The 144,179-nt window shown below is 42.8% G+C and overlaps 1 protein-coding gene across 1 annotated transcript; it reads right to left on the reverse strand.

The window, feature by feature from the left end:
* Window positions 1-49,948: 49,948 nt before the first annotated feature.
* On the reverse strand, window positions 49,949-116,463 carry ABCD1 (peroxisomal ABC transporter 1). Its single transcript, XM_086496678.1, has 26 exons — window positions 116,200-116,463; window positions 98,777-98,855; window positions 97,753-98,023; window positions 96,966-97,190; window positions 96,679-96,876; window positions 96,125-96,579; window positions 95,885-96,023; window positions 95,699-95,777; window positions 95,360-95,598; window positions 94,971-95,275; window positions 94,784-94,886; window positions 94,543-94,704; window positions 92,427-92,526; window positions 92,185-92,293; window positions 91,997-92,087; window positions 91,667-91,791; window positions 90,519-90,668; window positions 90,352-90,424; window positions 90,067-90,247; window positions 89,805-89,963; window positions 51,601-51,759; window positions 51,232-51,474; window positions 50,994-51,151; window positions 50,828-50,880; window positions 50,537-50,615; window positions 49,949-50,453 (listed from the first exon to the last, which is right to left on the reverse strand). The coding sequence occupies exons 2-26, from the start codon at window positions 98,824-98,826 to the stop codon at window positions 50,364-50,366; spliced, it is 3,996 nt and encodes a 1,331-aa protein (XP_086352804.1). The 5' UTR covers window positions 98,827-98,855; window positions 116,200-116,463; the 3' UTR covers window positions 49,949-50,363.
* Window positions 116,464-144,179: the final 27,716 nt, after the last annotated feature.

A 144,179-nucleotide genomic window follows, 5' to 3' on the forward strand; every position in this document is an offset into this window, starting at 1 on the left:
AAAAGGGGAAGGGCAGCCATTATATGAGGCCAGTGTATTGTGCAAGCCGAGTGAATTTGGTAGCGGAGAGAAAGTTATCGGAAGTAGAGCTAGTGATGGCCAGTGTAATATTTGCTTGTCAACGATTTCGTCATTACTTGCTACCACGGCCTTTTGTTTTCTTGACGAGTTATGCCTTTTTGCCACAGTTAATTAATGGTACTAACATGTCAAATGTGGTGAAGAAATGGGTAATTGAGCTGCAAGAGTTTGAGTTCTCTTTTCTAGTGGAAGATAGTACAAGGGCTACCCTAGCTGATTTGTTGACCTACAAGGAGAATCCCCTTATTGTTAAGGAAGAGGTGGTGAGAAAGGTAGTTGAAGAAGTGCCACAGATCAGCAATGCACATGTGTTGTTCTTTGATGGTTCATACAGAAAGAGCCACGATGCAGCTTCAGGGGGTATAGCACTTTATGATCCAGAGGGGAAGCTAGCATGCAAGAGAGGGTTCAAATTGGATGCGCATAGTAACAATGAGGCTGAATATGCTACATTGGAAGCCGGATTACACATTTGTTTGAAGCATGGGGTTCGAAGGTTGAGCATAAAAGGTGATGCCTTGTTAGTGGTGAAGCAAGTGCTGGGTGTGTGGAAGAGCAAGAACACCTCATTGAAGGAAATGTGCTTCAGAATTAAAGGCCTGTTAAAAAAGTTTGAAGCATGGAGCATCAAACACATTGAACGTGCTCTAAATGGAGAGGCACATGAAGCAGCTCAAGGCATGATTGGGGAGCTATTCGTATTGAGGACCAATTTACCTCTTTATCATGGCCGGGAAAGTTTGGCTCAAGAAGAGGAGTTTTTGCTAACAGGAATCATTCCAAAGGAGATTCAGAAGTCTAAGAAGTATGGCTTTGTGCGTAGAGCATACAGGTACAAATTGATTGGTGATATCTTATAGATGAAAGGGGCTGATCTCGTGTTGAGACGTGTACCTTGGCGGGAGGAGCTTTACAGAGTGTTGGAAGAGAATCATGAAGGCGCATGTGGTGGCCATTTTGCTCTAAAGATCACCTTGCATAAGATTTTGCAAGAGGGGTATGTATGGCCTAGTTTGCACAAGGATGTTCACCATTGGTGTAGGTCTTGCAATAGGTGTCAAGCATTTGGGAAGAGAGTGTTGAAGCCAGAGCTACGAAAAACCATTATGGCGTTTGATGTGTTTGAAAAGTGGGGGATTGATGCAATAGGCCCGTTACCTATCACAAGCAGGGGCAAAAGCTATATCTTGACGGCAGTGGACCATCTCTCTAGATGGGCAGAGGCTATAGCAGTAAAACAGATCACTGCAAAGGATGTGGCAAAATTTGTGTATGATGAAATATGTTGCAAGTTTGGGGTGCCATTAGAGCTACTTTCAGATAAGGGGCCAGGATTTAGAGCTAAACTGCTAGACTTCTTATGCACAAAGATGAAGATTAGGCACCAGCATACCACTCCTTATTACCTGCAGTGTAATGGCTTAAATGAAAGATTCAATGGTGAGTTGGTACAAATTCTTTCTAAAGTGACAGAGCACCAAGGAAAGAATTGGGATTTGGAATTGCCTAGTGCATTATGGGCTTACCGTACTTCGGTGAAGACAGGTACAGGGTTTACTCCATTTCATTTGGTGTATGGAAAGGAAGCACTATTGCCTGTGGAGGTAGAGTTGCATGCGGTCAAGATGTTAGAGAAGTTGCTTGGGTCGCCTAGTGATGCATTCAAAGAGAGGCTCTTGCAGTTACAAGAGGTCCAGTTGGATAGGATGAGCGCATTGGAGAATTATGGGCAGATGCAGGATAAGGCTTTGGCAAAGATAAATGAAAAGGTTAAAAGTAAGGGTATCAAGAAACATGACTTGGTTTTGCGCTACAATAGTAAGCTGGACAACACCTTCCAAAAGAAGTTTCAAATTAAGTGGGAAGGCCCTTTCAAGGTAGTGGAGTATTTTCCAAATGGCACATATCAGCTGGCTAACCTGGATGGTGTTCTACATAAGTCAAGGGTAAATGGATTGCATCTTAAATTGTATCATGCTAGATTGATGATGGTGGAGCAAGATGAGCTGTCTGTGGAGCAAGCAATGTTGGTGAAGGATGAGGAGACCTGTGATGCGGCGAGTCTCATATCTCTCTTTGCTGCTGCTGATCATGAATGATCTAGCAAGCTAGGGGATGGGCAAATTATGTCAGGAGTTTTTTTGAGCAAGGGATTGCGCATATGTACATATACATGCATGGTGCATCGAATAAAGGATTGCCCATTTTCCAGAGCCAGGTGGTTGCGTGGGGCCCACATGTGTACAGCTAGGACAGCATGTACATAGTGCATCGATTTTCACTATTACCAGTACCACTGTGTTTTTTCTACAATAAGGAGGAGTTGGTAGCACGTAAAACTTCTTGAGGAAGCTATCCGCGGGCCGACGACATGAGGTAAGCAGGTGCGTCAGATGGCATCTAGTGGCGTCAGGAGGGTGAACGAGGTCAATATTTGCACGCGGATGAGGACGGACACAACGTGGGTGTTTTCTTGTGAGAGTTATGCAGAAAGGTCATCATTAGGACCACTTTTTGGGGCCACTTCACGTGGTGGCGGGACGCATTATTGGAAAAAGCTGAGTGCCAGGTGTACGGATGATGCAAAAAAGGTGACAACTATGCACTGCGAGGTCAGTTTTTGGCATGTTCGGGGTCCGTTTGAGGTCATCTAAAAGGCCAAGGGTGCCCAACTAATAAATCTAAGTGTGGGAACTGAAAAAACAGAGAGAAGACCAGAAAAAACGTGGAGAAGAGAGGAGGAACAGCCGCAGCTGTGTTTTTGCTCATTTTGGAGCCTGTTTTGGCCGTAAACTGCTCATCCGAGGTCGGATTTGAGCACTTTGACATTGTAGACTGGGGTTTTGGGCCGTTCCAGACGCGATGCCGCTGTCCATTTTGCCAAATTCCTCACTCTTTTCCTGCTGTTTTTCTGTGTAAGTTTCTCCTATGAGCGAAGTTTCTGCTCTAGTTTGTGATTGTATCTGGCTTATTTTACCCATATTGTGTGAGCTATTTGCCCCATTGGTGTTGGCCCAAGCTCAATTGTATCTAAACATCAGAAATTCTCCTCTTTTGAGCTGAGTTTTTTGGGTGTGTGTGTGTGTGTGTGTGTGTGTGTGTGTGTCTGTGTGGAGTGGGCAAGTGGATAGTCTTTCTCCTCTCACTCCAGAGGTGTGTTCCCTGTCTCGGCCAGGTGTGTTGTCTAAGCCGAGTGGTGCCCCATAGTGTGTGTGTGTGTATCTTCCCAAGAGTGTGTGTCGGGTCGTTATAGAGGCGCTGTGTGTATTTTCATCCCGCTCACAACGCGTACAAAGGTTTGGAGAGTGGGTTTTAAGAAAAGTGGGAGCAACGGAGAAACCTCGAAGGAAAGGGCACTCATTTTCCGCTTCCCCTCCATGGAAGCGAAGAAAGACTTCTTGAAGAAGAGACCGACTCTAAAGAAGATTGGCATCTTTCTTGGAGATGACCTCACCCTCTCGCAAATTGCTCATATGCAAGAAGTAATGCCCAAAATTAGAGCAGCAAGGAAAAAGGGGAAGATTTATTTTTACAAGGATGGAAAGGTGGTGATATTAGAGCGACGCCCTGCATGACGGTGCAAGACCTATGGAACCACACTAAAGATGGCAACCTGGAATTGTAATGGGTAACTCCGTCTGGATGTAGGGGCTTTTGAGGATGACCTCACCCTCTCGCAAATTGCTCATATGCAACAAGTAATGCCCAAAATTAGAGCAGCAAGGAAAAAGGGGAAGATTTATTTTTACAAGGATGGAAAGGTGGTGATATTAGAGCGACGCCCTGCATGACGGTGCAAGACCTATGGAACCACACTAAAGATGGCAACCTGGAATTGTAATGGGTAACTCCGTCTGGATGTAGGGGCTTTTGAGGATAGATTCATGGGGAGAGACATCATTTTGTACTTTGAGACACATTAAGCACCTGGGCAATCCGTGCCACATGTGAGCGGATATAGATGGGAGACAGCCTGCAGATAGGAGACTAGATTGGAGCATCTAGGATGGGGCTCAGGGTGAGTGGCACTTCTATTCAAGGAGGAGCTACAGCCACTGGTAAATATAGCATGCAAGGATGAACAGGCTAGCTACATGTAGGTGAGACTCAGGGCAGAGGCAAGTAGATACCTTACATTGCTATTTGTTACTTTCCTCCTAGTACGTCAGTATATGCATCACCTAGAGGACAATCCCCCTTTGCTATTTTGGATAATGACAAATGGGAGTTTTCCAAGGATGGTGACATTATTGTACTAGGGGATTTCAATGCTAGGACTGACCACCACCAGACAATAGTTTATGATACTTTTGAGGAGATGCTTATGGAGCTAGACGTCACAGAGATGGGTCTATCTAGACTATCACAAGATGAGGAATGCACTAAATATGGCACATACTTGATAGATATGGGGACCACGCAAGATTGGCCATTGTGAATGGCCTAAAAATATTTTTGACATTTGTAGGTTCTACTCGCTTTCCACACCGACATGGTGCTAGCACAGTGGATTATGTTATGGTCCAGTCAGGTCTCATTCCATTCTTTTAGGATTTCATGGTGGGAACTAGGCTAATTGGATTAGCAATTGATCATGCTATCTTGTCTTTCACCTTGACCTTTCAGTTCAGCACAGCTCCATTAGGAGAGGTCCCCACAAAAACTCGGTATACCTTCATGAGGGAGATGGATTCTGTGTATATGGATGAGATATGCAGGTAGCTATGCACCCAAGATCCGGGATGGCCACTAGATGAACTCACTCAGATACTGACAGAGATGCTCCATGATGCAGCATGAGAGGCATACCCCCGCAGCCAGCCTACGATCTGGGAGCATGCCCCAGAAAAGTTGGTATGATGAGGATTGCAGAGAGACGAGGATCAACTTACAGAGGGAAGTGCTCATGGGTATTACCACACATAGACATTCACGGATTATCTTTTGCCACCTAGTGTGACAAAAGAAAAGGGCTTATCTATCTCAGCTAGAGTGGGATCTATATCAGCTATTTATAAGTCAGGACTCAGGCAAAGCATGGAGGCTATTCCACAAGCATTCACCACCACCAACCGTCACCTCCACTGAGACATGTGGGGAATACACCACATCTCTATACACAGCATCAGGGCAACCACCTCTGTTGGACCCACTAGAGACATTCTCGGAGACATGTTATTTCTTTACCGTCGAGACGGTAAGGAAAGCCATTGATAGGATGAAGACTGTAAGGTCCCTCCCTAAACCCTAGAGCCATTCAAAAAAATTTCGGCCTAAAAAATAATTTAGAAAAATTAAGACCGACAAAGAAGTTATACGGACAACGAGACTTTACTCCATAATGAAAAGACAAGAATATTTCAGATAAGAAATTACGTCATCCCTATATTTTTCCTTTAAGATTAAGATTATTTTTATACTTCTTCATCAAAAGCCGCATGGGAACTGATCTAGATCGAGAACTAGGTGAAAAAGGGACTAACTTAATTGAAAGATAAAGTTAAGGGATAAGAACTAAGAAGAAAATTGGGGTCCAATAGGAATTAAGAAGAGAATTGGGATCCAATAGCATTTGAGAAGAGAATTTGGGGTCCAATAGGAATTGAGAAGAGAAATTGGGGTCCAATAGGAATTGAGAAGAGAATTCCACCCACCATTTCCTATATAAACACCCTCTCTCCTTTGTAATTTTACACACACACATATATTGCTAAGCTACTTGCATACTTGCCATGCTCAAGACTATGCTTAATTAAATCAAAGTTTCCATTAAACTTTGCTCTTGCTCTCTCCCTCTCTTGAAGGCCAAACCCTTGAGGGTTTTTGTGAAGAAGCTCCTCTCTCCTTCCTCTTCACCATAAATCCCTTTCCTTCCTCCTTAAAGCCTCACATCTCTTCAAGAAGGACTTCAACCCCACTTCCCTCTTGCTTAGAGGAGGTAATCTTCATTTCTAGTAAGATTATTAATCCATGTGTTTTAATACTAGGAAGGTTTGTGTGCATCATTTTAGGTTTTAAGCTTTAATGGAGACCTTGCAATTAGGGTTAAGTGATAAGAGCATCTACGCATCATAAAATTAAGCTTCAAAGGTAGATTTGCACTCGTAAGCTAAGCTTTAAGGGTAACTTTACACTTAGATGTAAGCTTTAGTGATTACCTTGCATTTTTAGGTTTTAAGCTTTAATGGAAACCTTGCAATTAGGGTCAAGTGATAAGAGTATCTATGCATCATAAATTTAAGCTTCAAAGGTAGATTTACTCTCGTAAGCTAAGCTTTAACGATAACTTTGCACTTAGGTGTAAACTTTAGTAACTACCTTGTATTTTTAGGTTTTAAGCTTTAATGGAAACCTTGCAATTAGAGTCAAGTGATAAGAGTATCTATGCATCATAAAGTTAAGCTTCAAAAGTAGATTTACTCCCGTAACCTAAGCTTTAATGGTAACTTTGCACTTAGGTGTAAACTTTACTAACTACCTTGTATTTTTAGGTTTTAAGCTTTAATGGAAACCTTGCAATTAGGGTCAAGTGATAAGAGCATCTATGCATCATAAAGTTAGGCTTCAAAGGTAGACTTACTCTCATAAGCTAAGCTTTAATGGTAAGTTTGCACTTAGATGTAAGTTTTAGTGTCTACATTGCATTTTTAGGTTTAAGCTTTAATGGAAACCTTGCAATTAGGGTCAAGTGATAAGAGTATCTATGCATCATAAAGTTAAGCTTCAAAGGTAGATTTACTCTCATAAGCTAAACTTTAATGGTAACTTTGCACTTAGGTGTAAGCTTTAGTGACTACCTTGCATTTTTAGGTTTAAGCTTTAATGCAAAACCTCGCAATTAAGTTAAGTGCTAAGAGAATCTATACATCATTAAGTTAAGTTTCAAAGGTAGATTTACACTCTTAAGCTAAGCATTGATGGTAACTTTGCACTTAGGTGTAAGCTTTAGTGACTACCTTGTATTTTAGGTTTAAGCTTTAATGGTAAACTCGAAGACTCATAAATTATAGAATGACCTTCTAGCTTCCTAAAATGGAAAGCTAAGTACTATTAAAAAAAGAATAGTTGTCTAAACTCGATAGAAGTAGTTCAATTTTTGGTATTGAAGAGTATTTCTAAAGTTTCCAATTCAAGTTTGTTTGCAAATACAGAATGGGGGAGATAGAGGATAACTTCGCGGAATTGATCTCCGTGTTGTTTGAACCAAAAACTCTACAAGCTTCCATGGAGATGCCCCATGGATGGCAAAGGATTGCAAAAACGTGGGAATCGTAACATACAAAACGGGGATTGAACTTTAAAAAGTTGGCATTTCTGAAGAGACATTAACCATCAAATGCCTATGGCAAAAACTCGCTTGTATTTTCTAAATAAACTTGGCTGTAGATAATTAATGAAAATAGGAATTAAGGTTGATAAATGATTGAACCTGAAAATTACCAACTAAGAGTTTAAAAAAGGAATCTCGAGAGGTGATAGGGATAGCCCATTACAAAACATAGCTTTAACTAGGAGTTTTGAAGATTGTCTGGAAATGACCGGGAACCAAGACGGACCTTCTTCGGGTCAATTTGATTGAAAGGTCGGCCCATTGAGAGAATTCTCTTGGGGAACTTGTCGGAGATTGGCCCTTTTCGGATACGGCAACGTAACCGGCAAGTTGTTATACCTATGTCATTCATGCCCGAGGGATAAGGGATGAAAGGGTTTGTTTTATTTTTTTGCCCGGCCGGGTGAAGTACCCGCGGTATCTTATTGAAAATCGGCCATAATCCGGGTATGGCCTGATGCCAATAGTTCGATGAGAAGGTTATACTCAGGGAGGATGATGTGAATTTAATTAAGGAAATTTGTTTGACTTGGTTGCTTAAAAAGGAACTGGAAAGGCTAAGAATATAGGGGCTATCCTGTGCATCTGTCACCAGATGGTGCTATACCTCTCGAAATAAAATGCTTAGGAAGGAATAATTAAATTACTTGATGAGCCTTTCCCAAACACTTAATTCTGGGAAATATTATGAAGGTGCTGCCATTTTGATGGTTTGTAACCGATTATCTTGGCCTGAATGGGGAGACAAGATGAATTGGTTGAAACTAAATGTGTTGCATGATTAGTAATAAAACTAGTTACAAGCTAATTATAGCAGATAAAGGGAAAAAAATGAATTAAAAGTAACTAAATAAAGATCTGGTGGGAACAACCAGATGAATTTCCCTGAACGAGGGTATGCAACAGATTGCATGTTGCTTGTTGTTTGATGATGTCTGATAGACTGCTGTCTTCCTGATTTTGTAGTAGTTAAGTACTACCTCGGGAAGGGATTTTCATGAAATGGTTCGGTGGGTGGGCAGATCCAAAGGGTCAGATGGCCGGATGCTGATTTAAAATTTTTATGTTAAACGCTAGGACTACGTTGGATAAAAATGAGTAATCGGGGACGAGCGAGACCAAGTAGGATTACAAGATCCTTCTTCTTAGGGGAAAGTGATAATTATCGTGCTTGCTTGTCAGGAAAGAGGGGTTATCACCATGAACTAAGGGAGAACAAGAAAGCAAGAGCAGATCCTCAAGTTAAAGATCAAGAGAATCAAGACTAAGGACCACGATTTTGGGTGCGGAAAGCTGTCAAGGACAGATTGATTATGAGAAGCGGGTAGAATCATTGAATGAAGGGTTGTACCCCCTTGGGTTGGCACTCGAGATAGACCAGAGTCCCATCTGAGTGTCGGTCCCAAGTGGGAGGGATACCTGCAGATAGATCTACATCATTCCCTGGAACGGTCTAGAGGACTGAGGGAGGTGAATAGGGTCGAGTCTTGGGTATGGCCCTCACAAGTGGTATCAGAGCAGATTGTACCCCCTTGGGTTGGCATTCGAGATAGGCCGGAGTCCTGTCTGAATGTCGGTCCCAAGTGGGAGGGATACCTGTAGATAGATCTACGTCATTCCGTAGAACGGTCTAGAGGACTGAGGAAGGTGAGTAGGGTCGAGTTTGGGTATGGCCCTCACAAGTGGTATCAGAGCCGAATTCTGAATCTTGGACCTTGGAATTTAGAATTTTGGATTTAAGATTAATGCGTGAGAGAAAAACAACTCAATCTAGCACCCAAATTTCAATTATATTACAAAATGAAGTCTTGATGTTACGATAAATTATTCGAAAAATTTCAAGATGGTTGGGGATCTGTCAGAAGAAATTCAATGGATTATCTATGAGAGGATGGAAATTGCGATGCTAGAGCGAAGGCTCGCTATGCTCGAACATTTTAGGAAGCTCATAAATGAGAAATTTATGAAGGTTGAAATTTATCAGGATTGGAAGGTTACATGAAATGCCAAGGATGACATTTTTGTTTACATCATTACAATGAAAAATTGAGTACTTATCCATTGTATTGAAGAAGTCTTGTTGAGCACAAGAGTTGCGGATTTTGCAAGTTTTCTATTGTTAGGACTTCATGAGAATTCAAGATTACTGAAAATCGTACCAAGATAATCTTCAGACAAAAGGATTTTCTTGATCAAGTGAAGAATTGGATTGCCAAATTGCAAGTCATAAGAAAGAATCTTAAGAGTGCAAGTGATGACGAAGTGTTTTTTTTAAGTCCGACCAAAAGAAATCCCTTAAAGATGGGAAAGTGCAAGAGATAAGCTCACAAATTCTGCGGATCATTCAAAGACTTGAGAAGAATAAGAAAGCAAACTTATGAGTTAGCCAAGAACTTTAAAGTGAGAATCTTTACCCAAGACTATTGTAGACGAAAGACCATTTGCAAAAATTAAAAGTACACAGTAAAGACAAGTCATTAAAAAACACATTGGCAATTGAAGAAGAGAGACTAACATTTGAAGAAAAGGAAATACTGACAATACTCAATTTTTTCAAAAAATGGTTATTTCTTCAATTAAAGCCAAAAAGGATTACAAGGGAGGCAGGAAGTAATTACAAAGAGAGGCAAGAAAGTTTACAACTCATGAAGATCCTTTAATATATGGTCACATAACCAAGTATCACAAGTGCCGCACGTCTTAGGACGTTCACCCTCTAGAATGCTTCTACAAGAAACAGCTTGAACAATTTCTCGAGTATGAGGTGAGAAAAGAAAAGGACCTCTAAGAGGAAGACTCCAGATGGTATCGAGGCAAATCTTGGAGTGGGAGATAAACTGCACAAGCAAGAACAACCTTGTGGAGAACCCAGGATCTCGTGTCCTTTTGACGCAGTAGTATCGAGGGCCAAGTCCAAGAGCCTCTGTAACCATAGCAAGTCGGGTATTGTTGTGGAAATGGTCTCTACCCTAGAGAGTCACTCTTGTGAGATGTCGCCATGTCTTCCAGATCGTTTGGCCGACACAATAATTTGGCTAAGGGAAGAGGAGATCTTTGTATCGCTCTAAGAACTGTCTTTTAACTACCTCATCTGCACTCTGCAAGTGAGAGATGCATACAGAAAGAACCAAGTCTTCTTGCCAAAACGCCATTAGATAAGAAAATGATTAAGTTACAAGAGAGTGAAGATCACAAAAATAAGAGGATAACAAGTGCTGATAAAGAAGGGATTGCCAGTAGCTTATAAAGAAGAAGTAGCGTATTGAAGAAGCCACAAACGCAATGACTTATTCAAGAAAATAGCTTATTAAGAACGATTTTCCATGACTCCAATATTATATTAGCAGATTTTTGGGGGATGAAGAAGTGTAAGAGAGAAGTCAAGTTGAAAGCGTTAACAAGAAGTTAAGTCGCGAGACGTATCCAAGAAGCTTCATCAATTACGTATTTTATTTGAGTTGAGGAAAGCTCTTTCTTTTTTTGTTGGGAAGAGATGCTGCCTTCAATAGACTCAAAGATCTCTTGACCAGCAGTCCTGTCCTCATCAACCCTGACTAATTCAATCCTTAGCTCTTCTTTACCCGAGGAAGTTCAACAAGAAATTCAGGTAGACCCCTATTTTAGACCTCTTGTGCAAGAGATTCAAGCTCAGTACCCAAGGGAGCACTTAACTGACTGTACCTTAGCAGATGGTTTCTTTACTACCTGGAAAGCTTCAGCCCCTAGATATTCCTTAGATGAAGTGGGAATTGTCTGAGTATGGACTTTGTCACTCGTCTTCCAAAGACAATTGGAAACTATGATTCTATTTTTGTCGTAGTAGATAAGCTCACTAAGTTGGCTCATCTAATTCCACTCAAGCAGATAGCCACCGTCATCGACATAGCCCAATTATTGTCAAAGAGATAGTAAGATTACATGGAATCCCTGCAAGAATCATCAGTGATCGGGATGCCAACTTTACTTCTAAGTTTTGACAAGCCATGTTTCGATCTCTGAGTACCCCACTGAATCTCAGCTCAGCATATCATCCAGAGGCTGATGGTCAAATTGAGCGAGTGAATCAAGTCATTGAAGATATGCTTCGAGCGTATTGCAACCAGCAGCCCCAAAAATGGATCAATTTCCTTCCCCTAGTTGAGTTTGCTTATAACTCTTCTCACCATCGCAGCCTCGGAATGTCACCCTTTAAAGCCTTGTATGGTCAGGAATGTTTAGTCCCTCTTCGATTAGCCGACCTAGCTCTTCATGTTCCTACCACTAAGTCTACCGTAAAAGAGATGGATCATCAACTTCTAGTCATTAGAGACAACCTGAAGAGAGCTAGTGATAGGCAGAAGAGCTACACTGATCTTCACCGTTACGCTAGAAGCTTTAGCAAAGACGAACAAGTTTTCCTCAGAATCAAACCCAAACGCAACTCCTTATAGATAGGGAAATTTCATAAGTTTGCATTCAGATATTGTGGACCTTTTGTAATCAAATTAATGTCTCCCTTTTTTCCAAACCCTTGATCATCTTTTTGGTTGGTTGGAACAACTTATAATTATTCTTCAAGATATCGAGGACACTTTCGATGTAAATTTTATGCGGATGTAATCGATCATCATATTTATGGAATTCAAGCATCTCTAATCAGTCAATTCTTTTGAGATTCAAATCGTCTATGGTGTTTTACAAGTCTAGTTGTTATGATACGTGAAATATCCGATTACCAAGTGAAAGATGAGACAATAAGCTATAGACATAAGAGAAATAAGGATGGAGGAAATAAATTGGGCATACCAGGAGGGGAGATATTGCAAGATTAATTAAAAGATCAGTATGAAATCCTTTAACTGTCAAGAACATGGTAGTAGTTGGGTGATATCAATAGAGAAATGAGTCAACGCTCAAAATGGAAAATGGTTAAAGTTTGGGTAAGAATGGCAAGATTTTTTTCAAAGCATATTGAGGCTAGATAGAGAGTGAAGTGAAGAAATGATCTTTAGACCTAACAACAGAAACACAATCCGGTCACACCTAAGGAAAAATACCTAGTTGAGTAAGATCACACTCAGTAATTAAAGTAACCCCGCGTCATTAAGACTTATTTTATGATTAAGACTTTTTGAGTCAGCGCTAAAAAAATGGAAGAGAAATGTATTATTCAAGGTCCATACCAGCTTCACTATTTTTTAATCTAAATACCCTAAAGTTACTGACCATCTTCAATCATAAGTTGACCAAAAATTGAGTCTATCTACTCTCTAAAGCATGTACCGAGCTGAGGACAGCTCTTTCTTTTTGTTGGGGAGTTTGTAAGGTCCCTCCCTAAACCCTAGAGCCATTCAGAAATTTTTCGGCCTAGAAAATAATTTAGAAAAAGTAGCACTGACAAAGAACTTATACGGACAATGAGACTTTACTCTAGAATGAAAAGACAAGGATATTTCAGATAAGAAATTACGTCATCCCTATATTTTTCCTTTAAGATTAAGATTATTTTTATACTTCTTCATCAAAAGCCGCATGGGAACTGATCTAGATCGAGAACTAGGTGAAAAAGGGACTAACTTAATTGAAAGATAAAGTTAAGGGATAAGAACTAAGAAGAAAATTGGGGTCCAAAAGGAATTAAGAAGAGAATTGCGGTCCAATAGCATTTGAGAAGAGAATTTGGGATCCAATAGCATTTGAGAAGAGAATTGGGGTCCAATAGGAATTGAGAAGAGAATTCCACCCACCATTTCCTATATAAGCACCCCCTCTCCTTTGTAATTTTACACACACACATATATTGCTAAGCTACTTGCATACTTGCCATGCTCAAGACTATGCTTAAGTAAATCAAGGTTTCCATTAAACCTTGCTCTTGCTCTCTCCCTCTCTTGAAGGCCAAACCCTTGAGGGTTTTTGTGAAGAAGCTCCTCTCTCCTTCCTCTTCACCATAAATCCCTTTCCTTTCTCCTTGAAGCCTCACATCTCTTCAAGAAGGACTTCAACCCCACTTTCCTCTTGCTTAGAGGAGGTAATCTTCATTTCTAGTAAGATTATCAATCCATGTGTTTTAATACTAGGAAGGTTTATGTGCATCATTTTAGGTTTTAAGCTTTAATGGAGACCTTGCAATTAGGGTTAAGTGATAAGAGCATCTACGTATCATAAAGTTAAGCTTCAAAGGTAGATTTGCACTCCTAAGCTAAGCTTTAATGTTAACTTTGCACTTAGATGTAAGCTTTAGTGATTACCTTGCATATTTAGGTTTTAAGCTTTAATGAAAACCTTGCAATTAGGGTCAAGTGATAAGAGTATCTATGCATCATAAAGTTAAGCTTCAAAGGTAGATTTACTCTCGTAAGCTTAGCTTTAATAGTAACTGTGCACTTAGGTGTAAACTTTAGTGACTACCTTGTATTTTTAGGTTCTAAGCTTTAATGGAAACCTTGCAATTAGGATCAAGTGATAAGAGTATCTATGCATCATAAAGTTAAGCTTCAAAGGTAGATTTACTCTCGTAACCTTAGCTTTAATGGTAACTTTTCACTTAGGTGTAAACTTTACTAACTACCTTGTATTTTTAGGTTTTAAGCTTTAATGGAAACCTTGCAATTAGGGTCAAGTGATAAGAGTACCTATGCATCATAAAGTTAAGCTTCAAAGGTAGACTTACGCTCGTAAGCTAAGCTTTAATGGTAACTTTGCACTTAGATGTAAGCTTTAGTGTCTACCTTGCATTTTTAGGTTTAAGCTTTAATAGAAACCTTGCAATTAGGGTCAAGTGATAAGAGTATCTATGCATCATAAAGTTAAGCTTCAAAGGTAGATTTTCTCTCGTAAGCTAAGCTCTAATGGTATCTTTGCACTTAGGTGTAAGCTTTAGTGACTACCTTGCATTTTTAGGTTTAAGCTTTAATGGAAACCTCACAATTAGGTTAAGTGCTAAGAGTATCTATACATCATTAAGTTAAGTTTCAAAGGTAGATTTATACTCTTAAGCTAAGCATTGATGGTAACTTTGCACTTAGGTGTAAGCTTTAGTGACTACCTTGTATTTTAGGTTTAAGCTTTAATGGAAAGCTCGAAGACTCATAAATTATAGAATGACCTTCTAGCTTCCTAAAATGGAAAGCTAGGTACTCTAAAAAAAAGAATAGTTGTCTAAGCTCGATAGAAGTAGTTCAATTTTTGGTATTGAAGAGTATTTCTAAAGTTTTCAATTTCAAGTTTGTTTGCAAATACAGGATGGGGGAGATAGGGGATAACTTCGCGGAATTGATCTCCGTGTTGTTTGAACCGAAAACTCTACAAGCTTCCATGGAGATTCCCAGTGGATGGCAAAGGACTGCAAAAACGTGAGAATCATAACATACAAAACGGGGATTGAACTTAAAAAAGTTGGCATTTTTGAAGAGACATTAACCATCAAATGCCTATGGCAAAAACTCGCTTATATTTTCTAAATAAACTTGGTTGTAGATAATTAATGAAAATAGGAATTAAGGTTGATAAATGAATGAACCTGAAAATTACCAACTAGGATTTTAAAAAAGGAATCTCGAGAGGTGATAGGGATAGCCCATTGCAAAACATAGCTTTAACTAGGAGTTTTGAAGATTGTCTGAAAATGACCGGGAACCAAGATGGACCTTCTTCAGGTCAATTTGATTGAAAGGCTAGCCCATTGAGAGGATTCTCTTTCGGAGATTGGCCCTTTTCGGCTAGGGCAACGTAAGTGGCAAGTTGTTATACCTAGGTCATTCATGCCCGAGGGATAAGGGATGAAAGGGTTTGTTTTATTTTTTGACCCGGCCGGGTGAAGTACCCGTGGTATCTTATTGGAAATCGGCCATAATCCGGGTATGGCCTGATGCCAATAGTTGGATGAGAAGGTTATACTCAGGGAGGATGATGTGAATTTAATTAAGGAAATTTGTTCGACTTGGTTGCTTAAAAAGGAACTGGAAAGGCTAGGAATATAGGGGCTATCCTGTGCATCTGTCACCAGATGGTGCTATACCTCTCGAAATAAAATGCTTAAGAAGGAATGATTAAATTACTTGATGAGCCTTTCCCAAACACTTAATTCTGGGAAATATTGTGAAGGTGCTGCCATTTTGATGGCTTGTAACCGATTATCTTGGCCTGAATGGGGAGGCAAGATGAATTGGTTGAAACTAAATGTGTTGCATAATTAGTAATAAAACTAGTTACAAGCTAATTATAGCAGATAAATAAAAAAATAAATTAAAAGTTTCTAAATAAAGATCTGGTGGGAACAACCAGATGAATTTTCCTAAACGAGGGTATGCAAAAGATTGCATGCTGCTTGTTGTTTGATGATGTCTGATAGACTGCTGTCTTCCTGATTTTATAGTAGTTAAGTACTACCTCGGGAAGGGATTTTCATGAAATGGTTCGGTGGGTGGACGGATCCGGAGGGTCAGATGGCCGGATGTTGATTTAAAATTTTTATGTTAAACGCTAGGACTACGTGGGATAAAAATGGGTAATTGGGGACGAGCGAGACCAGGTAGGATTACAAGATCCCTCTTCTTAGGGTAAAGTGATAACTGCCGTGCCTGCTTGTCAGGAAAAAGGGGTTATCACCATGAACCAAGGGAGAACAAGAAAGCAAGAGCAGAACCTCAAGTTAAAGATCAAGAGAACCAAGACTAAGGACCACGATTTTGGGTACGGAAAGCTGTCACGGACAGATTGATTATGAGAAGCGGATAGAATCATTGAATGAAGGGTTGTACCCCCTTGGGTTGGCACTCGAGATAGACCAGAGTCCCATCTGAGTGTCGGTCCCAAGTGGGAGGGATACCTGCAGATAGATCTACATCATTCCCTGGAACGGTCTGGAGGACTGAGGGAGGTGAATAGGGTCGAGTCTGGGTATGGCCCTCACAAGTGGTATCAGAGCAGATTGTACCCCCTTGGGTTGGCTTTCGAGATAGGCCGGAGTCCTGTCTGAATGTCGGCCCCAAGTGGAAGGGTTACCTGTAGATAGATCTACATCATTCCCTGGAACGGTCTGGAGGACTGAGGGAGGTGAGTAGGGTCAAGTCTGGGTATGACCCTCACAAAGACAAGGAGAGCACATGATTATGATGGTCTGGTAGGAGAGCACTTCATCCATGCGAGAGATATGCTTGCAGAGCTCCTGGGTATGATGTTTAATTGAGCCATGTATGAAGGCTTACCAAAGACTTGGAGTATATCTACAATTGTGCCTATTTTCAAGTTAAGAGGTCCCATGATTCTCGAGAATTATTGCACCATCATGGTGGGTCACACATTAGCTAGGTTGTATGCATTCGTTCTTGAGCAGGAGTTGAGTAGATGGGCAGAGAAAGAGGCCATAAGAGCACCAAGGCAAGCATTTTTTAGTAGAGGTTTCTCCACTCTTGACCAGATTCTGACACTTAGAGCTATTATTGAGGAGGGTAGACACCATGGCAACAGGATTTATTGTAGCTTTGTGGATTTCCGCAAAGCTTTTGACACAGTTCCGAGAGCCAGACTTATACGCAGACTACAAGACATGGGTGTGCCTACAGAGCTAATATGGGGTATTCTAGCTCTATATAGTACAGTAATGGGGTGGGTACACACCACTGAGGGAATGTCTAACATGGTCCACTCCACGATTGGAGTAAAGCAAGAGTTCCCCCTATCCCCGTCTCTTTTTGAGATGTATGTGGATGAGTTTTTTTCGGACTATATAGAGCGTCAAGGAGACAGGGGTCTCAGCTAGCAGGGACATGGATTCCGCTGTTACTATATGCTGATGATATTGTGCTGATTTTTGACTCTCCAGAGGGGATGCAACGTCATTTGGATGCTCTGCATACATTTGCTCGTGATAGTGGATTGTTTGTCAATCTTGGGAAAACCAAGGTTATGATGTTCAACACTACACCACAGTGGGTCAAGAGGTCGGCACTCACATTTATGTATGGCCAAGAGACTGTGGAGTACACAAATGCATATACTTATCTTGGGGTAGTCTTCGGCGGACCGGTGTTTCCACTAAGAAGAGCATCAGAGACTAGACTGACAAGAGCATATGCGGCTTTGGGAGGACTGGAGAGGATGTGTTTGCAGGTTCAGTTTCAGGAACCACGAACAAAGCTTTGGCTTTTTGACACTCTAGTGACTCTAGCTATGCTCTATGGAGTTCAAGTATGGGGACCCTCGGTAGACCACCATGGGAAATCTGGCAACATTGATGGATGGAGATGTATGGAGAGGCCTCTGGTCTCTATGATTGCTCGGATGATTCGGGATAAGGTCTCAGTGCCACTTGAGATTATCCGAGCCAAGCTACCCCCCACCCCCCCATTGGTGGAGGCATTGACTAGATCAATATCCTTTATGCACGGTCTATGGGATCTCCCTAGGGACAGATACGCTCGGCTTGCCCTGGAGTCATCTTGACAACTAGCTCTACAAGGGGATACAACATGTTGGTATGGACAAATGATAGCATGGTTTCAGTCGCATGGTCTCAACATAGATAGATTACTTTTGTTTCAATACTCCTTGGATGCACCCTCCCTGTCTCTCACACGGACAAAGATCACCAGACTCACACGCCAGGACTTAATTCATTTATATACCAGGAGCACATGGATACAGTCAACACAGGAGTTGGGCATGAAGATGGCCTTCTACAGAGAGCATCTTCTCCAACTCACGGAGGATAGCTTTGTGACTAGGCCTGCATACATGGATACGCACTTATCTCATGGGATAAGATGCGCTTTTGGGCAGATACGCACATCCTCACATCAGCTCCAAATTGAGACTGGCCAATTTTGAGGGGTGCAAACAGGGGGCAAGATATGTCACCTATGTAACTTAGAGCTAGAGACAGAACTGCACTACACATGTCACTGCCCGGCATACTATGAGATACGCGGTCGCTTCCACTGCCCGGCATACTATGAGATTCACGGGCGCTTCCATTGGTTTCGAACCTTTTTCTAGAGTCATGAGATACAAGGATCAAAGATGTCTCGGATTGTTCTTGCTAGAGCTGCGCAGACTTAGGGAGAGCTTGCTGAGGACATCATGGATTTTTTCACAGATTTTTTTACACCAGCTAGAGGAGAGCCAACGGAGCAGTCATTACAGCAGATCTCAGAGCCTACGCATACTAGAGGTACCTTGCTTGACCAAGCCACTCAGCTTGGCAGATCCACACACCCATGACCTCGGGGGGTCTCCCACTACCAACGAAGGCTGCAACAGAAGAAATAGATCACTCGAGCTCGACATGCAAGATACCCAACCAGAATACTGATCATGGAGGAGGTCGATGAGAGCCGACAGCGACCGATGAGAGATTTCATCTAAACCCACCGCCCCCCCCCCCCCCCCCCTCTCCTATTTCCTTTCTCCTTAGTGTTTTAGTGTTAGTTCTTTGTAACTTTGTAATTTTCGCACTCATACACGGTATCAGATTCACCAGCTGTACCTTTTTGGTCTCATAGGTCATTTTGGCCTTTTGAAGATGTTAATATAACATTTCATTTCTCTCTCTCTCTCTCTCTCTCTCTCTCTCTCTCACACACACACACACACACTTTCAATTGGTGGGCGCTAGCGCTTGGCAAGAGAGAGAGAAGAGCGGCCGTGGAGGCAATCTTTTGAAGGTCCTCGATCGTTCAACCTTAATGAGCGCTAGCGCTCGTAATCCCCCCCAGCCCCCCCCACCCAAAACACACACACACACACACACACACACACACACGAATGACATTTGTGGGCGCTTGGGCATAAGAAACTAGAGAGATGAATTAGTGCAGTTCTTGTACCTGCTCGATCGCTGCCCTCAACCTGCGAACTGGAACGACTGCGAAAATAGTGGATATAGCAATAACACGGCACCGCTGCTGCTGATCGTTCTTCCTCCCCCCATAGCATTGTGCATTCCGCACTCTGGGGTCCACCTCAACTCACTAGTAGTGAGAAGTGGACTCTCCTCCTCATCTGCTCATCCTGCCATACCCTCTCCAAGGCCACATCACGCCACTCTCCAAGCTCCTATTCGTTACAGATTTGTTCAAATTTACACTCATAACTTAGAGGGTATGCACAACCAATTGGCACCCTCTGTCTGGAGTTTGAACTTCTCTCTCTCTCTCTCTCTCTCTCTCTCTCTCTCTCTCTCTCTCTCGTTCTGCCTCTCCACAGCTAAAGTAAGATTTCTTATTAGCCTTTCAGCTCACCCATTACTTCAAAATATTTTACTTGTTATCTCTTGCAGAGTATTTTGCAAGTGAAGTATGTATTCCTTGACTTGATCACAGGAAGAAGATGATATCGGTAATTCTAGCAAGCACGAGGAGGCGCAGGGTTTGCCAGTCTCCACAGCTAATGACCTCAAAATTGCCTAGCTACACGACTCATTAACGCTAGATAAGAATCTTGGCAACGATGATGTATTTTGGCCTCGTCTTTGAGAAGCGGTTCAAAATAAGTTAAGGCCTGAGGATGCAGCACAATTCTGCGACTCTTTTCGCCAAGTCCATGAATCTCTTGTCGATGCAGCTCTTAATTCCAAAACAATCCACAAGGCTTTGAATACTTGAGGGGAAAGGTGATTCCAGAGGTTACCTTTTGCAATCATCTGAGTCTAAACAAGAGAAACTTCTCCTCTCTGTCACAGATCCAAACACTTCGTGATTAGAAATAACTCCTATATTTTGTACAGATGCAACTCTCAATCGGTAACACTTCACAATAGGATTGGTTGTCATGTATATGCAAGCTTTAATGGAAAATTTGTTTGCCATATTCAAAAAATAAAAAGAGGATGGGAGAAAATGTAATATATAGAAAATATTTGAGAGAGAGAGAGAGAGAGAGAGAGTTATGGAGGGAGGATATGATGGATGGGGAGAGAGAGAGAGAGAGAGAGTTATGGATGGAGGATAGAATGGATGGAGAGAGGGGGAGAGAGTAAGAGATAGAGGGAGAAAGGGGGTTTTAGGTGAGAGAGTATGCCAATATAAGCGGATCTCAAGTTACCAAGACATGAACTTTTTTATAAACCATTATAAATGATCGCTTTTAATATTGTTTTGAACAACGAGATATGCTTATTCTCAAGTAGTCTGATCTTGTAAATAAGTGGTTTTTTTTCACCTCTAGCCCCATTGATGAACTATGAGGGAGATATGTGGACTTGTTTGATCTCGTGATTAAGTGGATTTTTTCTATTCCTTTAACTCTTTTCATGAACTTGCAATCACTATGGTTGTCCTTTCTTGGTAGTTGGGCTTATCACTCGTAAGTTTCTAACTCTCACATCGTGATTCGTGCACCACTCTATAGCGATGCATGTTGATGTAACTGCACAATTTTGGGTCACGTACTGCAGTATTTACCCAAATGCCATGAAAACAAGCGCATTGCTTGTCATTAACCTAAGCTCAACAACAGCAGCCTTGCTTTACATGCTACCCACCACTAGATCGTTGCTCTTTCATGCGTTTGACCTAGTATTGACTTGACTTGCTATCAACTTTAATAATGAAGGTAAAACATCACAAAATAGAAATCGATCGCTCTATCTGGATAGCAGTAAAGCAAGGTTACATGACATTGTCCTAAGTCATTGTGGACAATTGATATTAGAGGAATTACTAAAAGAAAAATTACAGGTGGATCATTACAATATTATTGGCACTCACACCTACTGCAATATGCCAATTGAGGTGTGTTTTTCTTGCTTGAATTGTTAATTACATCCCCCCCCCCCCCCCCCCCCTTCCACCGCGTGCATTGCATCCTTTAATACTTACAACATGCTCACATGCATTGTCTTTGGAAAACCTCTACAATGGTCCAAATGCTGCATCACAGAAGTTCTAACCATCATCATTTGCTTTGATGCTCGTATTTTAATTCTGTTGTATTCCAAGGTGAAGAATCTATTGCTTATTTTGTGGAATCAGGAGTCATATAATGCTCTTGCGTGTGAAACGTATACACTTGTCTTCATATGCACTATAGCTTGTGTGCAAGCACATTGTTGGAAGTGCACATAAGACCTCCAACCACCCAACCGCCACTCTATAGCGGTGTTTTTTGATGTGGTAGCTCAATTTTGGGTCAAAGGATGCAACATTAACCAGCATTTGGTGGAGAGAGCTTTTTGCATAAGATTAGGAAATCCATCACAAAATTCATAGAGAGAGATTTTTCAATAAATTTGTCAACTTGTCTATTTTTTATAAAAACCTCCCTCACAACGATCCCTCCAATCCCCTACTCTTAAAAGTTTCCTTGGTAGAAACTTTTCACTGCAGAAAGAGAAGATGCAAGATGTTCTTGTCAAAAGGAAGTAGTTGAAACATTATAGTAGCTCCCTACTATAATGTTTGATGAGGATTGGCTTCATTAATTACATCTATAGTTAACTGCATTATACAAATTATTCTACTTTTTAGTTAATTAATGAGAAGAACATGAAGTTACTTCAAGAAAGCTAAGAAATGCTTATGAGAAAGAAACTGCTTCTAACAAGATTTACATAATCGAGATGCTATTCAATTTGAGGATGAAAGAAGGTAGCACTATGCATCACATATGGACAAGTTTGACATTATTAATGGCCATTTGTAGGCTCAAAAGTCAAGCTTCAATTCATGTTGTTTTCTTGCTTTTCTCTCTATCATGTCATGGACACGCTTGTTACTACTATCACATGTCACACCTCTTGGTGCTACTATAAATTTTGATTTTGTAGCCAAGTTCGGCTGGTTTCCAAAGGAGAGTAGACTAAAGTTGGTTGAACAATGCAAGATATGAATCTCTCACTCTTGAGAGAGGTAGAAAGTAATTAAGAGGGATGTCCCCTAAAAGAAATAAGTTTTGTGAAAATTGCAGCAAGTCTCGTAAGAAGAAAGAGGACAAGTGTCATCATTGCAAATGTCACATCAAAAGAAAAATAGAAACAATGAAAGGAAAATCAAAAAAGAAGAAGGATGAGCATGAGGATCCATGAAAGAGGACAAAGGGAAAGCTAAGGTTGAAGAGTTTTATTTGATTACCAATAATGATGGCTTGCCTGATTGCTACCTGCATGTTTCTTGAAAAAATAAGATGCCTCATTAACCCAGGATTTGATCTTTGACTTTGCCGCATCATTTTATGTCACTCTTCATCAAAAGTGACTCTCTACATATGACACTAGTAGATTAGAATGCATTCCTTTGGGCAATGACTTGTTGTTATATAGTTGGCGTTTGCCAATGGTTCTCTATTTGTTCTTAGCTTGAAGGTGAGACATCTTAAATATCGCCAAGAATCTTAATAATCCTAGGAAATTTGGTGATTGTGGGTATCATGCATGCTTTTGTAACGGCACATGGAATCTCAAAATGCATTTGGGTCTTGGTTAGAGGAGAGAAATGTGGGATACTTTATTTATGACATTTTTTAGAAGTTCAAAACCTTTTCGTTAACATCTTTAAGCACTTGAATACCTCTTTGTGAAAAAGCCAATTCGGAGCCAAAGTAAAATGAAAGCTCTATCTCATATGGGTTATAAATTGTGTTCCCTTTTTTTTTTTAGTTTGAATTGCATTGTGTGTATGCTATAAGCATGATACATTAGGTCATGCAAGCTTTTTAGGTAAGAATAGCTTGAGATCACACAATGTGAATTTGGATGTGTGTGGGCATAGCTCGAGATCACACAATGTGAATTTATATGTGTGTGCGCATATGCTTACCAAGTTACTAGGTGGTGCGAAACACCTTATTACCTTCATAGATGATGCAACTCATAAGGTTTGGACGTTCCAATTAATAATATAAATTATATATTCCATATGATTCAAAAAGTAATCTTTTATCCTCAAAATCAATTAGATAAGAAGCTTGGGTGCTTTAAAAATGATAACATTGATGATTATGTCTTGAATAAATTCCAATGTTTTTGCATATAAATCAAATTAAGAGAGAGCTTATTGCTCCTCATAGAAATTCCCAAGATGGAGTTCTTACAATAATAATGAAATGCATGATTCCATAGAAATTTTGCAATATGAAATATTAGATTATCAACTGGACTTTGGATTAAAGTTGTGAGAGCTCTTGCTCTAGAAGAATCCTGGAGTGGACATAAACATGATCACTTGAGCATCTTTGGTTGTGAAGCCTTTGTGCATCATCTTATACACGGACATGGAATCTTTACTTTTATTTTGATGGCATAGATATTGTTTGTGAACTTCATAGTCTTGTATGACTTTCCGTAGCATTTTTTTCCATATTTAATAAGAAGAATCAACATTACAACCTTCTTTCTAAAGAGGTTAACATGAGGAAGGTTACTTTCTCAGATGTTGCATTGTCTCTTTGGGCAAAGACAACAAGATTCCATGCACCACATGGTGACAAAAGTGCACAAAGTGATATATCTAGTAGATTTGATCTTGCAAAAATATCAGTAATTTATCGATGAATAGTGCTAAGATGCTAGTTGGATAGAATTGAGATGGTCAAAGTGATTTCTAGGCTACCTAAATGGTTTGTGTCGTGCTTAGACTACATCATGTTGTTAGATTGTAGAGCACCTTCCTGCAATGATGATGCTACATTATGAAATGACAAGCTTACGCGGGACAATTTGATGAAATCAATGATGAATTCTTTGCAAAGAGACCTAGCTTGGAACCTAGTGACTTTGCCAAAATGAAAGCATGCTTAGCTAGGTAAATTGGTCTACAAGTTGAACCCAATGATGCAAAACGTAGGTAGAAGGCTAGATTGGTTGCCAAAAGGTCTTTTTTTTTTCAAGAAACACCTCATTCATATGGATTTCTCTTAATCAAGGCCAAAGTGAATGGCTGCATTGCATTGTGTAGAAGTTTATGGGTTATGCCCCTAGGGAAATTACTAGATAAGTTGTTATTGAGAAATCATGGATGCAAAAGGACATTGCTTACAAAAGGTGGCCTAGGAAAGGAGTTGACTACCAACTTTCATGTTAATTTCTTTACATTTCTTGCATTTAAAGAAAATGCTATAGGATTGAAGATGCAATCAAAGGCTAACAAGGACTACACAACCTACAAGAGGCTGATACTTGGGTTCAAGGTTTTTGAAAGAGAGATTCTACATGAAAATAGAGAAAGGAACTAGTGGAAAATCAATGGGTTGGTGGTCATTCATACCTTAAACATAATAATTTGAAAGATTTCAAAAGTCTCTTTTGCTGGGGAACTTTGCCATAGGATAAAAACAATCCTATTTGACATATGAGGATGCTAAAAATATAAGGTTAGCATGGTTTTCCTCATACTGTTTGTTCTCTATTTGGATTGTAGATTTGTAGAAGGTTGGATAGTGCAAACAAGTAGAGAATCATTAAGAAGACTTGCTTGTTGCTCAAGATTAACTAAATGTTTTTGGCTTTAATGTTGTATCCTTATATGGAGCTTGGAACTTGTGTTATGGATGCGGATGGAAGATCTATTGAAGTTTAACCATTTAATTTAGTCGGCTTCTTTGGCATGAACACATCTATTGTAAGTACATTTATCAAATTACTATAGGATCTTACAAAATAAGAGTTACATCTATAGATACCTTGTGTACAGGGATTCTCCAAGTTTTATGACTTCCTATGATTCATGTTCTACATGCCTCCTATGCAAACAATAGACTAGGTGCTACAAGTTTGCTAGCCATAAGCCATTGACTTTGATAGCTTCTAGGTTTCATGTGGACATGCTGGTAGCCAGTCCCTTGTGTTTTGATGCCTACCATGGGAGTGATGTGTTGCCTATCAATTGATAGGAAGTTTCTAGAACACCCTGGAGGTACATGGGCGAGTTACACTAGTGGTGCAAAGTCATTATCGTGCTTGTTGCCTCCTAATGAGTATCCACGATGGTAGCTATCACTAACTTTTTCTTAGGAATTTGACTGTGGGGTAGCTACGTCTTGCCTTGCGGTAGGAATATATGAGTGCGCGAATGCGGTGCATGTGTGTGGGGGGGAGAGAGAGAGAGAGAGAGAGAGAGAGAGAGAGAGAGAGAGAGAGAGAGAGACAGAGAGAGTACAGAGGATGTGGGTGGAGCTCGCAGATGTCACTGTATGAGTACAATGTGAGAATAAGTGAGAGCTCCTTATTCTCTGTATGTATAAAGAATAAGGAGATAAATGTGGGCGGTTGGACATGGGCAAAGCACGGTGAGGCACACTGCCTTTACCTAAAATGCTCCCACTAAAGGTTGTGTGTCGATAAGTGGCTAGAAGACTAGCCTACAACTAGTATATACAAGAGGTGAGAGAAGACGGTTCTCAACCTATGCCCATTGGCTCACTTCAAACACGTGAGTGCATCTATAACCGCTCTAGTGTAGATGCAACATGCATACTACTAGGGCTAGAGCCACGATGACACTCCGGATGCAGGTATCAAGTGATGATCTGCATGGCTCCACAATGCACAATGCCAGTGTCAATCATCGCACACAACTAACAACTCCCACTGCAAATGCACCAATCGCATAAGCAAGATCAGGTCTCGAGACCAAAAGTTCAAGCATGAGAGACCGAAAGCCAATGAAACATGCACTATGTGTGCCAACCTATCCATGTCAGCAACATCAGTGCCATATGCATCCTCATCAAGAACCACCTAACTATGCATCACCATGTCAACATCGTCTAGCAAAGTCATATCTGTTGAGAATGACTGCAAAACCAAAAAATCAGCACCACTACAATCACACACAGCTATTTGAAGGACATTGTTTCCCTTAAACGTATGAAACGCATCATAGAACTATACATCAATCTCTGGTTCAGCTAATGTCACTTCAGCTGATGAATGATCAAGCTATGCATCCCCAAAGATACCACTGTCTGCATGAACGTCACCACAAGACAACTGCACAATCTTCTCTCCATGCAGCACATCTGCAAAAGAGACACGCCTCATCTCTCGCTCCAAACGTGGCTGCAAATACATAGAGACTACATTGTCTCATGTGTCACAAATATGCAAAGGGTATACCAGATCACTCCTAGCACCTCTTCCTATCACCAGTGATCCTCTATGCATTTGAAATGATCGCTCTCCAAGAAGTACACAATGTCCACTACTCTGCAACAACTGACGCACTGAAATGAGACTCTAGCTGAGTCCTGGTACATAACATACATCTCGTAGCGTAAGCAATGCACTACTAGATAAAGACATGCATACATCTCCAGCACCTGCAATGTCATATGATGAACCATCAACAAACTCCACACAACCAAGTCTCCCACTAGAGAAAGAGCAAAACAAATCACGACATGGCGTCACGTGAAAAACTACATGCTCGTCTAGTAGAAAACGTGTAGACAATGTGCTCTCCCAAGGCACAAAGTAGTTCGAAAGCAAGCTAGACTCAAAAGTGTCATGCTCGTCACATGCATACTCTCTAGGATCTGTCTCATAGTAGCACCATGCATCTACCTATTCCGCTGCCTCATACACCTAAAGCAACGGTACCTAATATGTCCATCGTGGCCGCAATGCCCATCATGAGCGAGAACCGCCTCTAACTTGAAGTGTCTCCATATCCATGCCAAAACTATGGCAAACAATGCTCAAGATCACAAGACTCTCCCACACGAGAGCAAACCACTATCTCAAGCAAAGAAGGATACACAACTCCTCACTCCTGCGAGAGTGAATACAAGAACACCAAACTGTGTCCAAACTGACTAAACCTGCGAAAGTGAAAGTAAACACTCCATCGCTGTTAAAAATGGGAATATATTGACCACTATACCATTAGAGAGTAAATTGCAAATGCGCATAAACCATGGCAAGAATTTGGGAAAAATCTGACAGAGTTTTCCCCTAAAAACTGAGCAAAAACTCAAGTACAATCTCTACCATAAACCATAACACTATTCAATGCCAATGAGTAGAAATGCCAAAATGTCTCCACATTTTCACATACAATGGCAATCCACAACGTACATCAACGGAGTGACCGCAGATAAGCAAGCACCAAAAGAGTTGCAATACAAAAACTTGATCAATGCGAAAACAATGCTCACAAGAGAGCTCACCGGCACTTGAAAGTGCTCGCCAAAATGCATGTACAATCGACATCAACCACGTGCCATCACCATATGCAAACCATCCACAAAGACCATGAATCCAAGCACAAAATCATTACCAAAATATCTTGTGAAAACCTGTGAAAGAAGCTCCACCTGTGTGCTCCAAAAACAATGTCTCTCAAGAGACCGCTTTGATGGTGTGTAAACGCCTCGGTGACTCTTTACCCAAATCTACCAAAAACCCTCGAACCACAAGCTCTGCACAAGCTGAAAATGTATCTCCAGCTCATAATTTATGCACCTAACTTCGAGCACCTGTAGTGCTTCCAAAAGTGCATCAAACTCGCACACTATGCGAAAACAAAAAATCTGCACTTTCTGTATACAATCAGTCTGAGTTGAATATCACCAAAACGATGAGGAATTTGCAAAAAGTTTCTTCTGCAAAGTTGTAGACCACGTCGAAACGAATGGCCTTGGGAGGACAATACTCTCAAATCTGCATTCTACAAGGAGAAAAGTGAATCTAAAAATAGTGTTGCTGCACACAGAGTTTTTAGGGAAGCACCTTCACCTATACACAATCTTCCACACTCCTTTCTGAGCTTCCACAATAGCATACATCACTCTCAACTGAGCTCACAAACTCCCGTTGCATTATCGCAAAGCTTCCAAGCTTTCTTAATCTCTCCATCTTTGAGAGCGAGCGGGCTATCGCCTCTAGTCTCTCGAAGTCGTCGTGCTCTCCGCGATAACCGTGCGCTTTGATACCAATTGTGAGTGCGTGAATGTGGTGCGTGAGGAGAGAGAGAGAGAGAGAGAGAGAGAGAGAGAGAGAGAGAGAGAGAGAGAGAGAGAGAGAGAGAGAGAGAGAGAGAGAGTACATAGGATGTGGGTAGAGCTCCCAAATCTCACTATATGAGCACAATGTGAGAATGAGCGAGAGATTCTTATTCTTTGTATGTATAAAGAATAAGGAGATAAGTGTGGGCAACTGGACACGGGCAAAGCACGGTGAGGCACACTACCTTAACCTAACAAAATAGAATATGAGATAGCTATCTAAGACACAAGGTAGCTATCTTTTCCTTTGACATGAAAAGTATGACCTAGGTAATTGTATAGTAGCTACCACTTTAATTATGATATAGTTGGAAGCTTGTGGTAGCTACCAACAAGAAACTAGATGTCTACCTTGTGTTTGGCAATACAATTTGTACATAGGTAGCTACTCATTTGGTAGGTTGCTTCATTGCATGGTATATAGAAAATCCCTTGCTAGATTCCTTATATGGTAGCTATCCCCTAGGGTCCAATTTGTAGGTCATTGTACGTTAAAGTGAGGTAGCTACCATATAGATAGCCACCACTATACTTGCATTGAGGCTAGGTACACATGGTGGTAGGTATCAAACTAGTGCTTCTGTTGAGCATATAGCTAGCTACTCCCTAGGGGAGCAACCTCAAGAAGATTTTGAAAGTCTAGTTTGCAGGGGGGTAGCTACCTATTGAATAGCTACCTAGAACCGTGATATGTAGCTACTTGTGAACTACATGCAAACTACTAGCTTCCTTCATTTAAGTGATGATAGTTTGAAGTGTGGTGGCTACCAAGTATATGTACATGTACTATGCAAGTACATTCACTTGCATGATAGAAAAGTGGGTGTTTAGATTTTTATTTGTTGTTTGACACTAGTTTGGTACCAAAACAGAACACTTAAGTATCCTTTTTTAACAAATTTAAATTAAGTGCTACTTGCATTAGACAATGTATTTAACAAAACCCTATAGATATGCTTAAATATGTTAGCTAGAGTGTCTTTTAAAAATATAATTTTGCATTTTTAGAATCTTCCATGATCAAGAACTATACTCATCAAGTTGACCCTTGTAAGCTTGTGATTGATTCTTTGAAGAAATTGACTTTATAAGCTCAAGAAAAAATAAAGCCACCTTGCAAAAAAATTACATGACTTTTCCACAATTGTCCTATAGATAATTGAAATTTCTGTGTCCAAATATTTCACTTTAGAGTATATAAAATAACGGAAAGTTGTGTGTGTTTGATATGGCCATTTCAAGCATATTATTGTATACAAAGAAATATATTTTTTGATGTATTTGTGAGTTCTAGAAAGTGATACATTGCTTATTCTTTCCACTGAGAACTCAAGGTGGCAAGTAGAAGGGCTTTGGTATGCAAAAATTATTGGATCATTTTAAATATTCAAAACTGTGTAAAGAAAACTTTGATATTTTCATTTTTGAAACATAAGCATTCAAAACCTAAAATAATATCAAACTTTCCATGTAGATCAACTAAATGTATCAATGTAAGTGGTATACACAATTGGGGTGCCTAAAACCTTGATTTCAATGTTATTATGGCGAGCTCATCAAGATTTTCAAGAGTTTTGCACAATAAAAATTTTAAGATAGAGTTTAATCAACGAGATTTAATAAGTTAGGGAGCCAAAACATATTTAGTTTCTTGGTTGCAACATACAAAATCATTTCTACTTGTCAAACTGCACTAGAATAGCCCCAATTCCATGAGGGAACCTTTGGAAGATCAAAATTATTCTCTTAATCAACACGTACTCAAGTATGAAAGTATGTATATAGCTTGCGTATGACTTGGAAACTAGTCTTTGAAAGGAATTTTATTGTTTTGTAACACTAAGTACTAACACTTGGTTTTTTAAACATTAAAAAGGCCATCTCTACAAAAAGATATAAAAATTTTATGTTTTTTTGCAAAATAGCTTGAAATTTTACTAAAATTTATGACTTAGAACTTACCAAAATTCTCTCCATAGGGAATGTATTTTGACATGAAAAAAAATCCAGTGTTTTCTTTCCCTCATAACCAACCTATGGTAGAAGCAAGATGTAAAAAACTTCTTTCTAACTTGACAAATAAATTGCCAAAACTTGGTACAAAAATAGGACACTTTAGTGTCTTGGAACACTTAAGTGTCCAATTACAAGATTAGTGTTAAGCTGTGAATATCCTTTGCAGATAGATTTTTTCCTTAAATTTTAGATGTGGACATTAGGCAACAAACTTTTAAGAAGATGAAGCTCTACTTTACTCAAAAACTTTAGGATAGGTACACATGCTACTGCATAGCACATGTCCAATTGTCTTTCTTGAGAGATTCCCTAAACTAGATAAGGGCAAGGCTGTCTTGGCTTGTTGCATTACGTCAATTGTAGTCAATATGATATTTTTGGGGTTATTGACAAGTGCAAATCATGTGCTCAAACCTACAATATTATAACCCTATTATGGTAGTCTGTTGCATTTCCAAGGATTGAAGCTGCCAATAATCACAAATTAAAATGTTTGATGGGAGATTTCTTTGATGGTGGCCTCGGAAAGATGCCAACATACCCATGGGAAGAATCACTAATGAAATGCATTGTGACAGTCAATCTATTTTAGGATGTCAAGGATGGATACCCAAATGCTAGTAAAAAGAAGAAGAGGAAATTCTTGTCCTTCAAGCAAATAAATAGAAAATAGCTTCTGTGTTTTTCAGAAATCACTTGAAAAAGTATATGCAACATAACTTTGTGTGCAGATGATAGGTTGAGCAGTTCAAAGAAAGCCTTTTAGTTTTTTTTGAAAGCATGGTATTATTTGTAGTGGACAACTTAGAAAATTACACATTCAAAGAGCAAAATGAGATACATTCATGATGCCCTTTTCGTTTTACATTGTTTTATGCTCCTTTTTCAATGCACCCGTTTGTAGAATTAGGACCACTCCTAGCCTCAACTATGGAAATGTATGGTAATGGTATTTTTTATTTGGATGAACTAGAGGTCTCTCGTGAAATTGATGTAATTGTTTTACAAACGTTGAAAGATATTGCAAAAGACCATCCCCAGATTGAGCAACAATGTCACGCTATATATTGGGACTCTCCTGTCTTATTGGTAAACTTTGAATAACCTTTCATTCAATTTTTATGCATAGCACAAATAAACCCAAAGGTTTTTCCTCAATGTGGTTTTTCCTTTTCACTATATTCAAATTAAGCAAGTAATTTGGGCCTAGACACCATACATGCACTTACTAGATGTGATAAGATACACCATTTTATTTTCCTCAACATTTCCAAAATAAAGGTTATGTGTGACTCAGGTGAACTTGGTACACATGCCTCTGAGTCCAGCTCGATTTTGTTCAGCCTCTTTGCAATGCATGGTTGTTTTAACTAAAGTCAAGTCAATGTTGTAAATCGAGTCTATGCTTGCTTCCTTTCTGTTTTTTCAAAATTCTTTTTGAGCATTCTATCATCTCCGAGGTGAGCTCCACCTATGAGATAAAGAGGTATTGTTAGGTGAGCTCCACCTATGAGATGAAGAGGTATTGCTAGGTGATGACTATGCATATACTAGTTCCATACAATTGACCTAACCTAGGTCACTACCTCCTACTTATGACCCAATTAGTAAGATCAATTGACTTAGCATGCATGTTATAAGACTTCCATTGTACGTTCTCATTGCGTTTGTTTGAGTTACTTGAGTTGCTCTCTCTCTCTCTCTCTCTCTCTCTCTCTCTCTCTCTCTCTCTCTCTCTCTCTCTCTCTCTCTCTCTCTCTCTCTCTCTCTCTCTCTCTCTCTGTGTGTGTGTGTGTGTGTGTGTGTGTGTGTGTGTGTGTGTGTGTGTGTGTGTGTGTGTGTGTGTGTGTGTGTGTGTGTGTGTGTGTGTGTGTGTGTGTGTGTGTGTGTGTGTGTTGGGGTTGTCTTCACTGGGCCGAGGTTTTCTTCGGGGAGAGCAACAGAGACTAGAGTGACTAGAGCTTTTACGGCCTTGGGAGGCTTGGAGAGGATGTGTTCGCAAGTTCAATTCCAGGAACCTCAAACAAAGTTATGGCTCTTTGATACCTTAGTAGCCTCAACTATGTTGTATGGGGTGAAGACATGGGGACCTTCTGTAGGCTAGGATGGTTGGAGATGTATGGAGAGGCCCTTGGTATCTATGATCTCTCGATTGATCAGAGCGAAGACCTCCGTACCCCACGCTATCATTCGAGCAGAGCTAGTTTCCCCTCCTATGGAGATTGAAGCGCTTACCAGATAAGTCTCCTTTGTGCACAGCTTGTGGGATACTACTAGAGACAGATATGCTAGTCTGGCCCTTGAGTCTTCCAGACAGTTAGCTCTTCAGGGGGACACTTCATGTTGGTATGCACAGATGACATCATGGTTCAGGTGCATGGTTTCACCATGGACAAGCTGCCCCCTTTCCAGTACTCTCTTCAGGCACCCTCGATGTCTCTTACACGGGTGGAGATTACTAGACTCATTCGTTAGGACCTGATCCAGCTGGATACCAGGAGAACATGGATAGAGCTGCCACAGGAGTTGTGTACGAAGATGGCTTTCTATAGAGAGCATCTTGATGGGTTTGTGATTCGACTCAGCTACATGGAACATATGTCTCATGGTTTGTGGTGTGCCATTGCTCAGATACGCACATCTTCACATCAGCTGGAGAATGAGACTGGTAGATTCACAAGGATACCAATAGACAACAGGATATGCCGCTTATTCCAGTTAGAGCCAGAGACAGAGCTACATTACATATGTCATTGCACAGTGTACTATGAGATGCGGGATTGTTTCCACTGATTATTCAGAGAGGGTTTCTGTCCTTTCTCTAGGGTCATGAATTATGAGTATCAGTACACAGATATAGAGACACTTTACTCGACAGATAGTGAGAGACAGTCCCAAAGACATATTACACATTTCTTTTCAATAGATATGGGACAGCCAGAGGAGCAGTCATCATTGCAGATCTTGTCCCACACTCATTCGACCACTACCAGCACTCTCATCGATCGAGCAGCACTGGAGCTAGAGAGATCTAGATAGCCACAATTGAGGAGAGGGGCTACACAGCATCGAGGAAGACTACATCAGAGGATTCGAGCCATACTCTCTCGATTTCCAGAGTGTAGATGAGGATGGATTCTAATAGTAGTATCTAGTTCTTTTGTACCCAGACATGGCATTAGATTAACAATTTTGTAACAAATTGGTCTCATACGTCATTTTGGCCTTTTGAAGATGTTAATAGAACATTTCATTTCATCTCTCTCTCTCTCTCTCTCTCTCTCTCTCTCTCTCTCTCTCTCTCTCACACACACACACACACACACACACACTCGATTTCCAACAATTCCTTGAAATTTTTTTACTGAAAGTGTAGAACGCATTTTTTTGATGGCCCAACTTTTAAAACACCCCAGCCTCCTCTAGTGTATACATAGAGTATATGTTTTTGGAGTATATGTTTTTAAAATTTTTTCTTGTTAGCCCACATGGTAAGGTACACATTTTAAAAGTGATTGCATAAAGTAGGCCTGATTAGATTCAAATCAGGTGTTTACTTTCACCATAATGACTAGGACAATAAGGTGATATTTGAATATTTTTGAGAACAAGTTCTTGTCTATGATATAACTAGGGTGACATTGATGAGCAATGCTATTTAAAAGAAATTTGTCTATTTATGTAGATACACATAACATGACCTTCTTTTTCTATTTTTATAGAAAAAAGTTCAGAGCTCAAAAAGGGATTCACATTTAAAAGGGGGATGTTAGCTAATACTTATCATCTATAAATCAAAGATAAGGAACATGTGACCTGGTTTCAATGATTATATAACCATAGAATTGTATTTTCTTGAAAGTCAAATTTATGTAAAAGCATTAATAGAAATACTCTAGAAATATTGCTTACCATGATGAGACTTTATTGGATAAAAGATAAAACATTGTGCAACACATATAATAAAAATATTGTAAAGAGAAGACTGGACATTAAGATTCTACTATATCAATAGATTTGGCACTCCTATGGTGCCCTATATTAGGTAACATACTTTATATACAAGTTCATGAAGTAGAAATGGTTACACATCCTACTTTCGTAGGGTTAATATCCATCACGATAGGATTATGGTGCTTGAAAAAATGATATATAAGTATAAAAGGGAGCATATCTTCACATTTTTAAAGCCTAATCCTAGTTCTTGAAGGAGGGAGAGGAACACAAGGTGGTTGGAGGCTTTGTGCATGTATTGTTGTCTATGTGTGTTATCAATTCTAATATTTTGAATAATTTTATGCATTTGACTTCACCAAGGAGGGAGAGGAGCACAAGGTGGTTGGAGGCTTTGTGCATGCATTGTTGTCTATGTGCGTTATCAATTCCAATATTTTGAATAATTTTATGCATTTGACTTCACCATCATTTAAGATCTCACACATGTAATTATTGAAGTAACCTGCAAAATCAAGTTATTGCATATAATGCAGCGTACATAGAAGTCCAATTAACCGACTATCTCAACCAAGAATAAAAATACAGATATCTATTAGACAAGTCAATATAAAAAAAATTGAAACATGCACCCACACATGCTCTCATTTTGTAAGATCTTGATTTTGAAAGACACTTATTTTTTGTTACAATTGATACTAATGGTGGTGATATCGATGTTGTATTAACACAAGATAACCATTTTGTTACATATGTAAGTGAAAGGCTAAACCTAATCGACTCAAGTAAAGCACTCACAGTAAAGGAAGGCTAAACCTAATGGACTCAAGTAAAGCACTCACAGTAAAGGAAGGGAGGAGGGATAGGAAGGATGCTAGTGTTGGTGGGGCTCATGCATGCCCTTCCTACCCCTCCTTCCCTTGTCAATCAATCTCTCTTAAGGGAGACATAGGGGGAACTTGAGAGGGTTGGGGGTTGAGCTGGGGGAGGCTTTTTTTTCTTTTGGCAGGGGAGGAGGAGGAGGGGGGGGGGGGGGGGGGGGGGGGGGGTTTCAAGCGATGTGGGGGATATAGGATGATTGGGAGTGGACAAGAAATAGAGGAAGGACAACACAATGAGGTGGAAGAGAGAGAAAGAGGGAGGGAGGTAGAACGGATAGAGAAGAAGGTTGCAAATTGGAGCAATATTGGAGGAAAGGGGCTACATGGGCACTTTATGGGGTGTATAGAGAGACAAGTGGAAGGAGAAATTTTGATTGGGGGTAGTCACTTTTCAAAATGTGTATCACATCACGTGATATAATTAGAGAGGATTATTAATGGGCTAAAGCGTATACTTCTATTTATACATTAGAGGGGGATGGGGGTCTCTTTAATGGTACCATACTGTAAATAAAAAATGTATATTGGGGTATTATTAATAATGTCTAGAATGCATGTGATATAGAGAGATTGATGAGTGACCACCCTGGGGCTTTTTAGGGAAGGAGGAGGGCCACCATGAGAGGTTGGTGAACGGGATGGAGCAATCTCACTCCAACAAAAAAATTTATTTTATTTTGAGTACATCCACCACACAAATAAAGATTTCCTGTATTTGAAATTCACAATGAAGAAGAGCCTTTCAAATTTTCGTGTGCTTCTTAAAAAAACAACCTAAAAGCAATAAGAATAACAATCAAATGACCAATCGTATATCCAAAAAGAAGTCTCCAAAGTTTTTGAACAAAAACATATAAAATACCTCAAAGGCATTTGAGAGGCAATTAATCATTTTCAAAGTTATATTCTTGGACTATGCATTTGGCTCAAAAATAATGGTAATTCTTACAAAATTTTTCAATAGTTTTTGCAAGGTGCTAATTATAAGCTTGAGAACACAAGCCTATTTGGCTAGATCAAATAGCACTCACATTCAACAATCAATTTGCTTAACATTTTTGGCATGCATATAAGAGCTACAAGACATATCAAATGAATCTGCAAATGTCATGAGAGATCATAGATATGAGAAAACTCCCATCACTCTTAAAAACTTGTCCATTGGTGGACCTTGTTGATTTTATTATGGATTTTTTTAATGCCACAATTTTGTATGTATCCAATAGGACATCTTGCAAACATTTTTTGTGACATCATGCATGTGGATCTCGAATAACCTCAATGCCAAGAATGTAGGTCATCCTACTTCTATGTAAAAAATTTACTTGCATATCTTGTACAATTCTAAACAATCATTTCACTCCTTGACAATTTAATGTTAAATAATGTATTTTAGTAATTATTCAAAACTATGTTAAGTTCTTACTTGCATATCTTGTACAGCTCTGGACAATTCTTACATTCCTTGACAATTTATTGTTAAATCATGTACTTTAATAATTATTCGAAACTATGTTACTAGCTTCTTACTTGCATATCATGTACAATTCTGCACAATTCTCACCTTCCTTGACGATCTAATGTTAAATAATATATTTTAATAATTATTCAAAATATGTTACTAGCCTAAAAAATGTATTTGCATTTATTGTATGTGGAGGTATACAATAAAATACTGCTTTTCAAAGCTTAGCCTACACAGCTAAAATAGCATGTAATATTAATTATCATTGTATATTTAGCTCTTATGTATCCATCAATCAAATAATTTGAGCCAACTATTAGATGAACACAAATCGATATGCTCAAAGACATCTGCATAAAATTCAAATATTTCACATAAACCAAATCTCACCAAGAAATATTAACAATTATGGCACTTACCTTATGAAGGATTGTGGATACTCTATTTTTGGGGACTAGCATCATCTTTCACCTTTAAGAAATAGATGAAATTTTGAAAATCTCTATTCTTTAAGCATAAATATCTTGTGTACACATTTAGTGATGACCAAGTCATGCATCAATTTGATACTGGACACATAAATATATTAACCGGAATGAGAAAAAATAAATAAGAAAAACCAAGTCATGCATCAATTTGATACCAAACACATAAATATACTAACCTGAATGAGAAAAAAATAAATAAGAAAAAACTAATCTGCTAATCAATAATGTTAGCTTAAACAGAAACTTCTCTGAGACACAAATACCTCGTTTATCCAAAAACATAACTAAACAAGATAATATTGTCTTTGATATGATGGATAGACCAGTGCCTGCTTATTTTGCAATAAAAAATACCTTGTACAATGAACTCTATTCTAAATGATGCAAATGGCAATCCTAATTCAAAATATTTTGGAAACGAGTCTTTGTATTCATTGATATACGAGAACTACGACATAGCTTGAACCTAAATGGAGCAAATGGATATTTCCATCTCACAACCTTAAAACAACAATGTAAATTGAATTTGGAAATAATAGAGTAGGATAAGAATTGAAAAGAAGTTGAGAAACTCCTCTTTAGATAATTAGTGAGATAATATTCTTCGAATTTTTTCAAAAACATCATGAAACGTGCCAATTCCACAACTAAAGCAAATGGATATTTTCTATTGTATAACATCTCACAAAGTTACAACAATAATGCGGATTGAATTTAGAAATAAAAGAGTAGGAGAAAATTTGAAAAGGAGTTCGGAAACTCCTATGTAGTTGAAGTAGCTGAGAAAAAATTCTTAAAATCCCTTCAAAAGCATCATGCAACATCCTCTAAACTCGAATATTTTATGATGTTTGTTAAATTGTAGAATCTTACTATCGAGCTTTGGATGCGTGACAAGTCAACAGTCGTAATCTACAACACACAAAACCAATCCTTGCTATCCGAGTTAGTGCACTTCAGTATGTCAGCGCAACAAATGATGAGGTGCAACGAATGATTAGTGCATGACCCTTTCCTACACCATAAACACATCTTCTCATATGATTTGAACATGTAACAATTTATCATTTATACATGCATTATTAGGAAATACAAAGAAAATGTACACCGCTTCTGAGTGTAAATATTATTGAAACTACTATTAGCAGAATGAGAATTAATTATTTTCATATAGTTACTTTTACAAGTGTCCAAGTATTAAAAAAAATTCAGCCTTCAAAATAAGTTCATGATTAAATTTTTTTAGCATGCTTTGAACACAACAAGAAACTCTTGTTATGGATGACTTTGACTACGATAGCTCAAAAATATTGTCAACCTTGCTTGGTAGAGTGGACACTTTAAGAATCTTGTAACTAATGATGAAATTAGATGCTTCATTTGTAACTAATGAGTGACTACCTCATGCCATTATTCGCTTGTTATTTGTACGTGTGTGGCCCGTCCTATGGATAGCGGGAGGGAAGGAGCTCCCCAAAGAGAGAGAGAGAGAGAGAGAGAGAGAGAGAGAGAGAGAGAGAGACCTTTTCTTGCTCCAAACTCCCCATGCCACAACCTCCCTCTCTTTCTTTCTTTGCCTTGGCCTCCAATCATCCTAGAATAAGAAGAGTTACGAAAAACAATGTATGCGAGAATAAGAGAAAACTAGAATAATATATTTTTATCACCCAATATCCCAGTTTTTTCTTGTGATTGTTCCTACAACGTTAAAACTTCTCTTTTCAATAGTGTGTGTGTGTGTGTGTGTGTGTGTGTGTGTGTGTGTGAGAGAGAGAGAGAGAGAGAGAGAGGAGAGGAGAAAATTGCAATAAGCTTTTTATCAACCATGTGTGATGGTATGAATAAGAAGAGAAACTAGAATAATCTTCTTATTACCCGAGTGTAATGGATTGGTTATCTTAGTTCGGTATGGAGTCATAGCAGTCCTCAAGTTCAAGACTCATTGGATAGATCTTTGAGGTTTGTTGGAATTGTTTCTACAGCTTAAGTGTCATAAACTATAATCTTTGAGGTCTCTTGGGATTGTTCTTAAGATGCTAAAATTTCTTGTCTTCTCCTCCTCCTCCTCCTCCTCCTCCCCCTCCTCTCTCTCTCTCTCCAACAAAAAACACAACCGTTTTTTGACCTAGTAGACAGTAGTTCACTCTTTTGATCATAACTTCTTCATCCAAACTCCAATTTGGGTGATCTATAGCCTCAATCGAAGAGCACGAAGCCCTCTACACATTGATGTAAAGACAAAAAAAAATTAGAGTTATGGAAGGCATTTCTGTAACAGCATTTTCGAAGTGAATAGGTTCAAGAAAATTGACTCTCATCTCTTATTTTACATACAATGTCTTCCGGTACTCGCAAAGGTTCTTCTTCTTCAACAAGGTCCACAACCATTGTGGAAAATAATCCAAGATCTTCTAAATGTGGAGATAGCAACACAACCGCCCAACCAACGACATCGGAAAGCATGATCATGGCATACTTGGTATCATTACAAGAGACCGTAAACAAACAAAGCGAAAACTTACGAGCACTTGCAATGGAGAATGGCACACTAAGGGTTGAGAATGAGAATCTCAAGAGCACACTTGAGATGCAAACAACACGTTTGATGTAACTTGAAGAGGACGTCAAGGAATGTAAACGCTCTTTTGTGGACTTGAATGCTTTGAAGGAGCGGATGAGCAAAGTAGAACATGACCATGTATTGAAAGAGGAGAAATTCGACACCATGAGCCGGGATGTATGCGACATGAAAAATGTATGCACAAACAATTTTTGGATTGATGTACGTGATAGCAATGTGGCTTTATTCCTCACTCATGCAAGATATGGCTCAAACAAAGAATGTTGAGAATGTGGATGTGGAGGAGTTGAAGGAACGAGAGCGACGTTCCAAGAATATTTTTATTCGTGGAATTCTCAAAGAGAAGCTAGAGACACCTCCTTCTATTACCATTGTTATTAAAGATTTCTTCAAAATCCACTTTGGCATGTCCGAAGTTATGGTCTATGGAGCACATACAGTAAGGAAGCAAGGAAGCCCTCGCTCGAAAGAACGGCCAATTGTATGAACGATGCCGAATGAGACCAAGCAAAAGATTATTCTTGATAATAATTGGATCTATTTGAGGGATACAAAATGTTTTGTGTGTGAAGATCGCATTATTAAGCAACAAAATATGCGTTGCAAAGCATATGAGATAAAGAATAAGAAAAACAAGGAGATCCCTCATGAAGAAAATGTGTCCAAGGAGGAGGCAACTCCCTCAAGCAAACAGGGATGTGTGACCTATGAGAGTGAGTTACAATTGAAAATATGCTTTTGAAATTGTAATGGATACCCATGGAATGTGGGGATTGGCATTGATGAACTAACAAGCAAAGCCGATGTTGTACCTCTTATTGAAACTTGGGAGTATCATACACAAAGGATTAACGGCTTGAAGAATTACAATTTACATTCATTGATGTGGTCAAAGAATATTAAGCAACAAAGACGACAAGGAGGGGTAGCATGTATGGTTAAGAAAGGATTGGAAGATTTTGTATCAATTGTAAAAGATGGCATGTACAAACGTTATGTATGGCTGAAAATTATGACACCAAAAAGAGCACTCATTTTTGTAGCCGATTGCTACATTCCTCATCATGATTCTCCCTTTTATGCTGGCATGGATAGAGATCAATCATTTCTTGATTTAGAAGAGGACATTGTTTATTTCAAACGTGAAGGTGATGTTATTGTATTTGGAGATATGAATGCTCGCACAAAACATTGCAACATGATACTCAACAATTTGATATGCCATACATTTTAAGGGAGTTGAAGGAAGTTCACTTGTATGACCGTTCTTCAATGGATGAGAAAGAGCCGGATCATTATGGAAAGTTACTTTCACACATGTGTAATAGCGTGGGTATGCTCATTGCCAATGGTGCATCTTTGTGGAGTGGAACCAATGGATTTACATGTAGGAGACATAATGGGAATAGTGTGATTGACTATATGCTACTCTCCGAAGCCATCATGTATCACATAAAGAGTTTTGTGTTTGGCCAATGGACCCCGGAATCCGACCATCGCACCTTAAATATTAACCTTTCATATGGAGAAGCAATTAAGCATGATAATTTCAGCCAAAGAAAAGAGAAATTATCACTATGTATGGATTTCAAACGGGCACCAACGTACATTGAAATGGTTGAGCAAAAATTATGGATGAAGAAGCTTCAATATGATGCATCATTGGAAACTAAATGGGAATCTTTCAAAAAAGTTATTTTGTTCTTGTGCCGAAGAATGCTTTGCCATAAAGCATCTCCATGATATCAACAAAGATAGATCACGCAAAAGGTGGTTTGATAAAGAATGTCAAGATGCTCGAAGTCCTTGATGCAACTATGGACAAAGACAACTATCAATTTCATTTGCATGCATACAAAGCATTGATTCAAAAGAAGAGAAGAAGATGGGAAGTAAAGCAACAACTTCTTCAAGTTCAAGAAAAGGTACATGCATGTGGAAGATTTTGGAGAAACTTGAGGGGCAAGCGAGTTGAGAATTTTGGTAACTTGAGTTTTGTGGATATGTACACACATTGTAAGCAATTATATGAGCAAGTAAATGCTGAAAAAATGTCATTTTATGACTCACTCCCATGTATGTCCTTTTTTTTTTACTATTGAGGATGTATGTGGTGAGGTTGAAAAGTTGACCACTCGTAAAGCAAGAGATCTTCAAGGTATCAAGCAGGAGATGATCAAATGGACGGGAGATTTTACCCATGAGTAGATGTGTGATATATTCAACCTTGCACTTCAACATGGTATGCCTTATGATTGGAGTAATAATTGGATTAAGCCTTTGCACAAAGGAGGGGATGTAAAAAATGTAAACAACTACCGGACTATAATGATTGGGTCTCTTATGACAAAGTTGTTTGGGTGCATAATGGAAATGAAATTGAATGATTGGATTGAAGATAATGACAAGCGTGCTAAGGAACAAGCGGGTTTTCATCGATGCCATAGCACCATTGATCATCTTATCACTGTTCATGTTTTCATGGAGGAAAGTCGGTTGAAAGAAAAGCGATTGTATTATTATTTTGTGGACTTTAAGAAAGCTTTTGATATGATTCTACGTAACAATTTGTGGAGAAGGATGGAAGAACCCCAAGTGCCAAGTGAGTTTATGCTTGCGGTTTCTCGAATCTATGAAAAGATGATTTGTCAATTGCCTATGGGAAGACAAATTTTAAAAAATTTTGTAAGCACCACTGGAGTCAAACAAGGATATCCATTGTCACTAACTCTCTTTGGTCTATGCATTGATCAATTGGAATAAATGATACTTGACTTTATGCAAGAACAAGGCATTGAAGAGGTCACTATTTGCAATACGGTAATCATGCTTTTGTTGTATGCCGATGATGTAGTGCTTCTAGCACACACTTTAGAAGATGCACAAAAGCTTATGGTTGTCCTTCAGAACTTTTGCTTGCATAGTAGGCTGATTGTGAACGAATACAAGACAAAAGTTATGCTTTTGAAAACCAACCATAAGAAGAAGCCATGCATTGTGTACAACAATGAGACACTTGAAGTTGTTGAGAGCTTTAAGTACCTTAGCCTTGAGGTTCCATCCAATCACAAGTGGCATGAATGTGCTATGCATCGTTTGAAAGCGGGAAAGAGAGCATTTTATGCACTTGAGAACATGTGTAATGCGGGAAACATCAAGTGTTGGGTTCGCAAGAAGTATCTTTTTTATGCATTGGTGACATCGGTTCTTCTTTATGGAGTTGAAGTGTGGGACGGGAGCATCTCAAAGTCTACTTGGAAAGAGTTTGAGAATATCCAAAAGCGTTTTCTTACAAACTTTCTCCAAGTGAAGACACAAACACCATAAATGCTCCTACTTCTTGAGTCGGGATGTCTTCCAATTGAGGTTATGTGCATGGAAAGGATTGTGGAGTACATGATAAAGATGCGTCAAAACCCCTCACATCGACTTCTTACAATTGCATGGGACACAAGCAAAAAAGTTCAAAAGACGCATAAAAGCAAGATCTTGAGCACGGGATGGATGCAAGACATAAAGAAGTGGTTTTGGAGATGGGATACATTACATTTGCTACATGATGCTTCAATTGACTCCCAAGTGAATGAAGCTTTTCTACAACGCCAATGTATTACGGCTTGAGAGAAATCCGATGGGTCACCCTTCATACATTACACCACCCATGTTGCCTCCAACTACAAAATTATGTTCTTCGTTGAAAGAGGAAACCATACTCACACTTACATGCTTGAGCCTATCCCCTTGTCGGCGATACGCACTACCACAGCCATTTGGCTTAGCTCCCATTTCCTTCGATGCAAGATAGGACATTGGGGCAATGGAGAAGAGTCAAATCGACTATGCACATTATGCTCACTGCAAGTTCAAGAGTCTAAGTACCACATACTACTAGAGTGCTCAACTTTTGGTCACATCCGAACTTGCTTCTCTCACACTTTCAGCCATAACTTAGACCTACACACTTACCTCTCCCAGCCAAAGTTTGGGCTCTACATTGCAACTCTCATCACCGCAATTTTGGAGCATCAAATCACTCATCAACCATACACATACTACATCACATGTAACTTTGATCCCATAGGTCATATTTGACCTCCGAAGACGATAATAAAATCTCTCTCAATCTCTCTCTCTCTCTCTCTCTCTCTCTCTCTCTCTCTCTCTGGGGCTTGATCAAATAAGATCAAATAAGTGTTCAACGTGTGTGCGAACAAATAAGTGGTGTATTTGAGTTTCCTTGGCTTGCATCTTGCATCGGGCAGCCCCACTTACCCCTGCTCGTAGCGAGAGAGAGAGAGAGAGGGGGGGGCGGGGGGGGGGGGGGGGGGGGGGGGGGGGGGGGGGGGGGTTGCACCGTGGACGCCTCCCTCTTAGCAGCGTGAGCCAGCTAGGGCAGAGCTTGGGATGTGGTCACAAAACATCAACCAATGGTGCCTCTCTCTCTCTCTCTCCTCTCTCTCTCTCTCTCTCTCTCTCTCTCCTCTCTCTCTCTCTCTCTCTCTCTCAAACACACACACACACACACACACCACAGTGGCAATGCATACAGATAGCTAATGTCCAAGATCGGAGACTTCAAGCCATAGCTTATACCACGGTCGGACCAAGAAAAAAGCCGATGGAACTACTAGTCCCTCTGCAAACAGCCGAGGGACTTCGTGCATCCACGATGGTGGGGGACCATGAGACTGTTGCCGAATTGTCTTGTACGGATGCCCGCCATAGCTGTGGTGCTTCCTTGCCCCCCCTCCCCCCCCCACCACACACACACACACACACACACAAAGTCGGAGCCTCTCCACCAAGCACCACCACCTTGCCCTATGGACAGGGGGAGGAAGGGAGCTCCGCAAGAGAGAGAGAGAGAGAGAGAGAGAGAGAGAGAGAGAGAGAGAGAGAGAGAGAGAGAGAGAAATGAAATGAAATGAAATGTGATATTAACGTCTTCAAAAGGCCATAATGACCTATGAGACCCGAAAGTTACAAAGTGGTGGATCAGATACAAAGTCAGAGTAACAAAATAACCTAACAACAGTACAAAACAAAGATATATACTATGGGGTCCTAAGTTGATCGATGTGAACCAAGCAAAAGACTAAGCAAAAAATGGGCGGCTTGTTGGGATAGCTGAATCACAAGAGATCTAGCATCGGTCAAGGCGAATCTCATCAATTTCCTCCATGGTTAGTAGTCTGACCGGGCGTCGTGCATGCCTGGCCAGCGTGCTCCGAATTTTCTGTCGTAGCCTCCGTCGATGCTGTGTAGTTCTTCGCAGTCGCGGGCACCTGGATTTTCCAAGTTCAATCGCTCAGTCAATCAGTGTGCCTCTGGTGTGAGACGAGGGGGAGCTCTACTATGGGAGTGGCTCTTGCGGCTGTCCCGTGTCTGCTCTGAAGAAGTCTGTGATCCGTCTTTGAGATTGGCTAGCCTCACCATTCATCGGGCTATCTCTGTGGCTGCGCAGCTCGAGCAAGAACAAACCCAGACATCTCTGATCTTCGTATCCCATGACTCTTGAGAGTGATCCAAAACCTTCTCTGAACAAGCAATGGAAGCGGCCTCGTATCTCGTAGTAGACGGGGCAGCGACATGTATAGTGTAGCTCTATCTCAGGTTCCATGTTACACAAGGGACATGTCCTGTCCTCTACTGGTACTCCGCTGTATCTCCCCGTCTCAATCCGCAACTGGTGAGAAGATGTGTGTAACTGGCCAATAGCACATCGTATCCCATGAGACAAGTGGGTATCCATGTATCTGGGTCTCGCCACAAAACCATCTTCCGTAAGCTGGAGAAGATGGTCTTTGTAAAAAGCCATCTTCGTGCCCAATTCCTGTGCTGGTTGTATCCATGTCCTTCTGGTGTCTAGCTGGGTCAGGTCTTGGCGTATGAGCTTGGTGATCTCTGACTGTGTAAGGGTGAGAGATGGTGCATCCAATGAGTAATGGAATGGTGGCAGTCGGTCTATGCTGAACCCATGTGCCTGAAACCATGATGTCATCTCCCCATACCAGCATGTTGTATCTCCTTATATGGCTAACTGTCAAGAGGATTCAAGTGCTATCCGAGCATATCTGTCTCTAGGAAGTGCCCATGTGCCGTTTATGAAGGAGACTGATCTGGTGAGCGCCTCCACCACAAGTGGGGGGGCCGCTAGCTCTGCTCGGATAATGGCCCGTGGTACTGATGCCTTGGCTCTAATGAGCTGCGAGATCATAGAGACAAGAGGTTTCTCCATGTTCCCCCATCCGTCTAAGCAACCCGTCCTCCCGTGGTGATCCAGTGAAGGACCCCATATCTCGGTTCCATAGAGCAACGCTCAAGCCACCAAGGTGTCAAAACGCCAGAGCTTCGTCCAGGGCTCCTGAAACTGAACCTGCGAACACATCCTCTCCAATCTACCCAATGCTACGTGGGCTCTAGTAAGTCTGGTTTCTGTTGCTCTTTTGAGTGAGAATGTAGGTCCGCTAAAAACCACTCCAAGGTAAGTGTAAGTGTCTGTGTACTCCACAGTCTCCTAGCCGTATGTGAGTGTAGGTGCTGACCTCCTGATCCACTGTGGGGTGGTATTAAACACCATAACCTTGGTTTTACCCAGGTTGACAGACAAACCACTTTCGTGGGCAAACGTATGCAGAGCATCCAATTGACGTTGCATTCCCTTTGGGGATTCGGAGATCAACACTATGTCATCAGCATATAACAAAAGTGGAATTTATGTCCCTGCCAACTGAGCACCTTTATCCCCATCGTTGTCAATGTAGTCAGAAATCTCATCCACATACATACCGAAAAGAGTGGGAGAGAGCGGGCAACCCTACTTCACCCCAATAGTGGAGTGAACCGGTGTAGAAAGTCCCTCCGGGGTGCGTACATGCCCTACTACTGATCTGTACAATGCCATGATCCCCCAAATGAGTTATGTGGGTACTCCCATTTCCTGTAATCTGCGCATCAGTCTAGCTCTGGGTACCGTGTCGAAAGCTTTGCGGAAGTCCACAAAGCTACAATAGATCCGTCTCCCATGAGATCTACCTTCCTCGATGATGGCCCTGAGTGTTAGGATATGGTCCAGAGTAGAGAAGCCTCTCCTGAATCCTGCCTGCCCAGTTGCACGTATTCCTTCCACTGCCCATCTACTCAGCTGTTGCTCAAGAATGGATACATACAACCGTGCCAGTGAGTGCCCGATCATAATAGTGCGATAATTCCCAGGTTCCATGGGGTCTCCTGATTTGAAGATAGGTACGATTGTAGATAGGCTCCAAGTGTCCGATAGGCCCTCACACATGGCACGGTTAAACATAACTGCTAGAAGCTCTGCTAGTAGGTCTTTGGCATGCATGAAATGCTCAGCTACTAGGCCCTCATGATCATATGATCTCCCAGTCTTCATCCTCTCAATGGCTTTCTTAACCATCTCAGCATGAAAAAGACACATGTATGTGGGCATGGGTCGGGGGGGTTGGGGAGGGGCGGTTGTTCAGGTACTGTGTACAAAGATGATGCGTACTGACCCCAGGTCTCTGTGGAGGAAATAGCAGGGGGGGGGGGGCTGCTCATGAAAGAGCCGCCACGCCTCACGCGAGTCTTGACTCAAGAATAGCTGATATAGATCCTGCTCGAGTCTAGCCAAAAAAGCCCTCTTCTTCCGCCACAACAGGCGTCGGAAGTCCATCTGTGACTGTCTGTGAGTGACGTCCCCCAACAGCACCTTTCTCTGAAGTCTGGCTCTAGTCTGGCGGCACTCCTCATCGTACCAGCTGTTCTGAGGCATGCTCCCAAATCGACGGCTCTACTCAGGCTGGGTGTGTGGGTATGCTTCAGCTGCTGCCTCATGTAATGTCTGTGTCAGTATAGTAGTTAGCTCCTCCAGAGGTCGCCCCGGGTCCTCAGTGCATAGGCGTCTGTAGATCCGTCCATGTATACAGAGTCCGTCTCCCTTGTGAATGTGTAGCGAGTAGGGACTGCTACTCGTGGCCTGTGTGCTGCACTGAAATGGAAGGAGATGGTCATTGTCACCAGAGAATGATCCACCGCCACCCCGACCGATCTAAGCCCAACTGTGAGATCCTCGATACTAGAGATGAGATTCGGTTGTGCCATGACATAGTCCACTGTGCTGGCTCCATGTTTGTGTGGGAAGCATGTAAAGCCTCCTGCAGCAGGAAATCTCTGTAGGCCGTTCAAGATGGCCAATCCATGTGCAGTGCCCATGTCTATCAAGTGTCGCCCATACTCAGTATATTCCATATCGTGTGATAGTCTGGAAAGGCCCGTCTCCGCCACATCTATCTCTCTTAGCATCTCCTCTGAAGGATCATAAAACAGTGCCTGGTGATGGGCAGTCCTAGCATTGAAGTCCCCAAGGATGATAATGTCACCGTCCCTAGAGAACTCCCATATGTCATCATCCAAAATAGAGAAAGGGGACTGTCCTTTGGGTGGTGCATAAACTGATGTACTCGGGGGAAAGTAACAAATAGCTAGATAGAGGTATCTGCCTGTCTCTGCTTTCAATCTCACCCACATGTACCTAGCCTGCTCGTCCCTGCGGGCTATATGTATCAGTGGCTACAGATCCTCTCTAAATAATACTACCACTCCTCCCGAGCCCCGCCCTCTGTGCTCTGAGCGTGTCTCCTGTCTATAGGTTGTCTCCCACCTAAATCCACTTATGTGAGGCATGGATTGCCCAGAGGCCTGGTGTGTCTCAGAGTAGAAGATGATATCTCTTCCAGTAAAGCTATCCTCAAAAGCACCCACATCAAGAGGCATAGATCCATTGCAGTTCTAGGCAGCTACTTTGAGTGTGGTCCCATAAGTCTCGCACCGTCATGTGGAGCGTCGCTCAAGTATTACCACTTTTCCGTCTCAATAAAAAGCGATCTTGCCTTTTTCCCTTGCCGCTCTAATCTCCGACATTACTTCCTACATATGAGTGATTTGCGAGAGGGTGAGATCATCCCCAAGAAAGATGCCAGTCTCTTTAAGAGTTGGTCTTTTCTTCAAGAATGACTTATTTGCTTCCATGGAGGGAAAACGGAGGATGAGTGCTCTTTCTTTTGAGGTTTCTCCACTACCTCCATTTTTCTTTATGTTGCCCACTCTCCATGCCCTTGTGTGTGTCGGCTCATGAATCCCCATCAAGGTTGTGAGTTCTTTTACTTCTTCGTCCACATTGCCTTTGTCTTTAAGACCGCAAATTCTCACATGTAAAGCGCACACCCTTCTCCTCTGCTCCTCCTCTAGTGTCTGATTAATGATGTTGTTGGGTGTGGACATGGGCGTTATCTCCTTGTCTTTTCCTTTCTTGGCCACCTTGATCCATTTCTCGGCTTCGTCTGCCTTCTGTTGGGTTTTGGTAAGAACATCCACCCAAGAAGTCGTCATTTCTTTGTGCTGTTCTTCTCCCTCTTTGATGGCCCGTACTTGTTCCTTGATCGTGTTGATTTCTTCAATTACTGAGGGTTGCAGTTTGCTCTCTTCCAGTGTGTTTCTTGATCGGGCTTCGACGAGTTCTTTCTTGAGTGACGTGATCTCTTCCTCTTGGGCCGTCACTCGATCTTCCAACGTGCTTATCTTGCTCTCTTGGATCAGCACACGTCCTTCGAGAATGTTTATTGCGCCCCAGAGATTGCGGTTCATCTTGTTGATGGTCTTCGTCATTTTCTCTTTGCATTTTCGAATGGCATCCTCTAGGGGGGTCGGCTTTTTCGTTCGTCTTCCTCATGTTTGATCACCGTCCGCAAGGAGGTTAGATGCGCATGTGCACCCACTCTAGCGGCAGGCACGGCACTGGATGTACGTGTGCACCCACACTGGCGGCGATCGCGACGAGTGGCGGAGCGCGAGGCGGTGTGGCCCGGTGCCCTCAATATGTTCAGCTGTGTGTGCACGCGCGCCTCGAAAACAAAAGTGAAGGGGGGGGCGGGGAGGGGGGTAGAAATAAGAGAGAGAGAGAGAGAGAGAGAGAGAGAGAGAGAGAGAGAGAGACCGACCCTTTTATTGCTCCGGACTTCTCTCTTTCTTTCTTTGCCTTGGCCTCCACTCCCCCCTCCAATCCCTCTCCTTATACCACGTGGCAGGGGCCTCCTAGGTGCATTAGTTACAATATAATATAATATAAAATAATACGAATGTGTGTTGCATTAACAACTCAAAATGGAAAGGAAGCTCTTTAATCATATATCTTGGAGAGTCTTTCCTTTCCTAAAATAGTACAACGCGAAATGGTTGGAAACTATGGTCTTTTCATTAAGGTATTCCATTAGAGGTCACTGGCTCCAAAAAGCAAATATTAAATGGGGAAGTGGATCGGAATTGGAAGTATACATTTGCATCCGAATCCACTACTGCTGTACAGTCTGATTATGTTCAAAAATCTTCCCTTTTGTATACTTATTTCTGCTTAAAGGAATGGGACTTGCTCTACTGACATCGATAAATAAAACCAACAGGGAATTTTTACAACCTTCATTTTGAAGGACTCTTCTTCTTTACATTCTATTCTAAGGCCTGACTATGCAGAATGGCCTTGAAATGCTATCCTGGGGGGACGGAAAGAGGACGATATGGATGAGGTTTTGCTGCCTTGCAATCAATTTGATTGGTGCCGTTTGCCTTCAAGAAGTAATACATCTCGGTATCATTCAGCTTTGATAGAACGGAGTTCCCAACCACCTTCCCCATCGACAAGTTTCAACTCCATAGAGTGAAAAGGAATGAGTGCCGGTCGCTGAAAACAAAGTTTACACAGCTCAGCATCAGCATCATCATGCAAAAACAACAAACGCATTCATCATCAGCCTTATTACTTACTTGGGAGATCGTTACAACGGTTATACCCATACTACTTGCAAGCTTGTAGAGATGCTCTTCCACATCCACACTTGTAGCACTTCATACAAATTACACCAGAAAATTGTGATTAAGCACCAATGATACAGAAAAACAGACCCAAAAAAAAAAAAACGCAAAACGTCGTAGGAACAATCCCAAGAAACCTGAGAGAGAGAGAGAGAGAGAGAGACAGAGATAGAGACAGAGAGAGAGCAAAAAAGAAAAAAAAAACAGAAAACAAAAAAGAAACCAGTACCAAACAGCACTTACTTGGTGCATTCATCCAGAATTCCATACTTCGGCTGATGGAAAAAAAGTCGAGCCTGACAAGAATCAAATCCCTTAGAATGCCAGGTAGTGAACTAGCAGAAAAAACCTTGATAGGCAATCCATTATTAAGAAAAAACGTTGAAGTCAACTCAAGAGTTGCACACACCATGCCCAGTCGCTGCTGCTCTCCTAAGGAAAGCATATCCTCCCAATTTACAGTAGTATCCCATCCTCCTTCGCGCTCATGCAAGTAAACAAGTCGTACATCTTGCAGTGTGGCAAGTAGCCTTTGATCAAGTAGCTGCAAAGCTTGCTCTCTATTGCCTGTTTAAGATGTAGACAATTAATACTGCTTTGCATCAATAGAATTCTAAGGTACACACACACTTGATGATGCAAGCTACCTTCTTTGTATGCTTGTGAAACCTTAGCAATTGCCTCATCCAAGGTTAATGGATATATAATCTGATCCCGAAGTGTCCCTAAAGCTGTGTAAGGATGCTGCGGTACATAAAATATCTCTTGGCTAAGACCCATTTTGTGGTGACTGTAAAAAGAGGCACTCGGCTTTGCGATAGTGCCACTTGCACTTGGCCATAATCCACCAAGCACTCGAAACAAGGAGCTTTTGCCAGAGCCATTTGGACCTGTAGACTTTGTGTATCAGATTTCCATTCAAATAACCTCTTCAATCATGTCGTTGAGGAATATCCCGTCCCTCTCCTGGCAAAAGAACTAGACAAAAGAAATGAAACGAAAGGAAAGGATCCAACCTGTAACTAGTAAGCTGTTGTTTGGTGAAACGACAAACGTCAACTTTCTTGCAAGCAACTTTTGCGTGGGTGTAACAATATCAACTTCTGAGAAGACAATGTCTTCACTCTGCTCTGAGTTGCTCAAAGCAAGAGCATTTTCAGAAGAGGATTTTGCATCTGCAAGAAAGAACAATCAACCTTAAAGGTAGAGCGCAAAGACATTACTTAAGTGCAAAGTCATTATAAACGTCACAAACAACAATTCAAATTCTGTAATGTTTTATCTACTGTGAGACACACACATCCACAGCACAATCTGGAGGCCCCCTGTGATAAAAGAAAGTATCCATGACTGTAACTAATTTGCCAGTGTCTCCTTGCAGAAAAAGCAAATTGTTGGTCACAAATTTGTAATGCTTTCAGGGCTTACTCCCAGAGCATTTCTCCTCAGCAGGGTTGAATTTTGACGGGCATCCACCCTTGCAAACTTAAATAGGTTTTTGTAGGTTTTTTGGTAATCTAGTGTATTTTTTGCAAGGTAGTTCACATTTTCACCCAAGTGCTCGTCAAAAAGGAACCTTGCTCCTCATCAATTAAGTACTGCATCTTGCCATTTTTCTGTGCACGTATTGAGCATCAATCTCCTTCATTTTCACTTTCATTCTGATGTCTCTCATGTTGCACTGCTGGTAATTTAGATCCAAGACAATCGTAGCAGCTCATTCACTGTCCAATCCAATTGGCAACCAAACATTGTAAAGACTACCATTACTTGCAGCTTATTAACAAAGAAGTTCCTGTGACCTGGAACCTGTGAGAGTAATCCAGCATTTCCCTTGAAAAGAGAAAGGGAGCTAGAGTGCTTCTACGCAAAGAGACCAACACCAGATTGGGCCTACCACTTTTGATATTTCTTATTAGACGAACAGCCCCAAAATTAGAAGTTTTTTTGCAGATGTGCCAAAGAGCCCACGCGATCCCCTTAAAGAACTAGCGAGCAGAGTGTCACCTGGCAAGTCCACGCCATTCACACGAGAGATGTAGTGACCGGTCTACTTGGAATACTCATTCTCACATTGATGGATCCACAAATCTTACTACAAATCGTATTGTGCACAACTAAATTACCAATAATTGATTAAAAAGCTAAACAGTTGCAACACCCTCCTCCCTTTGCTACAATAAGTTGGCGCATCGGCCAGCCTGTTTTTGTTTCTATTCCAGATACGCTACAGACAAATGCACACCCTTTGAAGTGACTGAAACACTGAGTCTTGTTTGAAGCCAAAGAAGGTTGCCTCCTCTTGGATCAATACCATTTGGGCATCCAGAGGGGAAATTCAAGGGACAGGGAAAAAGCCTCTTTTCTGTGCCAAAAAAAAAAAGGATTGCCTTCTCGTTCCTAAAAAGGATATAATGTCATCCTGGATATGCCTTGGCATTTAAGGACCCATACTAATCTTGATAGTAACAAAGACCTTGACATTTTAAATTCAAGGGTCACGACTGTCACGTGCTGTCATAAACTGTTGATGTGTCGAGCCACTGAAGAACGGAGCCAACCTGCACATCTCGACCAAGGGGCCTAAACCCTTGAAGAAGCAAAAGCAACAGAATAAGTTTTACCAACTTGCGAAGTCTTGCCGAGTAGCCTATTTCTAAGAGACATTCCCGCCAACTTATGGGACCTAAAGGCATTAAAACAAAGCAAGATCACACGCACACACAATCTCTTGCGTAGAAGCTGATAACGTGGCAGCTGTACGGAACCCCCGCAATTTGTGATGGCATGCTGACGTGCCAGACAATACGGAATTCCGCGTTTTACGTTGCAGGTGCTCACGTGGCAGCTGTACGGATTTCTGCAATTGGCACTGGCTGCTTTTGGACCAAAAGCTTTTGAGTTTGACTGCTTTCATCTTTTAGAGGCCAAGGACCTTTAAATATGACCCATGGGCTCTCACTCTGGCAGTCTACTCACGGGGGATGCAGAGTAGAGCCATGGGAGTTGTACTGAGTTCAAGCAATATAAAGAAAAACCGAAAGAGGCGCCAAGGTTTGGGGCCGGTGCTCTCTTCGGGTGGAGCTCCGCCACTCACTGTCTCATCTCGTGCATCTCTTTCAGTTCAGTTGTTATTTGAAGTGCATAAAGTTGTTCAGTCTACTCTTTTCCGTCGGCACATGGTGCCCGTTCCCGTGACAGTGGTATTGCTTTTCTGAAAGCATACCGGTCCTACCAAAGAGAAGACAGAGCAAGATGGCGCTTCCAAGTTTCATGGAAAACTTCATAAAAGAATCTTCATGTCTCGACCCTGGACTTATTAGCCACTCCCACCCTTACTCCATCGCGCATCGGGCGCCCTCCCGTCCTCATCGCTCAGAATCAAGGATTTTTTTTTTCAAGCCGCTGTTTTTCTCGGAGGCAGTGCCATGCAGTGGTGGATGTCTATAGCTACCAAGCCGCACACTCCAGGACTTGGCAAGCTTTCAAGAAAAAATTTTGCTCGAAGTTATATGCCTTCAAACATCTTGCTTCGGAGTGCAGCTTCTGGCAGAGTGAGGTATCCTCAAATGCTTGCCACGGAAACCCTAGCAAATTACGACTTGAAGTTGAACTCATAACCTTGGAGGTCCAAACTCCAATGTGATTGGTGTATCTTGGGGCTACCATCACCGCTTGTCACGTGACACACCCAACCCTATGTGTACATGGACAAGCTACTTCATAACAAGGGTTGCATCAGTCCAGTCATTCTAGATTAGAAGTGTTCTACTTCATAACAAGGGTTCCATCAGTCCAATCAGTCTAGATTAGAAGTGTTCGGGCACTTTTGTGAGTCTGTTCGCAGACCGTCCATGCCCAGGCACTTAGTATAGATGCATATCCTCTAGTTGCACACAGCATGATCATAAGCATTCCCATCAAAATCCATCAGAATCCTTCAGGGGAATTTTCCAGTGTATTTTACCTGTTTTCCCTATTTTTGACATTTTTTACTTATTATTTTAAGTGACTTTTGTTGGGAACTGAGTAGGGCAAATTGATAATATATAAGCAAACCAAGGCTAGCACTATTTGGCAGAAAAGGGAAGAGAACACAAGCCACAGGCAACAGGTCCCCCCCCCCTCTCTCAAGCAGGACATCCTCCCTTTGGTGGCGATTTCCTCTCAAGCAAGACCTCCCAAGCCTTGGTGTTTTCAGCAGTGCCATCGCCATAGCCTCCCCAGTGCTAGCACTTTTCATCAAGACTTCATCCCCCCCCCCCCCCCCCCCCCCCCCCCCCCCCCCCCCTTTGCCTAGCGTTTTCAGCACGCCTTGCATCAGCAAATTTCAGCGGTTTAACAGCCTAAAAACCAGCGATTTTCAGCCAGTAGAAATCAGCCCAAATCAGCGTTTTTGGTTCCATCAATTTTCAGCCAGTAGCGTTTTTGGACAGCAGTGAAGTTGCATCAGATTTCAGCCAGTAGCGTTTTTGGACAGCAGTGAATTTGCATCAGTTTTCAGCCTTAGTGTCGATCTCGTCATCCCCGTTGTCGACCTCGACATAGCCTAGACTTGCATCAGTTTTCAGTCATCCACTTGAACGAGTTTGTGCAATCAATAGTAGACCACTCTCGCCAACGAGACTGGGGCCTTCGGAGGAGGGTTTTACAACGTCTCTGGTGTCGTATTCTCTTCTCTCTCTATCTCTCAGTCTCATACTCTTTCACGCACAGTGTCCATTCACTTTGTTTGTATCCATTGCACTCTCTCATTAAGAACGGAAGGCTCTCCCTTCCATAAGAATAAAAGGAACCTTGAGCACAATTCAGAGCACTCATCTTGAGCAAAGTTCAAACATTCACTCCGCCGCACCTTACACCGCAATAGGAGCACTGTCTGTTGAGGCTGTTTCGACTATTCAAGAGCTTATGGACCATGCTATGGTCGGCTACAACCTTATGGAAGAAATCTAATCCTAATTTTTGTGCAGGTTTCACGATGGAAAACCAGTCGTTTTTTTTCAGAGCTCGACTGATGTTGAGATTTCTTTTTAAGTTTGAGTTCTGTTTGAGAACTTGTTTGGTGATCCTGTATGGAATTTGTTTGAGATGGATAGTATCTTTTTGAACCTGTCTTTGGTGCCGATTTGAACCGTTTGACTCTGGTTTGAATACTGATTTCAATGCTTGGTGATTTAATCCCAAGTGGAGTAGTGAGAAATGTTATTTTGGTATTGTCTGAACCTCGGAACGACGCAGACAAGATGTCTGGGGAGCATTTTGTTGTATACTTAAAAACCTCTGAACAACGCAAACAAGATGTCTAGGGAGCGTTTGGTTGTATGATCGAACCTCCAAGCAACGCAGGTTGCGATCTTGGGGTTACATTTCATTCCAGTAAGAAAAACCATCAAAGTTGATCACATGGCCAAGATATTTCTTGCCCAAATTTTTAAGCACTATGGTATGCCCAAAACGATTATAAGTGATTGCGATCCACGAGTGACAGAGTAATTTCTGGCGAGTACTTTTTACAAACTTAGGAACTAAGCTGAACTTTTCTTCGGCTTATCATCCTCAAACAGATGGACAAAGCGAGATCACCAACTCCACAGTCCTAGACATATTAAAGTGCTATATCTCAGATAACCAACGAGAATGGGAGAAATATCTACCTCTCGCAGAATTTGCTTATGATAACATTGTACATTCCTCTATAGGGAAAGCTCCTTTCGAGATTATTTATGGCACACCACACCGCCCCCCAATCCTACTTACCAAGGATAAGATATTTGCAGCTGATGAATTTGTTCGGGATCTGGATACCGCTTACACTCAAGTGAAGCGTGCTATCCTGTAACAGACTTGGACACTCCAAGTCAAGAATCAACCGCGACAGGACCAAATAACCACTTCAAAACAATTCACAGATCACAATAGAATTGCACTGGCCCGGCGGAGTTCCGTGCCTAGAGATATTGGCCCCAAAGACTGGCGCCTCTTTCGGTATTTCTTTTTATATTAATCAGTTCAAAGTACAAGAGAGTGGATCGGGATTCACTCTCAGACTCTGCGTCCAGATGCTCTAGCCTCTCAGAAGTGAGAGCCTCACCACTTATTTAAAGGTTACAAGGGATGCCCAAAAGCAGAGCCCCAAAAGCTTGAAAGCAAAAGCAGATTCTCTCTCTCTCAATGAGAGCCAATAAAAAAGCAAGTTCTCTTTTTCTCTCTCTTTCTCCCAAATCATAGGAAAAAGCAGAGATTTGCGTCGCTCAAAATTTCCCAAAAAAAAAAAAAGTTAATAACACCTCCGCGATTTCCGGAAATTAGGGTTTTTGGCAAAAATTAGGGTTTGCAGGAATTTTAGGGTTTCTGGCAGAAATTAGGGTTTCTGCTGTCCGTGGCCACGTCATCACTTTGTGACATACCCCCCTCTTGAAAGCATTGTAATCGACCGCGATTACGCCTCCAAAACCGACAAAAGCCATAAACCGTCTTAAAAGACACTGACTGTTAGTACCTACGTACTAGGAACACACATCTAGCACATGTACAAAATCGACATTCACATCATACGACATCACAGGACATCACCAGATATCACAAGACATCACATGACATTCAACATTCATTCGGATCTTAGACCGTGATTTATCGGCAATGTGCTAGGATCACATCTAGGTCCAATCAGGACCTCAACGATGTCCGATTGACTAACCCCTATTGCAACCATGTCTATTCGAGATCAATCAGACCAAAATGTTGCAGTCATTTCGTCTATCAGTTCCTGCACTCACAAGAAGTCAAGAACAAATCAGTATCATTATCAAGAATTCCATTTCATAAAGTCATCCAGCAGAATATTGTCAGCTCTCAGTATCCCTGAAGCTCAAAGAGACATCAGTGACTTTAGTATCAAAATCAAGGCATCTGTTGACAAAGGAGCGGAGTAACTCCCCTCTTGTGCATCCCACTGCACCAGATCTTCGGCCAAGCTGAGTTTCTGGGTTCCGTTTGGAGTAGACTATGCTAAACCAAAACATCGAGGTAAAGTTTCACAATCCGAGGAGTATCTGCTAGGTCCTCCTCCTCCATCCACTTCGCATCAAATGCAGGAAAGTTCTTGAACTTAACCAAGAACCGCCTTCGGACTTTACCTTTCTTCGTATCGTTATGTGCCAAAATCTGTTCATGAACAAGGATCTCCTCGTTTTCTTACACTTCGGGTTGCTCATCAGGCTCCCATCATCAGGCACATCACCCTTAACAGGTTTCAAGAGACTCACATGCAATGCATTGTGAATCCTCCAAGTATCTCGCAGTTTCAATCGGAAGGAGACATCATTTATCTTTTCAGTTATCTGGAAAGGTCCGTAGTATCGCATACTAAGCTTTGGAAAAAGCCTCTCCTTTCCCTTTTTCTTTTTTAGGCGTGTCTTCTCAAAAGTAACAGCACCCAATCATCCTCCTTCAATTTCAAGTCGCGATGATGGCGATCTGCTGCCTTTTTCTGTCGTTCTTGAGACTCCTGCAAAGTCTCGCGAACCTTGGCAAAAGCCGTATCCAAATCTCGCGAATATTCATCCGCTTCAAATATCTAATCTTTCGTGCTCAGGAAGGATGGAACCTTCGCAGCACTTTCAACAATCTCACATGGCGTCTTCCCCGTCGAAGAGTGTATCGTGTTATTGTAGGCAAATTCCACCAAAGGTAAGTTCTTTTCCCATTGAGTCTTCTGATCCAAGATACAAGACTTCAATAAATCTAAAACCACTGAATTGGCAATCTCAGATTGCCCGTCAGTCTGCAAGTGGAACGATGACAAGAACTGCAACCGCGTGCCAATGTTCTCCCAAATTGCCTTCCAAAGCAAACTCATAAATCTGGGGTCTCTGTCGGAGACAATCGTCTCAGACGTGCCACGTAATCGGAAAATCATCGTGATCATTCTGTGTTCTCGGGAGATCAAAAGTGAAATCCATTTCAATACTTTTCCAGGGGCGGGTGGATATGGGTAAAGGCTTTAACAATCCCTGTGCCTTATGCCTGTCAAAATTGACCTTCTGGCATACTAAGCAACTGCGCACAAACTCTTCCACATCCTTTTTGAGTCTCGGCCAAAACTGGTATCTCTCTACCCCCTTCATGGTGGTAGCAATGCCGCGGTGACACGTAAAAGGTGGACAGTGGCATTCAGTCATAACCTTTGCCCTCAACGGTTGTGTAACGCACAACATAGTCTTTTTTCATCAAGTAGCCTTCCCGAAGGGAGTATCCAACTACTGTCTCCCCATCCCGTATCCGTGTGAAAGTATCTGCAAAATCTGTGTCTGTGGCATACTGATCGACCATATCCTCGAAGCTCCTATGATGTATCGCGGAAATAGCCAGAACCAACAGCTTCCGAGACAAAGCATCTGCCACCACATTCTTCTGTCCCTGCACATGGACAATCTGGAAGTGAAACTATGACAAGATGTTCGCCCACCGCATCTGCTTTTCTGAAAGCTGCTTCTGTGACAAGAAGTAGCGCAAACTCTGATGGTCTGTAAAGACAGTAAAATCCACTCCGAGTAGGTAATGCCGCCACTGAGTAAGAGCATGGATAACCGCCAAAAGCTCTTTCTCATAAATCTGTGCTGTCATCTCCGGCCTAGAGAACAAACGGCTCTCGTAAGCTATGACATGGCCTTCTTGCATCAAGACCGCACCCAGACTACGACCACAAGCATCACAATACACTTCAAATGACTTCTGCAAGTCCGGCAAAGTCAAAATAGGTCCCGTAGTCAATTTCTCTTTCAATGTCCGAAAGGCAGTCACCTCTGTGGGTCCCCACGAAAAAGGTACTCCTTTCTGTGTCAAGGTATGCAAAGGGAAAGCAACCTCTACAAACTTTCTATGAACCGCCTGTAGTACGAACACAGTCCCAAGAAGCTTCTAACTTCATGGACATTCCTCAAATCGGGCCAATCACGGATAGTCTCTACCTTGGCCGGGTCCATTTGCACTCCTATTGCTGACACAATGTGTCCCAAAAAAAGGTATCTCTGGTAGGAAAAATTCACTTTTCTTTGCATTAATCACTAACGTGCAATCTCGTAATGCCTGAAAGACTTGAAGCAGATGATCTCTGTGTTCTGCCTCATTCTTGGAGAAAACAATGATGTCGTCAAAGAAAGTGCCAACAAATAGCCTGTACTCTCGAAAAATCCTGTCCATCATCCGGTTAAATGTCGCAAGAACATTGGTTAAGCCAAAAGGCATCACCAAAAACTCAAATAACCCAAAAGTCGTCCGAAAAGCTGTCTTGTAGACATCTCCTGGCGCTATCCTGATCTGATGATATCCACTCTTCAAGTCAATCCTGCTAAAGCACGAGGATCCCTGTAACCTGTCAAGTATATCATCGATCCTAAGAATCGGAAATCTGTTCTTGATGGTGATTTTGTTGAGAGCGCTATAATCGATGCACATTCTCCAAGATCCGTCTTTCTTCAAAACCAACAACACTGGAGAGCAATACGGTGAAGTACTAGGCTGGACAAGACCCTTTTCCAAGAGGTCTTTCACTGGGTTCATAATCTTTTCATTCTGTACTCGGCTCACACGGTAAGGTGGCCGATTCGATGGCGTGCTTCCAGGTATCAGATCAATGGTTTGATCTTCAGGCCCTCTGAAAAGAAATAGGCATGAGTGTGGAGAAAAATCTTGGCGTTCTTTTGATCAGGTCAAAACATATTCAACCTTTATCCAGCGTTCAGTTCTCTCCCAAAAGAATGAGTAAGAAACTGAAGTTCATCAAGTACAATCTCTAAGCCCTTCATTTATCAAAGTCGCTTTCTTGGCCCGGTAGTCGACCACGGCGTAGTTCTTGTGGTACCAAAGGATCCTGAGTAGAACGTCACTCGCGTGCCCTGAACACCCCTGTCATTGCAAACGAAGTTTGCCAATGCTCGGTGTAATGGCAACATCAAGTATGAGTAAGAAACTGAAGTTCATCAAGTACAATCTCTAAGCCCTTCATTTATCAAAGTCACTTTCTCGGCCCGGTAGTCGACCACGGCGTAGTTCTTGTGGTACCAAAGGATCCTGAGTAGAACGTCACTCGCGTGCCCTGAACACCCCTGTCATTGCAAACGAAGTTTGCCAATGCTCGGTGTAATGGCAACATCCCATCCGGGTGCCAGTCGAACTACCTCCGCATGTGGCGTCAGTCTGTTGGACGTAATTCCAAATCGAGCCGCCAATTCCAAGTGAAAAGAAGTTGTCCTTGGCTCCTTCAAAAGAGCTTCTGATCCGTCACTTTGCCCCAAAAGCGGCAAAGTTTGTACTTTCATTCATTAGATTCGGTGCAGGTCCCACGCCATGTGGTACCAATTCTGCTTTTCTATCTGCCTTTTCTGCCAGCTGCTCTCGAACTCTCAGACCTGTCGTTGTCTTTATCATTCTGTTCTTTCTGTGCCTTATTAGGGCACTTCGCGGGGATATGTCCCTGTTCCCCGCATCCAAAGCACTTCCCCTCTCTCATGAAGCAAGCTCTCTCCTCAGGAGTAAGCTTGGGTCGTGCATCATTTTTCTCTGGGTTGCTCTTTTTCTTTCTACTTTCATTCCCAGAAGTCTGTTCGGCTCGTTGTGTCATGGCCTCATCTGTGGGGTAGGTCAGACTGCCAGAGTGAATGGCAAAGCCCCGCTTCGCATGACTCATCAACTCCTGAATAGAAGCTGACTTCTGTTCCAAGCAATGATCTCGGATCTCTGTAGGTAGACCCAAGGTAAACCGCTCAATCTGTTCTCTGAACGAGATCTTCTTGAATGAAGAGGCGGGTAGAAAAGAGCTCCAGAATCTTTCACAGTAAGTATTTACTATATCGCTCTTGGTCATCCGAAGATGGTTCCAAGCAGCTCGTACATCTCGTTCATATTCTTGCGTCAACTAAGAAGAAATAAAAAGCTTCTTAAACTTCAGCCATTTAACTGGCGCACTCTTGTTAAAAGAAGCGTGGACCACCAAGTACGAGCATTCCCCTTAAGGTAAGAGGTAGCTCTCCGAATCTTGGAGTGCTCTGAATAGCGTCCTTCCGCGAAAGCGATGTCAACCTGCTGTATCAAAGACAAAGCCTTCGAAGCATCTAAGTATCCTGAAAAAGTATCAAACTTGATCGAGTGGCCACCTTCCTTAAACGCCCGGACTTTCTTGCTTTTATCTTCGAGAAAGTCATACTCGTTGGCTTTGTAAAAATTCTTCTTGTTCGCATAAAAGTTTCCGTCATCGGAATCTGAGCTGTCTGTAGACCAGTCCGCAATAGAACTGTCAATCTCTGGGCGAGATGTAGCCTTCTTTGCCTTTTTCTTGCCCTTTCCGAAGCTTTGTTTCTTGCTTCGCTTTTTACCTTTTCTGTCTTCTTCGCTCGAATCCGAGGAGCTAGAATAACTATCAGAAGAAGAAGAAGAAGAAGAAGAACTGGGTACTCCTTCAAATCGAACACGCTTCTTCTGTTTCTTTGCCTTGTCAAAAGTCGACTGACGACCCAAATAACCTGGAAAGTCAGTGCTTTTCTTCTGCTTTTTGCCGTGCTTTTTGGCTTTCTTTTGCGCGTCAAAAAGCTGAGCAATCCGTGCATCAACCACGTTCTCCAGTTCCTTCTCCGTATATTTTCTTGGAGGCAGAAGGTTTCTTGAGAGCGGGTTTCGGGAGTGGTGTTGTGGTTCTCTGCCACTCCATCTGTAGCTCTTCCAAAGAAGTCTGGTTCATATATTTTGCCATCTTCGGGTCCTTGGACAAATTGAGCATCATCTTTGTTGCATCGCCAATCAATTGACGACGCTCCATCTCTCCTTGCTCCGCCTGATTAGGCCGAGGCAGGCCATACTCTCTGTCTGAATCTTCGTTGTGATCCCAGCTCGCATCTCCAGATGCAGAGGGAGTCGACTGATCATTGCCTGAAGCCATAGGTGCCGCGGAAAAAAAAGATTCGGGGATCGGATTTCCCGTAGAAGAAAAATCGGCCGTGCTCTGATACCACTGTAACAAACTTGGACACTCCAAGTCAAGAATCAACCGCGACAGGACCAAATAACCACTTCAAAACAATTCACAGATCACAATAGATTTGCACTGGCCCGGCGGAGTTCCGTGGCTAGAGATATTGGCCCCAAAGACTGGCGCCCCTTTCGGTATTTCTTTTTATATAAATCAGTTCAAAGTACAAGAGAGTGGATCGGGATTCACTCTCAGACTCTGCGTCCAGATGCTCTAGCCTCTCAGAAGTGAGACCCTCACCACTTATTTAAAGGTTACAAGGGATGCCCAAAAGCAGAGCCCCAAAAGCTTGAAAGCAAAAGCAGATTCTCTCTCTCAATGAGAGCCAATAAAAAAGCAAGTTCTCTTTTTCTCTCTTTCTCCCAAATCATAGGAAAAAGCAGAGATTTGCGTCGCTCAAATTTCCCAAAAAAAAATAATAATAATAACACCTCCGCGATTTTTGGAAATTAGGGCTTTTGGCAAAAATTAGGGTTTGCAAAAATTTTAGGGTTTCTCGCAGAAATTAGGTTTCTGCTGACCGTCGCCACGTCATCACTTTGTGACAATCCTTAGATCTCAAGAAAAGCATAAGAAAGCAGAAGATAAACATCGTCGTGATCTCAAGCTAATTGAGGACAACTTGTTCTTCTCAAGTTTGATAAAGCGCGGCTTCAAAAACAAGCAAATCAAAAAGGGAAAGTTGTAAAACTTCCCAACAGATATTACGGCCCGTTTAAGATTATAGAACAGATAAATGACATGGCATTCATATTGGATCTTCCAAAAAATTAGAAAATCCATAATGCTTTTCACATGAGCGTTCTACGACCTTTCGTTGGAGAGCCTCCTGTAGAACCAGTTAGAGAAGATCCCCCTGAGGTAGAAGAAACTGAAGAAATACTTCTTCAAGGATAGATGATACACCATCATGAGCACCAACTAAAGTCTGGAAGAAGCCATCGTAAGTACCTAGTAAAATTTAAAAACTACTCCGCTCTAGATGCTCAGTGGATGACGGAATCAGAATTGAAAGATTTCCGAAACATCCTGCATAAGTATCATGAAGCCTTACAATTGAGGACAATTGTTTAGAAGCCAGAGGGATGTAATATTTTAGCTATGGCTACAGATAATATGAAAAAGATTTGTCCACGCAGAATGAATTTATGAACTTATACATTTGGTATCAATTTATTTAAAAATAGTACGGGTAAATTTTTCTAGTGTAACCTCGGAATTTATCTGTGTTCGGATAGTATGATAAGTAGAGCAGTAGCCGGACACAATGTAAATACGTCCTAGCAGGAGCAGGCAAGCCAAGTCGGTAGAGGCAAGAAGACGACGGAGTTATTTATGATCCAATTCAGTCAGAAAACCAGTTTTTCATGCCTTTTTTAAGTGAAAGGTTAAACATTTTGAAATAAGTGACCGGCCAGTTTGAACTCAGCCAAAACCATTAAACCTGACTACCCCAGTTATTTGGGCCGTAAATCTTCTTTTGCAAGTGCAAGAAAACAAAAGAAGCAAGTGCATTTCGAAGGACTGTCCAGTTCGTCCTCATCTTCTTCTGACTCGACTAATGAGGACAGAAAGGGCAAGAAACGACGAAAGGACCGTACATTTTACTCAAAAGGAAGCATCTTTACACAGCCAACCAATATGATTTTCTCGCAAACAAGGGCAAAAAGACCAAGGAATTTAAAGAGGGAGGACAAGCACTAAAGTTTGAAACCTTTTCAGGGTTTTGAGATGCTCCTAAGGCTTTAGCCTTTATCCAACAATTTGACATAGCATTTTCTGGAGGTTGCTATACAGAGCACTCCCAAATTAGACGAGCAACATCCTTTTTGAAAGGCAATGCATGGACATGGTGGTCCACTCTTTTGTGAAGAAAAGAAGCACCGACAAAGTGGCTGAAGTTTAAGAGACTCTTTATTTCTTCGTGGCTCACTCAACAATACGAACGAGACGTGATTACTGACTGGAATCATCTTCGGATGGTCAAGGCAGAACCCTTGGATACTTACTCTGAGAGATTTTGGGATGTTTTTCCACCTGCTTTATCCTCTAAGAAGATCAGTTTCAAGCAACAAATCGAGCGGTTTTGTTGTGGGCTTCCCAAAGAAATCCGAGACTACTGTCTTGAGAAGAAGTCTGAGTCCATACAACAATTGATGGGACATGCTAAGCGGGGATTTGCTATGCATTCGGGTAACTTGACTTATCCACCAGATGAAACTTCAACAAGTCAAAACGGAAGCAGACGACAGAGAGATACACGATCTCGATTGACAAAAGAACAGAAAGACGAATATTTCAAAGTGGGAAAGTGTTTTGAATGTGGAGAACAAGGCATCTTTGCATGGTGCCCCAAAAAGGCACAAGAATGAGGATGACTGACATTTTGAAAATAAAACGCGTCTCCTCACCCCAAAACAAATATTAGATAGAAAATTATGGATGAACTAGCATTATTTTTGCTTTATGAATTTATGAATGAAATAGGACTTTTTGAAGTATGAAACTAATGTTTTATGAAAGAACCTGCTATTTTGAACAGATAACAGGGTTGAGAATGAGATGATGATGAATTCGAAGCAATGACAGCTCTAGAATTCTTTTGACAACGATAAGAATCATGAATTTTGAATCATGATGAATGATTGAATGGAATTGTCGTGAGCGCATCAAAAGTTTCTGCAGGATGAGATGGCCACACAGCAGAACTGAATAATTGAACCACTCTGTGTCGTATGAAGTCAGTGTGTGATTGAAGGATTGGTATCCCCGGAAATGATTACTCGCACATGACCAGTACATATGGAATGATTGACCAAATACTGCAGCATTTCGGTCTCTAGAAATCTATGGACATGATCACAATATGGGATTAGTTAATCCGACATCAGTGAGATCCGGGATGGATCTAGATGTGATTACTAAATACGTTGCCACGAATCATGATCCTAGATCAGAACGAAATCCATAGACATGATCACAATACGGGATTAGCTAATCTGACATCAATGAAGTCCGGTGCGGATCTAGATGTGATTGCTAAATACGTTGCCAGGAATCATGGTCCTAGACTCTATGTGATATGATTTGAATGTGATGTGGTGTGATTGTCATCTTCGTACAAATGTTGGATTTGTGTCATCTAGTGCGTGTCACCAGCCAGTGGCAATTCCATCTTTGTTTATTTTCTCTTTCTTTGGGGAATTTCGTTTGTTTTACCTTTTGGAAACACCCCTCTGGAAATCTAACTGCCCTGCATTGCATAGCCAGTGTGGAACCGATCAGAGAGAGTCCAGGCCTGAGGGCTAAAGAGCACTAAGGTTGGACAAGGACTATGGTTAGCCAAAGTGGGTCATTGGCTAACCAAAGCGGAATCCTTTGCTACTTAGGCTACATTTCAGTTCTGGGTGTGGCTGCAGTGTACAAAGAGGGTCAGATGACCTAGAAGAATGTAATGGAAGAAACTCCTAAATTTTAGGAACTGCTATTTTTGGACGGCAAAATGTCTTCGCGTCATTACGTGCAGTTTGACATGGGGATCATTTTGTTACTCTGTGGCCAAGTCAACAGAGGCTGCAGGTGAGATATTTTTAGACTCGAAGGTCTAAAGCGGAAAAATGTACAAATGAGTGACACTTGGCACTCTGAAGCCAGTTTACTACTTAAAGAGAAGGCAAAAACGTGATTTTCAGCGGTGAGCTCGTTTTTGAGTGTTGTCACAGGTGGGAGAGCTTCAATGGAGTGCTGGCTTACCCTCTATGTACAGTAAGGTGCAGGATGTCATGACCTGCACACCTCTCACTGCTCTCTCTCTCTCTCCCCTATTCTTTATGGTTATGCCTCTCTAGTGGGCTCATCAGATTGACCATGTACAATTATGTGGGTTCATGCGCGATTGCCGAGGCAAGAGCCTCTTGCACAGGTACTGGATTAGCTAGCGGCTAATCCCCCGCAGGTACAGGTAAATTTGGAGAGGTTTCACGTGCGAAATCCCGTCCGATTCAAAGGGCAAGTAGCCCTATAGGTGTGGGAGCTCGAGGACTTGCTACGGATGCGACCGGCATGCAAAACGGAGCCCGAAACAGTGAATTACAGCCTGCTGTGTATTTTTGCAGGTTTAGGGTTTTGGCCCTAAACGGACCCTAATACCCCCAAGAAGTTCGGGGACGCGAAGGGACCGCAGTACAGGTGATCTGGCGCATATTTGGGGCAGAAAACAGAGAATTCAGCGTGCTGCAGATTCTCGCCAGGTTTGGCAAAGTGTCTGTATGCGTCGGGAAGGTCATCTAATGCGTGGGGATACTGACTGTGAAGGATCCTAGTACAGTTATGCTGCCGAAATCGGGCCAGAACAGATGAAATTCAGCCCAGATTGTGCAGGGCAGCTTGTAGGGAACCACGGCTTTTATTCCCTCTTTTAAAGAATAAAGAAATACCGAAAGGGGCGCCTATTTAGGGGCCAATCTGGTGTCGGTCTTCTCATACAGGTGCACTGTAGCAACCTGTATCCCATTCCCCTCTCTTGTGTCATTATAGCACAGGTAGAATAGACGACTAATAATGGGTGAAAGCAAATAAAGTTTAAGTCTAAGGTTTACCGCCCTTTTTGGATTAAACGGGCCGGTTACAGTGCGTCGGTACTTAGAGCCAGCGTAATCAAGGGCGATTACAATTCTTTCAAGAGGGGGGGTATGTCACAAACTGATGGCGTGGCACTGTTGTCCAACTACTGACGTGGACAGAAACCCCACGAATTCACAGTAACATGCTGATGTGGTGGACAGTACGGATTTCCACGATTCGCGTTGACGACTGATGACGTGGCAGACTGTACGGATTTTCGCTCTTTACGCAACTGCATTTTGGGACAGCTTTTGGCCCTTTTTTTTTTAGTTAAACTGCTTTTGGGGCTCTAGTTTTTAGGGCATCCCTTGTAAGAATAAATAAACCCTTAGGGGCCTCACTCTGCAAAGCATCTGGACGCAGAGTCTGAGAGCAGAGGTCCTGCAGGTGTTGTACTTTACTCAAGCATTAATATAAACCGAAAGGGGCGCCAGTCTTTGGGGCCAATACCTCTGGGCAAGGAACTACACCGGCCGTGTCGACCAAATTGAACTGTGATTTTAAAATTGTGAAGTATTTTAAGTGATTCTCTCGTGTGTTGTGTCTCTTGGGGTTACAAAAATTGTGACAAAAATGCTATGCAGAGAGAGAGAGAGAGAGAGAGAGAGAGAGAGAGAGAGAGAGAGAGTCGACACGAGTTCCGCACAGAAGCATTGGCCCCAAAGACTCTTTCGATATTTCTTTATTATTGTTCACAAAAAAAGTACAACTCCCGAGGGTCCTCTGCTGTTAGACTCTGCTTCTAGATGCTCTGCAGAGTGAGAGACCCAAGGGCTCTTTTATTCTTACAATGGATGCCCAAAAGCAGAGCCCCAAAAGCATCAGATCAAAAGCACTGCAAACCCAAAAGCATCAGCACCCAAAAGCTCCCCACGTAAAACTGTCAAAATCAAATTTATGAAAATCCGTACAGCCTGCCATATCAGCACAACTCAAAATCTGGGCGTTCGTACAGTCTTCCACGTCAGAATGTCAAAGTGTCTTACGGAAAACAATGCCAAGAGTCCAGCTCTGTTTTTTTTGGGTTAGGCCACTCATCAAGTGCTCCATAAGTTCTTCAAGTTTGCCATGCCTTGTCATCACTTTGTGACAAGATCCAAGTGGCTCACTACTTAGTATCCATCCAATAGCCTAGAAGGTCTTTCTTTCAACCTGTCAAAACTCACAACTTGATCGAAGCTCTACACAGTATAGGTCTCAAAGACAAGATCTTTCATTGAAGACATCCTCCAAGTCATCCCTCTAAACATGGGATCCAAGTGGCTCACCACTTAGTACAGATACAGTATTCTAAGAGAAATAAAATGTTATATTAAACGTCTTCAAGAGGCCAAAATGACATATGAGACCGAAAAGGTTACATCTCGGGAGAGTTTGATAAAATGTCTTAGCAAAACTAAAACAACTTAAAGAAAATAAAATTGTACAGCACTATGAAGGTCTCTCTAGCAAAAACAAAATACAATCACATGAGGGGTGAGTAGGGTAAAAAACATGATCATCGTCCTCGGTGTCCAAGGATGTCCAACATCGGTAGCCATCGAATCTCATCAATGTCCTCCATGTTAAGTACTCTGACTAGGTGTCTCCTGTGCTGAAGTAGAGTAGTCCTCATCTCCTGCTATAGTCTCCGTTGATGTCCTGATACTCCTTGTAGTCGCGGGCGTCTAGATCTCCCGAGCAAAAGGGCTCGGTCAATCAATGTACCTTTGGTACGAGTGGACTCTCAAATCTATTGTGGTGGCTGCTCCTCTGGTTACATAGTGGTTAGTCTGAAGAAGTCTATGATCTATCTATGGGACTGTCTCTCTCCGCTTGATCGCCTCAGTAGACCCTCTCTATGTCTGCACAGCTCTAAAAGATACAAACCAAGACATCTTTGATCCTAGTATCTCATCCTCCCTAAAAAGACAGTGGAAACGGCCTCGTATCTCAGTAGTACACTCGACACTGCATATATAATGCAGCTCTATTTCGAGATCCATATGACATAACTGACATGTTCTAGCCTCTACTAGCACTCCTTTGAATCTACCGGTCTCAATGTCAAGCTGATGTGAGAAGAAATACACAGGGCCTAATTGAACTAAGCAATGGATTTCTTTCACTCGCTGCCCGCCTTCGCTATCGCTCAGTCCCCCCCCCCCCCCCTCTTCGCGCATCCTTTCCCTGCTCTCACCCGCCTCGCCCGCTGCCTGCTGCGCACTGCCATTGAGCGCTGCTGGCTGCCCGCTGCCCGCTGCCCACTGCTGTTGCGCACTGCAGGCTGCCCACTGTCCGCTGCCCCTCGTGCCCGCCTCATCCTCCCTTTTCCCACCCCTCCCCCCCCCTGCGCGTGCCCCTTCCCCCGCTCCATTCGCCTCGCCCTATCCCCCCGAGTCACGCCCTCGGCTCGCAGGCAGGTTGTTATCTTTGGCTTCCTGGTGAGCGCCTCGTCGCCAACGCCCTCCTCGATTCAGCAGTAGACACAGAATGGCGGCTTCTGCTCCACCTCAGAGGGACTCCACAGAAGCCCCCTCGCCCGACACCGGTTAAGTGGAGCGTTTGCAAGCCACTTCGGTTATCTGTAAGATAATTGGCACTCGGCCTAGTCGGGGCGAGATTTGGGATTTACTACAGGCTCGTCTTCTCTCCAATGTGGGCAAGATCACTGATGTCCAAATCCTCGGGAGAGGGTACTACCAGGTCGAGTTTGAGTCTGCAGATATGACGACCAAGGTGATTTTGATGAGCCCACTCGGCATCAGAGCAACTCGAGCTTACTTCCGACGTCGGCATCACGGTTTTGACCCTACTACAGATGTGCTCGAGGAGGAGGCAAACTTGCCCATTTCGATCTGTTTCCCAGGCTTGAGGCGAGAGTACCTTCCCCTCCTACCCACGATTGGTTCCATGTTCGGGACAGTTCTGTAGTCTCCACAAACGGCAGCTTCAGTTGTGGCCAAGGCCATAGGTTTACCTACTGTGCGGGTTCTCGTTCATGACACGCACTCCCTCCCCAAGGTGGTATTGCTGCCTAGGGTGAGTGGGGGATGGATCAGACAGAGTGTGGAGTATTCAGGTCTCCCGAACCAGTGTTTCATTTGCAGGCAGATGGGCCATATGGCAAAGGCCTGTCCTCGCAGGAGACCTCGACCCACAGCGCATGCGCAACCTCCCAAGGCTGAGCATGCCAAGCAGCCAGATACACAGGACGCACAGGCTGGGACATCGACAGAGACCAGTGATCAGCCAGCTGATGGTTGGCAGCAAGTGCCTGGCCGCCGCCGACAGGGAAGGGCTCACCCCACTGGCCCCCCTGGTGACCGACCTTCTGTAGCTCAGCAGCATTGGGTTCCGCCCGACTGGGAACTGTTTTGACCCCCTTCAACAGGACCTGCCTGAGGAGGCCCCGTCCACTTCTGTTTCTCCACCACCGCCTCCTCCGTCCACGTCCTCTTTCTTGCAGCTAGAGGCATTGAGGCCCCAGACACAGCGGTGGGTTTCTCCTTTTTGTTGTGTGGTAGGGATCTCACAGAGTGGACCCAGCACACAGTCCTTGATTGGCTCCAGATTCAGGCTATTGAGTTCTCACACCACACAGTGGACTTAGCGGTGACAGATCTGGTACAGACTCTTTGGCCTCTTGCCAAGTTCAGCATGACACCTCCAGATGTAGCGGGTTGCGGGCACATTGTGGTGCATTTGTTTGCTGACACTCAGTGCCCTCCGTGTTATGTATTTGTGCATGAGGTTTTCTTGGACAGAGGATATAGTCCTTTGGGCTGCACGCTCAGCTTGGGCCTGGGCGAGACAGTCACTTCTTGCACATTTGTCTAGAGGTCGTTCGAATGCGGATTACTCCCCATCCAAACCGGCCTCAAAGATAGCGAGGTTGGCTGCTGTGGCAGCATCTGTTTTCTCTCACTAACTCCATGAGGATCATCTCATGGAATGTGCAGGGATTAGGAGGGCCCCACTTTTAGCGTCAGAGGGGTTGGCTGCGTCACGAGCTACAGAGATACCTTATGGGTGGTGAGATTGACATTCTTATGCTATAGGAGCACCATCTCTGTGAGAGCCGCATTCGACGATGTGGTCAGATTTTGCATGGTCGCTATGAGACTTTTTGCTTTTGGACCTGGAGGCATCCAGGGTGGGGTATGTATGACCATTGCAGACTCTTTGCAGCAAGCCATTGTGGGTAGAGGGATTATTGTGCCATGCAGGGCTCAGTGGATTACTATGCAGGTTCAAGGTCACCTCATGGGCTTCCTAAACATCTACGCGCCCAATGTGACGAGCGCACGTGTAGAGTTTTGGACTCACATTGTAGAGTCTCTGCCTCAGGCAGAGCAATGGTGCATTGGGGGAGACTTCAACATGTTGGAGGACCCAGCTGACAGGATTGGAGGTAGCCACACTACTGTGCATGGAGATGAGTTGGCAGCTTGGGAGAGGTTTTGTATGACTCTGCGGGTCTCAGATGTGTGGCAGCATTCTAGCTTTGTGAGGCCACCTGACAGCCTGGCCTTCTCTCGTTCGGACCGTAGAGTGGGTGGAGTGAATCTATCTCCGATAGATCGCTTCTACACTAGTGATCACTTCTGTGGCTTGGGTGGGACTATTGGCATTTTGGCTGGGACTTCCTTTTTGGACCATGCACCAGTGATCCTCATAGTGACTGAGAGGCAGAGGAGGGAGAGCACGATGTTGCGCATCCCTGGAGGGTCTTGCTGGACTCTGCACTCAAAGAACGAGTGGAGGCTCTTTGGACAGAGAGCTTAGACATACAGGTTTCTCCTGCTAACAGGTGGCCTCTGGACTTGCTCAGCTTAGTCGTCTCTTTCTTCAGGAGTCTTCAGCTCGACTGGCTACAACAAGAGAGGAGGCGCAACGTCTCCAACGGGGCATTGCTTCCCTGCAGAGGATGCAGGAGCAGCATCCAGACAGTCCTTGGTTGGAGGAGCAGTTGCAGCAGGCTCGCCAGGGGCTCGTCAGCACAGAGGAGAGGCGCCATGAGTTTGTTTTCCATCGACAAGCATCTCAATGGACCCACGTAGGTGACAGAGTGACAGGCGCTTTCTTTGAGGCAGTGGGACCCCGGGATACGCATGTCAAGGTGAGTCAGTCGAGGAGGCCCGACGGGTCAGTTGCTTGGGAGCCAGAGGTTATGCGTGCAGTTGCTACTGACTTTTACCAAGATCTACTGTTTGCAGAGCCTCAGTCAAAGCGCGAGGATGCATGCAGAGAGCAGGTGTGGGCACAGATGCCTTGTCTTGTGACTGAGGAGATGCGCCAAAGGCTTGAGCTACCTCTTCAGCTAGAGGAGCTACACGAGGCTCTCAGAGCACTCCCCCATGGTAGCTGTCCAGGTGAGGATGGTTTGACTCCCAGTTTTTTCCTGGAGTACTGGGACTTGCTTGGCTCAGATCTTTGTAGCGCTTTTCAGTACATCTTGCACACAGGAGAGATGCCTAACAACAAGAGTGAGGGCTTGATCTACCTCATTCCCAAGGAGGGTGGCTCCTTGGATGAGATTCGACAATGGCGACCCATCACCATCCTCAACTCATCCTACAAAATTCTTGCCAAGGCTCTGAGTTTAGAGAGCATTATACATGGGACACAGACGAGTTTTGTCAAGGAGCGTAGTATCCTTGACAACATCTTTACTTTCTGGGAGGCTTCTGCCCTCGCGCGGCTCCGTGGTGAGGATTTGGTGATACTTCTTCTCGATTTTGAGAAGGCCTACGATAGAGTTGACTCGGACTCTACGCAGGATGGGCTTCTCAAAGGCTTGGATCAAAGGTGTGTCAGCTTTGTACAGACAGGCACACAGTCAGATACTTTTGTCAGGAGGTAGAGGTGATCGTTTCATGCTCACACGTTCGAGAAGACAGGGCTGCCCTCTTGCCCCCTTCCTCTTTCTATTCTATGATGAGGCGATGAGCAAGTTTTTGGTTTCACAGCAGGTTGGTTTACGAGGCTTAGCGCTCCCTATTCGGGGAGATGAGCTACTGGACGCTGAGTTTGCAGATGACTCATCCCTATACTTAGATGGCTAGGAGGCCAACCTTCACAGGTGTGAGTAGGCTCTTGAGACCTTTTGTTGTGCATCAGGCGCACTGATCAACTGGAGAAAGACTGTGGCTTTCTCGGTTGGTAGTGCTCCTACGCCTTATTGGATGCCAGGTGACGGTTTCACGTGGATACCCCCAAGGACTGCAATTCAATACTTGGGTTGTCAGGTTGGCTTGGACTTGTCTCCCGAGTAGCAGATTGCTCCCCTCCTCCTGTCCATCAGGAGGAAGTTGTTACATTGGAGCTCCGCACGACTTTCTCTGGCAGGCAGAGTTGTAGTGGCCAACCAGGTGTTTTTGGCTACTATGTGGTACATCACTTCTTGTTGGATCTTTTCGAGTTCTTACAGCAGCCAGGTAGAGAGGCTGATCAGGAACTTCCTTTGGACAGGGCGTGACACTCAGATAGCCCGGGCCAAAGTGGCATGGCAGGTCATCATTCTTCCTTGTTCTCAGGGAGGGTTGGGGATCATAGACCCAACACAACAAAGCAGAGCCCCTTTCGGGAAGTTCATCGTCAGAGGACTTCTTCCAAGAGAGGGGCCCTGGAAGAAGTTCTTGCTTCAGCGGCTTAGTGCTAGAGTGCCTCAGGCTGGAGGCCCCTGGCGACCTTCAACCAGATGGATTTTCACAGAGATTCGCAGAGTTGGGTTGAGCAGGAGACTGGAGGATCGCTTCGCTATGAGTTTGCTTTGATACTGGGAGCAGCTACGGAGAGGCTTGGAGCAGCGGCAGCCTACTTGCACGGAGGAGCGCCTAAGACAGCCCCTTGTTTGGAACCCCATGGTTAGCACTCAGAGAGGCAACTTGGTTGGTAGTAGGGCTCATGTTTCCTAGGGTCCCATGGCAGAGGGTCCAGTACGCACTTTAGGTGATTGGCTACAGTTTTCACGCTTGTCAAGGGAGCTTCAGGGCATTCAGCTACAGGGCATGAGAGGGGTGCAGAGCATGTGTCAGGACATCTCAGAGGCAGTACCTGTTGAGTGGCTCACACCTCTCGAGTCAACAGCGCCCAGATAGATGGGGGCCTTCATGCGAGATTCTCATCTCAGTTCGGGCTTGCTCAGAGACTATACCCTCCTTGTTCTTCGAGCTACAGGGTGGGGGACGCTTACACCAAGTTGCAATAGAGGCCCCACAGGTGGCAGAGTGCTGTTTTCAGAGGATCCGAGTGGTGGGCATCTGTGGTAGGACTTGTGTCATTGATCTTGACCCAGCAACTCTTGCGACTGGCTACTGGAGATTGTGGGCTTGGGAGTGTTGTCCATTGGCACGGGTGCAGTGGGACACTGGAGAGGGTTTTTGGAGGGACCCCTTCTCCTTAGCAAATTATCCAGGTGTCCCGTTCTTTCAGTACACTGTTCGACTGGGACGTCATATACTAGCAGTGCAGAGAGAGGCTCGTCCTGCTACAGCACCTCATTGGCAAGAGGAGAGTCTCACAGCTGAGTTCTTGGCAGCTTTTTGGGAGAGGTTGTGGGACTCCAGGCAGCCGAGGCGAGTCACTCTGTTCCAGTGGCTAGTTGCACACTGAGCTACAGCAGTTGGGAGTTGGCTGGTACATAGTGGTCTCTCGACAGCACGTGCAACTTGTGACCATCTTGCGGAGAGTCAGCGTGACTGTCTTTGGGACTGTCCTTTGGCACAGCAGGTTTGGTTTCGTGTTCTTCGGCTGATGCCAGCTCTTTCCACTGCTCGGCAGTACACTTGGGAGGCAGCTGCTTGGTCGACTCTCACAGGACCGGCACTTCAGTTTGAGCTATCCTCCACCAGCAGGATGGTAGTGATGCAGGGGGGTCGACCTACACTCCAGCCTGCTACAACGCTTACGCCACAAGAGTGGTACTGTGAGAGAGAGGAGTGTTGGGAGCTCATCTGCGGCCTAACACTTTGGTTCATCTGGAGGGCCCGCTGCTTCCGCATCTTCGAGACTCACCCTATACCACCAGCAGAAACTGTTCGGGATTTTTGGCTAGAGCTGATCCATACTCTCAGAGGACAGTTCGAGAGACTTCGGGGCAGCTCCGATTGCATGAGGGAGCGTAGAGAGGCTTTTCTTCGACTCTAACGCCCTGGGCCTTTCTTCACCATGGTCTAGGGTGTGCTCAAATGGCATTACCGTCCACCTGTGTGGCTTTTCCCTCCTCCCATCTCTTGATTTAGCCTCATTGTACATATGCTGTTTTTCCATTGGGAGAGTCTCTCCGTCATGATTGTTGCAGCCCTCTCTAGTAGAGGTGGTTGTAGCCCTCTGGGCAGTTCCATTAACTAATACAAGGATCTTTTTCTCAGAAAAAAAATTGTCGAGCTGATGTGAAGATGTGTACACTTGACCAGTAGCACATCATATCACATGAGATAAATAATGTCCATGTATCTAGGTTTGATCACAAACCCATCCTCTCTAAGCTGGAGAAGATACTCTCTATATAAAGTTATCTTCGTGCCCAACTCATGTGTCAACTGTATCATGTCTCACCTTAGTCCTGACTCCAAAATAGCTGGTACAAGTCCCGCTCTAGCTAAGCAAGGTAAGCCCTCTCCTTCCGTCACACTAAGCGTTGGAAGGTAGTCCATAAATGTCTATAAGTGGTGACTCCCAAGAGTACCTCCCTCTGAAGTCTCACTCTCGTCTCTCTAAACTCCTCATCATACCAACTGTTTTGAGGCATGCTCTGTAACCGGCCTGTTCAATCCAAAAAGGGCGGTAGACTTTACTTCAAACCTTGATTTAGCTTTCACCCATTATTGGTCGTCTATTTTACCTGCGCTATAGTGACACAAGAGAGGGGAATGGGATACAGATGCTAGAATGCACCTGTATGAGAAGACCGACACCAGATTGGCCCCTAACTTAGGCGCCCCTTTCAGTATTTCTTTATTGTTCAAAAGAGGGAATAAACGTTGTGGATCCCTACAAGCTGCCCCGCACAAACTCGGCTGAATTTCCACTGTTCCAGCCCGATTTCGGCAACATAACTGTCCTAGAACCCTTCACAGTCAGTATTCCCACGCATTGGCCGACTTTCCCGACGCATATGGGCACTTTGCAAAACCTGGCGAGAATCTGCAGCATGCTGAATTCTCTGTTTTCAGCCCTGAAAATGCGCCAGATCACCTGTACAACGGTCCCCTTGCGTCCCCGAACCTCCTGGGGGTATTAGGGTCCGTTTAGGGCCAAAACCCTAAACCTGCAAAAATACACAGCAGGCTGTAATTCACTGTTTCGGGCTCCGTTTCGCGTGCCGGTCGCATCCGTAGCAAGTCCTCGAGCTCCCGCACCTGTAGGGCTACTTGCCCTTTGAATCGGACGAGATTTGTGGCGTGAAACCTCTCCGAATTCACCTGTACCTGCGGGGGGATTTGCCGCTAGCTAATCCAGTACCTGTGCAAGAGGCTCTTGCCTCGGCAATCGCGCATGAACCCACACAACTGTACATTGGTCAAATGAAGAGCCCACTAGAGGGGCATAACATACTGCCAAAGGGGAGAGAGAGGGCAGTGCGTAGCGTGTAGGGCATCACTCCTGGCACCGCACTGTGCATAAGAGGGAAAGCAAGCACTCCATAGCTCTTAACCTGTGACAAAACATAGCTCCCTCCTTCGAATTCAGCGCCACTTCTTGTTGCATGAGGCAAGTGCACCAGAAGGTGCCACTTGGCACATTTATAAGCATTTTCCCGTTTCGGGGTTGCCGCCTAAAAATCTCCCAACCGGCTGCCCAGTTGACTTCACGGCAGAGTAAGAAAATGTTCCCTTTGTCATTCCGGAGGTAATGACGTCAACACATTTTCAGGTCCCAAAATAGCAGTTCCCTAAATTTTAGGAGATGCTGCCATTGTATCTTTCTAGGTCATCCGACCCTCTTTGTACACTGCGGCCACATCCAGAACTGAAATGTAGCCTCTGTAGCAAAGGATTCCACTTTGGCTAATCAATGACCCCACTTGGCTAACCATAGTCCTTGTCCAACCTTAGTGCTCTCTTGCCCTCAGGCCTGGACTCCCTCTGGACAGTTCCACACTAGCTATGCAATGCAGGGCAGTTAGATTTCCCGAGGGGTGTTTCCAAAAAGTGAAAGTAAATAGATAATAAGAAAGAAATCAACAAAAAGGATAGATAGTAGTCACACGCTGGTGACATACCCCCCTCTTGAAATCTCAAACGTCCTCGTTTGCATCTATGTCGTACATGCTTACTGTCAACACTGATGTATTCAACACCTGTCGACACATATACGACACATACATGCTCATTGTCAACGTTGGTGTATTCAACAGCTCGTCGACTCATGTATTGCCTACGTGTGAACCCTGTCCCAATGACATAGTGGTAGCTGCGCACTCTGCCATTGCTTTGAGTCGCTAACTTTCCAATGACAAAATGGTAGCTGCACATTTTGCCACTGTCTTATAGTACACGTTGGATCCCGTAACACTTTCGAGCATACCCAAACCGACAGTTTAAGAATGCAGTTACACATGTACTCTTCAATAGAAGCAATCACTGTATCCTTGACAAACTGACAAGAAATACTCACTTCTATAGCACTAACCAAACTTTTGGACATTCCATAAGAGCAATTGCCAAACTAACAATCTGTACAGCTCTAACATTCATGTAACAGGTATTTGATTTGAGCTCACTTTAAATACCATGTACATCATTTGTTTCAGAAGCCATTGTCACACTGACAATCCATTTAGCTTTGAAACTCAAGGGGTCAAGGTAGGTTGCAAATCGAAGGCTTCTAGGTAAAGTGATAACACAGTTGGTGACTCTGCAAGTTCACCTTCTTCCATCCACTTAGCATCCATTGGTGGATAGTTTCTGAACTTTACCAAGTAACGCCTAGCAACCTTGCCTTTCACTTTTCTTTCTTTATGTGCCAAAATCTGTTCAGGGACCAAGATCTCGTCAAGTTCCTCGACTTCCGACTGATCTTCAGCTGGCATATCTTCTGGCACATCACCCACATAGGGTCTGAGAAGACTCACATGAAACGCATTGTGAATCTTCCAACTGTCAGGCAATTTCAGCCTATATGCAACATCATTGATTATGTCGCACACTTGAAAAGGCCCATAGTAACGCATGCTGAGCTTTGGAAACAGTCTTTCCTTGCCCTTTATCTTCTTTAACCTTGCCTTTTCAAAGCATAAAAGCACCCAATCACCAAGTGAATATACCACTTCACGACGGTGACGATCAGCTGCTTTCTTTTGCTTTGCCTGAGTCCTTTCTAAGGCCACTTTGACCTTCTTGTACATTTCATCCATGTCTTGAACATACTTATCTGCTTCAAATATCTTGTCCTTTGTATGCACTATGGGAGGAACTTTCTTGCCACCTTCAACTATCTCAAAAGGTGCCTTGCCAGTTGATGAATGTACTGTATTATTGTATGCATACTCCACCAATGGCAAATACTGCTCCCACTTTCCTTTATGCTCTGACACATAGCACTTCAGCAGATCTAGGACAGTAGAATTTGCCTCTTCTGACTGCCCATCTGTTTGAGGATGAAATGACGAAGAGAATTTGAGTGTGGCGCCCATATTCTCAAACAAACCTCTCCAGAACAAACTTGTCATGCGTGGATCACGGTCGCTAACAATCGACTGTGGCATGCCATGATACTTGAAAATATTACTCATAAACAAGCGTGCCATCTGATCTGGCTTTATCTTCTTCCTAACAGGAATAAAATGAGCCTGTTTGCTGAATCTGCAAATAATGGTCCAAATACCATCGTTTCCTGTCTGCGTTCTCGGAAGATCAAAGATAAAATCCATAGCAATACTTTCCCATGGTTTATCTGGAATAGGTAGTGGTTGCAATAACCCTGGTGCCTTTTGCCTGTCAAACTTGACCTTTTGGCATATTAGGCATTCTCGCACAAAGGCATCCACATCCCTTCTCAATGTAGGCCAATAGAAGAATGTCTCAACCGCTTTAACTGTAGCATCGATACCACGATGCCCTGCATACGGTGGGACATGACTCTCTTCCATAACTTTGCGTCGCAATGGCTTTGTGACACACAATCTGCCATGCATCATCATGAACCCGTCTTTAAGAAGATAGTGTTCATGACGTTGTCCATCCATTAGTTGCTCGAAGACCCTTGCAAAATCTTCATCATTTGCATACTGTTCTCTCATATCATCAAGTTCATGATGATAAGGAATTGACACAGCTGAAATTTGTGGCTTCCTTGACAAGGCATCAGCCACAACGTTCTTCTTGCCTTCCACATGCACAATCTGAAAATGGAACATGGACAAGATATTTGCCCATCGCATATGCTTCTCAGATAACTTTGTCTGTGTCAAGAAGTACCGCAAGGTCTGATGGTCCGTTTGGACAACAAAGTCTGCACCTAGCAGGTAGTGTTTCCAACTTAAGAGCGCATGAATCACAGCCAATAACTCTTTCTCATAGACCTGCATGGTCATCTCTGGCCCTTGCAAAATTCTGCTCTCATAGGCTACTACCTTGCCATCTTGCATTAGCACTGCACCAATGCTACTACCGCAGGCATCACACTGGACCACAAATGACTTCCTAAGATCTGGCAACACAATGACTGGATCTGAAGTCATCTTTTCCTTTAAGAGATTAAAAGCTGAAATCTCTTTCTGTGTCCATCTAAAGGTGACTGCCTTCTTTTGAAGAGCATGTAAAGGTGAAGCAATCTCAGCGAAATTTCGGATAAACCTTCTGTAATAGGAGCATAGTCCCAAAAAGCTTCGGACATCATGCACCGTCTTCAAATTTGGCCATGACTTGATCGCTTCAACTTTTGCAAGATCCATTCTGACACCATCCTTTGAGACAATGTGTCCCAGAAAGTGAATCTCTTCCAGAAAAAACTCACTTTTCTTTGCATTGATGAGCAACCTATGACTGCGTAGCTCTTTGAACACAATGGCCAAGTGATGCCTATGCTCCTCTTCATTCTTTGAGTAGACTATCATGTCATCAAAGAATGTACCAACAAACTGCTGGTGTGGACAGAAAATTCTGTCCATCATCCTATTGAACGTAGCAGGAGCATTTGTGAGACCAAAGGGCATCACTAAAAATTCGTAAAGGCCAAACGTTGTTCTAAAAGCAGTCTTGTGCACATCCTCTGATCTAATGCGGATCTGATGGTACCCACTCTTTAGATCTATCCTGCTAAAGATAGCTGCTCCTTCTAATTTGTCCATAATATCATCAATTCTAGGTATAGGAAACCTATTCTTGATGGTATTCTTGTTCAGTGCACGGTAGTCGATGCACATACGCCATGAGCCATCCTTTTTCTGCACCAACAACACTGGAGAACAAAATGGAGATGAACTGGGCTGAATCAGCCCCTTTTCTAACAACTCCTGTACTTGGCCCATTATCTCTTTCTGTTGAGCCGCACTAACCCTGTACGGAGGCTTATTTGGTGGGCTACTGCCTGGCACCAAATCTATCGCATGGTCCTCGGGTCTCTCTGGCGGTAATTGAGACGGTAATGAATCGGAAAAACAATCACTATACTGTTGTAAAAACATTGACCTTTCTTTATCTAGCACAGATAAATTTGATTCATCACAATCTGACACTTCACGTGCAAAAACCAAGTACGCAGAAAGATGCTTTTTCATTACAGAAGTAATAGCAGAAGTTGATACAGTAGGAATAGACTCCCCTTTAAGCTTTACATCCAGAATGTGAGTCTTTCCCATGCTCTGTACAGTGATCTTTTTGTTGTAGGCATCCATGATTCCCTGTACACGAAACAACCAAGGAATACCTAACAACACATCACATCCGTCCAGTGGCATGATGTAAAATTCTTCAGCATCTACATAGGACTGGATATGTAGACGCAACTTTCCAATGATGGGCGTCACAGCCTCTGTATGGCCAGGACATGCCAAACCTGCCTCTGCTGTATACCCCATCTCTTCAGGTCTGATTCCCAACTTTGAAGCCAATTCTGGGAAAATAAAGTTGGCTTTGGCACCTGGATCAAAGAAGATAAGCACTGTTTGATCCCTGACCTTTCCCCATGCTCTGCAAAGCTCACTTGCATCTGAATTTGGCTTGTCGCCCACCATATCTGGCACTAGACCAGCCATGGGCTTCTTTCCTTTCTTGTCTTCCTTGTCATCAGAATCAGCTGGCCTTTTCTTTGTAGGACAGTTGTAAGCAATGTGGCCAGGCTGCTCACATATAAAGCATTTGTTTTCTGTCCTCAGGACCTTCTTTTGCTCTTCTAACTTGCGAGGAAAACGTCTTTTCCATTTCTTCGCTGGTCCCTTTTCTGATTCAGCCGTAGCTTCATCTTTCCCTACGTTGGCTGACTCCTGAGTCCCTTTAGGAGCCTCATTGGGAATGTGCTTCTTGGCTGAATTTTTCTTGCCTGATCCTGCCTTGACGCCAGTGTTAAATTCACAATCTTCTCCCTTGAGCAAACCATTGCCAATGTTTGCTACCTCGATGAGCTGCGTCAAAGTAGTGACTTTTGTCTTCATGCAGTATTTTCTCAATCCTTTGGGTAGGCCACAACAGTATTTTTCAATCTGTTCTGTCAATGGCACAAACCTATAGGAAGTTACTGGAAGTAGAGCTTTCCAAAACTTCCGATTGTAATCATCCAGATTTCTGCAAGTGGCAGCATTTAGCTGGTGCCATTCTGTCATGACATCTGCTTCAAAGTCATCAGATAACCATGCTGCTGCAAAAATCTGCTTGAAGTAAATCCATGTGGACGGAGCTTGCCCTTGAAGCAATAAAGTTGTCCACCATTGTCCCGCATTCCCTGTCAAGAAAGTGGCTGCCTTGCGGACCTTTGAAGCCTCTGTAAAGTTTCCCCCTGCATAGGCCTTGTCAAACTGCTGGAGGAATGAAAGAGCCTTCTTCCTGTCATCAAACCCTGTAAAGGTCGTGAATGACACACCTTTTCCACCTTCTTTGTACGGAGTTGGCCTCTCCAGCGGCGTTAAATTGTCATATGGAAGTGACTGAAACATGGGAACACTATTAGGGTTCATCTGTGTTCCTTGGCCGCTATTAACTTGACCTGGAAACGCCATATTTGGCTGCTGATTTGTAATTCCAGCCATACCAAAATTTGCTTGTGGCATCCCAAATTGGCCCTGAGTGCTCTGAAACCCTGGTTGCATACCCATGACACTGTACATGGGGTTAGGCATCATCGTTTGAGCACCCCCAAACACTGTTCCTGGCGTGTAAAACTGATTTCCAAGTGCATGACCAGCCATGCTCTGGAATACGGATCCACCTCCAAAATAGCCAGGGTGTACTGAAGGTGGTGGGAAGACCTGTTGCATAGCCTATAGGTTGCTTCCCTGCCCATTAGAACCAGCTACAGGCTGCTGAAAGGTGGCGGGCTGAATTGGTACAGCTTGAAAAACTGGCATCTCAGCCACCTGTTCTTGCACCTTAGGCATAGGTTGTGGAGACTGCATGTTCTCCGTCAAGTGTACAGGTGTTTCCATTGACTGTGCAGTATGAATCACCTGTGCTCGAGCCTTAACAGGCTTTTGAATATGATCCAATGACCCAACTTGCTGAGACGGAACAGGAGGTTGCAGAAAGGCTAAAAACCTCGGGTTTTGCATTACTTGTGTGAACATAGCCACAGCAGTAGCCAACTGGGTCCTGAATATATCGTCATCTGTCTGTGGTGGTCTTGAGGACTCACCCACTTCATGTGTCTGTTGACCCTGTGAAGAGGAAACCTCTTCAATCACATCATTTGGTCTGTCAGCCATAATTGCAATTCCCTTTATCTGGTCTATGATCCCCTGTGTCTTCAAGCCCAAAACTGACCAAGGCTCACTTCTATGGGAAAAAGTGATTTAATCCCGTCGATGGAACCATGTAACCGGCCTGTTCAATCCAAAAAGGGCGGTAGACTTTACTTCAAACCTTGATTTAGCTTTCACCCATTATTCGTCGTCTATTTTACCTGCGCTATAGTGACACAAGAGAGGGGAATGGGATTACAGATGCTAGAATGCACCTGTATGAGAAGACCGACACCAGATTGGCCCCTAACTTAGGCGCCCCTTTCGGTTTTTCTTTATTGTTCAAAAGAGGGAATAAACGTTGTGGATCCCTACAAGCTGCCCCGCACAAACTCGGCTGAATTTCCACTGTTCCAGCCCGATTTCGGTAGCATAACTATACTAGAACCCTTCACAGTCAGTATTCCCACGCATTGGCCGACTTTCCCGACACATACGGGCACTTTGCAAAACCTGGCGAGAATCTGCAGCACGCTGAATTCTCTGTTTTCAGCCCTGAAAATGCGCCAGATCACCTGTACAACGGTCCCCTTGCGTCCCCGAACCTCCTGGGGGTATTAGGGTCCGTTTAGGGCCAAAACCCTAAACCTGCAAAAATACACAGCAGGCTGTAATTCACTGTTTCGGGCTCCGTTTCGCGTGCCGGTCGCATCCGTAGCAAGTCCTCGAGCTCCCGCACCTGTAGGGCTACTTGCCCTTTGAATCGGACGAGATTTCTGGCGTGAAACCTCTCCGAATTCACCTGTACCTACGGGGGGATTAGCCGCTAGCTAATCCAGTACCTGTGCAAGAGGCTCTTGCCTCGGCAATCGCGCATGAACCCACACAACTGTACATTGGTCAAATGAAGAGCCCACTAGAGGGGCATAACATACTGCCAAAGGGGAGAGAGAGGGCAGTGCGTAGCGTGCAGAGCATCACTCCTGGCACCGCACTGTGCATAAGAGGGAAAGCAAGCACTCCATAGCTCTTAACCTGTGACAAAACATAGCTCCCTCCTTCAAATTCAGCGCCACTTCTTGTTGCATGAGGCAAGTGCACCAGAAGGTGCCACTTGGCACATTTATAAGCATTTTCCCGTTTCGGGGTTGCCGCCTAAAAATCTCCCAACCGGCTGCCCAATTGACTTCACGGCAGAGTAAGAAAATGTTCCCTTTGTCATTCCGGAGGTAATGACGTCAACACATTTTCAGGTCCCAAAATAGCAGTTCCCTAAATTTTAGGAGATGCTGCCATTGTATCTTTCTAGGTCATCCGACCCTCTTTGTACACTGCGGCCACATCCAGAACTGAAATGTAGCCTCTGTAGCAAAGGATTCCACTTTGGCTAGTCAATGACCCCACTTGGCTAACCATAGTCCTTGTCCAACCTTAGTGCTCTCTTGCCCTCAGGCCTGGACTCCCTCTGGACAGTTCCACACTAGCTATGCAATGCAGGGCAGTTAGATTTCCCGAGGGGTGTTTCCAAAAAGTGAAAGTAAATAGATAATAAGAAAGAAATCAACAAAAAGGATAGATAGTAGTCACACGCTGGTGACATGCTCCCAGACCATCATCTATGCTCTGGCTGGGTGTGTGGGTATGCCTCTATTGCTGCATCGTGCAATGTCTCTGCCAATATCTCGGTGAGCTCCTCTAGAGGCCGTCAAGGCTCCTCTATGCACAATCATCTGTAAATCCCATTTGTGTAGACACCGTCAGTCTCCGGAGTGAAGGTGTAGCAAGTAGGTGCAGATACTCGTGCCACCTGAGCTGTGCTAAACTGGAGAAAGTCAATGCGAGGAGTGCATGGTCCATTGCTATACCAATAGCCCTAGGGCCGACTGTAAAGTTCTAGATAGAAGGTATAAAGCTGGGCTGAGTCATGACATAGTCAACTGTGCTGGCCCCATGTCTATGCAGAAAACAAGTGAAACCATCCACTGCTGGGAATCTTTGTAGACCGTTCAGTATAGCCAACCCAATCCCCATATCTGTCAATTATCTCCCATACTCTATATGTTCCTCCTCTTGGGAACATCTAGCCAGTCTCATGTCACCAACATCTAGTTCTCTCAACATTTCATCTGTAGTATCATAGAATATTGTCTAGGAGTGGCCTGTCCTGGCATTTAAGTCCCCCATAAGGATGATATCTCCCTCCATGGTCAACAGTCTAACCGGGCGTCGTGCATATCGGGCCAAAGTGATCCGAATCCTCTGATGTAGCCTCCATCGATGCTGTGTAGTCCTCCGCATCATGGGCGTCTGGATCTCCCCAGCTCAGTCGCTCAGTCGATCAGTGTGCCTCTGGTGCGAGGTGACAAGCTCTTCTGTGGTAGTAGCTTCTCCGGGTGTCCAATGTCTGCTCTAAAGAAGTATGTGATGTGTCTCAGAGAGAGAGAGAAAAATGAAATGAAATGTTATATTAACGTCTTCAAAAGGCCAAAATGACCTATGAGACCAAAAAGTTACAGTTGGTGAATCTGATACCATGTCCGAGTACGGAAATTACAAAGTTACAAAGAACTAACACTAAGACACTAAGGAGAAAGGAAATGAAGGGGGGGGGGGGGGGTTTGTGGGTTTAGATGAAATTTCTCATCGATCGCTGTCGGATCTCATCGACCTCCTCCATGGTCAGTCTTCTGGTTGGGCGTCTTGCATGAGCTAGAGTGATCTATATCTTCTGTTGCAGCCTTCGTCGGTAGTGGGAGACCCCCCGAGGTCGTGGACGTCTAGGTCTGCCAAGTTCCGTGGCTCAATCAAGCAGTGTACCTCTAGTATGAGTAGGCTTCGAGATTTGCTGTAATGACTGCTCCGTTGGCTCTCCTTTGGCTGGTGTAAAGAAATCTGTGATTGGTCTCTGAAACTATCTTTCCTTTGATGTTCTCAGCAAGCTCTCCCCAAGTTTGCGCAGCTCTAGCAGGAACAATCCGAGACACCTCTGATCCTTGTATCTCATGACTCTAGAAAAAGGTCCGAACCCTTCTCTGAACAGGCAGTGGAAGCGGCCGCGTATCTCATAGTATGCCGGGCAGTGACATGTGTAGTGCAGCTCTGTCTCTGGCTCTAAGTTGCATAGGTGACATATCCTAGCTCCTGCCGGCACCCCTTGAAATCGGCCAGTCTCGATTTGGAGCTGATGTGAGGATGTGCGTATCTATCCAATAGCGCATCTTATCCCATGAGATAAGTGTGTGTCCATGTATGCGGGCCTAGTCACAAAGCCGTCCTCCATGAGTTGGAGAAGATGCTCTCTGTAGAAGGCCATCTTCGTGCCCAACTCCTGTGTCGGCTATATCCATGTGCTCCTGGTATTTAGCTGAATCAAATCCTGACGTATGAGTCTGGTGATCTTTGTCCGTGTGAGAGACAGGGAGGGTGCATCCGGGGAGTATTGAAGCGGAGGTAATCTATCCATCTTGAGACCATGCGACCGAAACCATGCTGTATCGCCTTGTAGAGCTAGTTGTCGAGATGACTCCAAGGCAAGCCGAGCGTATCTGTCCCTGGGGAGATCCCATAGACCGTGTCGTGGAATAGCCTCCATGCTTCGCCTCAGTCCCGACTTATAAATAACTGATACAGATCTTGCTCTAGCTGGGATAAATAAGCCCTTTTCTTTCGTCGCACTAGGCGGCGAAAGATAATCCGTGACGGTCTATGTGTGGTAATACCCATGAGCACTTCCCTCTGTAACTTGATCCTCATCTCTCTACACCAGCGTAACAGGGAACGGGCGGAACGGGGCCCTCCCGTTCCCGGAACGGGTTCCCAAGCCCGGCGCCTCCTCGAAACGGGAACGGGACCGGAACGACGTTCCCTTCCGAGGCATAATCGGAACGGCAGCCGGAACGGGGCCCGGAACGACATCTGGAACGCGGAACTGCAAATCCGAAACACCAAGGTTCTAAAAAATGACATTTTGGGGCAGTTTTTTTGAACTTTTGGGGGGGTGTTATTTCCATCCTCTCCTATGTAAAGAAGGGATTTAAACCCTCTCTCTCTCAAGCTCTCTACCTCACTCTCTCCCTCAAGGCTCTCTCTCCCTCTCCCTCTCCCTTTCCCTCAAGGCTACCGTTCCGGCCTCCGTTCCCGTTCCGCCACCCCGAGGGCCCCCTGTTCCGAAAACGTCCCGGAGCCCCCCGTTCCCGTTCCGTGTAACTATGCTCTACACTCCTCATCATACCAACTGTTCTGGGGCATTTTTCCAGATTGTCTCCGTGTAGGCTGGTTGTGGGGGTATGCTTCTGATGCTGCATCATGGAGCGTCTCTGTCAGTATCTAAGTGAGTTCATCTAGTGGCCGTCCTAGCTCCTGGGTGCATAGCTTCCTGTATATCTCATCCATATACACAGAGTCCGTCTCCCTCATGAAGGTATACCAGATGTGTGTAGGGACCTCTCCTAATGGAGCTGTGCTAAACTGAAACGTCAGGGTGAAGGACAAGATAGCATGATCAATTGTTACTCCAACTGGCCTAGTGCCAACCATGAAATCTTGAAAGAATGGAATGAGAACTGGCTGGGCCATAACATAATCCACTGTGCTCGCACCATGTCGGTGTGGAAAGCAAGTAAAACCTCCAGCTGTCGAAAATCTTTGTAGGCCATTCAAAATGGCCAATCTAAGTGCGGTTCCCATATCTATCAAGTATCTGCCATATTCCGTGTATTCCTCATCTTGTGATAATCTGGATAGACCCATCTCTGTATCGTCCAGCTCCCTAAGCATTTCCTCGGAAGTATCATAAAATATTGTCTGGTGGTGGGCAGTCCTAGCATTGAAATCCCCTAGTATGATAATGTCACCATCCTTAGAAAACTCCCATATGTCATTATCCAAAATAGCAAAGGGGGATTGTCCCCTAGGTGATGCATATACTGACGTACTAGGAGGAAAGTAACATATAGCAATGTAGAGGTATTTGCCCGTCTCTGCCCTGAGCCTCACCCACATGTACCTAGCATGCTCATTCTTGCGCGCTATATATATCAATGGCTGCAACTCCTCCCTAAATAGAACTGCCACTCCCCCCTAGCCTCGTCCTCGATGCTCCGATCTGGTCTCTTATCTGCAGGTTGTCTCCCATCTATATCCGCTCACTTGTGGCATGGATTGCCCAGGGGCTTGATGCGTCTCAGAGTAGAAGATGATGTCTCTCCCTGTGAAGCTATCCTCAAAGGCCCCTACATCTAGACAAAGTGAACCGTTACAATTCCAGGTTGCCATCTTTAGTGTGGTCCCATAGGTCTCGCACCGTCATGCGGGACGTCGCTCCAATATCACCACCTTTCCATCTCTGTAAAAAGCAATCTTCCCCTTTTCCCTTGCTGCTCTAATTTCCGGCATTACTTCTTGCATATGAGCAATCTGCGAGAGGGTGAGGTCATCTCCAAGAAAGATGCCAGTCGTCTTTAGAGTCGGTCTCTTCTTCAGGAAATCCTTCTTCGCTTCCATGGAGGGGAAGCAAAGAATGAGTGCCCTTTCCTTCGAGGTTTCTCCGTTGCTTCCGCTTTTCTTTGTGCCCACTCTCCAGGACCTCGTATGCGTCTGCTCGTTGACCCCCACCAGAGTCATGAGTTCTTTCACCTCTTCCTCCACATTATCTTGGTCTCTGAGGCCACATATCCTTACGTGTAAGGTCCGCACACGTCTCCTTTGCTCCTCTTCTAGTGTCAAGTTGATGATGGTTGGTGTGGGGGTGGGGGTTATTTCCTTGCCTTTCCCTTTCTTGACAATCTTGATCCATTTTTCGGCCTTTTCTACTTTTTGTTGGGTCTTTGTGATGACATCTACTCACGAGGTCGTCATTTCTTTTTGTTGCTCCCCACCTTCTTTGATGGCCCGCACTTGTTCCTTAATCGTGTTAAGCTCTTCCATTACTGAGGGTTGAAGCTCTCCCTCTTCGAGGACATTCTGCGATCGCACCTCTGCAAGCTCTTTCTTGAGTAGTGCGATTTCCTCATCTTGAGCCTTCACGCGATCCTCGAGTGTATGTATCGTGCTTTCCTGTGCTGCCACGCGCGCGTCAAGTATGTTGATAGTACCTAGGAGGTGGCGGTTGATCATGCTGATGGACTCACTCAGTTCTTCTTTGCATTTTTGGATGGCATCCTCCACTGGGTCATCTTTGCCATTCTGCTTCCTCATGGTCGGAAGGCCGCCACAAGAGAGGGAGACGGATTTATTATTATTTTTTTATTTTTTATTTTTTTTTCTCTACACGGCTACGTGTCTCTTTCTCTCTCTACGCTCGCAAACCTTCTCTCTCTACGCTTCTTAGAGAGAGAGAGAGAGAGAGAGAGAGAGAGAGAGAGAGAGAGAGAGAGAGAGATTAAAATCATTACAAGAAACCATAGACCGAGCTGAAAGTGGAACCCTGATTGTAGACACCTAAGCAACCTGCTTAACAAAAATGAGCTTGTACAAAATGCCTGCAACAAAATGAAACTTTACTTTGAGCAGTCATGAACTGTGACAGTAAAGTAGGTTACTTATAATCTACTAAAACCCCTGTGTGAAGAAAGCACAGAGTAAGAAAATAGAACATAATAATCAGAACATGTTCCTTTTCAGTGGTTTGCAATGCTCTTCAGAAGCAGGTTAACACTGAGCTACTATCACCCGATCAATGAAGAAAGTGCATACTGAAAACAACAATAGTCTCCAAATTAACGAGAAAAACAGAGTTAACACAACATGCCATATACCTTGTTGAGCCGCATGTAAAAGCTCATCTAATTCAGATACTCGGGCTATTCCTCCTGACAATTCAAGAAACTTCCGGTAAAGTTCTAAAAGATCTCCAAATGCCAGAAAGCTTTGTGAAACAACAGAAGCCAGAAACCTCAAAGCATGAGCCAATTCCCCTACAAATATCAGCACCAACAGTCAGCACACAGTCATCAAAAGAAAACAAAAGTATCGAGTATACTTTAAAGTAAAAACACTTGAATATAGAAGATGGCATACCTTGAACAATGGTAGAAGCACGGTCACCTGAGTGATCCATGGCATATAGAAGACTCAAACCCCAGGTCACGTTATGAGGAAGCTGTTTCGTGATAAATTCATCAGCAATACTGAAAATCCATCTCCTTTTCAAAAGCTTTTTGGAATGCTCTAATAAAGCAGTGAACCGTGCCTCAATCATCTGCAAAATAAATCAATGTCTTAGTGCTTCAAGGGGTCATGAAATACCCCTCCAAAGTGGCACAAATGTTTTCAAGATATCAACAACAGGTAACGCCATCTTACTGCTTGTTCACGTGAGCCACCTCCAAAGAATGCTACAGATTCAGCATGTGTATGCAGCCTTGAATGCATGAACCTTACAGCCAAAACAGATTCAATCTTAAAGATACATTTCTGGCATCTGTCGAGTGAGAGCTTACCCTACTTGGAGTCGGTATCTAACATCTTACCTGAACAACCCTTCAAGTTGTTGTTCTTGACTTGTCAAAGCCCCAAAATTTGGCGTTATTGCTCGTAGAAAACCCAAACCAAGAAGCATGTATGCATAAAGGATCGCAACTCCACGTCGTCCTGTCAACATTTTCATTCTCCAAGTAAACCTGCCGCAAAAAAAATAGAAGGCTCCATGATCTCTTGCCAAACAAACATTAAGCCTAATGTATACCTAGACGAATCCAGGAGGAAGCCAGTGTCACAAACTGCTGACATGTCAAGTCACTAAAGAACGGAGCCAACCTTCAAATCCCCCCGAGGGGCCTAAACCCTAAGTGAAGAAGTAGAAGTAGCATAAGAAGTTTTACCAACTTGCAAAATCTTGCCGAGAGGCCTATTTTTAAAGAGAAGTTCCCGCCAACTTGTGGACCCCGTTCGATGGGGCCCAATTGACCCAAAGACATTAAAGTAAAGCAAGCCCACACACACACACTCAATTGCGTTGCGAGTTGATGACGTGGCAGCAGTACGGAGTCCCGGACTTTGCGCTAACATAGCTGAATAGATTTCCGGATTTTACACTGACATGCTAACGTTGCAGACCTTACGGATTTCCGCGTTTTACGCTGACTACTGAAGTGGCAGAGTTGTACGGATCTCTGCTTTTGCGCTGGCAGCTTTTGGGCATCCGCTTTTGGACCAGATGCTTTGAGTTTATAGCTTTTCATGTAAACTACTTTTCTTAGGCCAAAGGCCTTTAAATATGAGCGAAGGGCTCATTCTCTGACAAGCTCCGGGTGAGGTGCAAAGGATGGAGTACCGGCAATGTACTGAGTGCAAGCAATATAAAGAAATACCAAAAGGGGAGCCAAGGTTTGGGGCCAGTGCTCTCTGGGGTGGAACTCCGCCACTCCCCATCTCGTGTGTCGTGCATCTCTTTCAGTTCAGTTGTTATGAAGATGCTACATCCCAGGAATATGAAAGCTCCACAATCCTGCCCAAGGTAATGGATGGGGACGACTAGAGCCAATCACAAACAGCTTATGCAGTCTCTCTATTTTCAAGTGAGCCTTTATCCTCGGCATTCTGACAGTAACCCTCCCCCTCACTCCTAACATGACCATCATCTTCCGTCTGCATGTGGCCTTGTTATTTTGAAACTTACCAAAGAATGTCCACCAAAGGTTTCACCATGCCTGTTACAAGACCAGAAAGGTCACCTCCAAGCTTCTCCACGTCTTGGGTAATCCTTTGGTCAGCATCTATCCTTGTTTCTGACAAATGAAAAACCTGAGGCAAAGGAAACAACATGGAAGCTTAAAAATAGAATTATGTTGCAAGGGGAAATTTGTAATCTTCTCAATAAAAATTCGGACTTCCAGCAGCCAAAACAGGATGAAACATGCCATCACAGAAGAACCTCTGTACTGCCCCGGTGTAATAAACATTGTTTAAACATTGAAAGCTCAAGTATGCACAACAAATTAAGCCTTACTTTATAGAATGCATTGTTGCTAAAGTAATGTTGTGATAAATGTTCGGTCATTCTTCTTCTCCATCCAAGGGCCAGCAATGCTGTCAAATACCTAGTATGAATCCATAAAAATGTTTAATAAGGTAGCAATCTAAAGAAAGATGAGGCCAGTAGCAGAACAAATGATGTTCTCAAAATAAAAATCTCACCTCAACGAAGGTGCCACAACTGATGATGCTGCACTTTGAAGCACACTGACACCAGTAAGACGAATGAAAGCAGCCTTATCCTGTTCTAGCACATACTTGACACTCGTTCCTAATAAGCAGAAACATGCTTCAGCAACGTCTTTTCGAAATTAATATCACCCCAACAGAGAAGAGTGGAGACATAGTAAAGGTTTAAAAAAACAGGTTACAAGAGGTAAGAGAGTTTCTAATGTGAAACCTACCATTTAGATCTGCAATTCTGTCCGAAATCCAAGTCCGAGCAATAACTAGCAATGCAACTGCCATCAATTGTCCACCTTGCTTTCCATATAGGCTGGGCACCTTACACCACCATCTTTTCCATTAGATATAAAACCATGGTTCCACAACATGTAAATCACAGATGCAAACGCATAAACACTCCAATTTGTGTGTCCACGTGTAATGTGCATGTGGTCTTTATCAACTCTTAAAAATTTCGTAGGTACAGAAACACATGTATACAAAAACATGTGATTTTTTCCAGCACACATGTACTCATACATTGTGCGCATACAGACATATATAATGTATATAAAAGTCTTTCACACGCACCCACAAAGGAGCACGTATTGTCTGGGTGTACGTGCCACTACGCATATGCCTGTGGCACCAGTGTCCAAAAAATTTCAATCACATCATATGGGTCAACAATAATACCCCTCATTTCTTTCTCAACGGCTGCCTATCAACCCAGCCTGTCTGTGGCCATAGATGACAGTGCCTCCTTTGTTAAGGGTAACCAAAGAGTCCGGACACCCTTCCTAAACAGGAATTTATCAGCACATGGAGATCAACTTTATAAATCAAGACTCGACAGGGAGCAATCTCTCCTCCACACAGATCATCAAATTTATCCATAGAAGCAGCAATCACCCCTCAAGATGGGCCCACAAGATAATCCTATCACAAGTGAAACCCATCATTCCCCCTACAAGCTAGTAAGGATACCACGAAACTCATCAATGCCTTTTTGTCACAATGGGTTTGAAAGGATCAGACTTTGGAAACTTATAAGAATTATCTTATTAACTTTGGAAGCAGAAATTTAACTGCCACGCTAATGAAGGTACTTACCATTCTCAATGGTGGGCACTAGGTCCATGATGGGGGCCTAGTGCCCCATCAATGGTCTACACTTATCCTAGTGTGGGTTAGGATGGTGGGACACACATTCCACTATCACACAGTTAGAATTACAAGGGATACATAGAAACCCGTGCTTACGTGATGAACACCAGGGAATCCATTGAACAAGATTTCCCTTCCTTTGAATTGAACTAAAATGATGAACACCAGTGTATCCATTGAACAAGATTTCCCTTCCTTTAAAAGTGACATATATTTGCATCTGCCACAAATGTATCTTCTCTTCTCATACACTCTTCCCAGCCCATTACACACTGTGAAACCTACCTGTTAAGGGGTTAAGATGTGCATGCATGGGTTTTTAAAACCTCTCTTCTCAACACCTTCCCACCCCATCACACACTTTGAAAACTTCCGTTAAGAGGTTATGATCTGCATGCATGGGTTTCTCACATCCTTCTTGCCTGCGTGGGTAGTCACACACCTCTCCCCCATCAACCCACGACCCTAAGAACACTTTCTCATTGGGCCTTACTACACCAACCAGAGATACATCATGATGACTTCCCAAGTAGTAATCGTAAGGGGATTATTATTTTTTTTGCGCTTTATATTTGGACGACACCAATAACAAGTGCTTTGTGAACTCGACACCTGCAGCCCATGCTAATTTTTTGCATGATGAATGCAGGTAACATTTGCAAAGCTTTCCATATACTTTGGACATGGCGCATAATCGCTGCACACAACCCCCTCTTCAATCCCTTTGTTAATCAAGCTCCATGTTCTAAGTTAAATACCATATTTTTGGTCTCTTCATCTCTGTATAGTGGCAAATCTTGTTGTTAACCTTCTTTTGTAACCTACACACCCAAACCTATCTCAAGTATATTTACATATGCATGTGTGTGTCCACATTAAAAGGACGTATACATACATTAATATATAAACATTTATGTTAACTTACGATAGATATGAAATATATCTATAGATATGTACATTATGTGGTTTTATATTGATACCACAGTAATTTATTTTGTTTTTCTGTACATACACAGAAATCTAGAAATATGGACACATACAGGCAATTTCCAGATAAATGCAGATAAATATATATATATATTCCTACTTCTATTCAGATTCATTCATAAACATGAGCCGATATAAAAGCATTAATAATACAGAAAGGATATTAACATTAACATCTTCAAACGAGGCAAAACTCCGTACCAGTATTTTTGATAATGCAGCCACTCTTACTGGCATACTTTGAGCTTCACCCTTCAACCTTGGAACCATTGGAATGGACCTACACTTATCTGGTGAAGGTGATTGTGCAAGAACCTTTGAAACATACGAATCTGATGCCTTGGAAGAGTGATAGGGATCATCCTGCCAAAAGGTGAGAATGAGCACCCCAAAAAAAGTAATGAACGCCTAGCAAAGAAGAGAACTTCGAATACTTTTGCACCTCCTTTGATGTTGAAAAGGCTTTCTTCACAGTCAAGGCATCGTTTTGACGTGTAGATATAGCTCGAGAGCTTTCTAGATCTTCGGAAGCAGTAGGACCAGTGCTACAAAATAAAGGCTGCTTGCTTATCACATTATTTGTACGAAGCCAGTATCAAACAGGAAACAGCAAGTTTAAACAGACATACCCTTTGTAATATACAGTATAAGAGCCCTCCCCATCCAAGGATAAAACTATGTCATGAAAAGCAACAAGGGCTGGCCTGTGAGATATAGTGATACAAGATGTTCCCATGGCCCTCACTTTTGCACAGAATCTCTCCTCCATGTCAGTGGTCACTGCGCTTGTGCATTCATCGAGTATAGCAAAAGAAGGTTTGTGATAGAACAATCTTGCCATCCCCAGTCGCTGTTGTTCTCCAAGAGACAATTCATCTCCCCAATTTACTTCCATTTCCAAGGGATACCGATCAAGCAAATACTCCAAATCCACCTATAGCAATCCACATAGGACATTCGCTTATTACACATACAATATAAAGAGATCTATCCAGGCACCATATTAGCACCTCCATACATTTCTAAGCAGCTCCCGCATTCCTTCTTCATTCAGTGTACCAGCCACCTTATCACCTGTAAGGGGGTATATCAATTGATCACGTAAAGTCCCCACTGCTGTATACGGCCTCTGTGGAACATAAAAGATAACATTGTTGAGAGACGATCCTAATCCAGGCTTTGCTATACAGCCAGCAACCAAAGGCCAAAGGCCCCCAAGAACACGAAAAAGAGAGCTCTTTCCACTCCCATTTGGACCTACAGACAAGCCAAGAAATCCATAAACAAAACAAGCACCATTTCCAACTGGAAAGCCACTCACACAGGGTATGCATCACCTAGGTTAACTCCAACATACCAGTTATAAGTAGATTGGACCCAGGCTCTACTTTTAACGTGAGATTTTCGACTAGAGTGTTTCCCGTGGGAGTCACTACCTGCCAGTAGAACAAAACATTTCTCAATTTGCCTGAAACAAACAGCAAGCTCAGGCTAGAGTAGATGATAAAACACACAGGTTTTTTTTCTTTGGAGTCAAAAATACCTTCACGTTTTTAAACTCGATATGATTTGCTTCAAGAAAGGATCCAGAGTTGTCTTTATTGGAAACCGCAGAATTGCTGCCTGTAAGCCGAAGCTCTCTTGCGACCAACATTAACTCTCTTATGCGATCTCCATAGCCACTGCATTTGTTTACAAGGTCAGAGAATTTTAAATTCACAGATTTCAAAGCAAAATAGAAAAGAAGAAGTACGCTGGGCTAAGAGCCAAATAAATGCCAAACCTGATCCTATGCAGCTTGCGAGAATTGAAAGCAACTGTTCCAAGCGCTTGAAATAAGGCTATAATAACACTGGTATGATATCTCATGTTGCTCAGCATTTCTGCACGCCCTAATGTTGAATGATCCGGTTTAAGATTCCCAGAGAAGAAAGGTTCAATAATCAAAACGACTCCAACTGTCGCACCCAAGTATTTCAAGGTAAAATCCTGAATCATGCCAAACCACCACTGTGTGTGCAAAACAACACTTAGATGCTTGATGAGTTTTTTAAATCGCTGCTTCACAAATGAGGACTCTCTATCTTGTCCTCCATAAAATGCTATACTCTCAGAGTGTGTCCGAAGCCTCGTATGAATTTGCCTATAGTCACCCTCTAATTGCTGTTCTTTGGCCATCAACTTTCCGAACGGTGGGGAGACACTCCCAGTAACAAAGCCCGCACCAAGCACATAAGCCTGAAATAATAAATGCTCAAGCCTGGTAAGTGATGGCAGTCAAGGTGGAGGCACTATTTTGTCTTTGCACAAGACAAAGAAGAAAGTGAGCCACTTTACCAAAATCCATAATGCATATTTGGGGCTGGCATAGGAACAAAGACGCCAAGTGTAAAGTAGTCCATCAAAACAGGCTGTCATGTTCTCCTGAATAACCTCACTAAGTTCTGATGAAAACTTTGGAATGTCACTGGCAATCCGCTGCTCTGGATTACTTATTCTCCTATCCACATGTGACATTTTGTAGAATGTCATGTTCTGTTCACAGGCACAGTAAAAGACCATTATCATTAACTTTAGTGCTTGTAACCTGCTTGAACTTTTAACATCAAGACCTGTAGCCTCACCTGGAAATAGTCAGCATGCACTCGATCTGTTAAAATTTTTCGGAACTGCAAGCTCAACATCCCAGTTATAAACTTGCTGGTTGAAAACAAAGCAGATTGTAAAAAACAAAGGAAAAGATTTTCAGCAATAAGCCGAACGAATAAAGGAGCACGCCTGAGAAAGGCGGCCCTGAAAAGAAACCCTTGAACTTTTGCTAGCCGATTGCTCAAAGCAGTTCGTAACACCTGTAAAAGCAAAAAAGAATGATAAAAACATTGTGATAATGATTTCACAAAAGGCACTTAGCCTAGCAATAAGAGGTGCTTCTTTTTTAGAATAAAATGGGTCATTCCCCTTCCAAATATTGACCCCATGAAGCATGGTCAGCTAAGAACCACATAGCATTCATGTATAAATGTGCCTATATGCACCACAGATAGGTGACAGGGCTGCAAAACATAAGATTCCTAGAATCCCCTTTTCTTGGACAAACCTTGTCAAAGGACATTCAAGTGCTCAGGGGTAAACATGAAGTATGGGTGTCATCCCAAGTTCTGAACCAGACTTCAACCCACACTGCTAGACAAGATCAGGGACAACACAACAAGATGAATTAAACGTTGTAGTTGGATCCTCGGATGAAGAGGACAGCACATACTAGATCACACTTTCAAGGGCGATCCTATGAATTCTTGAAGAGAGAACATGAATAAGAATGGAAGCACACACTGCACAAATACCCACTTCACAGGCAAAACATTGGACTCCGAGAAATAAGGCCAAAGAAAAGTCTCATTAAAACTTTACCGCTATAGCAGCAAGAGAAAGCAAGGTTCTCATCCCTTGCCTTCCCATTTGAGCAATCAATATACCAGCAAGCACATTGACCGACTTCATTCCAGCTTTCTTTGGCTTTTGTCCACCTTTAAAACTACCCCCACGCACTGATTTTTCAGATGCACTTCCACCCTCACTACATGATGAGGGTGATCGTGTTTTCCGCCTATTGGAGGCAGCATTTGCATAAGCAAGACCACCTCCAGCCACCAATACAGCAGCTGCAACCGCCAAGGCCTTCCTGCTCATTGAACAAACACAACAATTTCCACTTAAGTTGAACTGCACCTACACAATCAGCCAAATAACCAGCAGAAACCAAAAGTAGCCACAGGCAATGCACGTAACCAACCCATATAATAACGAAAACAAGTAACAAACAAGTCCGTCCTTTCACGAGTCCTCAAGTATCACCTTACTCTCGTTTAATATATCTCCTAGCATGCTATGCTCTGATGCCTGTGCAGTACTTAACAAAAAAAGCAAGGCTGTCTCTTACAGCAAACTCTAGTCCACAATTCATCCTGGTAAATAAGTTCTTTGACAAGGTAATGACATAATGCACACTTGCAGCTTAAGAAGTTCATGCCACCACTTTTGTGCTATCTCATTGAGAGTTTCTCTACCTTTGATTACAGGGATGCTTTAATTGCTTGCACATGTGGAGGAAAAGTAAGCAAAGATTCAAAAGGCTTTGAGACAGTGGAGGGTTCCAGTTTTTTGAATTGAAGAGGTTTACTTTAAGGTTTTCCTTCTGAAAATAAAGGCACATGCCACAATTCTAATATTGAAAGACATTTATAGAATATAAAGATGACACCATCATTGAGAAAAGATAAAACATTTTGTGCTGCTTAATACACGAAGACATGCATGTCTCACCGTGTAGCTTCTAAAGAAATAACCTGGATGTACGCAACCTCCAGTTTCGGTTTGCAATCGGAACACGGGAAAGGAAAGAGCAAACCATTTATGGGCTAGCTCTGACACATACCTTCTATGAGGAGGCTGCTGGAACGTCTTCAAAAGCTGCAACGATGCCATTATGAGCTAGCTATACTAGTATTTAATACCTGCAAGTGGACCAAAGAGAAATTAATACAGTACGCCAGGTTAACCAGTCACAAAGTTTTGCAAGTTTGATATTAAATTTAAGCAGAATTCAGACAAATTTACTGTTGGCCTTGGAATTCTAGATATGGCCGCAACCAAAAATCGAGACGTTGGTAACTCTGTGCAATGCTAGCACCAAGGCAGCTACCAATATCTTCAAGTTAGTACCAGAGATAGAAATGGAGCTCCCCCACTCCAAAGTTTCCTCTAAAGTGTGAAGCTTTCCTTTAAGTTCACGTGTCCAAGTGCTAAGTTGTTTCCAGTTGTTATTTTCCGTCACCACGCGGTACCCTTCCGATTGCAGTGGTATCAGAGAGCTCAGCAGTTTGCTTTTCTGACAAGCTGATCTTAAATCAGCATACAATTGGAAGCTATGGATTTGGATGAGTTTTGCAGTTTCTCGTCAACAAGTTGCAACATTTGCTTTCGAAGCATCCTCGGCACAGTCTACAATTTTACAGAATTTACAATAGCTCTCAAATTTCACGATGCCTCATGTGCTACCTCCTCTGTCACAAAATTGATGACGTGGCAAACTGGCTGGACGAACAAAGAGCTGACATGGCCAAAACTTCCGTACATGCTGATATGACAATTCCGTAAAACGCAGGCACCAGCTTTTGGGGCCGGCCTGTTTTAGGGGTCCTAGTTTTTGTAACAGTGCCTATTTAAGTGTGCCTTGGGAAAGGCTCTGGTAGATCAGTGTGTGGGCACACAGAGCAGAGCACTCTCCCTAGCAGTTGTACTCTGCTCTTATCAATGCAAAAAGTGGGCCAGGAATGAAAGCATGCGATAGGCCAACATCCAGCCAACGCTCCAATCATATGGGTTTACAATCCAGATCCGCAACTAAGGAGCATCATCACATGAGAAAATGGGTCCACGACAGTGAAGGAGACTCTGATGACAGCAACCATGTGAACACCTGCTATAGAATCCTGGTAGAGGAAGCAGTGAGACAACCACGACAAACAACCTCAAAGGCTCAACCAAAACAACAAGAAGAAAAAAGGAAAAAGCAAAAACAAAACCAGACATGAGAAAGCAAACAAAAAACGTGCTCTAAGGACAAATTTCATCCACGTGCATCCACCCACCCACCCACCCGAAAGTAAGTCTTCAAAGTATACAAAGGAATCAAAACACACAGAGAAAACAAACCTTGCTTCACACACACACACACACACACCACGCACATACGCACACACCTCACATACACTCAAGCAAGCAAAGACATAAAAGCAAAGATAAATCAAGAAACAAGAAAACAAAAGAGGCAAAGAAAAGATGAAGAAAAGCAAACCCACCACATGACAAGATCCAAAGAGCTAGTAAGACCAGCAAAGTGACCAGATGTTTGAACAACTGTAAGGGCATCAACATCACCAAGAAAACCACCAACTACCGCTCAATATGGGGTTCCAATGCTTGAAGAGTTCACTGCAGGCCCCCCAGGAGCATATCTGGGGACTACCTCCAAGTCGTTGCGTTTACACAGGAGGAAATGGATGAGATCATCGATGACGAGGGAGGCAAGGCCGACCAATTGGTTGCAAACAACCTTCCCGCAGGCAGAGATGGCAATCCCGACAAGTTCCAGGCTAGGTCAATCCCGACAAAGGGTGGCCACCTAAAAGAAGGGGTAGAGCTGTGCCATGGAATGGTGGATGGCGGTAAAAACTCGAACGAATGGAGCAGCAGATGGGATGCGTGATAGAAACAGCTGGGTGGTTCAGCAGGCCAGGCCTGCCTAGTGTATAATAGACTTGGACACTCCAAGCCGGAGATTTACAGCAACAACGTGAAGGAAACTAAAAACAACTCAACAGAACTGAAAAATAGAGAGAGAGAGAGAGAGAGAGAGAGATGTTATAATGAAATGTTATATTAACATCTTCAAAAGGCCAAAGTGACCTATGAGACCAGAAAGTTACAATGTGGTGGATCTGATACAAGGTCAGAGTTAAAAAAATGACAAAATAAAATACTATGGAATCCTAAACTGCTAGGTGTGAGCTAAGCAGCTAGGTGGGATAGCTAAATCACAAAAGATCCAACATCGATCGCTGGCGGATCTCATCAATCTCCTCCATGGTTAGTAGCTTGACCGGGCACGTGCATGTCGGGCCAAAGTGATCTTAATCCTCTGATGCAGCCTCCGTCGATGCTGTGTAGTCCTCCGTAGTCGTGGGCGTCTAGATCTCCCTAGCTCGGTCGCTCGGTCGATCAGTGTGCCTCTGGTGTGAGGCGACGAGCTCTCCTGTGGTAGTAGCTCCTCCGGGTGTCCAGTGTCTGTTCTAAAGAAGTATGTGATCCGTCTCTGAGACTCGCTACCCTCTCCCCTCATCAGGCTCTCTCTGTGTCTGCGCAGCTCGAGCAAAAACAGACCCAAGCATCTCTTATCCTCGTATCGCATGACTCTCAAGAGTGGTCCGAAGCCCTCTCTAAACAAGCAGTGGAAGCGGCCACGTATCTCGTAGTAGACGGGGCAGTGGCAAGTGTAGTGCAACTCTGTCTCAAGATTCATGTCACACAGGAGGCATGTCCTGGCCTCTGCCGGTACTCCACTGTATCTCCTAGTCTCAATCCGCAGCTGGTGTGAAGATGTGCATATCTGGCCAGTAGCACATCGTATCCCATGAGACAGGTGGGTGTCCATGTATCTGGGCCTCATCACAAAACCGTCCTCCATAAGCTGGAGAAGATGCTCTTTGTAGAAAGTCATCTTCGTGCCCAACTCCTATGCTGGCTGTATCCATGTCCTCCTGGTGACTAGCTGAGTCGGGTCCTGGCGGATGAGCTTGGTGATTTCGGACTGTGTAAAGAGTCAGAGAGGGTGCATCTAGTGAGTACTAGAAGGGGGGCAATCTGTCTATGCTAAACCCATGCGCCTGAACCATGATGTCATCTCCCCATACTAGAATGCTATATCTACCTGCATGGCTAACTGTCGAGAGGACTCGAGTGCAAGGCGGGCATATCTGTCTCTGAGAAGTTCCCACGTGCGGTGTATGAAGGAGAGAGATCTGTTGAGCGCCTCCACCACTAGTGGGGGGGGCAACTAGCTCTGCCCAGATAATGGCACGTGCTATTGAAGCCTTGGCTCTAATGAGCCGCGAGATCATAGAGACTAGAGGCTTCTCCATGTCCCCCCATCCATCAATGCGACCTGTCCTCCCGTGATGGTCCAATGAAGGTCCCTAGATCTCAGCTCCATAGAGCAATGCAGAAGCCACCAAAGTGTCAAAGAGCCAGAGCTTCATCCGAGGCTCCTGAAACTGAACATGTGAACACATCCTCTCCAATCTACCCAATGCTGCGTGGGCTCTGGTCAGTCTAGTCTCTGCTGCTCTCCTCAATGAAAATGCTGGTCCACTGAAAACCACTCCAAGGTAAGTGTAAGCATCTGTATACTCCACTGCCTCCTGGCCGTATGTGAATGCGGGCGCTAACCTCCTAATCCACTGTGGGGTGGTATTAAATACCATGACCTTGGTTTTACCAAGGTTGATAGACAAACCACTTTCATGGGCGAACCTATGCACATCCCCTCCGGAGAGTCAGAGATCAACACAATATCATCAGCATATAACAATAGTGGAATCCATGTCGCTGCCAGCTGTGCACCTCTATCACCATCTCTCTCAATGTAGTCAGAAACCTCATCCACATACATACCAAATAGAGTAGGAGAGAGCGGGCAACCCTGCTTCACTCCAATAGTGGAGTGAACCGCTGTAGATAGGCCCTCTTGAGGTGCGTACATGCCCCACTACTGACCTGTATAATTGCACGACCCCCAAATAAGCTCTCTGGGTACTCCCATCTCGTGTAATTTGCGCATCAATCTAGCTCTGGGTATTGTGTCAAATGCTTTGCGGAAGTCCACAAAGCTACAATAGATCCGTCTCCCATGTGATCTGCCCTCCTCAATGATGGCTTTGAGTGTCAAGATATGGTCAAGAGTAGAAAAAACTCTCCTAAACCCTACCTGCCTGGCTGCGCGTATCCTCTCTCTCTCAGTCCATCTGCTCAGCTGCTGCTCAAGAATACACAGCCCCAAAAGCTTGAAAATCAAAAGCATGTTCTCTCTCTCACAAGCTCTCTTGAGCAAATAAAGAAAAAGCTCTCTTTCTCAGCTGCCTTGCGTAGCCAAAAAGCAGCCCAAAATCTGTCGTGCTGCCACGTGGCTAATTGTCCGCAAATGGCGCCACGTTTTCCGCCGTGAATCCCGGAGAGCCGTAAGCTGCCTACCACGTCAGCATTTCAGCGGGGGTTCCTGCAAGAGAGGGTGTGTGTGTGTGTGAACTGGGCAGCCACGTCACCAGTTTGTGACATACCCCCCTCTTGAAAGCATTGTAATCGCCCTCAATTACGCCTGCAAAACAGACAAAAGCCATAAACTATCTTAGCAGACACTGACTGTTAGTACCGACGCACTAGGAGACAGTCACATCACAGGACATCACATGACAAATCACATTCAAAATTCAATCGGATCTCAGACCATGATTTTATCGGCAATGCAATTAGCAATCGCATCTAGATCCACTCAGGACCTCATAGATGCCCGATTGACTAATCCCTATCGCAACCATGTCTATCGAGATCATTCAGACCAAAATGTTGCAATCATTTCGTCTATCAGTTCGTGCACTTAAACAAGTCGAGAACAAATCAGTATCATATTATCGGGAATTCCAATTCATAAAGTCATTACAGCAGAATACTGTCAACTCTCAGTATCCCTGAAGCCCAAAGAGACATCAGTGACTCTAGTATCAAAAATCGAGGCATCTGTTGACAAAGGAGCAGAGTAACTCACCTCTTTGCATACCCACTGCACCAGATATCCGGCCAAGCTGAATTCGGGGTTCCATTTGAAATAGATTATGCTAAACCAAAAGCTTCAAGGTAAAGATTCACAATCTGAGGAGTATCTGTTAGGTCCTCCTCCTCCATCCACTTCGCATCCAATGCAGGATAGTTCTTGAATTTAACCAAGAACCGCCTTATCACTTTACCCTTAATCTTTTTGTCTTTATGTGCCAATATCTGTTCGAGAACAAGGATCTCCTTGTTTTCTTTCACTTCGGGTTGCTCATTAGGCTCCCCATCTTCGGGCACATCGCCTTTAAAAGGCTTCATGAGACTCACATAAAAAGCATTGTGAATCCTCCAATTGTCGGGCAGCTTCAGTCGAAAGGAGACATCATTTATCTTTTCGGAGATCTGGAAAGGTCCGTAGTATCGCATACTAAGCTTTGGATAAAGCCTCTCCTTTCCCTTTTTCTTTCTCAGGCGTGCCTTCTCGAAACGTAAGAGCACCCAATCGTTCTCCTTCAATTTCAAATTGCGAAGATGGCGATCTGCTGCCTTTGTCTGTCTTTTTTGAGATTTCTACAAAGCCTTGCGGACCTTGGCAAAAGCCGTGTCCAAGTCACGCGTGTACTCATCGGCTTCAAAAATCTTATCTTTCGTGCTTAGGAAGAGGGTGGAACCTTCACAGCACCTTCAATAATCTCAAATGGCGCCTTCCCCGTCGAAGAGTGTACCGTGTTGTTGTTGGCAAATTCCACCAAAGGTAAGTACTTTTCCCATTGAATCTTCTGATCCGAGATGTAAGACTTTAATAAATCTAGTAACACTGAATTGGCAATCTCAGATTGCCCTCAGTCTGCGGGTGGAAAGATGACGAGAGCTGCAACCGTGTGCCAATGTTCTTCCAAATAGCCTTCCAAAACAAACTCGTGAATCTGGGGTCCCTGTCGGAGACAATCGTCTCGGGCATGCCATGTAATCTGAAGATCTGGGCCACAAACAGTCTCGCTAAGTGATCCGGCTTGACTGTTTTCTTCACTGGAATGAAATGGGCTTGCTTGCTAAATCTGTCAAGAACAGTCCAGATACCATCATGACCACTCTGTATTCTCGGGAGATCAAAAATGAAATCCATTGCAATACTTTCCCAAGGGCGGGTGGGTATGGGCAAAGGCTGTAACAATCCCTGTGCTTTATGCCTGTCAAACTTGACCTTCTAGCATACCAAGAAACTACGCACAAACTCGTCTACATCCTTCTTGAGTCTCGGCCAAAAGAAGTATCTCTCTACCCCTTTCAAGGTGGTAGCAATGCCACGGTGACCCATAAAAGGTGGACAGTGGCATTCGGTCATAACCTTTTTCCTCAACGGCTGTGTAACATGGTTTTCCTCATCAAGTAGCCATCCCGAATGGAATATCCCGCTACTGTCTCCCCCCATGTGAAAATGTCTGCAAAATCTATATCTGTGGCATACTGGTCGACCATATCCTCGAAGCTCCTATGATGTATTGCGGAAATAGCCAGAACTAACCGCTTTCGAGACAAAGCATCTGCCACCAAATTCTTATATGGATAATCTGGAAGTAAAACTGTGACAAGATGTTCACCCACCGCATCTGCTTTTCCGATAGTTGCTTCTGTGACAAGAAGTAGATGGTTTGTGAAGACAGTAAAATCCGCTCTGAGTAGGTAATGTCGCCACTGAGTAAGAGCATGGATAACCGCCCAAAGCTCTTTCTCATAAATCTATGCTGTCAATTCCGGCCTTGAGAACAGTCGGTTCTCGTAGGCAATGACATGGCCTTCTTGCATTAAGACCGCACCCAGACTATGACCACAAGCATCACAATATACTTCAAATGACTTCTACAAGTCCGGTAAAGTCAAAATTGGTCCTGTAGTCAATTTCTCTTTCAATGTCTGAAAGGCAGTCACCTCTGTGGGTCCCCACGAGAAAGGGACTCCTTTCTTTGCAAAGGGGAAGCAACCTCTGCAAACTTTCTAATGAACCGTCTATAGTACGAACACAAGCCCAAGAAGCTTCTAACTTCATGGACATTCTTCAAATCGGGCCAATCACAGATAGTCTCTATCTTGGCCGGGTCCATCTGCACTCCTGCTACTGAGACAATGTGTCCCAAAAAGTGTATCTCTGGTAGGAAAAATTCACTTTTCTTCGCATTAATCACCAACTTGTGATCTCGTAATGCTTAAAAGACCTGAAGCAGATGTTCTCTATGTTCTGTCTCATCCTTGGAGAAAACAATGATGTCGTCAAAGAAAGTGCCAACAAATAGTCTGTACTCTCGAAAAATCCTGTCCATCATCCGGTTAAATGTTGCAGGAGCATTGGTTAGGCCAAAAGGCATCACCAAAAACTCAAATAACCCAAAAGTCGTCCGAAAAGCTGTCTTGTAGACGTCTCCCAGCACAATTCGGATCTAATGATATCCGCTCTTCAAGTCGATCCTGCTAAAACACGAGGATCCCTGTAGTCGGTCAAGAATATCATCGGTCCTAGGAATCGGAAATCTGTTCTTGATCGTGATTTTGTTGAGAGCTCTATAATCGATGTAGTACGGTGAAGTACTAGGCTGGACAAGACCCTTTTCCAAGAGGTCTTTCACTCAGTTCATAATTTCTTCATTCTGGGCTCGACTCACAAGGTAAGGTGGCCGGTTCGAGGGTGTGCTTCCAGGTATCAGATCAATGGTATGGTCCTCAAGACGAGCGGGTGGTAACTCGCCTGGCAGGCCCTCTGAGAAGCAATCGGCACGAGTGTAGAGAAAATCTTGTCGTTCTTTATCAAGTTCAGACATATTTGTCCTATTCTCATCATTCATCTCTCTCAAAAGTTCGAGTAAACAAACAAACTAGATTTCATTAATTTTGAAACGGCCGAAGCCGATACAATAGGGACAGACTCGCCCTTAAGTTTTACATCTAGTACAATGATTATGTCCTTCTCTGTAGTCAAAGTCGCTTTTCTCGCCCGATAGTCGACCACGGTATTGTTCTTGTGGTACCAGGGAGTTCCCAAGAGGACATCACAACCTTCCAAAGGTAGTCCTCATGTCCCAAATACCCCTGACAATGCAACCGAAGTTTGCCAATGACAGGTGTAATGGCTACGTCCCTGCCGGCTGCCGCTTGAACTGCCTCTGCTAGTAGTCCCATCCGATCAGGTGTGATCTCGAGCCGCGCCGCCAGTTTAGGTGAAATGAAGTTGGCCTTGGCTCCTCCATCAAAGAAGATCAGGGCTTCTTGGTCTTTCACTTTGCCCCATGCTCGGCAAAGTTTTGTACTCTCGTCCATCGTGCTTGGGTCAGTACCCACGCAATCTGGAACCAGTCATGTTTTCATCTTGCCGTTTCGTCCACGTTCCTCAGCTGCTCTCGAACCCTCATGCATGTATTCATCCTTGTCGCTTTGTTCTTTCGGTGCCTTTTTAGGGCACTTCGCGGAGGGGTGCCCAGTTTCCCTGCATCCAAAGCACTTCCCCTCCTTGATGTAGAGAGCTCTCTCGCGAGGAGTGAGTTTGGGTCGTGCATCCTTTTCTTTCTTTTCTGGATTGCTCTTCCTCTTTCTACTTTCATTGTTCGAACTCTGTTTGGTCCTTTGCGTCATGATTTCATCTGTGGGGTAGGTCAAACTGCCTGAATGAATAGCAAAACCCCATTTCGCATGACTCATCAATTCCTGAATGGAATCAGACTTTTGTCCTAAGTAGTGATCTCGGATCTCTGTAGGAAGTCCCAAGGTAAACCGCTCAATCTGTTCTTTGAACGAGATCTTCTTAAATGAAGAGGCTGGTAGAAAAGAGCTCCAAAATCTCTCACAAAATACGTTCAATGTATCCTTCTTGGTCATCCGAAGATGGTTCCAAGCAGTTCGTATAACGCGTTCGTACTCTCGAGTCACCCAACAAGAAATAAAAAGCCTTTTAAATTTCAGCCATTTAACTGGTGCTGTCTTGTTCAATAGAAGCGTGGACCACCAAGTTCGAGCATTTCCCTTGAAGTGAGAAGTAGCCCTCCGCATCTTGGAGTGCTCTCAGTAACGCCCTCTAGAGAAAGCTATGTCAAACTGCTGTATGAAAGCCAAAGCCTTTGAAGCATCTCTATAACCAGAAACCATATCAAATTTAATTGACTGTCCACCTTCTTTGAACTCTCGGACTTTCTTGCTTTTATCTTCCAGAAAGTCATACTGGTTGGATTTATAAAAATTCTTCTTCTTTGCATAAAAGCTGATGTCGTCAAAGTCCGAACTATTCGAAGACGAGTCCTCTGTAGAACTACCAACAATTGGGCGAGGTTTAGACTTCTTTGCTTTTTTCTTACCCTTTCCGAAGCTTTGCTTTTTGCTTTGCTTTTTGCCTTTTCTGTCTTCTTCGCTCGAGTCAGAGGAGCTAGAAGAACTCGAAGAAGAAGAAGAAGAAGAACTGGGCACTCCTTCAAATCAAACACGCTTCTTCTGCTCTCTTGCCGATGCAAATGTAGACTGACGACCCAAATAACCCGGGAAGTCAGTTCCTTTCTTCTGCTTTTTGTCGTGCTTTTCTACTTTGTTTGTGTCACATGACACATCCATCCCTATGTGTCCGTGGACAAGCTAGAGCATGACTAGGGTTCAGTTCAGTCAAGTCAGTCTAGAATAGACAGTGATATGGCACTTTTGTGAGTGTTCGCAGACCGTGCATGTCCAGACACTTAGATTAGATGCATATCCTCTGGTTGCACAAAGCATAAACATCAGATTACAGTCCAAATCCATCAGGAGCATTTTTACAATGCATAGACCTATTTTCCCTATTTTTGACATTTTTCACTTATTATTTTTAAGTGACTTGTTGGAAAGTAGGTAGGGCAATTTTGCTAAGTTGTATAAATAGAAACCTAGCGCTAACACTTTCTGACAGAAGAGGCAGTAGGAGCACCTTGCTCAACAGGCAACTTCTCAGCAAGACCAACCCCGCGACAACTCTGGCGTTTTCTCTCACCAGAAGGCCTAGCGTTTTTGTATCAGATCAGCCAACGTTTTTGCACTTGCAAATTCCCGGCCACAGAAGACAGCAGATAAGCCTAACGTTAGCAAATTCCCCACAGAAGACAACAAATTCCCTGGCGTTAGCAGATTCCACCGCAGATAGCAATTTTCAGCCCTAGCGTTTTTGAATCAACTTGAGACCATCACCGTTTTGAAGATCTTCACGACAAGACCTCTGACAGCATCAACGTTTTCAGTTTTCAGCACTCAGTACCCGCAGTAGAACCCTCAAACCTCGCATATCTCACCTTCCCGCAGCAGATCCTCGCGCACAATCACATCAACGAGCGTTTGCAGTTTCAGCCCGGAAAATGCAGATTTCAGCATCTACATTTTCAGGACGTCGTCGTTGCATTATCGTCATTGATATCGTCATCGACATAGAGTCAGAATTCAACAGATAGGAGATTTGCAGATTTTAGCCTTGGCATTTTCAGATTTTAAACGTCTCATCGTCGTCGACATCGTCGGCAAGTCCAAGCATTGTAGAGATTTGTGCAATCAATAGTAGACCGCTCTCGCCATAGAGAGTGGGGCCTTCGGAGGAGGGTGACAACTTTTATGGTGTCGTATCTTCTCTCTCTATATCTCAGTCTCAGCACCTTCATTCACAGTGTTCACCACTTTGTCTGTGTCCATTCCACTCTCTCACTAAAGGAACGAAAGGCTCTCCCTTTCGTAAGTAAAAGGAACCTTGAGCACAGTTCGGAGCACTCATCTTGAGCAAAGTTCAACATTCACTTCCGCTACACCTAACATTGGTATCAAAGCTTTGGCAGTGTTCTGTATAACTCGAGGAAAGAACCACAGAACTTTTTTTGCTTATTGCGGTCGCATGTAACCCAAGTCCTCTTGGGAGTGTCGATTCCTAATCGTGTTTTTGAAGAGTGACAGGTAACCCAAGAAAGAAGGGCTTGTCCAGCCTCCCCTTGTGCCTCTTTTCACTCATTGAGAGCGGACCGTGCACTTAGCGGCCGGCCAATCGACGTGAGGTGGGAAAAAGCAACCTTGGTGTGAGCGGCAGGACGCCAAGGGGTGCGCCCGGGGAAAAGAGCAAAACTCGGGTGAAGAGAAGATCCTTCTCTAACACTGATTGCAAGCGAAAGAAGAACCTCAAGACCCGCAAGAACCTCAAGAACTCAAAAACCCCAAGAACCAAGACCGCCAAGAATCCAAGTTCCTTGTGAACTTAAGATGGAATGGATACTTCGCTTGGAGGTGATGAGCATGAGAGAGGCGAAGAAGAATTTTTCCCACCAGGAGGTTTTTTCGACCCTCTCCCTTCCCCATCTACGCCAAGGATTGCACTAACTCCTATGAAGGAGTTGCCGCAATTGTTTATGGACAGGAAGTTAGAACACGAAGAAAGAAGGGGCAGCCATAGATCGTGACTACGAAGAAAGAAGGGCAGCCATAGATCGTGAATACGACGCAAGAATGGAAGCCATAGAGCGTGAGCACGAGCGCAAGAACAAAGAAAGACAAGCAAGATTTGATCGCGAGAACAGAGCAAGAATGCAAGAGATGTTGCGACTCTTTTCTCAAGTGCAGGCGCACTTTGCACAGAATCAGGAAAAGGAGACTCTCATGCCTCTACTTCTCCAAAGCAAGACACACATGATTTGCATGATAATGATAAGCATGAAGAATTGCATGACAATGACAAGCATAATGATTTGTATGATCAAGACGTGATTGTTCACAAGGATGATGGTTTAGTTGATACTTTTTCTAGTGAAGCTAACTTCATTGCAGATTCAATCGATCACGAAGAACCGATCTTGGCTCTCAAGTCGAGGTCCAAAGAACCCACACAGGAAGATTCGACCAATCAGGAAGAACCGATCTTGGCTCTCGAGCCTAGGTCCAAAGAATCCCCACAGGAAGTATTATGTGTTCGAATGGTTAGTCAGCACGCATTGTTCGAGTGTTTCATCCGTGCTCGTTTCCTGTATTTTACTCAGCGTCTTTATGTGATCCCATGACATATTGTACGTTGAGCATGTTTCACTCATGAATGAGCACGGATGTATGCAGATTTCTCATGAAAAGCTGAAAAGCATGCATTCAAGGAAGTCACATTCCACGTCTCTTCCTTGGCATGACACAGTCGTAGAAAGAGCACAAGACGAATTGAGCTTCAAGAATCAGCATTTCCATTGTGATTTGCCACGGTTAATTGATTTAGATCGAAAAGTCAAGATTCGACCCCATTGTTTGCGTGTATTTGATGAACGGTTTGACAATCCGTCACTTTGTTCATCTACATTGCATGCACAGTTTTTTCGAAGGAATAGAATTTTTCCACTCACTTTACATGGAATGGGTATGTTCATGTTTTTGTGTTGGAAGTGGTTTCAGGAATTTTCAGCCATGAAGATTCTTGAAGAAGGAAGAAGCATGACTATAGACGAAGTAGAAGCTGGAAGAAGCCATAGAAGATTGTCGCTTTCGGCGCGGCCCAAAGAAGAAGGCATTGCAGACCTTTAAGAAGTTCAAGTATCGCACAACCCACACATCAGAGTGGGCCGGTGAAGAGTCCTTCCCAGGATTCCGGATGTTGTTGGCAATCTCCCTCGACGCCATACAGTTTGGTATCAGTACCTCACTTTGAAAAGAAAAGGAGGGGATGTCAAGTGACACATCCACCCCTATGTGTCCGTGGACAAGCTACAGCATGACCAGGGTTCAGTTCAGTCAAGTCAGTCTAGAATAGACAGTGATATGGCACTTTTGTGAGTCTGTTCGCAGACCGTGCATGTCCAGACACTTAGATTAGATGCATATCCTCTGGTTGCACACAGTATGATCATCAGATTACAATCAGAACCCATCAAGAACATGTTTACAGTGCATAGACCTATTTTCCCTATTTTTGACATTTTTCACTTATTATTTTTAAGTGACTTTTGTTGAAAAGTAGGTAGGGCAATTTTGCTAAGTTGTATAAATAGAAACCTAGCGCTAGCACTTTCTGATAGAAGAGGTAGCAGGAGCACCTTGCTCAACAGGCAACTTCTCAGCAAGACCAACCCCGCGACAACTCTGGTGTTTTCTCTCACTAGAAGGCCTAGCGTTTTTGCATCAAATCAGCCAGCATTTTTGCACTTGCAAAAACCCGGCCACAGAAGACAGCAGATCAGCCTAGCGTTAGCAAATTCCCCACAGAAGACATCAGATTCCCTGGCGTTAGCAGATTTCACCGCAGATAGCAGTTTTCAGTCCTAGCGTTTTTGAATCAACCTGAGACCATCACCGTTTTGCAAATCTTCGCGACAAGACCTCAAACAGCATCAGCATTTTCAGTTTTCAGCACTCAATACCCGCAGTAGAACCCCCAAACCTCGCAGACCTCACCTTCCCGCAGCAGATCCTCACCGCACGGTCACATCAACGAACGTTTGCAGTTTCAGCCCGGAAAACGCAGATTTCAGCATCTGCATTTTCAGCGCGTTGCCGTCGCATCGTCGTCATCGACATAGAGTCAGAATTCAGCAGATAGAAGATTTGCGGATTTCAGCCTTGGCATTTTCAGATTTCAACCGTCTCGTCGTCGTCGACATCGTCGGCAAGTCCAAGCATTGTAGAGATTTGTGCAATCAATAGTAGACCGCTCTCGCCATAGAGAGTGGGGCCTTCGGAGGAGGGTTTGACAACTTTTCTGATGTGGTATTCTTCTCTCTCTATATCTCAGTCTCAGCACCTTCATTCACAGTGTTCACCACTTTGTTTGTGCCCATTGCACTCTCTCACTAAAGGAACAAAAGGCTCTCCCTTACGTAAGTAAAAGGAACCTTGAGCACAGTTCGGAGCACTCATCTTGAGCAAAGTTCAACATTCACTTCTGCAGCACCTAACATTTTGCGCGTCAAAAAGCTGAGAAATCCGTGCATCAACCACCTCTTCTAATTCTTGCTTTGTATACATCCTTGGAGTAGGAGGTTTCTTCAGTGCCCGTTTGAGGGGTGGTTCTGTGGTTTGCCGCCACTGTGAATGCACCTCGTCGAAGGAGGTCTGGTTCATAAATTTTGCAAATTTCGAGTCTTTCGTAAAATTTAGCATCATCTTTGTTGCGTCGCCGATCAATCGTCGACGCTCCATCTCTTCGAGCTCCGCATGGGTAGGCGGAGGCGGACCATACTCCTCACGTGAATCCTCTTCGTGATCTCTTCCCGCATCTCCGGATACAAAGGAAATCGACTGATCTCTGCTTGAATCCATAAGTGCCGCGTAAAAAGGATCGGATTTCCCGATAGAAGAGAAATCAATTGTGCTCTAATACCAGTGTAACAGACTTGGACACTCCAAGTCGAGATTCTACTGCAACACGACAGGAATTCACTTCAAAACAGTTCACAATTGATTCGACACAGCCCGGCGGAGTTCCGTGCCTAGAGATATTGGCCCCAAAGACTAGCGCCCCTTTCGGTATTTCTTTTTGTATTAATATGCAATTCAAAGTACAAGTACAAGGGAGTGGCCGGGACTCACTCTCAGACTCTGCGTCCAGATGCTCTGAGAAGTGAGAGCCTAAGCCACTACTATATAGGTTTACAAGGGATGCTAAAAGCAGAGCCCCAAAAGCTTGAAAATCAAAAGCCTGTTCTCTCTCTCACAAGCTTTCTTGAGCAAATAAAGCAAAAGCTCTTTCTCAGCTGCCTTGCGTAGCCAAAAAGCAGCCCAAAATCTGTCGTACTGCCACGTGGCTAACTGTTCGCAAATGGCGCCGCGTTTTTTGCAGTGAATCCCGGAGAGCAGTACGTTGCCAGCCACATCAGTATTTCAACGGGGGTTCTTGCAAGAGAGGGTGTGTGTGTGTGAACTGGGTAGCCACATCACCAATTTTGTGACAGTCAGAATTTACAAGATTTGCAAATTTCAGCCCCTAGCGTTTTCAGTTTTCAGCCCACCTCGTCGTCATCATCATCGTAGTTGACATCATCGGCAAGTCCATTGCATTTAGACCATTGTACGAGGATTGTACAATCAATAGCATAGACCTCTCTCGCCATAGAGAGTAGGGCCCTTGGAGGAGAGTTTGACAACATTCTAGTGTCGTATTCTTCTCTCTCAGTCTCAGCACCTTCATTCACATTGTTTACCACTTTGTTTCTGATCATTTGCACTCTCTCACTAAAGGGACGGAAGGCTCTCCCTTCCGTAAGTAAAAGGAACCCTTGAGCAGAGTTCGGAGCACTCATCATGAGCAAAGTTCAACATTCACTTCCGCTACACCTTACAAGCACTCACCGCCATTTTCATCCCTCAACACCTTCATCATCAGCACCAGCGTTTTCAGCCTACAACGTCAGATCAGCCCTAGCGTTTTGGATCAGATTCAGCCCGAGCGTTTATGCAGCAAATCAGCCAGCGTTTTTGCATTAGATTCAGCCCCAACGTTTTTACGACAGATCAGGTAGCGTTATTGCATGAAGCATCAGCATGAAGTATTCAGCATTTAGCCATTGTATCAGCATTTGTGCAAGTAATTAAAGCAAGTACTTGCTTTGGCTGTCGTCTCGCTTTTCTCTCTCTTTCTGCCTCTCTCTCTCATTGTTTTCAGTACTCTCAGTTGAAGTAAAGTAACCTTGTGTTTGTGCGAAGTACTAGATCCGAGTTAAAATCCTTAAACCCTTCCGTTGCATCTGACATCCAATGTGGGTTATCCTTCAACATTTTCCGCACGCCCCAATGGAAAAAAACTATGCGCACCATTTCTCATGACTGAGGGTCCCACATATGAGACCATGCGCACCAATGGTCTTCGAACGGAGAAGGAGAATGTAGAACAACAGGAGATGAGTTTCCAAAGATTGTTTGGACACCATGTGCTTCTTATAACCTCGACATTTTGATTGAAGACATTAAAAACTTGATTTGATCAATGACATCTTTTCAAGAGCCAATAGTATAGTAAATTTTATCACCAAGCGGCCCAATATCCTTAGCATGTTCAAGGCGCACAGTGATTATGAACTCTTACCGCCCTCTAGGACATGATTTACATATATGTTCGTTTTGGTGGAGAGGATTAAAAGAGCTCCCTCATGAACAGTGAATGGAAGGCGTGGAATATGAATGCAACATCAAAGTCCCATGCATTTCGCCACATGGTCATCAACGAAAGTCAGTGGCAAGATGCAGAGGCTCTTGTGAAAGTGCTCAGCCCTATCTATAGTGTTTTAAGCCTGACAGATATGGACGACAGCACTATGGGACCTTTGTATGAGTTTATGGACAAAATTGGGGAATCCCTTGATGCACAAACTTCTTTATCACAAGAAAAGTAAATTACTATTCTCTCACTTTTCTTGAACCTCCTAATCTCTAAATCTTAAGATTGATATCTTTGTCTTTGTAGAGTTACAACTGTAAGAGACATATGGAACCGCCAATGGAATTGATTTCTTAGGCTGATTCATGCTGTTAGTCATGTCCTACACTCTTGTCGAGATCAGAGGACCCCTCCGAGAGACTCAACTTCCGCCTCTCTTGGTGGGAGATGTATGGCATTGCTACTCTTGAGTTGGTATGAATCATAAAGAAACAATGATACACAAGATCATCGCTATGGCTTGCATTTTTATCGAGACGCATTGCCATGAGAGTTCTCTCACAAGATTGCAATTCTAGCAACACCACCATCAGGGCTAGAAACCCCACCTTGTTCATAGCGCAGTGCTCCCTTCATCAGCTCTTAGAGTTAGCAAATAGCAGCCTTTCAAAGACGTAAATTAAATCTCTCTCTCTCTCTCTCTCTCTCTCTCTCTCTCTCTCTCTCTCTCTCTCTCTCTCTCTCTCTCTCTCTCTCTCTCTCTCTCTGTTTTTTTTTTTTTTTTGAGGATGGAGGGTGGTTCTCCTTTCTCGTTCTGACAGGTCTAGTAAAAGCAAGAAGAAAAAGCGAGAATAATCCTCCCAAGAGGTGCTTGCTGTTTAAGAGTCTACAACATATCCAGTTTACTCCTCAAGCAAAAAGGGGAGCAACAGTGTAATCAAGCTATGTTTTTCTGCTTTACAGCACAAAATGACAGGAGAAGAGCATGCCAAGAGCATAAAAACTAGCAACCACACATTAACCAGGATTAACCTTCACAAACCGGTATCATCAGGTGCTTACCTCAAGGCCCAGCAGATCTAGTCAAATTACCAGAACCTCAGTCATTGAATTGCAAAGAAGGAGCACAGAATCATGTCTAACAAGAAGTACGCCAGAAAGTATAGCCATGGTCTTAGGCCTTGCCATGCTTGTTAGTATCAAGAACAAATTTTTCTAGCAGTTTCCAAAGGACATCAGATTCATAATGCCAGCAATCAGAGTTTATTAGAGCGAAACACCGATCAGGTCACATAATCAACATAAGCTGAAGGGCTGGCGAAAGTGGCCAGTGCCAGTAAGAGAAATAAGACAGTGGGCGAAGTGAATTGCCTCACCATTTAATAGCTCTTCTCCTTCCCCGTCCAGGGGTAGCCGCAGGTAACAATCCACACGCCATCATGAGTCGAGAAGCTCTTACCCCGCCCAAAGCGCAGAAGGCGGTTCCCTGTGTCTGTGTAAAATCAGGCGCGAGTCGTGGGTATTTAGCACAGAGAGAGGTAGAGAAGAGACGGAAAGCTGACAAGCTCTGCGTGAGGAGGGCGATGGAGACGAGAAAGAGGCAGCAGCGTGGAGCAGTGCTCCACCAAAAAAAAAAAAAAATCTGTACCACTGTGAAATCGAAAAAGGTTCCAAATATGCCAAGTTTTCCCCCTCGACATACCGGTTGTTACGCTAGGTGAAAAGTACAGGCCCTCCATTAAATGTCAATGGTGGGTTTCCTTTTCTACACCAAAGAAAGGACACACACGGTGACACAGCCTTGAGGCAATAGCACTAAGCAGTCTAAGAGCTGTCGAGCGAAGCAAGGCTTACCCCCGCCATTCAAATCTAGCTCCGCGAATATCAACAAAGGTGGGAATTCCTTCTTCTTCCCTGCTAAAGAGAGCTCACGCCCTTGTCCATAGCATGCGAAACTGCGCTGAGATGTACGGTGATTGGACAAATGCCAATACACCAAAATTTAGCTTCTACTTGTTTTGTCTACACCGCTTGCTTTGCATGTTACTTCGTGTGAGACGGAGAAGCTTGAAGGAACAATGCTAGAAAAACATATTATTGCATGGGAGTGCCGGCAGTAAGATGGTGTTGAACCCACATCTTTCTCATTCAACGAAAGGTATGTCAACCACTAAGCTGGCATGGCCTTTGTGAAAGCCGTGAGCATGAGAGCCATTATCAAGGCCCCATTGCACATGTGTGTATTCAACGAGGCAACCACTTGGCTTGAACAGAGCAAAACAACCAAAGATTTGTGTCCATGTATGGCGTTCATTTACCCAACACCCTTGCTTATGCACAAATGGCAAGCTTTTTGCAAGTCGGGTAGCAAATCATAGTCCAAGACATCATTCATGGCCTAAGCTTGGCCTTCTCAATCAATTTAGAAGGAGAATAATCATATTTTTTTGTTGAATCCTTCTCAAAAGAGCAATATGTACTTTCCTTGACAAGTGTCAACAACCTAGTCATGTTGGCCTACATAAGTTCGTCTCGATCTCAAAAGAAAAAGGAAGAAACAAAATTGGCCATCATTAAAGTTGCCATGTCTCACTAATAACAAGCTATATCTGATGGTCCACATTGCCATGTCTCCCAAGAGTTGAAGACTTGGGCCTCCAACATGCCAACAGGTAGTCCAAACATGAGAAAAACATTGCTCAACTCCCTTGAAAATTTATTTTCTTAATAGTATACATATTGTATTTTATAGAGCATAAATGCCACAACAAAGAAGAGAGTAACAACACATATATGACACAACCCTTAGCAAGTCCTTTTAAGGGATGAACTAACTATTTGATTGGTCTTGTATAAGGTCTTTTGCTAGCAAGCCCTTAGGCTACATTGTATATTTTTGGCATATTAAAGCAGGCTTTAGAGAAACAAGGAGAAAGGAGAAAGGAGAAAGGAATATTTTTGGCATGTTATAATATGCTTTAGAGAACAATTAGAAAACAAGGAGAAAGGCCTGCAAATTTTAGAATCCAATTTTTTTTGTTGAAAGGGGTAAATTTTTTTTTGGCTAAGTCTAGAATGATGATGAGCCTTGGATGTGAATTGAGAAAACTAATTATTAATGTATGTGAGTCAACATATTTTCTTGTTGCTCTAAAAAAAGTCTCATGGGATTCATTAATCTTTGTGAGTTAACATTTTTTCTCGTTTCTCTTAAAGAAGTATCGTGGGATTTATTTGAAGATTATTTAAAGCATTTATGATGGAAATGTCATCTCTTTCTTCTTGTCATTCAATATTAAGCACCATTCATTACAAATTTGTTTGATTGCTCTAATTTGTATGGAATTTAGAATTCGTAGTCTTTCACTAATTTTTGAATGCTCTCTTATTTCTCACGAGGCCTTTGTGCGTGTGCATGCACGTTTGGGGGGAGAGAGAGAGAGAGAGAGAGAGAGAGAGAGAGCTTGATATTCAAATATATGTTACATTTGTATATTTTGTATTTTAAGATATCATTCTTCAAGCTGATTTAATATTTAAACATATCATTCTTTTTTTGCCTCATTATATTTCATATTTTAAGCAGAACAAAAGGCCAACCAGCTTAATGATTAATTTAACTTTTTGGGTCGTTCTCAAGAGGAAAGATTGTGGGGGGCTGTTTTTTTTTTGGCTAAGTCTCAAATAACATGACAATGAGTTTTTAATTTGAAATTTTCTTTCAAATCAATGCAATGATTTATTTGATACTAGTTTGAGTGCTTTCCCTTAATCCTCTAAAAAAAACATATCATAATATGATAGGGTATTTTTTTTAATTTTACAATAATTTTATCTTGGCTAAAAATAATGATTAAGGCTAGTTTTATATATATGATTTGATTACCTTTTGAAAATAAAATAACAAAGACATTTCTTTTTAAGAACTTATTGGGTGTCTTTTTAATATTAGATTGTTGAGAAAATTACCATTTTCATTGGATCATGAATTGTCATGTGGGTGGTATATGAGAGTGTGTTGGAGAGAGAGAGAGAGAGAGAGAGAGAGAGAGAGAGAACAAAGTTGTTTGCTTATTGGCTTGTTAAAACAAACCATAGGGGAGAAGGATGAAAGGTCTTACATCTCCCATTGATGGACATATATCCCATTGATGGACATATGTCCCTCTAGTGAAGCTTTAAAAGTACTGAAGACCAAAAGAAATCATGTTCTTTTTTGAGAGGGGGTGGGGTCTTGACATGGAAAGCTAATTTCAAAGGCTACATTCACTTTTTCACCTACCCATGCAAAAGATCTTAGTGTTTGGTTGTGTTTTTTTTTTTTTAGCTTTGGAGATAAAACAATGATGTCTTTTTAGTGTTAATCTTTTAAATCATTGTTCTTTTCTTATGCTGAACTTTTAAGTTATGAATTTGAGTAAACTAAAGCTAGTCATTAAACCTTCATTTGTTGGCATGCTAAAGGCCTTAGCGAACTATGAGTGAAAGTTGTTCAATTTTCATTGCATGACAAGTGTCCTAGAGGGCCTCGAAAGTCTTATGAATAGAAAGACATCTCAGGCTTTTAAATGTTGTTTTTCAAAGTTACATTCATCTTTTTGGATTAAAAAGTGTATTCATAAGAGTTTGATATCATGATATGAAGTATTGATAATCCATCCTTTCATTTAAAAACTTTATAAAAAATCATTTCATTATTTTATTTTATTATTTTTTATATTTATTAAATTTATATTTTAAATAAAAACAGTAAAATATTTTTAATGTTTTAAAATTGTATTTTATTATTTTCATTTTACTTCTTTATCATTTTATTTTATTTCAAAATGTTGATATGCGATGTGCACCTTTCACATTATTTAAGTGGAGCTCTTTGTAATATATAAAGTACTTGTGGATATATATGTATAATAGATCATACAATTTTATATTAAAACACAACAAAAATTCCATGTGATTATGGCACGTATTTAAATTTATATCCCCTTAAGTTAGTAGGCCTTCGTACCGCTTCACCTTGTTTCTTCAATACCTCTCTCTCTCTCTCTCTCTCTCTCTCTCTCTCTCTCTCTCTCTCACACACACACACACACACACACACATATTGCAAACACAATTTGACACCTCACGCACTCTTTACTTGGTTAACCCAGCAACATATTTTCAAACACAAAAAGGAGAAAATTCCACCTGGGAAATGTCAATGAAGTGCAGATGTCGAAAGTTGCTTCACAACCCTCCTGTCAACGGGAGACCTATAGACCTATCTTGCATGTAGCATTTTATCGTGCATCTACTTTTGCTCGCCTTTCACAGTGGTCACGTCTCCAAGTTGTGCATGCTGCTACGCCATTTTCCACGTTTTCGCCATACAACTCTGCCACCAATGGCCGATGCCCATATCGAAGCAACTCAAGCCTCACATTTTCTTAGTGGAGGTAAACCTCTCTCTCTCTCTCTCTCTCTCTCTCTCTCTCTCTCTCTCTCTCTCTGTGTGTGTGTGTGTGTGTGTGTGTGTGTGTGTGTGTGTGTGTGTGTGTGTGTGTGTGTGTGGTAGAAATAGGGTGCATAATGAAAGAATAGATTGATTGCACCAACAAATTGTTTTCATTCTCAGCTTTTCTAAATCTCTATATATTTTCATATGTGATTCTTCACCCTTCTCAATTGCATCTAAAAGGATTCGTTCTTCCTACATCTGTTATAACCATTCATAGTGTTCATGCTTTGCAAATTTTCAAAGTAGAGCACTAATACCAATGGATGTGGACATGACTGGTATAAGAGGATTGCATCCTTTGCAACCAGAACAAAGGCAAAGTATCTCATGCTCCTTAAGGTAGAGCTATCATTGTCACTATCATTACCACTTGCATTAGTGTATCTACTAGAATTTTTGGCAGTCTGTTATGCTTTTGCATTTCAAGTCTAGCTTTTGATTTGGCAAAATCCAAGTGTACCCCATCTTGTGCATAATGCATGCTTGGTTTATGTCCCGAAATGCAAAAAATCTCATCGACATGCATCCATTAGTAGTCTTTGCTTCTCTCTCTTCCTGGCAGATTGCCAAAAACTTATCACACATACAATTTTATAAGCTCTCGAGACATTTTTTTGGGGGATCAACAATATTACCAGGCCAGTTCATATCTTCACATATGCAAGGCCTATTTCATACAAATTCACGTGTTTTGAATCAAGGCATGAGAACAAAATTGAGTTTCTGATCATGTTTGCCTTGTGTATGTGTTGATTTGACTTTTGAGGACTTGATGTAAGCATCTGTTCTTCCCCATAAGGTGGAGCAGGAAGGGTCCTTCGTCCGGAGGAATTGTGCAAATGTTGTTGTGCCAGTGAGCTTAGGGTGCTTTACAAGTGATGGAAGAGTAAGCAATTTTTGCTCCTGTATCTTCTGTTGCCTTCTTCTTTAAGCTCCCCTATTCCACAAGTCATGTACTTATTGTTAGATGTAGGCTGCAACATTATATCCATATGACTGTGTTGCATGCTCCATTGTGTGAAAAACCTTTCCTTCGCATTTGCTGAAGTAGCTTAAGAGTTTCTCAGGAAACATTTTTGTATCACACCATTTTTTTCCTACAAAGAGCCTAGATCTTCCTAGCCATCACAGTATCTACATTTATGGTTCGCACAATCCCACATGCCTTCAACATGCAACCACATGGGACTACGGTTGGAGAGGAGTGTTTGCTCTATAATTGCCATCTAATATAGAAGTGTTCATGTCATAGCAAACCTAGAGAGGACTGCGGTATTATTATATGCCTAGTCTTGAGAGGAGTGTGTGCGTCAGAGGAGATGTATTGATGAAAATACATTTTGCAGCAACTTTTAATCCATTTGCATATTTGAGGTTGTTGCATATGCACTTCGGTTCTACTGCTGAAGTGGGAGTATTCATGCAAGGATTGTATGCCCTGTTCGTGTGCTAGAATTTCAACCGTTTTTACCCTTCTTTACTATTGTACACTTGTGATAAAGTGCTGGTATGTTACTACTTCTTGCTCTTTTACACTGAGTATTGAGCCTATAAGAGGCTAAAATCTCAGTTTGCAGCATGTTGTCATAAAATTATAGCAATGAAATTTTGGTTCTTTTTGCACCAAAATGGCCTCTAATGCATCTACGAGTGGTGAGCCAAAGACTTGTGAAAGGATAGAATTCGGGGAATCTTATTTCTGAAAGACTGTGCTCATGCACTTTTGGAAGTGAAACCTGCAGCTTTGTCAGATGATGATTGGGCTAGGCTTAATAAGTAATCTATTACTTACATCAAGACGGTTGTGTCTGATGAGGTGCTCACAGACATTAAGCGTCTTAATACTGCTTATGCTATCTAGAAGAAATTGATAGATGCGTATGAGAATACAACTCCTGTGAATCAAGTGCATCTTATGCGTAAGCTTTTTGAACACAGAGTTGGATGAGTCAAAGCCTGCATCTGAACACTTGAGTGCTTTCACGAGTATCTTGAGTCAGTTGCAAGACTCTAGTTTGCAGCCATTTGGTGACAAGCTAAAGGTTGTTTTCTTACTGATGACTTTGTTTGGCAGATGGGAAGCTTTAGTTGTTTCTTTGAGCAACAATGTTGCTTTTATGCTTGATGGTGTATATGGTTCTATTCTCAATGAAGAGATTAGAAGAAAGATATGTGATGAAAGCAACGGGTCAGCATATAATGTTAGAGGCAGGTCTGAAAAGAAGAATAATGCAAACAATAGAGGCAAGAACAGGAGTAAGAGCAGGTGTAAGTCCCAGGATGCTACATGCTATCAATGTGGATGCGAAGGCCATAAAAAGCCCAATTGTAGGTACTACAAGTTGAAAGAAAGAAACGGTAGGGTAAGAAGAAGAAGGATTCTAACGATGCTAAAAGTGATGAGCATGACTCTTCTTCCAAGGAAGTTGCCAAGGCAAACATTGTTTCTAGTGTGTTCATTGAATAAATTGTTGACACGGATGATGCACTTGTTGTTGACTCATGCTTTCATGATGGTAGTGTGGCAATGGCAAGTGACATGTACATCACAAAACTAGAGGTAATTGATGCGTTACTGTCAGCACATGATGGTTTGTCACTATCATGGATGCCTCATTTCATGTTACTCCATCTTTGGAGTCCTTTACTTCATACACTGCAGGTAATCTGGTTAAAGTTTACTTGGGCAACAACCATGCATGTGAGATTGAGGGTGTTGGCACTATACACTTGGCACTTGAAAACGGCCAAGAGCTGGTTTTGCATGATGTTAGGTATGTACTTGGCATCAAGGAAAGTCTACTTTCAGTTGGGCAGCTAGATGTCAAGGGTTGCTGCACTATGTTTGGTGGTGACTCTTGGAAAGTGCTTAAAGGCTCAATGATGATTGTGAAAGGCAGCAAGAAGGGAACTCTTTATTACTTACATTGCAAGGAAAGTTTTTGGTTTTAGATGAAGTTCACTCTCACAAGGAAATCTGGCACAAAAGACTTGGCCATACAAGTGAAAAAGGGCTTGATGTTCTCTCCTCTTTGGGGAAATTTGATGTAAAAGGCCATGGCCTTGATTTTTGTAATGATTGTATCTATGGAAAGCATGTGAAGTTCTCGTATTCCTCTGGTGCCGCTCGCAAATTGCATGTTCTTGCTTTAGTAGATTTTAATGTTTTCTCTATGCCTGTTAATTCACATGGAGGTGCAAGGTACTTTGTGTCTTTCATTGCTGATCACAGTAGGAAGACATGGGTGTATGTACTAAAGAGTGAAAGTGATGTGCTTGACTCATTCAAGGAATTTCATGCATTTGTGACCACACAAAAAGGACTTAAGTTAAAATCTATCAAGATGGATAATGGGGGAGAGTATGTATCACGTGAGTTTAACAACTTTTGTGAGATGCATGGCATTAAGCAGGAATTGACATCCCCTTATAATGCATCGTTCAATGGTGTAGCTGAAAGATATAATTGCTGAGAGAGTGAGATGCATGTTGTCCACAGCTAATCTCCCTCAAGAGTTTTGGGGAGAGACCCTTAAAACTGCAGTTCATGTGCACAATCGCTCTCCAAATCGTGCGTTAGATAATAGCATCCTTAAGAGGTTTGGTCTGGCAAACCGGCTTCATATGGCCATTTACAAGTCTTTGGTTACAATGCATTTATGCATGACCTATTGATCAGAGGACCAAACTTGACAGAAATCTATCAAGGGCATCTTCATGGGATATTGAGATGAGGGAGAGATGGGTTATTGAGTTTGGATACCTTAGTACAAGAAGATAATACGCAGCCAAGATGTAGTTTTCAATGAGGTTAAGTTGCTGAAAAATGCTACACATGTAGACATTGACAAGAAGAAGGTCAAGTTTTAGCATGATCAACCAACCATAAAGCCACCTTTGACTGAAAATGTGATTTCTTTTAATGCTAAAAATGAGCAACAACCCATTGTGCAGCAGCCAGAAGCGAATGCACAACAAATAGATGCACAAAATGGGATTATACCACATGAACATCATGCTAAAAATGAATTACAGCAATGAAGTAATGCTAGAAATCAGTTGCCAATTGATGGTGTGCACATTCCGGATGATGTAGACCCATTGCGGGTCAATGCAAATCATTGGGTGAGAAGGTCTACATGTGTTAGAAGGCAACCAGAGAGGTTCCAACCATCTATGGATTGTATTTTGTTGACTGATGAGGGGAAGCCTCTTACATTCAAAGAGACCCAATCTTGTGAAGAAAAAAGTAAGTGGGATCTTACTACGAAATTTGAGATGCAATCACTGTATGCAAATAATACATGGGAGCTTTTGCCTTTGCCCAAAGGTAGGAAAGCTATTCCTAACTGGTGGGTTTATAAGGTCAAATGTGTAGATTACAAACCCAAGTACGAAGCGCGTTTGGTTGCCAAGGGTTATGCATAGAAGGAAGGCATAGACTTCCAAGAGATCTTTTCACCTATGGTGAAGATGACTACACTCCGTTTTTTGTTTTCTTTATGTGCTATCTTGGATTTGGAGTTGGATCAAATGGATGTAATCACTGCTTTCCTACATGGTGACTTGGATGAGGAGTTGTACATGCAGCAGCCTGAGGGCTTTGTCATTCTAGGGAAAGAGCATTTGGTATGCAAAACTGAAATGGGTTGAAACAAGCCCCTAGACAATGGTACAAGAAGTTTGATACTTTTATGCTCAACCATGGGTTCAAACACAATCATACAGAACACTGCCTTTACACTAAAAAGGCTCCTGATGGTAGTCTTATTGTGCTAGTCCTGGAGCTATTTCTTGGTGGTCAAGATTGCTGCAGTGAGCATTACAGAGGCTGAATATATTTCAATCACAGAAGCTTCAAAAGAAGCCATTTGGCTTGGCCATATTGTGAGGACTTTTGGTCTTCCAGCACATGATCGAGTTCTTGGTTGTGATAGTCAGAGTGTTGTATGCCTGGCTAAGAATGCCATGTTCCATGCTCGTACCAAACACATAGATGTTCGGTACCATTTTATACAACAGGTAATGGATGATGGACTTGTCACACCAACAAAGGTGAGAACACAGGATAACCCTGCAGATGTTCTCACTAAGTGTCTTGGTAAGACACAACATCAACATTGCTTGCACTTAGTGGGGGCTACTTAAAGGTATCACATCGGGCCTTTAAGTGGGAGGTTGTTGGGTCTAAAGGCCCTCTGGCCACCTCTCTTGTATATTTTTTATACCCTCTTATTCTTTGGGTGTGAACCACCCCTAGGCTCACTTAAGTGACCCTCATACTTGTACCCTCATATAATAAAAATGTAACATTGAAAAGTGTGTGAATATTATCACACAACCAATATCTGTGTCGACCTTTCTCTCTTGCACTCTATCGTCTGCAACTTTGATTGGCATCACCTACATCCAGAAGGGGTTTTGCTCCCTTCAGACACACTCCACCACCGTGGGCTTACTACTCCCACTACCCTGTGGTTTTTGTTAAGGGAAGGCTCCACCCTACCCATACTCTGCATATGAGGGGCCATGGCCTTAAAAGAGTTTACCTTCTTTGATTTGGAGCAACATGAGACATACTACCTTAGAGTGGTAGTGCAAGATATCAAGACTTTAGAATTCTTTGAACAGTTGCTTCATCCTTACTCATACATACATGCCCAGTCGGCTATGGAGGGCTTCACTCAAGTGTTTGTTTTCATACTCTCTAGAAGGCTCTTGATGCTATGTGCTTAGGGTGGACATTTATAACATGTGGGTTTCTTCTTTAACACCTATCTTCCATTGTCTAACTTCTTCTCTGGTTGTTGGCTGTGATGGTGCTAGGTATAACAAGAGGAACCCTTGATCTAAGTGCTCATGCATCTACCTTCCAAGTTTAACTTTGTCATGCACATTTTGGGCATCTGAATTTTGCCAGTTTGTTGCGTTTGCAGAAATCTGATATGGTTGCTTCTTTGCCGCCACTTGAAGCACCTATGAAGCATGTTTGTGAAGGTTGTATTTTGGGTAAGATGCGGTGTTTAAAGTTTCCAAAGGATGGTTTGATTAGGGCTACATGCAAATTGCAACTGGTGCATAGTGATGTTTGTGGGCCTATGCAAACTTCGTCCTTGGGCAGTCACCTTTACTTCGTGACTTTCATCGATGATTACTTCAGGCATGCATGGGTGTATCTGCTTAAATATAAGTCCAAAGTGTTTATTTGCTTCAAGCAATTTCTGGCTATGGCAGAAAATGTCTCTAAATGTACTATGGGCACTCTCCGTTCAAATCGAGGGGAGGAGTATATGTTTCATGAGTTTAAGGCATTTTTGGCTAGTCATGGGATGAAACACCAATCTAGAGTTCCGTATACACCTCAACAAAATGGTGTTGCTGAAAGAAAAAATAGTTCGCTTACAAAAATGGCACGATGTATAGTCAAAAGTCAAGCTTTTACACATTCATTTTGGCTTGAGGCTATCATGTGTGCTACTTATGTACTTAACATGTGTCCTACAAAGGCTTTGTAGTCTATGACTCCTTATGAAGCATGGCATGATAAGAAGCCATCTATTGAGCCATGCACATTTTTGGATGTTTGGCTTATGCTTTGGTACCACAAACACAACGCAAAAAATTGGATGATAAGGATGTTAAATGCTAACAAAAATTTGTTACAATACTCAAAGAAAAGGTTACAAGTTGTATCATCCACAAATAAAACGTATCTTAGTTTCATGAGATGTTGTTTTTGTGGAAGATTATGTTCAGCCCTTGTTGTCATGTACTAGAGATAGTAATGTAAGCTGACATGATATTTTATGACAATTTGTTGCCTCTTTTTAGTGGTGGAAACTTAAATGTAAATTCTAATGAGGAAAATGTACAGCCTATGGGGGTTTCAAAAAATGCTACCGATCAGCCTATTACTAATGCAGATGTACATGAAGTACTTGATGTGGAAAGGGCTGATAATGAGCAGGCTAGGGGTATGCCAAAATAGTTGGTGCATACTTTGCGTGACAATAAAAATTGGATGCACCTTTGTCTAGTCAAGCTCGTTCAGGTTCTCGCCATGCATCTTATGCACCAGATTGTTATGCTTTTGATGTGTCTAGCTTATGTGATGTAGAGGAACCTCTGTCTTTTGATGAAGCAAAGAATTCTAAAAATTGAACGGCTGCCATGCAATCAAAATATGATGCACTTATAGAAAATGACACATTGACTTTATGTGATTTGTCTCCTAGTGAAAAGGACATTGGTATGAAGTGGATTTACAAGTTACAACGTAAGCCAGATGGTGAGATTGATCACTATAAGGCTTGACTTGCTTTGGAAAAGGCTATGCACAAAAAAAAGGCATAGATTATGAAGAGACTTTTGCTTCACTTGTCGTATGACTACTATGAATTTCCTTTGTGCATTGGCAGCTCATTTTGGATGGGATGTACATCAATCAGACATTGTTACTGCTTTCTTGAATGGTGACATATTTGAGGAAGTTTATGTAACGCAGCCTCGTGGTTTGTTATAAAAGGACAAGAAGATAAAGTGTGCAAATTTAAGAAAGCTTTGTATGGGTTGAAGCAATCTCCTTGTGCTTGGCATGAGAAAACTGACACTCATTTGGTTAAACAAGTCTTTCATAACAATCCAATAGAAATCACTTTGTATGTAAAGTGTGAGGGTGATGTACTTCTTTATGTTTATGATTTATTGATCACTAGACCGAATGAGACACATATTGCTGAATTTAAGGCTGGTTTGAATGCTATTTTCAAGATAAAAGATTTGGGGTTGTTGCATCTATACTCGGGCATATTGTTTAAGCAACATGATGGTGGTATTTCCTTGTGTCAAACAAGTTACATAAAGACATTGCTATGTAAGTTTGGACTTGAGGACTACAAACCTATTGCTACTCCCATGAAAACAAGTTTGAAATTGAGTCTTCATGATGTTGGTGATCCTACCGATGTCACTCTTTACCAAACTGTTGTTGGATGCCTTATTTATGTATGCAACATGAGGCCTGATATTCAGTTTGCATTCTCACAAGTCAATTGATTTATGCATAGCCTACGGTCTAAGCATTGGTAGGTCGTCAAGACAGTTTTTGCTACTTCAGGTGGCACTTTGAATCTTGCGTTGCTTTATCCCAAGGGGGGATCATTGCCGCCAGAATTACATGCTTTTTCAAACTGAAATTTGGCTGGTTGTTTTGACACGCGAGTGTCCACAAGTGGTTTTTGTTTCATGCTGGGCAGTTCATGCATATCATGGTTGAGCAAGAAGCAACCAACTGTGGCCAATTCCACTTGTGAGGCTGAGTACAGGGCAGTCTTCACAACTGCAGTTGAGTGTGTAAAGCTTAGATGCCTTATGGCTGATTTGGGTGTTGGACATGACACTACCAACATCATCTACATTGACAGTCAGAGCACATTGGCAGCTGTGAGGAACCTAGATTTTCACTGTGAGTAGGAGAGATCACCTCGGTTAATATGCCAACACAAGACAACCTTGAAGATCTTTTCACAAAGGCATTGCCTCGTGAGAAGCTAGAAGCTTTTTGCAAAGCTTTGGGCTTACTCCCTTGTGGATTAATCATGCACTCAGGGGATGGCACTTCTCTATACTCTATGTGCCAACTCTTGTTCACCGCATCACTCCCATGGGGATTTGTTACCATATACATGTGATAGTGTTGTGTGTGAACACGCTTAGGACCGTCGGGGCATTTTTTCCCTCACTAGGAGGTTTTTTCGCCCATGCATTGTATATACACCCATCACTCTAGGGCTAACTTATCTTTTCAGTGTGCACGAAGCAATATTGTTCTTTGTTGTGTGCCTTGAGCTTCTTCATCTTCTCCAAGTTGTGTGTGTTTCCCTACAACCCTATTTCCAACACTCACTTGGACCTTCTACTTAGGCATTTTTTGCACCTTTGTCTTACTAGGTCATGAAAACAAACCCCTAGCCTCTTTCTCTTTTTCTTTTTTAATTTTTAGTCATGCATTGGATAATTCCAATATTGGCCTCGTGTGGAAGCTATCATTAAATAAAAACATCCACTACTTTTTGCATGACTTAACGCTCCACCACCATGGGCTTACTACTCCCACTACCCTGCGGTTTTTGTTAAGGGAGGGCTCCACCATACCCTTATTCTGCATACGAGGGGCCATGGCCTTAAAAGAGGTCACATTCTCTGATTTGGTGTAGCATGAGATACACTACCTCAGCGTGGTAGTGCATGATATCAAGAATTTAGAATTCTTTGAACAGTTGCTTGGTCCTTACTCATACATACACGCCAAGTTAGCTATGGAGGCCTTTGCTCAAGTGTTTGTTTTCACACTCTCTTGAAAGATCTTGATGCCATGTGCTTAGGGTGGATACCTATAACATGCTGGTTTTGTTTTTGACACTTGTCTTCCATTGTCTAACTTATTCTCTAGTTGTTGGTTGTGATGGTGCTGGGTATAATAGGAGGAACCCTTTCTCTAAGTGCTCATTCATCTACCTTCCAAGTTTGTTTGTACTAAGAACACCCCTTGCCTCATCTCTTTTGTACCTCAAAACTTGTTTAATTTTTAAATGGTCATGGATTCCTTTTTGTCTTTATCACTTACTACATCTTTATTGATCATGAGTAAAGCTTTGAGATTTTACAGTTGGCAACCTGTACACACCAACTTTCACAAAGCAAGTGTTAGCTACTTTGGACATGTGGCCTAGCCAAACTTGGTAAAGAGGGACTAGAGTCAACTTACCAAATCATGAAGGGGTAATCTAACCTTAGGATTTTGATTTCCCCTAGCATTAATTAAAAACCATAGACTTACCTTTAAATTTACTACATCGGGTGCAAGACCTTTGCACTATCCAAAATTTGGACATGGGGCCTAGCCAAACTTGGTAAAGAGAGACTAGAGTCAACTTACCAAATACGAAAGTGTTTATCTAACCTTAGGCTTTTAATTTTAGCATTAATTGAAAACCATTACTTTTAAATTTATTAACTCATGTGCAAGCCCTATGCACTATTCTTTGGAGACTTCATGAAGCGGACTTGAGCTAGAGCCTAGCTACTAATTTGGAACTTGCTAAATCAGGACGGACTTTGGTTCAATTTAAACTCACCCTTGGGCTTTAGAACTTCACCTCTTGTGCAAAACCTTAGCAGAGTGCTTTGGAGGTACCACGAAGTTGGTCTCAAAACCTACTAAATTTAGACTTGCTATACTTTGGTAAGGTTTAATTTTACCCTAAGGCTTTCTAGACTTCATACTTAGAGTCTAATAAGTGATTTTAATTGCTTGAAATTACCATAGCTAGGTTCTAATATTAGACTCCTATAACTTCTCTAGGTAATATCCTTTGTTATGTACCTTTGATCAAAGATGCTCGGGATAGATTCATCCTTCCTTGCCCTGTACCTTTTGTAATGTAAATGGCCTATGAACTTTGAGGATAGCGTAATTAAGAGAATTAGAGTGAGCATTTTTGTGAAATTACTTTGAGAACTTGGAGGGTGAACTTAATTGATGGTAGTAACATAAACATAGTACTTAATTAACTTGGCATGAACAATACTTTTGCAAGAGAGAGAGAGTATTAGAGAACATGACAATAAATGAGGACCAGATTTACTTGGAGCCGGTCCCCCCTCCAAAAGGCGTTTGTATTATAGATTCTCCCATCAAGAGAGACTTTGTTACGATACAATCTTTGTGATCCTTGTGACCTTGGTGATGCTATGAAGATGGAAAGCTTCATGCATAATGAGCTTAACATAAACTTTACAAAAAGCATTAACTATCCCAAGCCTCGGTCCCAAGGCCTCAAACACCTTTGAAGGTGGAGAGAGCTAGCGAGGAATGAGGGTAGGGAAGAGGAAGAAGAAACATTCCATAGGAGAAAAGAAATAGTTCATCACTTATCATCACTCTTCTTGCTTAGCATAGCGTAATAGCATAGTAATGAAGATGAAGAAGATGGCAAGCTTAAGCATTGAAGCATGGCTCTTGGTTGGATTTGCATTCCATAGCCAAGAGTGTTGGTGTAGGCTCTCCAGTTCTCAACGAACTTGGAGATGGAGATGGAGCTCTTCCATTTTGCATTCCACACAATGAGAGAATGTGTGTGTGTGTGGGAAATAATACCCCCCCTCTCATGCTTGGTCCACCTTTCTCTCTCTCTCTCTCTCTCATATTATTTTATTATTTCCTTTGGACATGTGTCCTCTTTTGAGAGAAAGAACTTAATTATTTATTTTTATGTATCTAAATTCTCATTGGACCCCTTTAAAACCTACCCAATAGCATTCAAGCACATCATGAGGGCCACATGTGGAGGATCATTTGAACATGTGTCTTTCATGTTTATTAAGTCATTTGGTTGAATGGAATACTTTAAGGACTTATTCAATGAAGCAAGCATGTGTCTTTTATGCTTCTTAAGTCATTTGTTTTGAATTGAATACTTCAAGCCTTAGTCAATCAAGCATGACCTTTCATGCCTCTTGAGAACTTATCTTTGAATATAACAATTCAAAAACCTTAGTCATTTAAGCATAAAAATCACCTCAAGCTTTTAGCAAGGTTCGCACAATCACTTTAAACGTCTTAGCACCTCATGCTTGGGCACGATTCCCACCTCGAGGTTAGCCCTAGCTTGTGTAATGTCAAAGGACTTTTTAACACTAACTTTTGGAGGTCTTTAATGAAGCTAACCCTATGGTCTTTTAAGCTCCATTAGGTAGCATTGCTCTTTGATAGACCATCTCTCATTTGGAACCCTTTACCATTGGCCCCGTGTTGAGATAGATCCGTAAGCACATGTCTATATTCTAACCCTTGTTCCCGTTTATTATCCCACATTAAATGATCAGTTTAATATGAGAAAATCATTTGGGTTGGTTAGATATTAGATTTTATGACATTACCTCTCTCTTGAAATCATAGTCGTCCTCGACTATGAGGTAAAAGAGATAAAGCCATAGTCATTAGTCAATTTGTCTTAGCGGGTAGAGGATCCCTTTTTACCCTACGACATCATTCCAAGATGGATGACTAATCCATTTGGTGCTCGAGAGACATAGCTGCCGCAAGCATGTCTGCTCTTTAGTCCATTTCAACCTCCCAAGTAGAGTGACAAATTCTACATGGTGTTTGAGAGACATCGTCATCACAAACATGATTCTTAGTATGCATACTACTGACATTTGTGTACAATAAAGAGAGAATTAGTCTTATAAGACAAAAACATTGATCATTTAAAAGAAACATGTACATTTGCTTACTCTAATGTAGCATTGTACGCGTTGACAAGGTTCATACTATACTTAAGCTGGATTCCTTGCATCCTTCTAGCATCTTCAAAAGGATAATTTTTGAACTTAATAAGATTCCATCGGATAATCTTACCATGTCGTAGTACCTTGTCTTCATGCCGAAGGATAGCTTTGGGTTGTAGCACCTCAAGCATTGTGTATGAGCCAATGGTTAGGCAACTTGAGTTGATAAGCCACTGTAAGACAAGGGGAACTAGAACTTAGGAGTCCACCACCCAACCACCCACTATATAGCATAGCCCCTGGCCCTTTGCCCTAGTTGGACTCCCTTTCCACACTGCCTAGCTCGGCCCTGCCCTTGTCTAGTCCGGCCTTGCCGGTGTCCTGACATCACTCCCCTCTTAAGAAGAGTTTTCGTTCTCGAAAATAAAAGTGGGGTACTTCTTCTTAAGAACACTAATGTTTTCCCAAGTGGCACCTTTCTCAGGTCGATCTTTCCACTTGATTAAGGCTTGTTGACGTACGTGATGATGTGTACGCAACTCATGATAATCGAGAACTCATTCAAGTTCATGCGGTAAGGTAGGAGGTTCAATGAAATCAACCAAAACCTATTGGTCAATGACATTGTCGTCCCCATGTAACCGCTTACGTAAATGGCTTACATGAAACACTAGATGAATGCGAGAATGTGAAGGTAGTGATAATTTGTAGGCATGATCACCTACTCACTTGAGTATTTTGAAAGGCCCACAATATCGGGGAGATAATTTAGGTGTTGGCCCAATTTTCAAACTTTCTGAATGCTCTGGCACACGTAAAAAATACTTCCTCCCCTTCTTCGAAGGTAACTTGCCAACGTTTCTCATCAGCGTACTTCTTATACCGATCATGTGCTTGTCGAACATTTTGACGAGCAAGTTCAGCATATCCATGTGGTCTTGGAGAAAATCCTTAACCTGTTGGAGTTTTTCGATTGCCAACCCCACAGTAACTGGTGACCTAGGTTGAAACCCGTACATGAGCATGAAAGGACTAAAGCCTGTTGTGACATGCTTAGCACTGTTGTAGGCAAACTTGAGAATATGCAAATATTCTTCCCAGTCTGACTGTTTTTTGCTGACGTATGCTCTTAGCATATCCTCTAGCACCTGGTTAACTCGTTCCATCTGACCATCTGTTTTCGGATGCTCAGCTATACTGAGGTTCAGTTGTGTACCCAATCATTTAAACACAGCTCTCCAAAAGTGGTTGTTAAACTTGGGATCACGATCACTGACAATGTTACTTGGCAAACTATACAGTTTGTATAGATTGTCCACAAATAACTTGGCTAGTTCTGGTGTCTTAACCGTTGACTTGGTCGGAATAAAATTACATAGTTTAGTCAACCTGTCTATGACCACCCATACCGAGTCATGACCTCGTACAATGGTTGGAAAACCTACAATAAAATCCATAGAGATGCTTTCCCATTTTTCATTGGCAATCTCCAAATGATGTAAGAGTCCTCTTGCTTTCAGGCGCTCCGCTTTGTTAACTTGACACTTTTGGCAATGCAAGACATAAGCTTGAACAAAGCCATGTATACCTGGCCAGCAAAACTGTTGTCGTATGAGAGCATAAGCTTTTCTAATCCCTGGGTACCCTGCACTTGGACTATCATGACATTCATAGAGAATTTGGCGCCGAATGTCTGTGTTCGTCGGTACACAAACTCTCCCCTTATGGAGTAGTTACCCATTGTCGATGGTGAAATGCTTCCATCGCTCTAGTTCATCACTTGATAAAGGAGAACTAGGTGTGGAGGTTAATTGTACACTACCGTCATTGGAGTGAGAAGGATCCCTCTTTTGAACATGGCTCCACACTTTGAAATATGCTTCATCATGCTCATATTTTCCTTTGAGAGAATCTAAAAATTCACTACGAAGTTCCGTGAACAAGAAAGAATTAATCTCTGGCATTCGACTTAGAGCGTCCACCACTACATTGTACCGGCCTTTGCGATACCTTAGCTTGGGGTCATATTCCTGAAGAATGTCGGCCCACCTGGCTTTTCAACCCTTCAAATCCGTTTGTTGTGTAAACCATTTGATGCTTGCATGGTCAAACACAATCTCAAACTGAGCACCATACAGATAATGCCGCCATGTTTTTAAGGCAGACACTATTGCATAGAGCTCGCGTTCGTAAGCAGAATAGTTCTACTGAGCTACATCAAGCTTCTTGCTTTCAAATGCAATCGATCGTCTGTCGTGTAACAAGACTGCTCCAATAGCATGGTCACTGGCATTCGTTTCCAAAACGAATGGTTTCAAAGGATCTACAATAGCCAGTATAGGAGCTGTAGCTAATGCATCCTTGAGCATATCAAAACTGTGTTGTTGAGCGGATCCCCATTGAAAAGCTTTGCCTTTGCCTTTTAGTTGATCCGTCATGGAAACAACAATTTGAGCATAGTTTTTAATGAAACTTCTGTAAAAACTTGCAAATCCCAAAAAAAATCTGTAATTCTTCCAGATTTTTAGGAGAAGGCCATTTCCGGATGGTATCCACTTTGAATTGATCCATATATAGCCCGTTAGCTGAAATAACATGCCCTAAATAGTGAATTTCGTCTTTTAGAAAATCACATTTAGATTCCTTGGCATATAATTTGTTTGTGCATAACAACTCAAACACCTGCTTGAGATGTTGTAAGTGTTTTTCTTCAGAAGCACTATAGACTAGGATGTCATCGAGGAAAACAATGAAAAATTTGCCCAAATATGGCTTCAAGACACTATCCATTAGTGTCATGAATGTCGGGGAGCATTGGTTAACCCGAAGGGCATCACCAAGAACTCGTAGTGTCCAAACCGTGTTCGAAATGCAGTTTTGGGTATATCCGCAAGTCGAATACGGACTTCGTGATATCCTGATCGCAAGTCTATTTTCGTAAAAATGCGAGCATGAGTGAGCTTGTCAAACAACTCATCTACTTTGGGCAATGGGTATTTGTTCTTAACTGTAACATGCGCATACTGTAGTCTACGCACATGCGCATACTGCCGTCTTTTTTCTTCACTAATAGGATAGGCGAAGTCCATGGTGAAGAACTAGGTTGTATAAACCCTCTGCTAAGGAACGTCAGCAAGCTGACATTCCATCTTAGCAGCTTCTGAATAACTCATACGATAAGGTGGTTTACTAACAGGTTTACAGCCTGCAGCCACGTTAATGCTATGTTGCACTGATTGTGTGGACGATAATCCTGATGGAAAATCACTAGGAAATACATCTTGAAATTCCTTTTATAATTTCTGTAATTGACTAGCAACATTTTCTTGCTTAGAATTAGCAATTGGTGGAACAGAGGAGAGAGAAGCATGTGGCGTTGAGGAATGTTCAACACACTCAATGTTCGAAAGAAAATGAGACAGTGAGTAACACAAAAAAACCTGATCTATTTCATTATCAGAAATGAGCTGCATAAGCTCAGCGGTACAAATCAGTGGTGATGAAGGTATATGTTTTTCTCCTAACAACAACACATGTGCGCCATGGGATTCAAACATCAAGTTGTTGTGCTCATAGCTACTCTTCAGTGATGGTACTAGGCTATGCAACCACTCCCTACCAAGAACCACATCAGCCCTTTCCATGTTCATAACCTAAAAATCCAAGCATGTGGAGTACCCTTGTACTTCCAATGGAACAGCTCGGCATTGAGTATCCCAGATTTCAGTATCACGTCCATTGATCATTGCTACCTTGTAGCGGTGGGTACTCGGAGTTTGAGGCAATTCGAGTTTTTTCACCAATCCGTAATTGATGAAATTGTGAGTAGCACCGTCATCTACCAAGATGCGCACCTTGTGCCCTTGCAGATATCCGTGCATACGTACTAACTCATGTGGTCCAAAGGTTGGTTGCCACATGGAAGCTATGAGACAGCATTCATGCACCAGCTTGATGAAGATTTTAATGTGTCCTTTCATCCTCTCTATCAACTCTTTTAAAGGCACCTGCTTGAGTGACACCGCCTTTCTCTTATTTAAACCATGCTTTGTTTGAACTTCAATGTCCTCAAAGACTTGCAGTGGGACAGTTGGAGCTTTTTCACATCATAGTTTTTGCATTGGCCCATCAAGAAGGTGTGCCTATGAAACATATCCCCCTCAATCTTTGAACATACGCATGATTCCCACAACTTTGTGATCCCAAAAAATGAGTGCTCAATAGCAAGACATTTTGCATTAACACCATTTGATTTGCAAACATTGCATTCACATGTACATGACTTCCCATGAAAACCAAAAGCACTTGAGTGCATAATATTAAATGCATCTTTGAAATACATTAGCAATATATGGTAAACACAACAACAAATATTTTGATCTTTCAACTTTTGCACAAAACAAGGTTTCAGCTTCTCAAAGGACCTTTGCCCAACTCTCACCTATGACTCGCTATCTTCAAACTTCAAGAAATACTCTATGTGCTTGAAAGAGAAGGATATGCATTAGAATTACATTTTGCTATATATCACACATAATAGCATAGTTAGATATGCATTTTTGTACTTACATATAGTTTTGCAACGTAGCATAGAGAAGGATTTTTTGCTAATATTACACATACATCTACTATATCGCACACATAATGCTCTCATACTATAACATAGTTTCTTGTACAAAGCTTGTACATAGCACACACACGAGCATAGACAAGGATATTGTGCTATTACTACACATAAATCTACTATATAGCACATATGATGCTCTCATACTATAATAGAGTCCTTCTACATGGCACTCATAATAGCATAGATAAGGACATTCCACTATTATTACACACACTTATGCTATATAGCACACATAGTCTTCACATACTATAATGTACTCCTTTTACATAGCACATATCATAGCATTGATAGGGAATTTGTGCTACTATTACACAAATGCCTGCTATATAGCAGGCATGATGCTCTCATACTATAACAAAAGTCCTTTTACATGGCACATGTAATTGCATAGATAGGGGAATAGGCTTATTATTACACACACCTTCGCTATATTAGCACATGTAGAAGAGCATTTTAGTGAATTTTGGAATTTTCCAATTCCCACTTTCCAAATAAGCCTAAGATTTGACCACATGTCTAGATCTTAGCCAAGTTTTGAGAGCATGGCGCGAAAGAGCTTTTCAAGTACTACCTTATGGAAGGATTTGATCTTAAAAAAATGGTTAGAGATTTATCCATATGGCAAAATATTTAAGACATTGGTGATTCTCAAAGTGGCCCTACAGTCTCCAACTCTCTAATATGGTGCTATAGTGCTCTCATACTGTAATATAGTTCTTTTACATCGTTAGAATTAGGGTTCCACGGAAACACACACAGCTTTAAGAAGATGAAGGAAGCTCAAGGCACACAATAGAGAGTGTATCACTTAGTTGTGCAATGGAAAGATAAGATAGCCCTAGAGTGATGGGTGTATACACAATGCATGGGGGAAAAAACCTCCTAGTGAGGAAAAAAATGGCCCGAAAATCCTAAGTGTGTTCACACACATCACTACCACATGTATATGGTAATAATTCTCCCCCTAGGAGTGATGTGGTGAACCAGAGATATCACATACAGTATAGGGAAGTGTCATGCCCTGAGGACAAGATCAATCCAGAGAGGGGAGCAAGCTAAAAGATTTGCAAAAAGCTTTGATCTTCTCATGAGACAATGCCTTTGTGAAAAGATCTGCAAGGTTGTCCTATGTTGGCACATAAGCCAAGATGATCTCTCCTATTGAGAGTCTGTCCATGACAGTGATAATGCACCTTAATGTGCTTTGTGCAAGCATGAAAAAATAGGTTCCTCACAATTGCCAATGCACTGACTGTCAGTGTAGATGATGTTGGTAGTGTCCTGTCCATCACTCAAATCAGCCATAAGGCGTCTGAGCCATACACACTAATTGTAGCTATAAAGACCACCCTGTACTCAGCCTCGCAACTAGAAGTGGCCAAAATAGGTTGCTTCTTGCTCAACCATGATATGCACGAACTATCAAGCATGAAATAAAAACCACTCGTGGACACTCGCTTGTCAGAACAACCAGCCCAAAGGGACACTCGCTTGTCAAAACAACCAGCCCCATGTGAGTTCAAAAAAGCATGTAAATCTGGCGGCAATGATCTCCCCTTGGGATAAAACTACCCAAGATGTAAAGTGCCACTCAAGTAGTAAAAGATCTGCTTGATAATTTGCTAATTCTTAGACCCTGGGCTATCCATAAATCTACTGACCTGTGAGACTGCTAATTGAATATCCAGCCTCGTATTGCATACATAAATAAGGCATTCAACAACAGTTTGGTAAAGAGTGATGTTGGCAGGATCACCACCATCATGAAGACTTAATTTTAAACTTGTGTCCATGGGAGTGGCAATAGGTTTGCAATCTTCAAGTCCAAACTTACATAGCAGTGTCTCTATGTAACTTGTCTAACACAAGGTAATACCACCATCACACTGCTTAAAGTGTATGCCCAAGTAATGATGCAACAGACCCAAATCTTTCATCTTGAAAGTAGCATTCAAATCAGCCTTAAATTCAACAATATGTGCCTCATTCGGACCAGTGATTAGCAAATCATCCACATATAGAACAACAATGAGAAGTACATCACCCTCACCCTTCACATACAAAGTGCTTTCTGTTGGGATGTTACGAAAGCCTTGTTTTACCAAATGAGTGTCAGCCTTCTCATACTAAGCACAAGGATACTATTTCAACCCATACAAAGATTTCTTACATTTGCACACTTTATCCTCTTGCCTTTCTTGACAAAAACGCGAGGCTCGTTACATAAACTTCCTCAAATATTTCACCATTCACAAAGCAGTAACAATGTCTGATTGATGTACATCCCAACTAAAATGAGCTACCAATGCACATATAAAATGCATAGTAGTCATACAACAAGTGGGAGCATAATTCTCTTCATGGTCTATGCCTTTCTGTTGTGCATAGCCTTTTGCAAGAAGTCGAGTCTTATAGCGATCAATCTCACCATCCGGCTTGCAATTCAACTTGTAAACCTACATCATACCAATGGCCTTTTTTTCTAGGAGGCAAATCACATAAAGTCCATGTGTCATTTTTTATAAGTGCATCATATTCTGATTGCATGGCAGCCATCCAATTTTTTAAATTCTGTGCTTCATCAAAAGATAGAGTCAACATCACATAAACTGAAACATCCAAAGCATAGCAATATGATGGATAAGATGCATGGCAAGAACCTGAATGAGTACAACTAGACAAAGGTGCATCCAATTTACTATCACGCAAAGTATGCACCAACCATTTTGGCATATGTGAAGCTTGCTCATTCTCATTCCTTTCCTCATCAAGTACATCATGTACATTTGCATCAAGAATTGGATGATCTGTAACATTTTTAAAAATCCCCATAGGCTGTACATTTGCCTCATTGGAATTCATATTTGAACTTCCACCATTGAAAAGAGGTAAAAATTTGATGAGCTTACATTCTCTAGTACATGACAACAAGGGTTGAACAAAATCTTCCACAAACACAACATCTTGTAAAACCAAGATAGGCTTTATTTGCAGATGGTACAACTTGTAATCTTCTCTTTCAACACTATAACCAACAAAAATGCAGTTGACAGCCTTATCATCCAATTTTTTGCGCTACGTTTGTGGCACCAAAGCATAAGCCAAACACCTAAAAACACGCATGTGATCAATATATGGCTTTCTAGCATTCCATGCTTCATATGGAGTCATAGACTACAAAGCTTTCATAGGACACTTGTTGAGTTCATAAGTGGCACACATGATGGCCTCAAGCCAAAATGAATGTGGAAAGTTCTTGACTTTTGACCATACATCTTGCCATCTCCATAAGAAACCTGCTCTTCCTTTTAGCAACACCATTTTGTTGAGGCATATACATCACTATACATCGGTGTTTTATCCCACGACTAGCCATAAATGCATTAAATTCATGACATATATACTCCCCTCCCTTTATCAGAACAGAGTATGCCAGTACATTTTGAGACATTTTCAGCCATAGGCAAAAATTGCTTGAAGCACATAAACACTTTGGACTTTGCCTTAAGCGGATAAATCCATGCATGCTTGGAGTAATCATCAATGAAAGTCATGAAATAAAGGTAATTTCCCATGGTCTGAGTTTGCATGGGCCCACAAACATCACTATGTGTAATGGAAATGGACTATGAATATTGAGGATAGCGGAATTAAGAAAACTATAGTGAACATTTTTACGAAAATACTTTGAGAAAGTAAAGGGCAAACTTGATTAGAGGTAGCAACATAACCATTATACTTAATTAACTTGGCATGAAAAATACATTGTAAAAAAGAGAGAATTAGAGAACTCGACAACAATTGAGGACGGATTTAAGTGGAGCTGGTCCCCCCTCCAAAAGACTTTTGTATTATAGCTTCTCCGATAAAGAGAGACTTGGTACAATACAAGCTTTGTGTTCCCTGAGACCTTGATGGTGCAACAAAGATAGAGAGCTTCATGCACCACAATTATGCTAAATGAAAGTATTAACTTGTCCAGGCCTCAATCCCAAGACCTCAAACACCTTCGAAGGTGGAGAGAGCTAGCAGGCAATGAGGGTAGGGAAGAGGAAGAAGAAGTAACTTATGAGAAAGAAAACTCCTCACTTGTATTACTCTTGTAGCTTAGCATAGAATAGTAATGGGAAGATGGCAAGCTTGCACTTTGGAGCATGGCTCTTGGTTGGATTTGCATTCCAAGAGTTTTTGGTGTAGGCTCTCAACTTCTCAAACTTGGAGAAGGAGATGGAGTTCTTTCTCAACACACCATGAGAATGAGTGTGTATGTGAGTGTGTGTGTGTGAGAGAGAGTATATGGTCAAGCTACCCCCCTCCTTGCTTAGATTGACCCCTCTTCCTAGCTCAAGCTTGAAGTTGATTGGACCTTCTCTAGACTAGCCAATCACATGCATTAGACATATCAAGCAACCATGGTAGCATTTGGACAAGTTTCCTCCTTTCCCCTTTGAGAGAGAGGGCTTGAAAAATGTTTAAACAATTAATTAAATAAACTAAAAATTCTCATTGGACCCCTTTAAGGGTCAACCAATAGACTTTAGGCACTACATGAGGGCAGCATGTGTAGGTGTTTGACATGTGTCCTTATTGCCTCTTAGGTCTTGGGCTTGCCTTGAGTGAGTGAGTGTGTTGTCTCTCATGCCCCTAGCTTTAGGGATTGCCCCCCTTCTTGTAGGGATCATGTTGACTTTGGAACACCTCACCCCTTGAGCACCTTAGTCATGAAGGCCCTCAAGCACCTTAGTCATGAAGCATGACAAGCACCTTAATCATCAAGTATGACAAGCACCTCAAGTACCTTATCCAGCAAGCACGATAAGCACCTCAAGCACATTACTAAGCAAGAACGACAAGCACCTCAAGCACCTTAGTCAGCAAGCACGACAAGCACCTCAAGCTTGGGCCGAGGTGGGAAGCTCAGCCCTAGCTTGCCTAAGGTCCTAGGTCTAGGGACTTTTAACACTAACCTTTGGAGGTCTTTAATGAAGCTAACCCTAAGGTCTTTCAAGATCTATTAGCTAGCATTTCTCTTTGGCATACCATCTCTCATTTGGACCCATTGACTTTGGTCCCATCTTGAGATAGATCCATAAGCACATGTCTGTATCCTAACTCTTGTTCTCGTTTATTCTCCCACATTAAATGATCAATTTAATATGAGAATCATTTGGGTGAGTTAGATATTAGATTTTATGACATTACCTCTCTCTTGAAATCATAGTCATCCTCGACTATGAGGTAGAGGAGATAAAGCCTTAGTCATTAGTCTATGTTTCTTAGCGGGTAGAGGATCCCTTTTTACCCTATGACATCATTCCAGAATTGATGACTAATCCATTTGGTGCTTGGAAGACTTAGTTTCCGCAAGCATGTCTGCTCTTGAGTCCGTATCATATTGCCAAAGTAGAGTGACAAACACTACTTTATGTTTGTGTAGCGCTGATAATGTGCCGTGCTCTCTACAGTGGGTGGTCCTCAGTGCAATGTGCGTGACAATATCACTCAAACAGACTGAATCTCCCTCAAACAGATGGACAGAAAGGAAACAATAGACGTCAACAGAGCTCTCAAAGACACAACAACAGACCAGAACATATGACTCGACTATCTCAAAGACTGATACAGACTCTGGCGTGGCAGCACACTCAGCTCCAGCCCAGGACTCTCAGGTACAATGGGGGTGTCGAGGCTCAGATGTGCCAGGATGGTGCAGACTTGCTCGTGTAAAGACCCACTCTAGACGACTACTACGTACAAGATAATGCCACTGGCCTAGAACGACTACTCATATGTACCACCATAAAGAGCCACCAACGGCTCATAAATGTCAGCCATGTGGTGACCTGGCCACGAGGTCCACTAGACCACCGTCGGTAGGTACCCTGCCACGTGTCACTCCCAGACCAGAGGGTCCGTCCAGTGTGAACCAGACCAAGTGTAACCAACTGTCCAACTGTCTGTCCTGTGAAGTGACACTGTAGCCTTGCTACAGGTTGCCCGCCACAAGACCGCTCACCGTCTCGGTGAGAGGAATACTGAAAAAGCTGTGAAGGAAAACCACTAGGTACTGCATCAGTAGATCTTTCTTGAAGTAGGTGTTAGGCCCATGACCATACATACCTCAAAAGTGGAGTTAAAAACACTACACTGCTTGCAATCGCCTTAAGCCTCTAACTAGGCAGGAACCCACCATCCTGCCACGTCGCTCTGCCCAAGTGCAACCGACTAGATCAAAGACCAACTGACCAAAGCCCAACTGTAAACTACTGTCGTGTGAAAGTGAAAGTGTCACTGCAGCAGGCTACACTTTTTTTTTTAAACTTTTAAAAAAAATAAAAAAAATAGGGCGAGGGCGAGGGCGAGGGTGAGGGCTAGGGCTAGGGGCGAGGTAATAGGGGTTGAGGGCGAGAGGGTGAGGGTCTAGGGGCGAGGGATAAGGGGGCGGGGCGAGGGACTAGGGGCTAGGGGCAAGGGTCTAGGGACTAGGGGCTAGGGGCTAGGGGCGAGGGGCTAGGGACTAGGGGACAAGGGGAGGCAAGGGCGAGGGGGTAGGTAGGTGGGAGGGGGAGGCCTAGGGCGAGGGGGAGGAGGTAGGTAGGTGGGAGGGGGAGGGACTAGGGCGAGTGGGTAGGTGAGGGGGCTAGGGCGAGGGGTAGGTAGGGGCTAGAGGCGAGGGGGTAGGTAGGTGGGAGGGGGAGGGAGGGCTAGGGCTAGGACGAGGGGGTAGGTAGGTGGGAGGGGAAGGGCTAGGGCTAGGGCGAGGGGGTAGGTAGGTGGGAGGGGGAGGGCGAGGGGAGGGCTAGGGCGAGGGGGTAGGGGTAGGTAGGGGGCTAGGGTGAGGGTGAGGGAGTAGGTAGGTGGGAGGGCGAGGGCGAGGAAAGTAGGGAGAGGGCTAGGGGTAGGTGAGGGCGAGGGCGAGGGGGTAGGGAGAGGGCGAG

This window comes from Adiantum capillus-veneris, chromosome 23, assembly GCF_014529385.1.
Source record: "Adiantum capillus-veneris isolate H3 chromosome 23, ASM1452938v2, whole genome shotgun sequence".
In the NCBI taxonomy this organism is placed as follows: domain Eukaryota; kingdom Viridiplantae; phylum Streptophyta; class Polypodiopsida; order Polypodiales; family Pteridaceae; genus Adiantum; species Adiantum capillus-veneris.

Bases quoted from the DNA above. Each gene is read 5' to 3' on its own strand.
- ABCD1 (XM_086496678.1), bottom strand. From the start codon at position 98,826: ATGGCATCGTTGCAGCTTTTGAAGACGTTCCAGCAGCCTCCTCATAGA. The intron at 97,191-97,752 runs GTAAAGTTTTAA...TTGCTTTTACAG, and splicing joins TTTCTCTTGCTGCTATAGCG to GTGTTACGAACTGCTTTGAG. The intron at 90,248-90,351 runs GTAAGATGGCGT...TTTATTTTGCAG, and splicing joins GTGGCTCACGTGAACAAGCA to ATGATTGAGGCACGGTTCAC.